This window comes from Daphnia pulicaria, chromosome 1, assembly GCF_021234035.1.
Source record: "Daphnia pulicaria isolate SC F1-1A chromosome 1, SC_F0-13Bv2, whole genome shotgun sequence".
NCBI lineage: Eukaryota > Metazoa > Arthropoda > Branchiopoda > Diplostraca > Daphniidae > Daphnia > Daphnia pulicaria.
This window is the reverse complement of record NC_060913.1, coordinates 9,648,811-9,759,330: the sequence shown is the minus strand read 5'-3', so window position 1 is coordinate 9,759,330 and position 110,520 is coordinate 9,648,811. Positions and strand designations below refer to the sequence as shown.

Genomic DNA, 110,520 nt, shown 5'->3' with positions numbered 1-110,520 from the left:
TGGCACTAGTTGAACTGTCAAAATCAGGGTTTTACTATCTAACTTCTAAGTTCCGTCCTGGACGACACTTATTGTGAGGTCGAATGTTGATGATGAAAGTTTTTTTCATTACGTCTTTTATGATTTTGTATAAGAGTCTTGCCCCTAATTGTTAATTCTATATAATTTTGTTAAGACACTTTCCAAAAAATTCTTGTGGCACAGTGGGTTGAGTGACTCTACTAAGAATCGCATTTATAAACTTTCAGTCGTGGGTTCAAATCCAAGGCATTTTTGATATTATTTCGGAAATCGCCTCAGGGCTGTCCCGAATTTATAGCACAGTAAGGATCCCCGTAAAATTAATTCTGCGTGTTCTATCCTACGATTTGCATCATACATTGAAGAGATCGCCCTATTCTTGTATGTTTCAATGGCTCAGTGGATAAAGTGGCTGCCTGGGAATCGGATTATCTTTCTTGGTCGTTGGTTCGAATCTCGGGTAAGGCATTTTTTGAGATATTTCGAATATCGCCTCAGGGCTGTCCCGAATTTATAGCACAGTAAGGATACCCGTAAAATTAATTCTGCGTGTTATATCACACGATTTGCATCATACATTGAAGAGATCGCCCCATTCTTGTATGTTCCCATGGGTCAGTGGATAAAGCGGCTGCCTGGGAATCGGATTATCTTTCTTGGTCGTTGGTTCGAATCTCGGGTAAGGCGTTTTTTGAGATATTTCGAATATCGCCTCAGGGCTGTCCCGAATTTATAGCACAGTAAGGATACCCGTAAAATTAATTCTGCGTGTTATAACACACGATTTGCATCATACATTGAAGAGATCGCCCTATTCTTGTATGTTCCCATGGCTCCGTGGATAAAGTGGCTGCCTGGGAATCAGATTATCTTTCTTGGTCGTTGGTTCGAATCTCGGGTAAGGCATTTTTTGAAATATTTCGAATATCGCCTCAGGGCTGTCCCGAATTTATAGCACAGTAAGGATACCCGTAAAATTAATTCTGCGAGTTCTATCCTACAATTTGCATCATACATTGAAGAGATCGCCCAATTCTTGTATGTTTCCATGGTTCAGTGGATAAAGCGGCTGCCGGGTAATCGGATTATCTTTCTTGGTCGTTGGTTCGAATCTCGGGTAAGGCGTTTTTTGAGATATTTCGAATATCGCCTCAGGGCTGTCCCGAATTTATAGCACAGTAAGGATACCCGTAAAATTAATTCTGCGTGTTATATCACACGATTTGCATCATACATTGAAGAGATCGCCCTATTCTTTTATGTTCCCATGGCTCAGTGGATAAAGTGGCTGCCTGGGAATCAGATTATATATCTTGGTCGTTGGTTCGAATCTCTGGTAAGGCATTTTTTGAAATATTTCGAATATCGCCTCAGGGCTGTCCCGAATTTATAGCACAGTAAGGATACCCGTAAAATTAAATCTGCGTGTTCTATCCTACAATTTGCATCATACATTGAAGAGATCGCCCAATTCTTGTATGTTCCCATGGCTCAGTGGATAAGGGGCTGCCTGGGAATCGGATTATCTTTCTTGGTCGTTGGTTCGAATCTCGGGTAATGCATTTTTTGAAATATTTCGAATATTGCCTCAGGGCTGTCCCGAATTTATAGCACAGTAAGGATACCCGTAAAATTAATTCTGCGTGTTCTATCCTACAATTTGCATCATACATTGAAGAGATCGCCCTATTCTTTTATGTTCCCATGGCTCAGTGGATAAAGTGGCTGCCTGGGAATCAGATTATATATCTTGGTCGTTGGTTCGAATCTCGGGTAATGCATTTTTTGAAATATTTCGAATATTGCCTCAGGGCTGTCCCGAATTTATAGCACAGTAAGGATACCCGTAAAATTAATTCTGCGTGTTCTATCCTACAATTTGCATCATACATTGAAGAGATCGCCCAATTCTTGTATATTCCCATGGCTCAGTGGATAAGGGACTGCCTGGGAATCGGATTATCTTTCGGATTATCTTCCTCGGATGTAGGTTCGAATCTCGGGAAAGGCATTTTTTTATTATTTCCAAAATCACCTCAGGGCTCTCCCGAATTTATATATTACTCTTAATGAGTCATTTTTGGATGATGAATGTTTTCAATGTTTGCTAATGCAAATCAAATAATTAATGTAATAATGAAATCAACGCGCTAATTGACAAAATGATGTATTTTCAATGGTCATTGATGTCGTCCCTCACGTAAACGAACACAACGGTTTGTTGAAGTGGATCATCATTGACAATATTGTTTTTAACGAGTGAAACATTGCTGTCATCGAAGCAGCTCCACTTGTTTTGTCCATTTCGGTCCGTTATATAAGAAACGTAGTGGCCTGAAAAATTTAATTTGCTTACAATATTTCCTCGTGATAGTTTACATTTCCTAAAATTACCTCCACTTGCAGAGTTTCCTATGTGCCTTATCATGGATTTCAGGGAATAATGTGGCATATTTTCAAGCTCAGGATTGCAGTTCCATGGATTGATGTCCAGATTCGCAGGGGGATTTTTAACTGTGTTCAAATTGCTATGTAGGACCTGAAAAATTATTGTTCTAAAAGGATATTCAAGATTAAGAACATTGGATTAGCATTCTTATTATTTTTCCTTACTCTGGAACAGTGTAAAATTGTTTTTTTACGTGACTCCTTAAAGATCCACAGGCACATGATTTCGGTTCTTCAGTCTGAAAGCTCTCATTGAGAAGGTCCATAAAATCGACTGCCACACCAACAGGATTTGAAGTGATAAGAGGGAAAACGAAGAGATCATCTTGTATTTCGTCGACGTAAATTGATGGGCACCTATGGTCGTATTGAAGAAAAATTATCTATTTGTTTTAATGATAAAAATGTTTGTAAAATTACTGAACACATTGAATTATCTTGATAATTCTCCCTTCCAAATGTTGTTGTACAGGATTTACTGTCTGTGGATCTCTCATCAATAGCGTGTCACGATTCCTAATTCGGAACAGCAAAAAGTAAAGCAGCTCTCCAGCATCCCCTTGAACTCCAAAGTGAAACAGAGAATGTGAATTTTCAAGAGTTGGTAATTCGTCGAGGAGTTCGGTATAGAATGGATTCCTGTGTAAAAGAAAGATTTGTACCATTAAAAAGAAAGACAGGTATGAATTGCAAGGATAGACATCTTACTGGAATAGTGCAGGGATGTTCCAGGGGGACCAATTGTACTGTGGTATTTGTGGTATTGGTTTCGAATAGTGATCAAATGTGAGTGGAAATAAGTGTGGATGTGCTATGGATATACATATGACTTTGGGATACCTATTAACAATTCCTACATAAGTTTTTAAGTCATATACTTACACCAAAAAATCCCGAGACGAAGCACAACGGTTAGAAGTCATCGCATCGAAAATAGAACACAAATATTCAACGATGGGATCTTCTGACAAAGCAGAATCCTTGCTTTCTTTCGCTATTTTCAATCCCAACATGAAGAAGGGGATGTTGAACAGTACTTGAAGAGCAGCATTTACGTAACAGGTATTCTTTGTGTTTTTGAGACTTCAACAAATGACAAAACAATGTGATTTGATGCCATAATGATATAAAAAGACTGACTTACCCATATGGTTGAATGTAATCATATGTGGTTAGAACTCTCTCTTGGCGACACTCCTCTAGGAAATCCGATAAAATGTCTATGTGAATGACCTGTGAATTTTCGTTGCTATTCCTGAAAATATAATAAAGTTAATCAATCGTTTACAAAAAGAAAAGTTATATAAATATTACGAAGTAGACTGTTCATTGCAATTGACACATTTGTATCCAATTTCCGATTCAGGTAGTTTTCCGGTGATACATGTTACATGAAACCTAAAAATACTTATTAATACTTCGATAAGTGAAAGGGAAACGATAAACCAAATTACCAATGTGAGCAGATTGTGCAACAGATTGATGTGGTCTTTATTGCCAATTTTCGTGGTCTGCCCCTTTTTTTGGGACCTGGTTCCGATAAATCTTTATTGCAGATAAAGCAAACCCAATCTATGCCAGGCAGAGGAGAAATCTGTTGTACGTTGTCATCTAGTAATGCAACATGACGAGTCAATATTTCATTATAGCAAATAAATCTGTTTTGTTCACAAACCTGTAACTTGTGAATTTTCCTGTGGGGGATCTTGAGAAGAAACTTGTGTAGGAATGGGTATTATTTCTCCATGTCCATCACTTGGGACCTCTGAGGGCTCTTCCAAATCACAAATCTCGTCTCTTGATTCAGAAACATCATTTTTTTCTGAAGGATTGATCTTGGTCTTTTTCTCCTTTGCGTCAAGCTTTCGCTTTCGGAGTAGATCCAACTATTCAACATTTCATAAGATAAAGTATAATATTTAACTGGTAAATTGGATTTATGTAATTAAATACTTACACAATCTTTTGAAGTAAGGGAATTCATTTGAAATCCTTTGCGAAGTAACGGAGTTATAGGATTAGGTAAGGCTGGAATGGTTTGGGCCACTTTGGATGATCTGTCTTGTTTTTCAACATGCGATCCTTTCCAGTATTTAAAGAGGGACGTATGAATCACCTCTCCCTTCCATATTCCTCCACACCTTTCTGCACTCCTAAACTCTTGCAACAAGGACAATGGAATAGTCGATTCAACATGGGCTCTGGCAATGGCAGGCATGATATCCTGGAAAGCCCTAAACGCAATATTAGAGGAATCCAGGTTCTCTTTGGAAATAATGTTGGAATCGCCTGAACTGGTTTTTTCTGGAGTAATCTGAGACCCAATTTTCATGTCAAAATTACATGTCACCATAACTATAGTTTTAAAATTACCTCAGCCTCAACTTTTCCATTTGTGTTGCTTTCTTCGTCTGGAACGACATTAGCGTCATGTTCTTCAAGAAGCGATATTCTGGTGGAAATGCACTTTGAAAAACTTAAAAAACATTAAATTATTATTAGCTTCATCAATGATTTACAAAACATGAATACGTACTCGACCACATCAGCATCGAATGGGTATATTCCGCAAGCTTTAAAGGCATTGATAACTATTTGTGGTGAAATTCCATCCCAGGCTCGCTTAAAAACCTAACGAAAACGATATGTTTATTATTGAAAAATTATGTAGAATGTAATATTTTACCTTTGCAATGTTATACATATCAACAGGCTTATTTGTTTCAGTGTACCATTGCCTGGACTCGTGGAACCATTTTTTTTTTAAAGGACCAAATATTCCCACGTCAGCTGGTTGGATTATGTGAGTGGAATTGGCTAGAAGGGAATAGAGGATTATTTCCTTTTCCCTACAGAATTCTATCAATGAAGCATTATTTAATCGTTATTTAATTGTTTAAAAAAAACTTTCAATCTTTCATTGATACCAGAGACTTCCAATGAAATGTGGCTGCTTGCTCCATCAACTAACAGCAAAACTGGGAAAGCAATTCCAGGAAGGTCCTTTACGAATGGATAAAATTGCTCTCTCAGGTAAACAAGAAAGATCTCTTGAGTCATCCAACCCTTTTTCGTGTTTCCATATGCCCATCCTAGTAAAAAGTATGTCAAGGGTTACATAATTGGAATCTAATGAGCTTAATGTTAATCGTTATTTTACCAGAAGGAATTGAGTTCTTCACCGCCATAGGTACCCTTTCGTATGGGAAAACAAAAAAAGGGGGCAAACTGACACCTGCTGCACTGAATGTTCCCATTACCTTAATTTTGAAGTGTTAATACGTTTCTCTACATCTTTTCAAATATATATCTTACTGTGACCGATCGTTTTGAATTTCTTCGTTTCACAATGAAAACGTCGTCGATTCCCTTGGGTACGAGAAGTTTCACGCTTTTAGGATTAGGTTCCAATTGAATCCCTATTTCATCAGCGTTGAACAAACGAGAAGGTTGCTGTAAGATTTCCGGGCAATTTTCGTCCTCCAAAAAGGATTCCAGTCCCGTATACCAATCTTTTATATCTCCCTCCGTCACCTGTTAACAATAAGAAGTAACAAAAACATTATAACTAAAACTAAATTTCAATATATAGCAACGTAATCACCCTTGTTCTCCCTCCATCAAGATCTTCAGACCTCCTCAGGGACAGATTATGACGAGCTTTCAGTGTATCTACCCACTTCATTGAAGGCCGGTTATTCTTGAAGGAGGTATTCGCATCAATTTTGCAATAAATACGCTGTACAGTGTCAAGAAGTTCCCTTCTTGTAAGAGGGCAGCAAATAACTGCCCTTCGAAGAACCCAATTCACAAGCAATTTTTCTTCATTCAAAGGAAGAATGGTAGGCCTACCTCGAACAGGGGTTTCACCGTTAGAATTCAGTCTATTACATAGAGTGGTTTTGGCAACTTGATTCTTTTCTGCAGCTGCTCTGATCGACATTCCATTATGGACATCATCGATTGCATCTTTCATACTTTCTTCACTGAACTTCATTATAAACTTAAAGAACTAAACACTAGCACAAACACACAAACGAACACAACAGACAGACGAATTCTTTCAGAATCCAAGACAGCCCTGAGGCGATATTCGAAATATTTTAAAAAATGCCTTATCCGAGATTCGAACCAACGACCAAGAGAGATAATCCGATTTCCAGGCAGCCACTTATCCACTGTGCCATGGGAATATTGAAGATTAGGGCGATCTCTTCAATGTATGATGCAAATCGTGTGATATAACACGCAGAATTAATTTTACGGGTATCCTTACTGTGCTATAAATTCGGGACAGCCCTGAGGCAATATTCGAAATATTTCAAAAAATGCATTACCCGAGATTCGAACCAACGACCAAGAAAGATAATCCGATTCCCAGGCAGCCCCTTATCCACTGAGCCATGGGAACATACAAGAATTGGGCGATCTCTTCAATGTATGATGCAAATTGTAGGATAGAACACGCAGAATTAATTTTACGGGTATCCTTACTGTGCTATAAATTCGGGACAGCCCTGAGGCGATATTCGAAATATTTCAAAAAATGCCTCACCTGAGATTCGAACCAACGACCAAGAAAGATAATCTGATTCCCAGGCAGCCCCTTATCCACTGAGCCATGGGAACATACAAGAATTGGGCGGTCTCTTCAATGTATGATGCAAATCGTAGGATAGAACACGCAGAATTAATTTTACGGGTATCCTTACTGTGCTATAAATTCGGGACAGCCCTGAGGCAATAGTCGAAATATTTCAAAAAATGCATTACCCGAGATTCGAACCAACGACCAAGAACGATAATCCGATTCCCAGGCAGCCCCTTATCCACTGAGCCATGGGAACATACAAGAATAGGGCGATCTCTTCAATGTATGATGCAAATCGTGTGATATAACACGCAGAATTAATTTTACGGGTATCCTTACTGTGCTATAAATTCGGGACAGCCCTGAGGCGATATTCGAAATATTTCAAAAAATGCCTTAGTAGAGATTCGAACCAACGACCAAGATATATAATCTGATTCCCAGGCAGCCACTTTATCCACTGAGCCATGGAAACATACAAGAATAGGGCGATCTCTTCAATGTATGATGCAAATCGTGTGATATAACACGCAGAATTGATTTTACGGGTATCCTTACTGTGCTATAAATTCGGGACAGCCCTGAGGCGATATTCGAAATATCTCAAAAAATGCATTACCCGAGATTCGAACCAACGACCAAGAAAGATAATCCGATTCCCAGGCAGCCCCTTATCCACTGATCCATGGGAACATACAAGAATTGGGCGATCTCTTCAATGTATGATGCAAATTGTAGGATAGAACACGCAGAATTAATTTTACGGGTATCCTTACTGTGCTATAAATTCGGGACAGCCCTGAGGCGATATTCGAAATATTTCAAAAAATGCCTCACATGAGATTCGAACCAACGACCAAGAAAGATAATCCGATTGCCAGGCAGCCGCTTTATCCACTGAGCCATGGGAACATACAAGAATAGGGCGATCTCTTCAATGTATGATGCAAATCGTGTGTTATAACACGCAGAATTAATTTTACGGGTATCCTTACTGTGCTATAAATTCGGGACAGCCCTGAGGCGATATTCGAAATATTTCAAAAAATGCCTCCCATGAGATTCGAACCAACGACCAAGAAAGATAATCCGATTCCCAGGCAGCCACTTATCCACTGTGCCATAGGAATATTGAAGATTAGGGCGATCTCTTCAATGTATGATGCAAATCGTAGGATAGAACACGCAGAATTAATTTTACGGGTATCCTTACTGTGCTATAAATTCGGGACAGCCCTGAGGCAATATTCGAAATATTTCAAAAAATGCATTACCCGAGATTCGAACCAACGACCAAGAAAGATAATCCGATTCCCAGGCAGCCCCTTATCCACTGAGCCATGGGAACATACAAGAATTGGGCGATCTCTTCAATGTATGATGCAAATTGTAGGATAGAACACGCAGAATTAATTTTACGGGTATCCTTACTGTGCTATAAATTCGGGACAGCCCTGAGGTGATATTCGAAATATTTCAAAAAATGTCTCACCTGAGATTCGAAACAACGACCAAGAAAGGTAATCCGATTTCCAGGCAGCCACTTATCCACTGTGCCATGGGAATATTGAAGATTAGGGCGATCTTTTCAATGTATGATGCAAATTGTAGGATAGAACACGCAGAATTAATTTTACGGGTATCCTTACTGTGCTATAAATTCGGGACAGCCCTGAGGCGATATTCGAAATATTTCAAAAAATGTCTCACCTGAGATTCGAACCAACGACCAAGAAAGATAAACCGAATCCTAGGCAGCAACTTATTCACTGTGCCATGGGAACATACAAGAGTGGGGTGATCTCTTCAATGTATGATGCAAATCGTAGGATCAAATAATTTTACGGGTATCCTTACTGTGCTCCATGAAATCCAACGTGCCATGAAACACTGTCGATCTCTTGTGTAATACCATTGACAATAGTTGTGCAATTCGGAATAAGAGGGATGCTGACAGTAAAAAATGTTGGTTAACGTTTATTCATATAAAGACACTTTTAGATGTGAAGGGAGTCGAACTTTAACCGTCTATATGCTAGATTGGTAGGTTAACATGCTATCCGTAAGACCAATCGTGTGTTTTGATTATCTGTTTTCATTACTTTTAAAAAGTGGTTGTTGCTCAGCACCAACGGTAGATGGCGCTGGCGACTGTCCCGCATTTGGTTTCTTTGTCCCATACTTTTTATCAGTGTCCCGACTTAGGAAGGTGTTCGGCCTATACTAAAGCATGCGAAACGGCAATAGCCAAAAAGTGTCCCGAATTAGGAACAATACCCTACTTGTGTTATCTATTAATTAAAAACGGTTCAGCTTACCTCAAAATTATAATCTAAATTTGTTTTGATTTGTATAAGTAACTTACAGTGTTCTGCCGAATAAGGTAAAAATTTATTTAAATATGAATATGAATAAAATGAAAGTTGGATCGAATAAAGAATAAGAATAAAGAATAAGAATAAAGAATAAAAATAAAAAATGAAGAATAAAGAATAAAAAATAAAAATAAAATTTATTTTTATTCGAAATTTGAATAAATTTTCGAATAAATTTTCGAATAAAAGAAATGCTCATAATTTGCTAAATTTAAGGATGATATTTGGATTTTTGAATCAAAAAATTATTAAAAAAACATTAATAGTAAATAATTAAGCAGCCTTGTTCAAGTGATTACTTTATTTATCTGACACATCACCAGTCCAATCAAATCAAACAACTTCAAAAGTAAAAACCACTGAATCCAGATTCATGGAAACAAACAGAAAAAATTAAAAATATTGATGCAAGACCGAATCAAATTAAACTCTTTTGTTGATTGATTGATTTGATCTGAACAGCTCACACTTGTCTTACACTCACAGTCACACCTATCGAAAATGGAGCAGTCTAACATCCTGCGTTGCCATCAAATTTGTGTCCAAAATGGCCAATCAGCGTACAGCGTTTTAAAGATGCTGTACGCTGATTGAGCCTCATGACTATTTTCAATGGCTGAACGGAAAAAATAACTCCAAACAAAAGAGCAACGGCCAGCGGAAATATGAAATTTTAAACTTTATTTTTTATTCGCCTTTTTCATTTAAATTTTGGATAATCGAATAAAGAATAAGAATAAAATAAGGCTAAGAATTATTCGAGAATAAAGAATAAAAATAAATTGGATAAAAATTTATTCGAAATAAAGAATAAGATTTTATTCGTATTCTTATTCAAAATACGTTTTTTATTCGAAAGAACTTTATTCGGCAGAACACTGGTAACTTACCCTTAAGATGTGTATTGAGTAACTTGGAAGCAGACAAGGTTTCCCAAGAGGATTCTTTTTAGTAGGGCATTTAGCCCAAACAAAGCTGTACGATTCTTATGCTGCTCTCCAATTATCAATGGACTTCGAAACCTACAAAAAAAAAGAAAGGTTTATCACAGGTAAGGCAAAGTGCAAAGTAACAGGGATAAAGTTAAAAAGATGATACGTAGAGGTAGCAGAAGACGATATTTCGTCAACAATCTGGAATCACTAACAGATGAGAAATGAGCGAATGTCAAGCTGCCTCCCCTCACCGCCCTCACTGAAGAAGCATCATCACCTTGGGGATTTCGTCTGTTTGTTGTGTAGTGTAATGCTGTGGTGGTGGCTTTTTGTTTGGTGAAGACGAGACACAAATTGGAGGGGAGAATATTACGTGAGTATCAAAGCCTTTGTTTGTTAGTTCTTTCAATTGAGTGTGTCAACGAGCTAGAGCGAACATTTTTTTCATGTTACTGGTAAAAAGGTTTCTTTTTTCTGGCGCTAGACGGCATAGCCTTTCAAAATTTTCAACTAAATTCGTTTAATTATGTTTACTTTTCACATCTCTAAAGAATTTTCTTAATACTACTTCAAAAAAGTTTTTGGTGATAACTGTCAGTTGATGTTTCGACAACATAGCTCACTTGTTAGATTTTTGATAATGTGTTTTTTTTCTACTTCCGGTTTTCTCTTTTCAGTCAGTAGTTCAGTAAATATTCATCCGAGGTACAAAAGAACCACATATTCATGATCCTCGTCAAATTTGTGGTAAAGTTCATGTCTTATTTTTTACGTACGTGTACTTCCGGTTTTGAGAATTTTCCTGAACTATAGTTCAGGAAAATTCTCATCGGACCTGCCTCTCATTCAACGAGTGGAATCTCATCCACAAGAGCCGCCTCGGCCTGCTTCCGCTCCTCGGGAATCCTGGTTGCTCTGCTCCCAACACCAAGTGCAGGAGATGCAAGGTTGATGCCGAGACTACCTCACACGTAACAAGCCACTGCCGCAGTAATCTTCCGGCCATTGGCCGCCGACACGACCTCGTGCTGGCGGAAATTGTGAAAACCATCACCAGGGCCGGCCATGCAGCGTCTGTCAACAGAGTCTTCCCTGGCTCAACCCTGAGGCCGGACATAGTCATCCCCTCGACCGACCCACCAACAATAATTGATCTCACCATCACCTTCGACGCTCCCGAGTCCCTCGACGCTGGCCATGCCAGAAAAATAGAGAAATACAGCTGCCTGGGGTTAACTCTGCCCTTCGTTATTGGCGCCTTGGGATCCTGGCTCCCCTCAAACAACGCAGTGGCCGTCGCCCTCAACATCCCCCCGGCTCCTTGGCGCCGCCTCCGGAGGAAGTGCCGTCTGATGGCCATCCAGGGATCTGTCTCCATCATTCATCGCCACATCCACGGACATGGGGATGACCAGGAAGCCAATATTCCGGCTCCTTAATGGATTTGCTTGTAATTATATGGCATGTACTGCATGAAATTGTTCTGTATCGTTGCATCGTAGTGTTTTATATCTCGTTTTTCATCGCTCTGCATATTATTTCCATTGTTCCATCTCTCGTCTACCTTCGCCTAGTCAATTGAAATTCCCCATCGTACATCTACTACTCTTTTATAATGATATGTCTTTGTCACGCCGTCGTGAAATACAGTTCTATGTCTCAGGAAAATTCTCGATTTTGACCAAAATTTAGATTTCATTTAAATCACACCTAATCGACCCCAAATTTCACGTAGATCACGAATATTTAGTTTATTTGACGAAAGCTCAATGGTTAAGGACCTATCGCTTACTTCCGGTATACTTCCGGAAAATTTGCATAAAACTAGCAAGTGAGCTTTGTTCTCTGTAGAATTCTAAAGACTCCATGCTAATTTTAAGCAAAGATAAATGGTCTTTTTGATTACTTTTATGACTATTTTGACTATCTAAGGCCAGTCCTTTAGATAGTGAGTTTGGACGTGTGACAAATAGATGGCGTGAAAGAATGGTGCTTGTTGTGTCAGATATGGGCTTATGGTGGCTCGTTGCCAAAAGTTTAGCTAGCTAGAAATTACCAATGAATTCGCTGGTAAATTGACTAGATTTCGTGTGCAATTTGTTTGGCATGTGTTCTTTACCGTTCATGTGTTTAATAACATCATCATTTATCATCCATTTCCAGGAGAAAATGTGAAAGGTGCATGAAACCTGTACATCATTCTATGGGACTTGCCAGATCACCAACCCCACACATGGACCAATCTCTCATTCCATCTTCTAGAGAACCTTGGATAACTGATTGGTGGTTTTGTGTGTAAGTTTACTTGTCATGTCACTTAACTTATTTTGTTGCTTTCTTATTTGTATTTGAAGTATTGTTCTGCACTTACGTCGTTTAATCTTTTAGATCATAGACAACAAGCACATTGATACCACAAATTATAGACAAGGTGACTTTATTTTTTATTTTCACGTTCCTAGGTTTCTAATGTTGCATGACAGACTTTATGAGAAGACATGTCCATTGATGAAAAAGGACTGACTACACAGTCAAGGTAACCAGTTGGCTACTACTCTTGAACATCCCCTTTTACTTCATGAAAGTGTAAACAGGCCATCTTGATTTGAGGTATTGCTTTCTGTCGCTAAAATTGTATTTAAAATAACTGTTGTCCTAATAAATGTTCTGCCTACAGGGTAACTCCTTCGCTGCTTATCGTGGACTTCATCCATCGGTGAAAACCAATGACAACCTGCTGGTCTCTTTGTCTCAATGCGCTGGTCAAACGGGGACTTGCAAGATCAGCCGGAAGACTACTATATGATTAGTCGCTGTCGTAATAACAGTTCCTCAACTCTTCGCTCTTTTCCCGGTTTCTCCTACCCTGTCTGCAGTCAATTAAGGCAGTGTCTCCCCTTGTCTTGATTGACTCCATGTGTGAATTTTAAAAGCAGTTAATCACCCAAATGAGACAAAAGGGTTAGGTTTGTTTTATTTGGGTATAAATTGTTTTAAAACTTGTACCTATAAATCAATTGTCTTGTACCGGACGCTTTGTTTATTGAATTTTTTATCATTTTGGGAATAAATTTATTTAATTCAATTAAAATTGTATTAAATCAATTATCTTAAATCCAATTCAATTTAATTCAATTAGATTTAATTGAATAAAATAATCGGTTAGCGCCACTGCTACCACAAGACAGTAGAACGGCGGCCAGAATAATATAATTTCAATTGTTTTCGCACTAGAACAAATTAATGAAAATCTATTTATGAAGACAGCCAAGAAAACAAAAATGAAAAATAATTTTTTACTATTAATTTGGAAGATAGGACAGTAGAACCTAAACCAAGTATTACCGTCGCTAGAACTACAGCACTGGACAGTAGAACCTAATAAATAAAAGAAAAATAATTTTGTTTGGCATAAAAATTAAACGACAGTGCTATCCAAAGACAGTAAAACGGCACGCTCAAAGCCTACAAAAGGCACTTCATCTTCTTGACATAAAATTTACAAAAAGAATAGACACGAGAGCAAAATTTTTAAATAATTTTTTTTATTAATTGTGAAGTGGGAGTCAGTAGAATTTATGGTCAGTATTACCGTCACCATAACCAGGACAACGGACACTTAAATATAATAAATAAAAAAATACGTTTCAAATAAAACAAAGGAATTAAAATAAAAAATCATTTTTATTTTATGTTGGTCATTTGAACTTTATCAATAGTTGTTTAAGTCAGAGGAACTCTCATCATGGTCCCCTCAAAACATGCAATCGATTATAGAAATGTAAAATCGATTGTAACGATTGAATACTCTCCATCTAGCGGCAAAATCACTTACAACTTGGCAGCCGCCATACGGCAAGCAGGCGATTAAACATCGCATTTCCAAACGGGAAAAACTCTCCAGGAGACCATATTTGCAAACAGTCTTGTGTTCTTGTTAAATTATCTTCTAAAGCAAAGTAAGTTTTACTACTGGTTTAGACTAACAAATTCGCAATTAGGACACTTGTAACAGAATACTTGTTCGAATTCTATCGCGCTGTCTAAAGTTTCCATTTTTATCACTTAATACAAGTAACTTTTCTTCAATGTTGTTTTTTATGACTTATCAGTGACACCTGTCGGCAGTGTGTTGAATTGGATTTAAATAAAAAGAAACCTTTCGGAAATATTTCGATAAAGGCGTAATTGGCGGATTGCATATATCAAAAACAAAGAAAGCCAAGAGACAGTTTTACAATGTGTCAAATTATTTCAGTTCTTAGTTATCCATTGGCAATCCAATGTCAATAATTTTTGTTGAGTCGCTTCTTCCTTCAATGCCGGCATCTTTGACTCGATATGCCCGTTCATGAGCGTAGGCAAGTCATTCGTTGCACCATTCTCGGAGTCAGCTTTCACGGTCATCAATTTGGGGTCATGCTTAATCATGAGGTCAATCATGAAGGAATTGCAAATTCTAGACATTGGAGGTAAGGTGGAAGTTGACGTCTCCAACAGCTAAATAGACCAAATGGAAGAATCAGTTAATCAAGTAAATGTATACACAACTGATGATGAGAAATGTAGTTACCGATTGAACTGATTTATATCCCTTGATGCCGTTAGTTTGATGGATGACCGGAACTATCTGCTTAGCTGCCGAGATCTGTTTCTGTGCTTTGATGGCTGAGAAAGGAGTCCAAGGTAAACTGTCAATGTGAGAAATTGGGGTTGTCAACTTCTCGTCAAAACCACAGACGGAATTGTCATCCACACTGTAAAATTCCTATAATCAAAGAAATTCGTTAATACGTAGGATAGTTCACATAGTAAATCTTTTCATCTTACTTGTTGATCATCAACAATCAAAAGCCGTGAATTTACTAGCCATTCTGGACTGTTTGCCAGAGGATTCGGTCGGGGAACAAAAAGAGCCGCAATAGGTTCTGAACTCTTCACGTTCGTTATAGTATGTACCGGTTTCGAACTCGAAGGTGCGAACACGAACACTATGAACACAATGAAAGATAAGCATTCGAATTTCATTAATTGATTTTCACGGGAAAAGTACCTTCACTGTTTTGCAAGACCACTGCCATAAAGCTGGACTTGGGATCAGGCACCAAACACCTGATAGGGCTACGTAATTTCCCGACTTTCCAAACTAGTCCTTTACTAATTACATCCCATGCAAAGAGGGATGATTTTGAAGCACAAACGAGATACCGAAAGCATTGATCTCTTCCGAATTCCATCAGCCTAGAGTAACCACACTGTTAGTAAAACTCTAGTCGTTATCGTTTTGGGTTTGAAAACTTACTTCTACCTTCAATAAGGTTATGGCTTAAAGTCGTGTTGAGGTTGATGGTCATTGGATCCCATGAAGTAACAGTGTCTTGAAAAGCAATGGCCAGTAACGAGCCGTCTTCCGAAAAGGATGCAGCGGTTGGCATCATTTTACGGAAGTCTCCTGCAACGTCGCAAGTCCACGATTACTTCTGACGGTAAATGTCCGTGTCGTGGACTAACCGTCAAATTTTGAATTTAAGATCGCGGCCGATAGATACGAGGCAAGGGTACTCTGTGCCCAGTAGTCCCGGTTGGAAGGCCAGGGAGGTGATCCGATCGTGGTGTGGCATAGTTACGTCCGTGTTGAGTTCGTAGTTGGCTTGCACAGCGTCGTATCGCCAAAACTTTAAGTTCATGTCATGATAGCCTGCTGACATGTTCGACCAAACTTCCAGTGTTGCTAAACACTCACCTGTGGGTGACACAGCAACTCGCAACACTTCGGCGTTACCGATGATGGTGTTTCGTTCGTCAGTCAGAACGTTGCGATTGGCAATGTCCATCTAAAAAACAAATTACACGAAATTTGTTTCATTAATGAACATTTTGTGATCGAACTTGTGTGTGAAAAATTGTCTTACATTGTAAATCATGGAACTTCTCAGAGGATCAAAAAGCTGGAGGAATCCAGCTTGTGAATTGAAGAAAATTCCTTGGGTTCGTGGATCAAAAACCAGACCAGTAGGCATCACCGATTCTTTCTTTGATTCACCATCTTCAAGACCACGGATCGGATCGTGTTTGACCAACCCACCAAAAATGGCCCGATTGATTTTGTTGGTCGAATCAATTATACGTATAGCTATGGGGGGGGGGGATCAAATTCTATCATTTAAACCTTTTTTGTTCCTTATTAAAAGTTTGATCATTACCATTGTCGGAATGAGATGTGGCGACGCAGATGTTATCAGGAGCGTTCACAATGAATTTGATTGTTGAGCCCATACGTGGAAGAAACTGTCAGTGTTTGCCTTCAAGTCGCCACTTGACCATTACTTTCTCAGATCCTCCACTGTAAAGGTATTCACCTAAATTTAAATTTAAAAATAGTACATAATTAAGACACAGTCATGCAGAACCTCTTAAAAGCAACAAACCTTCACTATAAAAACAGACCCGAGGAAACAGCAAGTGTGTGCCAATGATACACAGTCTTCACTGGTCTGATCTGATTAACAAAGTCATGCCAAATAAGAATACGGCCGGAGATATCTCCTGTGGCCATTATAAGTTTTTCCTTGTGCAAAGCAATACAAGTGAACTTTCTCTTGTCTGTCATGTGCCTATTTCAAAATATTTGATAAGTTAAAATTCAAAATTATATAAATATATAGTTTACTTTTTCTCAGCTCCACTATTCATGTCTTTGACCAACACACCATTACATTGGTAATTCAAGGCCCCTATAACCAGTGATCCATTTCCTTGATCACAGCCAAATGCAACAGACTGGGGTTCTTTTCTAATATCTTCAGAGAAAATTTCCCTTTCACTTGTGCTATTGACAATCCAAAGAGAGGAACCGTTGGTATTTTTTGCTGGAGTTGATAACAGAAACATGCCATTTCCTGGATAGTAAAAAGAACAGAATTTTTTCATGCCATCAACTGCAACTGAAGTTTTCTGCAAAAAGAATGGAAATTTAAGAAAACAAAACTTGAGAGGGGATAAATTTACTAGACAACCTTCAGTAGTTTTCCGTCTTTTATATCCCATTCAATAACGTCTCCAGAGGTGTCACACAAGTAGAGAATATTCTCCTCTTTGATACCCAAACCAATGATATCAAAACTATGTTTTTTTAAACAATGCACTTTATCTCCCGATTGGATGCTGTAAATTCCTACTTGGCGGCCAGACGCGATGCATAAATACCCGTCAAGCGAATAGAAGCACAAACAAAATAATTCCTAAACATTTTGATTGTTTGAAAAAATGCTATACCTTGAATCGTCGGTAAAAACCGGAGGTTGTTTAACAATGTCGGGTGCATCTTCTTGTCTTTTAACAACAATATTGTCTGTATTAGTTTTAGCTTTATCCGGACCACGTGTTTTCTTATTCGCCATTTTCACTATTTTAAAGCCGAAAGAGAAAAAGACAGAAAATTGTTCGTCTGCTATGGCAATGGTTGCCACTCTGTAGCGTCTGTGCGGAATAACAAGCAATCCGCGCAACGCTGGGGATAAACAGCGGCAAATATAATTTTACCAGAAATTCAACATGGTCTGAACCAGAGACAGGATTTTGTCCACATATTTCCGTGCAAATAATAATAAGAATTAAATATGAATAAAAGAACCGATTAAAAAAATTCTAAATTCACGGGTGTGTTCAGCGTCAGCCAATCTAACTGTCAGCTGTTTTTATGACGATATATTGTAGTTGTGTTTTGTACTTTGGTTGGAATTGGAACAGATTTCGTTGTTTATTATTAGCCACTTATCAATTACCACTCACTAGCTACTGGCATATTATATGCAACATTAACGAGTTAGAGATTAACGTGACAAATCGCCTATTTTTCTTATCGTAACAAAATCTAGCATAACCTCTAGCAAAAACGTAGAAAATCGCTTCCAAAATGCAAGTAGCTCGTGTGATTGTTTTTTATATACGAAATGCAGAGGCCAACAACCCAAATTTCATTTTCTCAGCCGAAGTAAAGATTTTTAAATATTACTGACTGTACTTTTGCCATAAGGTTTAACTGCATATAGAGTTATTTGGTGACTAACAGCTTCTCTTTCTACTTTCTAGGCTTTGCATGAAGTATCACTTTTTGCTCATGCTGGAACTTGTTCCAACTTTGCTTTTATAAGTTTGGTGCTTGTGGGAGTAAAAGGTTTTGAAATCTTATTAGATACACACCCTTTAGTTGAACTTGATTCTTCTTTGAAGCATGCCTTTGGGAAGTTGAAGCAACTACTGAAAATATCAAATGAAGTATTTAAAACAAAACTTTTACATTTCATCCATCGAAACAAAGAAATTAATAATCATGACCTTTTTGTTGAACAGAATGCAATCTACTCTGCCAGGAAACCATTAGAAATCATTTTAAATGATTTAGTGTTACAGTTCGAGCAAAAATGTGTAATTTTTAAATTATTTTCTACTGTCAAAAAGCAGTTCATTTTTTTTTTCTATACACGGCTGAATTTACAGGAGTATTGCATTGCATCCACCCAACTGGAGATTGTAGTTGTAACAGCAACAGATGGAGAGAAAATTCAAAAAGAATTAGATGCCTTCCTTTTTAATACCAATTGCCGAGAGTTCAACCAAGTTGTGGTAAGAAAATTATGTTGAATCAATATTCATGATTATATGGTGCTAATGTATATACTCAATGCGAAGGTGCTTCATGTAGCCCCCTCCGAGCTGTTGATGCAGAATCAAATGGAACAAGTATCACGCAGTAAAATAGTTTGGCGGATGTCGGAAGAGGAGAGAGACGCCGAAATATTTTTCAGGGTAGACAATTTCGTTATCACTACACGCTTCTGATGCTTAATTCATTTTTGTTTAGTCTTGGTTGAGTCGTAAGAGGAAAAATTGGAATCTTGAAATGCGTTCCGATGGACAATGCGAGTGGACTTCCAGGATTGACATAGAGGACCTTATGTTCGATGTAAAAGGATGGCCGTATCGAATTTCTCCCAATTTTAACGAGACCAATGGAATAGGAATCTTTGACGATGGGAATATGAACCCCTTGGAGATCATCAAGTGGGTGAGGAGTGATGGTGTTCCTGCTTGGTTGGTGCACGGAATGCCCAGACGTCTTTTACCGGCAAGCGACCTGTCTCACGACGATATCGTTTTCAAAATCAATAACGAACAATTCTTTTCCCTGTCTCGTTGGTTGGCGTAAGTTGTCAAACGAATTACAAATTTTTCTTTTCGCTATATTATGTATCCAATTATATTTACAGTAGAGAAGCTCCGGTAGCTATTGTCAAGTTGAAATCCTGCCAGCAAGCCATTGATTACTTTATTCTTAGTCCAGGTAACATAATAATAATGATTGCGCCAGTAATAAAACAGAGACAAAATATTTCTTATTCTTTTGAATTTTTGAATAAGGATCCGACGGAAGTTTGCTCATGCGTAGCATCGCTCCACGTGAAGTAATACTACCACCTTCGACGTGTCCCCCTGTTACCGACGACCAAGGTACTGATTTATGTGATTATCAGTCATTTGTAAGCAAATGAGTAATCGGTGATTTATTATTTTTAGATGACGATGCTGAATTATTCACTGAAAAAGAAATCTGCTTTGAAGAAATCCAATCTGCCTTCCTCCAGCTTCCTGCTCATACGTTTTCCAGATCAGAGAAGTCTAACGTCATGGAAGCTGTCGAGTTTTCACACTGTTACCGTAATTAGATTCCACCACATTGCCTAATATTTTTTAAAACTAATGTTTTATCATTTTTCAATTGATGGCCAGGATATCCAGTATACCGGAACTAAATCAAAACCGACCCTTAACCGTCCTCGCAAAGCTCGTCGCTAAATGTGTGTGACCGAAGCAATTCTTCATTCCAGATCTTCATACAAAAACGTAAAACTGTATTTGTTTTTTAAGTTAAATACATTGAATACTCATAATACTAGGACGTTGACCAGTTAAGGGACTTAAGGCAAATAATGGCGGATATCAAAAGTGAACAGAACACGATAATAGGATTGAAGCTGACGACCAATGGGGCCGCGCTGAAATAGGGACAGTATGGGCACTGATAGCTCCCGCAGACTTCGCAAATATCTAAAACGTAGAGCGGAGTAGCGTTGAACACTTGCATTTCAAAATGCTCTGGGGGAAAACAAATAAGGAACATTAGTCGTAATATGACATTAGAGGCGAGGATTATTTGAATAGTTACAGGGGGAATGAGATTCGTAGACTATGGCCGACCGGTACATTGTCCCATTGGCTACTGGGAACCACCGGCGAATGAGATAGTTGAAACAAAGCCTCTCTGGACCAACCTGTGGTAATGCAAATAATTATTGAGGGATCAGAGATGGTATTTTTTAGATGAGATGAAATCAGAATTACTTTATCGAATGTCCAAACGATTTTTTCCTCACTATCAAAGACGTCTCGAAGGAAGGTGTAATTTTTATGAATAAGAACTTGATCTGCATCGGACTGGACTATCCTATAACCGGATGGTAGTTCCACTTCTAAAGTGGTTGACCCACTCACTGGAGCTTCGTCCATCGCCAGCCACCTGTTTTATTTGGGTTTATGTCATTTTATTAAACCTTTCAGAAGATTAAGAAGTAAAATATTCACTTGACACAAGCATCGACGGTGATATGGGATTTATTCCGGAAGTGACTGTATGTCTCTTCCACGTACAAGTCAAAGTAGCGTCTTTTCGGAGTGTCCCTTAAATCCTCCCAGTCGATTCCGTATTGAACTTTGAGCTGCAAAACGGCCTGGCCGGCTCCACGACCGATGACATTTACGTGGCCCCAGACGTTGGGAATCTAAATGAATGTAATTCGACATTTTTAAGATTAAAAGACGACGAAATGGTAACCGACATCCATCCGATGAACAGTGGCGAGAGTGTCGCTGTTTATCCGCATCAATTCCGTAGCATCTGGCGATGCGGATGCTTCCACAACGACACTCATGTCGGTGATGTCACGTAATCTGGCTCGGTAAGCGTATTCCGTTAGAGCTTCCATGGCGACAATGCTGTCCTGTTATGGCGGAATTTATGGAATCGAACAAGTTGCGGCGAACTTCAAAAATGTTACGAAATAATTACGTAGATGGAAACGAAACCGCCGTCGACCATGCGCATCGTGTTGAGCCAAGAGACGACCCTCTCCTGCAGATCGCCGATGCCGTCACGAGCCAAATAGACGAGAACGGCGTAGGACGTCGCTTCTACCGCCACGGCGTCTTGTTGCATGGGCAAACGTGGCTGTAAGAACGGCCGCTGATTCTCGTAGAGAATTTTATTGGATGGAACCGGCTCCCGCGACCAGTACACCATCCCCTCTATTACGTGATTATTAATTTTTAAAAAATTGCCATCTATAAACCTGAAAACAATGTCACTGCCTTCTCACCTTCTTCTCGTCGTAAAATGTGCAGCCGACCGAAGGCAGCCTCTTGGGCTGGACTGCTGGTGATTTGCAACGCATAAGTAACAATCGCTAACTCATACTGATCTGTCAAAATATATAAAATTCGTTCCAGATAACTGCAATGAATAGACATGAATAATTAATCTTTTATATTTGACATTTTCTAGTTGTTTGTTGGTTACCAAACAGCACGGACTTTGGCGGAAGCGGTGGCCACTTTAACAGCTCCGTCGAGACTTTCGCTGGTGGCACAGAGTGACAAAAGTACATGGGCGGTATGGCCACCCTTAAATGTCGAGTTATACAGCGGCTGAAAATAAAAGTCAACTTTATTATTGAATTTCGAATACAAAAATGTGGTAAACTTCAATAATGAATACCAAGAGTCGCCTATCAAGAGGGGAAATGTAATTTTTCCGTCTCTCCAAACGAACCATCGCGACGCTGAAATTGTAGGATCCACTTGACGGAGTTGGTCAACAATTGCTCAACAACATAATAATGATTTTCCCAGTCTTGAAACTGTGACTGGCCCAAGATTCTAATCACCCAAGCCTGTATATAACAATTTGAACAATTTCGTATTAAGATTTCCAAATTCAATACAGATTCTCATCTGTAAACAAAACTTACCGTCACCCAGACGCTGGGATTTGAATTTGTGTGGGCGCGAAACGATCCGTCGTGATGGTAGAGTCACATCAGTTCCGCCATTTGGACGTTCATGTCGTTCAATCCGCTGTACAAAACGTCCGACACGAGTTGATTCGTCAGCCGGAGATAGTGAAGACTCCACGAAGTGGTGGCCAAATTGTACAAATTCGCTTCGGTTCCACGAAGAGATCTGCTCAGCATGGAGTCGGTGGTGATGGGCGTAGACGGAAACACGGGACCAAACACATCGCCTGTTATCGATGGAAAAAAAATGAGTAAATTTAATTTACCAAACCGGAAGAATAATTCTTACCACACAAAGTAATAGAGGCTCTAGGACTGCCGTAAACGTATCGGCGGAATTTGGAGTATGGAATGATGGGCGACTATTCAACCGGAATGTCGAGAAATCTTAGGACGTGCGCTCGATTTTTCAAGTCCAATAAAAGCGAAGTATGACGACTGATGGTGGCTCATTCAGGCTATGAAATTCAATGTTCAAGTTAACTTCAGAAAGCTCAGCAAATTTTAAAAAATGTAACCTACTAAAACTTCCAGTCCGATTTCCAGATTCTGTTCAAAAATGTGACTAAGGACTTGGATTTTGACGGTGATGCTTCCCTGTTCGATCCGAGGTGAGATGGGCATGAACACTTCTGTTGTGGATCCTCCTCTCACCTATTCAAAAATCCCGCAATAGCAAAGTAGCACTTTAATCATGATAATAATTCAAGCAAACAAATCTTAGTCTTTTTTCAGTTTACCGTGACCATGTGATGTTTTTCGGCGCAGACGAGACTAGGGTGATAGTGGGCCACTTCTCCGTGGGCTTCAGTCTCGACGAAACAATAATCGTCCGACGCTTCCAGTATGATGAGACCCATCGTATCCACCTGGAGGTTGTTGATGAAGAGAAGTCGGATGCCCACAGTCTCTCCGCGCCGGATGAAACTGGGCGACTCGACCGAAACGTAAAATGGCAGCGATCCTTCGTACTGTAAACATTTACACAGTTTTTTACGACATTTAATTTAAAATTGCATTTGAATGTTGATTGAATCGAACCTCGACGACATCGTCTATAACGGCGAAACCCAATTCACGATGGAAGGTGAATGCGGTGAGGAACCAAACTTCGTTGGTTAAAGCCACTGAACGATCGTTGAAATCGAAACCGTCGTCCGTCACTGGAATATCGAACCACGCCCAATCTCCGTCCAGCCAATCGTAAAAATCCTGCGAGTATATTTAGCGTTAAGTTTAATTGGCTGAGAATTGTATGACGTCTTGACAAATTTAATTACGTGGAATCGGTTTCGTCTAAACATTCTAAAATCCATCCTGTCATCTCTTGTCAACGGACCTGCATCATCATTCGTCATATTCAAAATTTAAAATATTAAGTCAATTTCAAATTTGATGCAGGTTTAATTCAATCAAGACTTGCAATCATCCTCGTCAGATCCGTCGGTGCAATCCGATTTTCCATCGCAGCGCTGATCCTTGTGGAAGCATCCGACGGCCATGCACGGCTCGTATCCGTTTGCTTTGTTGCAATTGGCTACAAAAGAATTTTCAAAATAAAATGTTACGTATTAGTCAATGAAGAATTGTGCACTGCACCTGTGTCGGGATATTGACTGATCCTGGCGTCGGTAAAGACTAAAAGGCTGGCCAAATTGAACGTTCGCTTTGTATCCGCTCCTGGATTGGCCGATTTAAAGTACTGACTTTTATCCGCTTTGCTTCCCTCTCGGTCTGTCCAAGTGATTCCGCTAACTGATCTGAATAATACAATCGAAAATTAACTTTTCCGTTATACAATTATATATCTCTATTTTGATTTTTGATTGATTATTCCTACCTAGAGATTGGTTCCAGTTGATACAGAGCCCGAATCATACGACTGTAGGTGATTTCGTTGTCCGCCTGGAACATGTAATTGGCCGACCGGATGAGCGACACACCCGTGAAAGCCCCCGGTAGAGTCCGCGTGACAACCTGCACCGTCAACTTGCTGTGATCCTTGGTCTGCACCATGGTCAAATTCGTCTGCATGAATAAATTCCCCACAGCACAGACGGTTTTATTACATCATCTCACTTTTATAGTAAATAGCAGCCGATATGTTGGCAAGCATTGACCGACCTTGTAACGGTTAATACTCTGCACTGGAATCGTGACGGAATCGGCCACCAGATCCCCCAGGGGGCTAACCATCATAGCGACTAATTTGAAAGTTGGCACCATATCGGTCGAGACCGGCACGGAGAAAGTCAACGATTTTGTGTCGTGTGCAAGGGTCTCTGTCGCTCCGTGAACCACTAAACCTTTCGACGAGATCTATACGCGTACACAAAACATTTAAGGAAAAACCGAACAATTTCGAATTGAACAAAAATTGAGTTATATATTATTACGTACGACGTAACTGTAGTCTTAAAAAGCAAAATTACTCCTCAGGTGGATGGTGGCAAAGTGGCCGAGGAGACCTTCATCCGTGCTAGTGGAAACGTGAACGAAAAAATTGCCCAGGGAATAAAAAGCTACGGCCTGCTGGTCAACACTGACTTGATCACCTTCGTCGTCCTTGTAGTAGGCCGTTATCTTGAGCGAACTGGCATCTTTTGGCACTGTAAACTATTCAACACAATATAATGAAATCAACAAATTGAAATGCGGAGTAAAATATTTCAAATAAATACACGAAAATGATGAATGCCGAATTGGCGGAATGTCTTGTACTCGGCGTCTTCCATTTGTCGATCCATCCAGACGTCGTACTTGTTTCCGTAATAATTCAAATGGTCATCTGACGATCGGTGGTACTCGCCTTGACGGGGCACTACGATTTCCGGTAGCGTCTTCGATTGGCCGTTGGACGTGGTTGCCACTGGCCGGATGGTCAGTGTAGCTCCGGCCAGTTTCTCCGGAGAAACAGCCTCGTCATCGTCGTACATGCGATAAACGTGCCCTTCGTACGGCATTCCCGGCTTGAAGACGGCCGTTTTGGAACCGCCGAACCGGAATTTCAGCTGGGCCCGGATGATGCGCGTTTCGATGAAACCGTCGCGCGATTCGCCTTCAAAGTGATGGTACAACGTCATGGCGACGCGGATGACCCAGCCGGTCAAACTGCTGACGCCGACGCTCCTCTTGACCTCCTCCAATTGGACATTGTACGTGAAATCGTAAGTCTAAATAAAATTAAAATTTCAAAAATGTTGGATTTTAACATTTCCATATTTAATTGAAGACTCGTTATTGATTTACCCATTGATGGAAATCTTGTTTGACGAAGCGGAAGTCGGCCAAGGAAGAATTGACTGGGCGAGCGTAGACTTGAAGAGTCAGATTGCCGCTGGCCACTCGTCCCGGATGGAACGAAGTGGTGACGGCGGCCGTGTAACTCTCGTCCGAGTCCAAAACAAAAGCCGGCGCTGACGGAATGACCTGATTTTACCAAACAGTTATTCAAATTTCTAATTATTCGCAAAGGCGCGAAAATTATTCGCGTTTAAAATTAAAAAAAAAAGTTTTAACAGCGCTACCTATGAAAGTTACATACTCAATCGATATCAACTAGATTCTAAGCTTTTAGTGGCTTTTGCGGAATACATAAGACTATAGTTTGGACTATCAACAAGTGACGTTTGGTGCCCCACAGCATATAAGGAACTTGGTGTCGTACGCATTGGTGGTCACGTTAAATTTCGATTCAAAACTTATTTTCTTTTGCGGCTTGTTGTGAATCTACTTGCTTCTAAAAGTAAATATAATGTTCACTTGAACTTGAACTGAATCGAAAACAAATTGACATTCAAATGTACGGTAACCCACTTTATCCCCTATCGTTGTATAATACGCTCGATTGCGATTAAATGCTTTTACACCTTTTATTGTTTTTGAGTCAACGCTTTCCACTAGACTGGGACTTTATAGTTATCCGGTAGAAGTGCAGCAATTTTTCAGTCTCATGCTGGAAAAGCGGGAAATTCAAATTCATATTGAGATAAAACCTATTATGTACCAATAATGGACTACGTGATGTAACTTTGAAAATAGAAACCTACAAACACCTGCTGTAGTTTGAATCTATTCGTTGTGAGTTTCTCCTGTTTTCTAGTTTTAAAGGTTTGATAGCTCAGCAGTGCGACCGCATTTTAATGTCGACACGCATCACACCACCACGAACGTTGTTTCTATAAATAGGCGTCGTCTCGGCAGTCAATAACAAACAATCGGGCGTTGCTACCAAACATTTCGTTATTTTCCACTAAACAATATCCGCTAATATGCTGCGCTGACTAAATTTATGCATTTGTTGTTTAGCTCGGAAAAACCCGGGAGGAAGACCAAGGTTAGCGTGAATAAATAATAAGAAATCGAAAATGTGAATTACGTCAAAGAATCGGTAGTAGAAGCGTTCGACGATGATGTGGTGATCGTGGATTTGTGACATTGCCTCCACACGGATCGTCCATTTCCCCTCGCTGGGGAATGTTCGAACGTGATGTCACTCCCCGATTATTATCGCATTTGTGTAAGAACTGGATCCGTCGAAGAATTGCTGACCAGCTTGAAGAAAATAGAAAACCTTTCCAGTCAGTCGGGGAAACGCGCTGTTTTTCTTCATCTAGATGTCGCCCACTCCGTGTCGCTCGAGTTCAACGACATTTTTCTCTCTACTCATCCATGGAGCCCTTTACGATCCCAAAAAGGCCAAGCTAGGATACTGGACGATCTCTTCACAGATCATCATCGCTCTGGAATTCGCCTCGCCTTATGGACCGGACGAATTTCCCGTCATTTCTTACCTTGGAGAACACCACGTTTGTGAATGCAACAAATCTTTTTTCACATACAATTTACCCACGATGCCACGGATCCTTGGCCAGCAAATTACAGTCAACCGCTCCAATGCCCTTTTAGCTACTGGAAAGTTCCTCAAACTCAAAGATGCTGGACTAGAAGGATTACGCGTGTGGGATGATCTCTCTTCACTGCCCGAAACCATCACTGTAGATCCTCTACCGGCAGAAGAAACTTTTGATCTTTTAGTGGCCGCCTTCCAGCATTCAGAAAATCGAAATGCTCCCACCTTCACGGCTCTTAACTCAATGGCCTCCTTTCTTTATCGCCATATCTCGGCCATGATGAAATGTGTGTGGTTCAATAGCTCGGCTGTTCACCTGTTTGAGCGTGAAGATTTGGCTCAACTCTTCAAGCTGAATGTTTTCAACATGCTTCTCAAAGTGGCCAATGACAGCATTGCCCGGTGCTCGTCACTAGTCGATCAGGGAAGGAAAATGGCAGAGATGGATTGGATCAATCGTCAACGAGCTATCATCTTGCTCGGAGTCAACGAGGATGGATTGTTCACCGGTATGAACATTGTCGGACGTGACGCGGTTGCCTTGAAAAGTATGTTTCACGCCAGCTTGCTGCCCATTCTGGAGCTGCAGTCACGGCGCCGAAGTTATTCTGAACGCAATGAGATCGCTCTTGCTCTTGGACGGAACCGCTGTCAGTGCTCTTAAAGTCTATCAACTGGACAGCCACCCTAAAAACACTCCAGCTAGTCGACGTTTAAGCCAACTTACTGAGCAGGAACAAGGGTAATAAGTTAAACATTATTTAAACATTGTCCAATATTTCTTTTATTAAATTGCTTTTTGTTCGTTAGGTACGTGCTGACGGGTGATAATATCACGAAAATGATGTTCGCTCTTTATCGGATTCGCTGTGGCCTGCCCGTTGTTGCCTTTGGAGAAGCTGGCGTTGGCAAAAGCGCTCTATTCCGCTTCCTGATTCAGACGTTTCTGGGACATAAATTTGAAGTGTTCAACGTCAACAGCGGGACGTCCATCCAGCATGTAAAAGAGAGCATTGAATGTGCCGTAACTATTGTCATGATGTATCCCGAAGCTCAAGTGTTCCTCTTTTTTCGACGAAATGAACACGGCGATCCTCCTGTCATCGCTTTCTTCAAAGAGTTGCTCGATCGCCACTGTCACGGAACTGTTTTGCCGTAAAATTTACACTTGATGGGCGCTGCCAATCCTTACCGATTTCTGCAAGAGGCTGACAAGGAAGCCGCTGTCGGATTGGCTTTTCGCTTTGCCCAGACGACCCAAGATGGAAATGGCGCCAGCGCCTGCACTACTGGCCAAGTTCAGCCTGTTCAACTCTTCCGCTGGTTCTGTCAATCTCCGCTGGGAAAAAATTGTCACAAATTGATTTGGCAAAAGCATCTGATTTGACCATCTATCTTCTCTACGCTTTCCGGTTTCGCAATCGTAAGATATTCTTGGGAAATGTCTTTGGAAAAAATCAAACCGCATCCAAGAATATGACTGAAGTGTCCAGAATTATCGCCAAAATGCTGTACGAGCAGAAACACGGAGCTTCCATTGGTTCCGGCGCAATCGCGTTGAACGACACCCTTTGCGAGAATCTTTTCGCCTCAGTGTACGTTTGCGTGCTAAACGGTAATAATCATTAATTTTGTATTAGCTGAATTCTATCATATGTTATTTATTGATTAATTTCTTTTATTATTTTAGGAATTTTCTTGATTATTGTTGGACGCCCTGGATCATCAAAATCTTTGTCAGTGGAAATCCTCAAGCTTGTTTTTTCTCCTGGCAACCATACGCTACGGCACAGTTTAGGAGATTGCCGCCCATCACTGAACTTTATTTCCAGTGCTCTCCACGTTCAACATCTTCCGGATTCAAAGCCCTTTTTGAATCAACCCAGCGACTCAGTGTTGGCCCGAAGACTATGCTGGCCATGGTTGTGCTGGATGAACTCGGCCTGGCCGACATGTCGCCAGAAAAACCAATCATAGTGTTGCACGTCGAACTAGAACGCCAATCATTTTTGACATCCGGCGAAAAGCAACAATCCCCCTACTCGGTAGTTGCCCTCAGTAATTGGGTGGTGGACGAGAGAAAATGTTAATTGATTCTTTCAAGTCATTGCTGCCGGAAATGCTCGGTCCAGTTTTACAAGCAAGTCTAGTTAGCTTACGTTTAAGCTTGGGCCAGTTCTACAGTGGTGTACCTGTACGGACGGCCCTGGGACTGCAGAGCAATCAACTTTTGATTTATTACTGAAAGGTGAGCCGAGTGTGAACTATTTACAGGAAAAGCTGACAGTTTATTTATTTATTTATTTTTTTAAATAGAGCGTTTGCTGGCACAGCTAATGAGGAACCTAATTACCTGGAACGTGGTCGATGCCGTAAGCGACGCAAGCTTCGATTCGTCGTCGTTAATAGAAGGCTTGTGGGGTGTTTTCAAACACAAAATCAGCAATCCACTTGTTCATCTTTTACTCGTCAGTGACTTCTGGTGCATTTCTGACCAGCCTTCAACAAAGCTGTGGTGTGATTTCGTCAACACCAACTATCCTCACCGACTGATGTCGCTCAATTCATCCGATTCCCTTGTCCAAATGCAAATCGTTTTCCGCACTTGCACGCAACCCTTCGGTCGCTTACTGGCGTCTTTCGACATCCATCTCAATGGACCGTTAAATTCGCTCCTTGATCGTGTCGCTAAAAGCGAAGATGCAAAATCCCAGGAAATTACAGAAGTATGGCTTAAATTCGTAACATTTTTGATAAACTAAAACTAATTTTCATTGCGTTTTTATTTAAGGCTTATTCCCTAGATTGGTTTTTACTTCGTATCCCTCCACATTTAAACCACTGCTTGAAAAAACTGCCCTTGTCGAAGATGAGTTATATTGTGTAAAACATGTCTGAAGACCCGAAGAATTTTTTCATCGAGTGGGAACAGCGCGAAGCTAATATGGTTACTGCTCTTGAACTGGTCAGCATTGCGTCTTTCGCCGAGGCGGATGTGATCTATGGTGACATTTGGGGCAGTGCTACTGGTCGGATGCGTAACTGGACATTTCTCACAAAGACTGGGACTCGTTCGTCACTCGCGTCATTGGCTTCTTCAGATTCTTTCAATTCTCAAGGGAAATCTATGCAGGCAGTTTCGTCCAATGAAGTATGCATTATCGTTTGTTTGCTGTTACTTGTTCAGTGTTGCAATTACTTAACATTCTGTTTCTCTTTAAGGTGAGTCCGGCCCTGTCGAGTTTGTTGGATCGCGTGGGCGACTTGCCATAAGTTTGACTGCGCTTGAGAATCAGGAAATGTGTCTTGCTATTTGATCCCGAGTCGAAAATCTAACTTCCGGATTTGCAAGTTCCCTACTTTCGTCGACTGTGTGCCGACACAATAACATCGCCACGTCTTTCTTTTTCGTCCAGCTCTCTCTCTCTCTTCAATACTCGATCTTTTTTAATATTATATGATTATTCCGCCCAGCTGCCGCGTACACCCAAGAGACTGTTTGAGAAACTGACGGAGTTAGTTGTCACTTCGATCCTTCGGCCAAGAGTTGCTACTGGAAATAAAGCAAGAAGATTCGTACGCCAGGCCAATTAAAACGCATTGCTAAGAGCACGTCATTGAACTTGTGATTCTCCTAAAGAACTTGCTAAAGGCGAATACATTTTGGTTAGCAATCATTGTGAATGCTTTATTTGTTTGTTTTGTTCCCATTATTCTAATTGTTTTTTTTTGCCTCGTTATTCGGCCAATTCAAAAATGATCTACTCTGTAGAACCTTGGCATCCGCCCAATCCCGATTTAATCCGTCCGCTATTCGCCTATTCTCCAGAAAAAAGGTAAACATAGCTTCGTTTCCTTTTCCACAGTAAGTTTGAAAATTGGTTGATAGGTGGCGTGGCGACTAGTTTGTGGTTGGTATTGAAATTTCTTCGATTATCGATTATCGCTATGCCTTTAGTGTTTTAGGTGATTCCAGGTTCTACTGACTTGGACATTTATTATTTAAGTCCGAATGGTCATTATTAAATTTAAAAAAATGTTTAGCTAAATTTCTGTGTCTAACAATAAAAACTTATTTTATTTATTGGGTTCTACTGTCCAGTGCTGCAGTCCTAGTGACGGTAATACTTGTTTAAGGTTCTACTGTCCTATCTTCAAAATTAATAGTAAAAAATTATTTTTAATTTTTGTTTGCTTGGCTGTCTTTAAAAATAGATTTTAATTAATTTGTTCTAGTGCGAAAACAATTGAAATTATGTCATTCTGGCCGCCGTTCTACTGTCTTCTGGTAGCAGTGGCGATAACCGTTTCAAACGCATTTTTTTTATTTATTATATTTTAGTGTCCATTGTCCTGGTTATGATGACGGTAATACTGACCATGGGTTCTACTGACTTTCACTTCACAATTAATACAAAAAAATATTTTAAAATTTTGTTTTTGTGTCCATTATTTTTGTAATTTTTATGTAAAGATGTTGAAATGCCTTTTGTAGGTTTCGAGCGTGCCATTCTACTGTCTTTGGGTAGCAGTGTCGTCTACCCTAAAATAATTTAAATTTTTCGTAATAATTTATTTAATTAAAAAAAAATGTTTCTAAAAAATATATAAAAGTCAAGATTTTGTATTTGATTGGTTAATTGCATATTTCAACGTATTTAATGCATGACAAGATGAAATAGCAATTGAGTTTCAAATTTAACATGTTATTGCAGGTTTAAGTTTCAAGTATTCAGTAGATATTCTTTGACATCGCTTGAGACAACCGCAGTTTTAACTTCACATCAAAGAACTTTCACCAACCTGAGCTGCAACACACCACATTGCAAAACAGAATAACATCAAATAATATGAATTATACACTACAGGGATGTAAAACAAAACCGACACAATATTTTAGTAGACAACTAGTAGGAGTTTAGGGGCCTTGGTGTAGTAGGCAGGAACTGCATACATAATCTTGTAATATTCCGTCCTACAGTGGTGTAGTACTTGGAGACCTCGTTGTTGTGTAGTATGGCAGCGGTGTGGTGGTTTGGTATCAGCCATTTCCAGGAGACATCAGTACACCAGTGATCGACCCAGCCATCAACAAAACACACATCAACATCATCGATATCTAGTCAATGAAACAAACAATTTGAAAATTTACTGTTCTTATCAAAAACCAAAAATGATAGAATTGATCCACAGCTGGGAATAAAAATGAATATCTACCTATGATTAGTAACTGATTTAATACGATGAATAAGGCAGTTGGTGACAAATAGGGGGCTGCAGTACGTTGTAATGCAGTACTTGGACGCTTCGGTGTAGTATTCAACCGCTTCGGTGGTGTATTACGCTATAGCCTCGGTGTAGTAGCTGTGAGAAGAATAGTAATTTGGAGCATCAGTATGGTGAGCTAGAAAAGCGTAGATTGTAGTGTAATGTTAAAGGTTGTACCTTGGAGTTTTGTTAGTGTAAAACTTGGAAGACTAGTGTAGTACTCAGGCGCTTTTATGATGTGACTCGGGGCAGAGTAATACTTCGGTGTAGAAGCTCGAGACAGCATAATTTTCGTGTTGTACTCAGAGCCTTGGTAGTGTAGTATTTAAGAGCCTATTAATGGTACGTGGTGTTGCGTATGTTAACGTTGTGTAGTAAGGCGGCGACGTATTGTACTGTTCTTTCGCTGCTGTCACTTGATATCCACCATACACAGGAAACATAAATACACCCGAGGTTGACCCAGCCATGAACGATGCAACAACCAACAGCAGCATGACGCCATAGTTCACTGGACAATAAATTGACAAATATGCAATAACAATTAGCATACTAACAAAAAAAAAGGTAAAGCTCATTTACCATTCTATGTAAAAGCGAACTAGATTTCATTAATGTGAAGTAGTAATACGACAAAGAATGCAGTTGATGACAAATGGTGCACTGCATTAACTTTTACCGTGTAGGAGATAATCCATCGACTATTTTCTTTCGCCTTTCTCTCCTTTTATCGACTAGACAATTAATAATTTTGATATTCAAGAATGTTATGGAGAATACTTAGGTTCCTCGGTGTAGTTAACTGGAGCACCATACGTTTTCGATGCAGTACGACTTTTCGATTCAAGCTTTTCGATGCAGTACTTGGGAGCTTCGGTGCAGTAGTTAAATGAAGCGTAAGTTGTGGTGTAGTAAACTGAAGACTCAGAGCAGTCTTCAACATAGTACGAAGTAGCAGCTGCGTAGTGATTCGAACCTACTAAGTACTCCACCACCTCAGTTGTGGATGTGAAGCTTGGGGCAGAGTAGTAATTAGGCGCTTCGGCGTAGTTCTCAGCAGCTTTGATGGTGTAGAAAGTTTAAGCCACGGTGTAGTAACTCAAACAGAAAAATGCTTGGAAGTCTCGGTGTAGCAGGTTGACGCAGGACACGTAGTGGTGTAGTACACAGGTGCCTTGGTGTTGTAGTACTTGGGAGCCACCGTGTTATAAGCTCGGGCAACGTACTCCAGGGACTTAGTGAGTCGCGGTTCAGCAGGTGGGGCAGCATACGTAGTCGTATAGCATTTCGACGACTTGGTGGTGTAGTACTTGGAAACCATTTTTTATTAATTCATCTCAACATTAAAATAAAGGAAAGTTGAATAATGGAAACTCCATGTAGAAAACAGATAATTTACCCATGATTGCAAACTGGTGAAACGAAGAAGAATGCAGTTGATGACAAATAGCGCACAGCAGTTGTTGTCGTTTACCCTAGACAATTAACAATTTGAATATTAATATTAAAAATTGGCATATTAAAAAATTAGAAAAATAGAAATTGATGAAAAAACAATACTACAATTAACGAGTAACGGAATATTTACCCATTGCTGCGAACTGGTAATGCGATGAAGAAGGTCCTAGGTACAGGTAGTGTACAAGTTGTTGCCGTGAGTCCGTGACGGTGATGCTCAGTCTACTGATGTCTCTGGCCTTTTCTCTCCTTTTATAAGATTTTTTTTCTCACCCTTTCCTCTTACCCTTCCGGTATTGTATCTGCTTGACAATGGTGAAACACTCGCCGTCCCTTTCTCACCCAACCTCTACACCACTACATGACACGGTTTACATCTCCATGACCTTCGAAAGTGAAGGATATGCAAACTGGCTTTTCCTTCTGCAGGTTATTGTTGCTGGGGATGGGTCTACAGCAACCAACATGAAAATGGAATACCAAATGGTTTTAACACATCCCATTCTGACCCAGCCTTCACACTCCATGACACGTTTAACGGATATGCTGTATAAAAAACTTTAATTTGAAAATTCTTTCGTTCAGCAACTTGTATTCTTAATGACAGCGATCACGTTCATGTACCATCAAAAAAGCTATCAGAAACAAGTCAATAGTATTCTAAAGATTTAAAAAAAAATTAATCGCTTTTAGTGTTCTTAAGTACTTCCGCGTATGACATATTGACATATACGTTCAACATGTATGAATTAATCTAAATTAAGGGAATAAAAATGCTTTAGCTTTGTAAATAGACAATAATTGCAAGTTGAAATTATCATGCTAACAACTTTTAGAAAACTGACTTCCATTATTAAAATTTACAAGTAAAATCATTTTCTTTAGTTTCAAAACTAGGTCAAATTGTAATGAGGCGATGCATAAATAATTTAAAAAAAACATCATTTTACCAGATACAACTTAAATTTTTATTAAATATATTCCAAACATCTTCAATTGCTGTTACATTTCAAGTAACACCACTTACTACTTGCAGCAGCTGCAGGTCAGCTCGAACTACCCTCTCACCAGCTGACTGCAACAAAACCATCTGGATAGCAGCAACACAGCTCACATAATAAATAATAGACAACATGATATTCATTTTAAGCATCAATAGATATACTACATGGTAAACAAATTCACCTGATGAACGTTTATCTTTCACTCAGCAATAGTTTGACTCGTCACATGGGATGGCAACATCATCTGTGTAAATGTGATACTATAACCAGCATGAAATTAACTTCGGCATCAATGGAAATGCTGTCTAAAAACCAAATAAACTTGAAAATTCTTTCATTCACTTGTTTTCTTCATGACAACGATCACGTGCCGTCAGAAAAGCCGTCAAGAGCTACATGAAACCAACGGATAAAAAAGTTAATTACTTACGTTTTATGAAGTACTTCTGCACTTGACGAAACGTCCAACACGAAGCAAGAGACGGCATTTTAGGAAAATGTTCATACATAAAAGTACATACTGTAAATGTGTGGATAAATTGCGGACGTTCGTACCTGTTCATTCACCACACAAAGCAATTCCATATTATTGAAGAATTCTACAGGAATTTGCGCAACACGTTAGGAAAGAGTACCCCGCAATAACTATATACCTTAAACATCAACTCGGCAAGATATGACGCGTTGTCATATCTTAATGAAAATATAACTCCCCTTGCCCCCCCCCCCTACCCCACATAACATTACGACTTAATAGTTCAATCAGGGATATGGAGAGATAGATCAAGTCTATGGATAGGTAAACGGTTGAACTGGAACGAGAAGAGATTTAGTTCAAGTTAATAAGTAAGTAAAACTACACATCAAGTATTACCTTAACGAGGATACAGGTAGTAAGAGACGGCACATCGACATAATGCAGCCGATAAAATACAATTGACAACCACTAGGCAACATCGACTATTTTGCACAACAGTTCAACATAGCAAGAACTGAAGAACACCAACATAGGCAGATCATAGAAGTATAATGCTGAACTGCAAGTCTCCTTAATTCCATTTCAGGGCATCTCTTAACTAGGAAATGACAGCTTAACCACTGCACACCCGATAACACAATTAACAGCTTCAACATCAAACTGACAAATGAATCCTGCAATGCATAAGAACATTAATAAACAAATGACATTTTCAAATAAGAAAAAAAAAGCAGAATTTTTTTTTTAATAGAAAATATTTACATCTCTAAGCTAATTTTGATTTTTTTTACAAGAGCTGTCTTTTATAAAACAAGTATTTGTCGGATGCTGATAATTGCTTCATACTGACAACTTTTCACAAAAGCTGTCATGGAAGCATGAATTACACACAACATAAAAATAGGAATGCTGCCTGATTTACCCTAAGGGTAACTATTTACCTTTTCAGATTCCCTCTTTTCATCTAATCTGTCTTTCAATATGTAGAGACCCTCAGACCTGACTTCATGACAAGTCGGCGATAACGTGCACATAAACACATGAATAAGCTCAGACTACATAAGGCTGTAGATCAAAAAATAAAAACTTGATTACTACTAGAAACAGAATTGTGGGATTTAAATTCAGAAAGAGTCGTAGGATTTAAGAGCTAATCAACACTGTTACTTGCTGTACTGTTCCTAAATAATTTTGCATGCAAGGAACTTAAAACATGCAGCAAGAGACGACATTTTAGGAAAATGCACAGTAAATCACTTAGCAACATGACCAAGTTTAAATAAGAAGCTGTGAAACCCATATATTCCCAACACAAAATATTTACAATTTATCACGTTAAATTAAAGCGGGGATTACCTTTTTTTGACGAACAATTCCAGAATAAAGTACCCAGCAATTACTGGAGTAACCCTTCTCGGCCAGCGTATCGGAACAAGAGAACTACTTATTCGTCTGTCTTCTCAAAACTTTGACAGTTTGATGACCCACCCCCCTACATCCTAACCAACACACTAGAGCTGAATAGTTCAATCCCTAAACACACTGAAATATTTAGCCATCTAGTGACAGCCCTTAGAATCCAAGGACGGAAAATAAACCAAATATTTTTCATCTCCATGAAATACATTTAGTAGATAGAAAAAAGCAATTATTGAAAAATTAACAAATGAGCTTTGTTGGTGGAATAGTTATCGTCAGTCATCACCAAAAAGAAAGGAGGCTTGGAAGTTTTCACACGTGAAGGAAAATGATGAATATCGAACTTGTTAAGCAGTAATAGATGCCCATAATCTAGAATTTCGAGTAGAAACAAAATATGAGTACAAAAATAAACTGTGCAAGCACTAACATCAGTAAAGTAACTTACACTTAAAATGGCGTTGAATTAATTCCATAAACACTAATAAAATTACGAAGAAACATGCAAGAAAACATCCAGAACTTTCGACATGTGCCAGAAACCAATGCGATGCGGCTTAAAAAATATATTCTTATATTAAGGCAGGGTTGTAATCTTAATTATATTGTGATAGTGTTTTGTATTATATTTTCAGGAAGTGTTTTCATTGAAAACACTCGTCAAAAATTGAATCAAATATATCCTTTAAGACATTTGACTGTCCGCCGTTCAGAGAACGGCGTCCTTGCAACACGTGAGGTTTTAGTTTGTAATTGCAATTACTTCACTTGTAATTGCAATTATTTAATTTCCACCCGTGTCGCTCATCAAAGTCTTTAAGGATACAAGACCGGATATTCTACACGATGACTGTAAGCGGCTATTTACGAACGGATTTCTTTATAAATTTAGCTAACAGCTGAAGCGTCACAAGAATGCCATTTACATCAAAACCACTTCATTTATTAAATATTAAGATATAGTTTATAACACGCAATTGTTTCTTACCTAAAGTTCATTTTTTCGTTTTATGAACATGTGCTTAGTTTACTTGTGTTGTAGTTGTAATACGACGAAAAGGCTATATTGCGTAGGTTTCTTTGATTAAGAGTAAAACCCCTTGCGGATATTGTCTTACGAGACACAAATGGCGGAACATTTGTGGGGTGGGGGGGGGAGGAGGGGTGATTCTTTCTTTTGTCTGTAATCTAATCTTTAAGCATAGCCTACTCTATATAGGAAGCCGAAAGGAAGGATATCTCTCGCGTGTTGGAAAAGTGAAGCCTACTTTGCTCACCTTTCCTCCGATTTCGCATCTTCCAAGTGGACCCAGGGGGGCCATCTGGTGAGCGAAATAATGACACGCCCTCCGAAATTTCGAATGTTATGGTTTGGGGGGATTACCCTGTAATTTATGAACGCACCTTTAATATGTTGCCGTGAGGGATTTCATGACAATGTTACATTGGAACGGTGGACATTATTGTTTAGTGAATGGCCCTTCGTAGCCATTTAACAATCATATCGATAGAAACGTAAACAAATCCGTGTTTTCAAATATCGCCACTAGACGATAAATTGGCTCCCGTGGGTCCACTTAGGGCGGAGCCAAATAAGAGGAAGGGAACCCAAATTGGCTTCCAAAAAAAGGCCAATCCTTTCGGCTTCCTATATAGAGTAGGCTATGCTTTAAGCCAGAGGGTAGGTAGGTGCAAAGATAAGGTAAATATGATAGGTGCGCCGTGCGCGCTGTCCCTTTAAGCCAGAAATGTGTTTGAAAAATACCCATATTCGGCAAATTTGTGGACTTGTGTTCTACCATCTGTCAAAACAAACGGCTAGTAAAAATCTTAGAATGACAAATGCAAAATTCTTCTTTTTTGTCCGATTACATACTGGTACCGAGAAATTTAATAGCCCCTGAAACTTGTGTCCGCCACCTGGTGGACACAATTTAGCCAGTTAGTGACAGGCGACAGATTCCTTTATTAGTTTTAGCAGAGCCATTACTTCGTAAATACTTCGTTCCGCAACGTCCAATGCAAATCCAATGCGGACGTTGCGGAGTGCGTTCACTTCGACCAAATCATTTTTGTCTTTTTCCTTTGCGCAAACCACATGGGGTGAGCCAAATAAAAATATGCTGTTCACGGCACCCCTTCATACAGCAACGAGCCGCTAGGGTGTCGGCTTGACCCATACCTTCAGATACTAATAAGGTCTATAATTTTTTTTTTACTTCTGCAGTCAATTCAGTTGGTATTCAGTACGAAAAAACAATTTACCGGATCCTTGTAAATGCCATCTATGGGACTGCAACTGCCGTATAGAACATGGTTCTTCTTCGTAATCGAGAGTGCTTAGCGTCCTTAACCTTGAGCGTACACAAAACAGGAAAGTGGCATGTAGATTACAATTTGTATTATTATCTTTTTCAGCGAAAGCTATCCTGTAGTCGTGTACCTGCACGCAGATATTTTTATTTATTTCGCTAGCCTTTGAATTTAAATATCTTCTCAAATAACTCCGAGCAAAAGAAATCAAATAAGCACTTGATAAAAAACCACTTGAATCATACACTCGGATGTATTTAATTGCTATTTAATGTATTTAATTGCTAAATCCAAACTAAAGAATTATATTTCCCAATAAACCATCAATAAATAAGATTAGAACCTTAAACCGACAAATGAGATTAGAAAGACGTCCCTAAAAATCGATGTAGAACAGGTTGTACCTCGTACGATTATACAAATTTAGCAAATTTAGATTAAAGGTACACGAGACAGCACAAGATGTCTACTTGAACTCACAAGACTATAAAAAAGATTGGATAACGGACAATCTTTTATTTTTATGTAGGAAGGAGATAGACGGGTCACTGTCACTGGTGCTGTTTTCCGAAAAAAAAAAAAATTAACGTGATGAGGTATATCTTAAAAATAAATTCTACTCTGAATACATCTTTGCATCAAACTTTGCTTTTAATTAAAGCGCAATATGTTCCTGTATGGTTCTACAGAAATGATTTTCAAATCACACCTTTTTTTTGAGGAGGTGGTTTTTTTATTAATTCAAATTTCTCAGAGAAGTTAAAAAAGAGACCTGTTGATAGCAAAACCTTGTAGACTTCCTGGGGTATTTCAAATAAAATGTTATCCCAACAGTAACTACAATTTCAGTTTGGTACATGAATCATATTGAAAATCAACTTAGAACAAGAAGGCTATATAATTAGAAACTGGATTAAGTGCTGCAAGTTTTTTTTAGATGTAACTTATAGTTCAATGATTTACCAAATTATCATACAATATTTCATCCATCTTAAAATCATTCAATGTACAAGGAATAGAATCCACAATTGAAGGAGTCAGAGCCAAACCAATTAAGTATGGAGGTTTGTACACGGAACTGTATGTAATAAGGAATTTATCATAAAAACCTTTACCACGTCCAAGCCTGTGCCCTGCTTTTGTGAAAGCCAAACCAGGAGTAAGTATTAAGTCCAAACCTCCAGTCTGTAAACAGTCTTCTCTCTGGTCTATTTCTGAAGGCTGTGGAATATTCCATTTAGTTCTCGGTAAACTTTCCAATTCTTCATATGTGTGCATTCTAATCATTGTCATGTGTCCGTCTGATTCCTGATATCTTTATTACAAAAAAATTCACAATTCAATTAATATAATAAATTTGGAATTCGGAAGATGTTTTCGAAATTTACTAACCTTGGAATGAAGCAGTGTTTCCCACTGTCGAATATGTCTCGTACAATGTTACTTGTATCGATCTCGTCATTCATGCTCAAAAAGACAGCAATCCCACGACTTGATGCATATTTTGGATGTGCCAACACCTGTTTCGTAACTTCTTTCGATTGTCTGGTCCTTTCACTACATTGCAGTTGTTTCAAGGCGATTTTTATTCGTGTACGCAGTGCAGCTTTCGCAGCAAATCTTTCCATGTTGTCAGCAGACGACATTTTCCTACTAAAACAAAACAATCTTGGGTTTGGCAACCAAGTAATACAAAGTAAACAAATAAGAAATTCCATTGGAAAAACAAGGACATGGAAAAACCGAAAAACCAACAATTTGAATAGTAGACAGCTAATAAGTCTTATTATAAATGAAGATAACAGTAATCACCTTTTCAACAGAAAATTATATGAAAAAAGTTGTATTATCTTGGTTCAAAACATTTGAATACATTTGATTACATCAATGTCAACACAAAAAAGTTTAAACTGGAGAAGGATCTTGGTTTGACGGAGAGCTAGGGTGTCTAACCATATTAACGGGAAAAAAGCTCGACTTCAATTTCCTAACTTCTCCAAAAACAAATTTCCAAAAAGAGCCAATAATTAGTAATGTGCTCTTGCATTAAACAAAACAAACATAAAACCAGACCAGAATTTCCTTCTGTCTTCTTGATCACAGAAATTTGTTAAACTGAAAGTGAGAGATAATCCAGCTGGATGAGAAATGATAAACAAAAAAAAAAAAGAAAAAACATGAGTAGTACAGGAATTGAACTACATTTTTCATTTACTTCTTCTTTCCTTGCTTCTTTTTTTTTCTACTTTTTAAACTTGGATCGATGTTCTCCGCCCAATTTCGTTGAACTAATAGATCCGAATACGACTGCTGTCTGTCGGTCAACATCACGATTGGCAGTGGGCGGCCTCTGCCTTTGACGTTAATTCGAAATTCTCTTTCCACAATCTCTTGATGAACTTTGTTAAGCATTTCCTCTGGCCACTCCAATTTTCCATCGGTGTTAGCTAAAGGTCGAACGTTGAAAAGTTTGCAGCTTATTGCAGTAACGGGAACTTCTTCAAGCATGATTTTCAGTCGAATGTAACGACAGTCTACCGCATCCAATGTGCCATAATCGACAAAAAACACCTCCACAATTCCGGGTTGAACAATCCTTTTTATGATACCGCGGCACCATTGTTTGTCAACTTCGTATCTAGATATAAAAAAATACGTAAAATGATAAGCAGGGAATGTAATCATATATAGTTTTCTTTCTCCCATACCTTGCTATGCAGAGATCTCCTGGACTGCAGTTAAGATCGGCAAGTGAAGGCTCTGTATCCATGTAGGCATCGTTTAGCCATTTGGAAATCTCATTCAATTTTTCTGTAAATTTCACATCATGCAAGAAGATCTCTGCTTCCAAATTGACCCACGTCACCAACCCCCAAAATGTTGAGTCAAGCTTTGGTGATTCCGGCAATTTCCATGTCGGAATTTTAGCAACAAGTTTTTGAACTGGCGAAGGTTTGGAAGAGTGAAAAGCTAATCTCATTTCAACGAGCTCTTCGTTAAGGTTGATCCGTGTCACGCCTGGACTTTGTAATGCCCCGGCTTCCACATCGTATTCGTACAAACACATTATTGGAAGGGGCGAACATTTCGACTCTGGACCTCGTTTTAAAATATGAATTACTTCAGATCCCATAAGTCGGTCACGAATACTATTGGAAAAAGAAAATGTTATATAATTTACAATAAAATATTTCTAAAATCAAACGTACTAGTTGATGGTTTCATCTTTCCACTTTCCATCGCTAGTCCCAGAATAGACATCACACAACGAACACATTAGTATTAGGCGTTGGATTTCGTCGAATTCATTTGTCAAAGGGTAAATGTCTCTCGCGTTAACTGTGCGTTGATATCCAGTGTCAACTAAAGAGACTTTACATGAAGGAAAATTTTCCACGCACACAACCTCAGCGCGCCACCACAATTTATCTGCCTTGACGGCGCAACGATAACCAATATCAAAGTCCCCTTGGGAACGTTTCTTGCGTCCTCCGTAGTGTTTCTTAAATTTACAACGCAGATCTTGGAATTGACTCTGCATATCTGCCGTGCGAAAAAAGATGGCGTCAGGAGAGTCGATCCAAACAAAGGAGACCTTGATTGAAGTTTCACAATCTGGCTGCGTTCCTTGAGTACTCATAATATCAGCGTCATTAATGCATTTAACGGACGAAGCACCATCTGGATTTGTTTCTGTCGTGTTAGCATTTCTTTTATCCCGCTGATTGGAAGTAGTTGCCAAAATGGTAGGATGTACCGCTGAGGACTGCATGGTCATTTTTGAAGTGAGATCAGTTAACGTGTCTTGAGCAAGTGGTAGTGGACCGACTCCTGGATTAGAAACACGACGGAAATCTTCAAGAAGAGGTTTGTCCACTGGCGTATTAAGCGATTCATTCTTCCTTGATTGAGATGTCGATGCCTTTCCAAACTGGAATTTGAAGTGTTTCCACGAATTCGGAATACACGCTTCAATATTGCTTCCGTTAGCTGCTTCGTTAACTAAAATTGCCTTGGCCTCTGAGTCTGAAACTGGCAGTTGCGTTGACGAAGAAACGTCACATGCAATGGATTCTTGAGCATTAGTCGCGGAATTAACAGAAGGTAGCAACTCAGTTACGTTGCCAGCAGATAAAGGGTCTCCGACACTTTGTTGGTCAGTAGATGACAGATGATCGAAGCTACATGAAGGGGCATTGGCTAATTGGTTTGATTCGCCGTCTTCGTGTTGGTAGAAATCGCGCTGTCCTTTTTTTTCCCCTCGAGATACTTGGACATCAGTTTCAATCGAAATGGGGTCGGTAGAGATCGGATCGGATGTGCAGATTAAAGGCTGCGAAAGAGTGCTCATCTCAGAAGGGATCGGAGATGCAATAGAGACGTCTGTTGACGGAACACATGACCCGCTACCGACCGAATTAATGGACGTAGACTGAGAAATTCGTCTTTGCGCAGCGAGACTCGATCTGATGGTGGCATGTTCTGGATGGGATTGGTTCTTGCTGGTGGCGACATAATCGTTGTGGGACAGACAGAAATTGAGGCTTGAATTCTCGCCGTCTTTATATCTAAGATTTAAAATATCGATCATTGTCATGTACTATTTAATCAAAACCACTGTGATACTTACAAAACGACACAGGCAGTCAGTTCGTGGTTCAGGCGCCCTACGTCACCGTGCATCCAATGCTCTACAATGACGACTCCACGCAAGTCACGGTAACTGTGTACCATTTCTATCGATTCCTGTGACCATTTGACCATTGGATTACGCCGATTTTGGTAAACCATTGGTGCCCGCGGATTCTTGCAAATGATGCCATCAAGCTTGCAACGTATTGCTTGAGCAGGCAGATGGAAAAACCTTTTGTAACAGGTAATCAAATACTTGGTATCTTACGAGTTAAAAAAAATATATCACTATACCTTTCCGGTAGGTTGAAACAATCGGAAAAGTTTCCCCTTAGACGGTGTCCTGTATCCACGTAGAAAATAAGCACCCTGTTGTGTTGATAGATATCTTCGATCATACATCGATACCATAGTCCACGATATTTGGCAGCACAAATACAACCTAATATTTTATTAAAGATTAAAATTTTAACAACAAATGATTGGAGAAAATATTCTAACCTTTTTGAATTTGTGAAAAACTAAAAGGCGTGCTGGCATTTTCCATCTCAGTCTGTAATTCCTGTTTCATTTGTCGATATTCAGTACATTGTTCGTCCACCACTTGAAAATAGATGTTACTGGGGGATTCTGCTGCAGTCACGATAACAGAAAATTGTTTGGAATGATCGAGTTCTTCAACAGCAAATTTCTGCTTGAATTTCTTTTTCGGTGGTTCAGTAGACGATGGCCGATGTGAGAAAAACAAAGCGTCTCTAACAGAAACGATGTTTGCTGCTTCCCCAAAGCTGATTAGCTGGGCAAGATCAACTTCTAGAACTCCTCCGTGTTGACTGAAAACCTTCATATTCATTAGGGATTGCCTTGTCATCTGCTTGAAAAGAGTGGTTGCTTGAATACTCCAAGGAGCACCCTGAAAATTTTGATTTAGAGTGCATTCATGGGCGAATGGAGGACAATTCGAAAGCTCTTGAGGTAGAATGCGAATAGACGAAGCAGGGATCTTTTCGTGATGCCCTTGATCAATCATGAAAAATTCGTAAAGGATTTCGGGAGGATGATCCCCAATTACCTGGCTTCCACACTGTTTTCCACAAGAGCCACGAAACCAATTGAGACCACTGTTGCAAACGGTATACACGATGCCGGGAGTAATTTCTGATGGAGTCGGATAAGAAGATGCGTTGTCTCTGAGATCTGAAAGGATTCTGTCCAGTCTTGCTTTATCGCAAAATCGGACAATATAAAACTCTCCCGGATCAACGATGTGTGTGACGGTGACGAGAAACGGATCACATGAAACCTCTTGCACATCTTCTCGTGAAAGTTCTAACATTGGTGATTTCGACGTGCCTTGCGAATGCTGCTCGATGATGGTTTTTACTTTAGAGATCCCACTATATTTCAGCGAAACATAGACTTTGTTCAACAATTGCCTGCACTCAGCAAGTTGCTTCGTTTTTACTGATTTCTCCAGCCAATGACCTACGTTAAAGCATGCCTCCAAGTGGTCAAGAACACTAACTTTCAGTTCTTCTGGTAACTGTTCTGCAGATTCTAGTATTGACTTCAGGAGGTCAGCTTGGGATGCCATTTCTTGAAGTAGAGTTTCTTGTTGATCTATTTCTTCAAAGAATTTTTTAACAGAGAGGAAGTCTTCAACCAGGCTTTTAGAGCAGAGGGTAAGACTTCTATCAACTCGTTTCTTGAGTAATGTGAACCTCCTCGAGATTGGATCCTCATCAACAGGTTCAAGATTTGAATTTGCTATGTTTTCCATATTAACTTCTTGAATACTTGCAGTGGTTTCCAACACAACAGCATCGGATTCTTCAACTGAGATTTTATCATCATGGTGATTTTCTTTTGTAGTTTCTGCTCCATTAAACTCTTCATTAACTGACAGCTCACTTGGGTTCTTAGTTAAGATTTTTTCCAAACAGCTACTTTCTTTATCTTTCACTGCATCAAGAGTTCCTTCGTGCGCCAGAGCTTTTTTCTCACAAGCTTCTGCAACCTGTAAAGGTGGAACTTAAGGTGAAAGAAGAAGAATAGTTATTAGGTTTTCTTTTTTGAACTAGTATACGCATAATTACCTTGTATTTCTTGAGTGAGTTGCTTTGAAATCTGGTTTTCTTTTGGGGGAATCAAGTCTGCCTCCAATAGTTGAACAAATTCAACAGTATTCTGTAATTGGTCAGATGTCACATTTTCCCCTGATGTAGATGTGGTACAGTGTGGGGTACAACTTTTGGCAGCGTTTTCAATGGTTTCATGATGATCCGTCTTGTTCTCTTGCTCGACAATTACATCTTCATTTTCGTGATTTGACTCCAATTGCAAAACACATCCTTCACCAGCTGCTACTACAAGTTAACAAGAGTTCCTTTAGATTAAGTATCAAGTTAAGAATTTAAGAAATTAAAATTACCTTCAGAAGCCTGAGATTTTGATGATTCTATTTCTAGAAGCATGGAGTTTTCATCCTCTTCTTCAGAATTAGGGCTACAATCTACTATCACATCTTGTTGAGATTTTTGTGCAGGAACTTCATTGCAAACACTCGTTGCTGTAACCTCATCGATAACGTGCTTTTCACATTTGACGACAATTTCCATATCATCGAGTACACCTGCTTCATTAACTTGACTTTCCATTCTCTAGATTATAAGACTAATAGTAGCACAGCCATTAAGAAACTTGCAAATAGATTTCATACAATATCCTCACGGGCTTACCTTATTCTCACGTGGTTCAGCACCGCATGCTAATGTTAGGACTGATGTCGACTGAATCAACGTTTGAAAAAGTTTGGATCTCGCTGAGTAAAACTGAAGATAATTATTTGGCCTTGGAACCGCGACAATGCCGGATCGCAAACAGAACAGTGAACATTGAAATAAAATATTGTCATTCTCAATTTTGTAAATTTCCATAATCCTTACCTTATTTAACGATTTTTTTTACTTTATTACATACTTTCTTTAGCTTTTATAATTGATAATAATAAAAAAACAGGTTAAAAAAAAATATCCATAAACAGGAAATCAAAATGCATTGCCAGTTTCATAGTTATTTTTATCAGGTTTTTATTTATTTTGTAATTTTGATTTTTCTTAAAATCCTGATTTACAAATACAACGAAATCGAACATTGTTTTGCAGCCATGTTTGTACTGCTGCAATTGCTTCAATTTAAGGCATGGTTGAATAAATCAACTGCATTCCAAAATAAAAAACAAAAAACGTACCGAGTTACCGACTACAGAGTCGTCCGTGGAAATAATTTAATAAATAAAACACATAATAAAGACGCTGATAAAAAAAACCTATTGCTGTGTTAAGGTGTTAACACGGTCACATATTTCGTATATTAAACCCAAACCTCGCCTGGCAAATTATCTTGACTGTTTAAATCAAATGTTTTCGGAAACGAATTAGATTTCCATTCACTCAAATAAGGTAGGGATATAGCGACTTTCGGGCTGGCTGTTCGAGCAACCATTCTGCGGCGAATAGCTAGCAATTCCGCCCGTATGATAGCTTCAAATGAGTGTGGTTCTAAAGTTATCGTCGAATGAGTATGATGGCTACGTCTTCTGTTATGTTGGCAATGGCTATTATGCTGATGAGATGCCTGAACTACAAAATCAGGTTTTTGAAAAATGCAATGGGAGCAATGATGTCGTATAAGGCAGCAGCAAGTGGCTTTGCAAACGCTAGGAGTTAAATTACGTTCGGGTGTAAGTTTAGGCGGGACATTTCGATTATTAGCAAAGTGTGGCTTTGTACATGATTCATAGTGATACGAACCGTTTATCATGTTGTCGATTTCGGGATGGAATTTAATCATCGAATCTTTGTTATCCAAGCTGGACTGCAAATGATTATAAGGCAATTCCATGGAACATTTCCTAGGGGAATGGCAACCACTATCCAAATATGTTTGTTTTCCACAAGTACCATCAGAAAGTGGATCGAAAATAATGGCAGGTGTAGATAGAAGAGAGGAACACATTTCTTCGTGTTGAAATTCCCCATTGAAAATAGTTCTGACATCTGGTCTTGGTTTAAACACTTTCCGTGGACTGATCCTTTTTTTACTAGTTGGCGTTGGCGGTCGTCCTGGCTGGTGATGGGATCCAGACCAAGGAGGGAAAAAATTATCTCCAATTTTAAAATCAGGCTTTATCGTCTGATCGGTGGTTTCTTGTGATATGGGCAATGGAATTGAAGAATTTGCAATGAATTTCTTCTGTTGAACTTCAGTGGGATAGGAACCATCCAGGCTATCGTCGCTCCAACAATTGGATTCACTGTCGGTAACGGTGAATGAATTTCCTAGCAAACTTGTTGCATCTTCCGTTTGCGACCGATTCGCCGGTTTAGCTTCTTTAACGGGAATCAAATCCGCGGGATCGTCCATGACGATGGGGAATGATGCTTGAACACCTACTTCAATAGATCTTGGTGGTGTAGTGTGAGTAATAACGTCTGCGGATTCATCGGTTTCACGACAGCGCCACTTTTGTAACCAGTCTTCGGTTAACGCACAAGCCTTGGAATGGTTAACCCTCATCAAATCCATATTTTCAGAACGAATCGATCCGGAATTGTAATCCGGATGACTGAATTCAACCTGTTTAACAAGATATGCTGTTATACGCTGGTCTAAACCGCTTAAATTATACAAAAAAGTTACAAACCGACTGAGAAAACAAGGCTCTTAAGCGTGATACTTCTTCTTTTAAATGGCGAATCAATTTAACACTTGCTTCCTCGTTCACCACCTAAATAACCAATAAATTAATGAATGAAAATTTATAGTTTTCATGCAGGTTATTACTGGTTGATTGACGATATGTTTAGCCCTCTGGGCGAATCGAAGCGTATTTAAAGTCTCCTTAAATGCGCGAGCTGATGGAGAGATGGCTGCAAAGGAATTTAATGTGACCATAAGTGAATATTGATAACAAAAGAATACGCACAAAATACCTGCCACTACGAAAGTTTTGGAATTTCCACCTAAAGAATCCTTCAGAATCCATGTTAATACTGAATCGCGGTAAGGGATAAAAGGTGTCCGTGATCGACGGGGTGATGTTAAAGGTGTCGTTTGAGCGGATGTGGTATTGCTACTGGAAGTGGACGAGCTGCTGATGTTGAGAGAACTAATACTACCCATGCTTACAGAAGATTTCTCGGCTGAAACACAAAGAAATTAATATTAATGAACAATAGGAGGAATCTTGGGGAAAATAGTGATAGGAACGAATGCTACCTAATGCATTGATGACGTTGCCTAAACTGGCCAAAGATTTGTTAATGAGTGAACCTTCTTTAAGTCGGAGACGGCTGACAAGATCGTGATTTGCTCGTTCACTAAAAATCGGGAAGAATCATAAAATAACTCTTGATGACAATAAATACAGCACATAACGCACCTTCCAGCCAGATCGACCAAATGAAGTTTGGCGACTGTTTCACGAGGTAATCCATCATTAACAACACAAGCTGCTGTACACTGTACAGTGAAAACGGCATGTGAGCGTGAAGAATGACCGTTTTTATATGTAGCAGCTGAACTCCGGCGTTGAATTCCTTCATTCAGAAGCTTTAAGGCCGTCGCAGCGTCATTCACTGCGTGACGACTCAAACCTATCGCGCACACAACATTATTTGTAATAGTTTACTATCGTTAGAAAAATAAATGATGTCATACCTTGAACATAAGGTCCGGATTTGGGATGTTCACGAACCTTTAATTGGACAGTATTTTGAGTTGAGGATTTTTCTTCCAAAAGATCACGGACTTTTTCATTATAAATCTCCATGAAACTGTAATAACAGAATATTAACAAAAATCAAGAAATCTAATAATTTACTTATTTAACTTGAACCCTCACCTGACATCAATACGAAAAGACGATTCGTGAGAGTTATGGCAATTATCTTCAGTCGTCTTTCGATCAAAGATAGCGGCGCATAGTCTTGGCGCTAACCCAGGTTCTGATGGAGTTCCCAACATCGTGTACGTTTTACCCGTACCGCTCTGTCCGTAAGCTAGCACGCACGCATTGTAACCTTCGAACAAGGAGTCTAGCACCGGCTTTCCCAGCACTTCAAACACCTATCCAAATAAATTCACATTATTAAACTATGCTAGTATTTTTGGAATTAGGGTAAACTTAAATTAGGGAACATTCGAATCAGAAGTTTCAATCTCATATTATGTCGATCGAATTTTACCCGCATTGTATCTTACCAGCATGATAGCGCAATTTAACCCACATCCATAGAGATTGCCTAGCTCTATTGCCACCGAATATTGGTTTATTGATTAAAATACCTTTTCTTGATTGGCGATATTGGCAGAAGGACAAGAGCCATCGGTGGCTGGAAAACAATAGTCAAAGGCAAACTGGCGCGATTTTTTACTAATGTCATCGTATCCATATTCGGCAGCACTAGTCTTCGATGTCTGAAATTGATAAACAATATAGTTAGTTTTTCGCATTATTTCATTTGACATCATGTATACCCCTGAATTGTGCAAGTGAACAACGTTGTTGGCGTCCACTTGTACAGCTAACGGATCTTCAGATGTCGACTCTCTGAAAGGAAACAGCAAAGTAAATAATCAACCAAGAGCGAATAAACAAAGAGCGGCTCATCCGGTCTATTCGGCCAGCTCGACTTTAGGAAAATAGGAGCACCCTTCAAGAGGAAGAAATTGTTTATTCTTATCTTATTCTATATACTATATCCCCACGGTCGCTTGAAGGGATTCCTCCTTTTTAAACTAGTCTGTTTGGGGGGAGAGTCTAACGACTGTACTGGAATACCGATGTCTATTTATAGCTACTACTGCATTGTAAAATAGCCATTTTCCTACTCTTTTCCCTGGAGTTATTTTACTTTACCACTGGAATTCTCCATGGCCAATGTTCTTTCGATAAAAATATAAGCAGCACAAGCCCCGACTTACACATTAAAAGAAATGTCGTTTTCGATGTCCTGCTGATATTTATCACCGTTCCCTGTCATAATAATTAACCAATTACCTCAACTACAATAAGTTAACAATTTTAACAAGATTTTGGAAGAACGAGATGCCTAAGCAGTCATTAAAAAAAAGTTTAAACCGTCACAAATCCGAACACGCAGCATACCGAAAATGATCAAGCTGGAACGTAAATGATGTTAATACCAGACAGAGAACTTGGCGTTATCAACAGAATCACGAGATAAATGGTTAGGATCATGTTTTTAAATCAATAGTTTTGTTTACCTTAGCGTAAGTGGGCGAATTCTTAAGGCAACTTTAATGTTAGACATGGTATTCCAATAAATTAGAAATTCACGATAACTGGTTTCAGCGTGAAAATAAACACCAACTCTGCCAAAGCGATAAGAACCAGTCAAGACACTTCTTCTCAGCTTCCCTGTCTCTTGCCAACTGACAGCTCCAGCTGCAACGCTCGTACCCATTCGCTCACCCTCCCCTGTCTGCCTAGCTTTCTGCTCATCAACTAGAATTTAAATTTAACTAGAATAAACTTACAATAAAGATATGCCTGTTACTAATTGTGTGAATGTTTGAGGGTAAAGTAAATGACAATGCAATAAATTGGGTGTGTGAACTGTATATTGGAATCTAATACACAATTCATGCAACCACAGCATCTTCAGTCTTGGTGGTTCGGGTGTAGATCAATTGGGCGCTGTGTTTCACCACCTGCTTGATCAATCCCTTCTGCTGCAATTCAATCAAAGCCTTGCGAGCCAGAGATCCTCGGATCTTCAGTCTTTCAGACACAACTGCAGGTGTGATCAGCTTGTAGGCTGGTACTTCCTAAAAATAAGAATAACAAACATTAGAATTTGAATTAACATGTCAAGTTACTAATCATTACCTTGTACAGCTTGTCATACGTAGCCTGATCAAAGAGAATAAGGTTGTTCAACTTGTCACGGGTTTTTCCCTTGGACCACTTCTTCTTCTTGGCCTTACCACCTCCTCCCTCCTTCTTTTTGGCTGGCGCCGACTTTGAGGGAGCCGCCTTCGACTTCGCGTCCTTTTTGGGAGCCTAAATAGACATTTAAAGAAGTTAAGTATTGAGTCTACTATGGCTATACTGCCTCCAATGCAATCAATGGCTTCGCCCATGCGGCCGGAACTTCCAAGGCAACACAACTACCCCACAACACTCAGTTACTTCATAAAGATCTTTGAAATTTTCTATGACAAAATTTGCAAGAATGGTTTTACACCTCCAAATTATTAAACTTATCGTAAGATTACATAGTTGGAATTGATAATTCCCGAACAATATCAAGAACGTTCACTTACCATGGCGAAGATGCTTCTTTACAATGAGAGAGAAGGTTTCCGCTGTGGTGCCGAATTTAACAACGTCGACGTACTAGCGGCAAAGTGATGAAACTAATTTTGTAATAATAATGAAAAAAAAAACAGAAAAAAACCATTGAAATATGAACTATACTCCTCAATAAAAATGTTTTATAATTTAAATACCATTCAATTAATTTATGTGCACCTTAATTAACCAATTGTAACAAAAAAACATTTTGACACTTTTTCATTTATGTTTTATAATTGTTCTTAAATCTTCTTGCTGTATGCATATTTTTTTTAAAATAATTTTGAATAAAAATATGTGAGTTTAATGTAAATTATCTTTTAATAGTTTCTTTTTGTAATTATCATTACAATTGTTCATCAGTGTTGCCGCATTGAGAATTTAGAGCACACCGGGCAATCGTCCAATGACGTGGATCTGAGGCCGAAAGACTTCGTCGTTTGAAGTCAATCTTTCCTTAACAGTTAAAACCCCCCAAAACTGTTAAACTTTTCCGCGATGCCTTTTTTCTAATAGAAAACAAACAAACTAGGCCCTTTGTTTCATCGGTTGTGAATCTTGAACTGTGTGCGATACTTTTAACCAAGGTTTAACGAGGACCTGTCAAACTTTATTCTCACCTGTCAGTTGAAGTTACCTTTTGATTCTTCCGATTAAATTAAGCTGCAGTTGTCATAATGTTACCAACAACTCAAAAAGATTTTAGTAAAATGGGGTCTGTCCAGGGTTCGGGTCGCATTTCTCGATTTACTAGTTCTGCTTTAGGCTGGATTAAAAAAATCTTAAAGGACAAAACTTCCCGAAACTTGCTTCTTTTTCTGATGCTTAACTTTTCCTTTGCTTTTGTTGAATTGTTTTATGGGATATGGACCAATAGTCTTGGCTTGATTTCCGATTCATTTCATATGTTTTTTGACTGCACTGGCCTTCTTGCTGGCCTTGCAGCCAGCGTCATTATTCAGTGGAAGGCTAATGAACACTACACATATGGTTATGAAAGAGCAGAAGTTTTGGGTGGTAAGCATTACTTACTATTAATATTTATTTCTAACACATTATATTAACACATTGATTATATATTTCAGGATTTGTGAATGGACTGTTTTTGCTGTTCATCTCATTCTTTATCTTCTCTGAAGCTGTTGAGAGAGCAATTGAGCCCCCAGAAGTCAAACATGAGAGACTTCTTGTTGTTTCTATCCTGGGTTTCTTAGTCAACTTGATTGGTAAGTAAAAGAAAAACAGTCAGTTGCACTTAAAAACTTGTTGAACAATATAGTATACGTCTGCAGGTATTTTTGCATTCCATCACGGGCATAGCCATGGCGGCGGAGGAGGACACAACCATTCCCATTCTCATGATGAAGAACCAATGAGCGTGAAAATTAGTAACTCGTACAATCATCTTGGCGACGCCAGTCATTTCAATGGAGATCATCACGGTCATTCGCACAGCGGTGGACACGGGCATTCTCACGCTGCTGGACATGGCCATAGTCACGAAGCCCACGGACATTCGCATGGCGACTCGAGCAAACGCTCCATTATTATGGACGGAGTTTTCTTGCATATTCTTGCAGATGCGCTTGGAAGCGTGGGAGTAATCATTTCGGCCATCCTTATGCACGCATTTGGTTGGATGATTGCGGATCCTATTTGTTCCATGTTCATCGCTATTATGATCGCACTCAGTGTTCTGGGACTAATTAAAGAATCGCTGGCTATCTTGATGCAGCGCCAGCCAAAAGAACTCGACCGACGTTTACCCCAGTGTTACCAACAAGTCGCCCGTTTAGAAGGAGTTCGTTCCGTCCAGGTAATATTCAGATTTACAGCTTTACTTACCAGTCTCACCCATCAACATTATTTTTTTTTATCTAAAGGAGCCGCATTTCTGGACACTTTGTTCCGAAAAGTATGTTGGAGCACTAAAGCTTGAGTTGAAACCTGAAGCTGATGCGCGGTATGTTACACACCGTACTCAACAGATATTCCAGGCGATTGGCGTAAAAGAGCTGCATGTCCATCTCGACTTTACTAATCACTGATTCCCATGTTGACGATGTGCAAGCTTGGATTTCCAAATAAGCTCTTTTGTTGATTCAATGTTGTGCTGTACATATGATTGACCGTCTTGTGGTCGACAAAGGAATCGACAAGACGCAAATTGTTAAGTAAAAGTTTTTTTGGAATGAATAAAAAAATTTTGCGTAGATACATTTCGAAAATTAACTTCATTTGTAATTTTCATGAATCCATGGGGAACTGAAATTAAATCAATCTGACAACCCATTTTCTACAACGCTTTCAATGTCGTTATCTGAAGCTTCTTCCACTTCTTCGTCGATTTCCTCATTATTGTCTTCATCGTCAGATTCTTGATCACTGTCACCTTTCACTTCGTTCACGTCCATACTTTCGCCATAATCAGATAATTCATCCCATTGATCTTCTGATTCAGACCCAGATTGTAGTGGCCAATCTCCTTCTTCACTTGCTTCGTCGGACGATTCTGGGAAAGTATTAAGTCGTCAGTATTGATAGACATTGAGTCGATATTTCTAATTTTATACCTTCTCTGTACACAAGAAGAGCTGTAGCTGGTAGTTCAGTAGTTGTAGAATCTTGTTTATCGCTTCGATGTTCCAATTCTCCCAACATTAGATGCAGTCTACCACGTAACTGCGAAAGCTTAGGGAAGAGCGAAGTGCGGGCAGTCATCAAAGCTAAGAGTGGCGTCATAACCGACGCCAAATCAGGACACGATGTCAAATATCCAGCGTGATGTTCCAACAAAGATCGCAACCACCTGTCAACGGGAAACAATAAAGAATAGTAAGAGCAGCCATTTATCTAGGAACACACGACAAATATACGTACTTTGCATAAGAATAATTGGGATGCCCTCTGAATTGCATCATACGCGTCAGTTCTAGGATAAGTGGCAAAACGGCCTGTACTGGAATTCGCCGGATCGTGTTGCCGATGATGTGAACATCACCGCGATCCAACACACTCTGTAAAATTTTTGGATCCCTACTGTGTAGCCCCTATAAAAATGACGAAGAAGAGGTTAAGATGATGCGAAGCAATGCAAGAGGTTTTATTTTACTGGTGTTTCAACAAACCTGAAGAAGAAGTTGGGCCATGTTATCGGCCTGTGGAGGGGCAACGGCATCGACGGTCTTGGTAAGATTCAAAGCTGAAAGCCTCTGTTCCATCGGAAGAGAATCTTTTGCCGAAACCGGACCAGAACTTGACTCCGAATTTTGCGTTCTCCGCTTTCTTCCTGCAACAACACCTCCGACCTCAGCGGACGCTGCCATTGGCACCATGTACTCTGGAGCTAAGGTTTTAACATCAGCTGGCAATATGGGAGTTTTCAATTTCAAAGCCGATGACGTAGTATCAAATTTAGAATTATCCAGAGAAGCTGGATCTCTTCGAACAATATAAGCCATTCCTTCTTGGGATCGGTAACACTGTTACACATATCGAATAATAATTACTATGTACACCAGCAATTTTAAATAGATAAAACCTACCATCTTTTCAAATCCAGGTCGAACAAGCGACCCGTATACAATGATACAGTTTCCATCTGCATCACCACACGAATATGCAGATAAAACGGGAAGTGGACTTGCGGTACCAACTACATCACTTCCAATATGGATCTTAACAACTGGTTGCAAAGGCTTCTTTGACCGTCTAGTAAATTACAAAACAAATCAATGAATCCATATTTAACACAAATGTAACAAACAAATTATACCCATTTAAATGATGCTCAAAGATGTGAAGGATCCCCGTGAGCGTCACTGCCGCCAAAACGACTGGATCCTTGTCAGAAACAGGTTTTGAAACGGTAAAATTATACGGATCATCTTGCAAAGTAAACGACGCCTGAGACTGCCCGTTTTTCTCTTCCCCGACGAATCTCCTGCAATATTAGTAATGCTTGCAACTGTAAATGCTGAATTATTCCGTTTTTATTACAAACACTAACCATGCACTGATACAACGGTCTCCATCAGCAGCGCTTAGAAAGTATCCAACTTTTGTGCCTGGTAAATACACGGGTAGCAGATGAGTAATTTCTGTTGTGTGGCCGGTGAATGTGGCTACAATCGAGCGGCTTTCTACATTCCAACATTGAATTGAACGGCCAGCTATTACAAGAGTGCAATCATCTTGCAGCATACAAATTCGGGAAACGTGGATTTTTTCCACTTTCCAATGACTAAAACAAAATATACCACATTAATAATGGGAACTTTTTTTATCACATTCTGAACTGTCAAGACCTTTTCATAACACCTTCCACCGGATCCCATTCAACGATTTTTTGGTCCGATGCAGCGCTGAAAAGAGACGAGCCGTCACTATTAAAACACAAAGAGCGTATTTTCCCTGTGTGGCCTCCCTTCAACTGTTGTACCAATTCTGCTCTATTGAGACTATATAGAAGAATATTTCCTGAGGCTGTACCAAGAGCAATAATATCACTCCCAGCCACCCCAGATCTCTCTTCTCCATTTGATTTACGTTTCTTTTTCTTCTGGTTCACAATCTGTAAAAGAATAAACAATTGTTATTCAAGCCATACAACTGTTCGTGGTACATACACAGGGACGAGGCAATTGTATCTACCTAGTACTATTAGTATAAAGATAACTAACAACACTTTAAAATTTGAATAATCAAACCAGAACTCAATTAGTCTTATCAGTAATATATGTAAATGTCATGAGCTTTAATTACTAAAGATGGCTTCACAATTTCTGGAGTTAGATTTCTGCGAGTGACAATGACACAAGCAAGTCCAGTGACTGATGTCCCCAAAACATTATCAGATGATCTGCAGTTAAAACTGCAAGAAGTTGACTAATGATTACATTTATTACATATAACTAATAACAACGAAAAATTTTACCTGTTCCGGCTGTTTGGTAGGGGGTGCCCAAACGAGACACGTGCAAGCGGCTGATAAGTGCGACGCGGGGGTAAATTCCTGCTTTGGTCTTCCGGATTCACACTCCCATATTTTTAATCGGCTGTCGGTGCTTACATTAGCAAAGTATTGTCCATTTGGGGAAAACGCAGTTTCTGAGGTGCGAGCCGCCATTACATCAAATTTTCTTTCCACAGCAGCACGTGGAAATACAATCGATGTCGACAAATGTAATTTCACTAGTGCACTAAGAATGTAAAGTGGTTGTAATTCTTTTGAATCTCAAACAACGCTGTATTTCACACTGATTTCTCGACCCATTTATTTTTTAAATCTTGTAAATATTCCAGCTAGACTAAAATTCCTCAACGGGATAAATAAATGAGAATTAATATGGTGAATTTAATCTAATTACGTTGAAATAGTGTTAAAACAACAGCTTGTTAATGATGAATTAGGAACCAACTTTTTAACTTGCAATGAATAAATCCAGTGATTATAACTACAACCTATGAATTGTGAAATAAATTTTTATTAATGCTGAACAGTAGATATAAATATAAATAACACGTAATTATGATAGCAAAAAATAATCAAAATAGGGTCAATCGGCAACATATCGTCAGAGCTACCCCCCCACCATTGCAGGTTTAAGAATCGCACCTGGAAATTTCATCAACAGTTTCGCGTTGTCTGCTTGTCTGTTGTCTGCTTGTCAGTTTGTTTTTTCCAAAAGTCAGAGAAGAGTTAATTGCTGGTGAATTGTGTTTTGTAAATGTAATCAACTTACTTTGTTGTTATTGATTATAAAGGGAAGTATGTTGTTGGCTGCACCAACTTAATGACTGGTGGACCTAGCAAGGAAGATGGTTGCTTTCTTCGAGTATACTATCCTAGTCAAATAAAAGATATATATGTAAGCGACCTTTTCTCAAATTGCTGCTGAACTTTTGTGGTTAATCTATTTACCTCTTTTCTCCAAAGGAACATTCTTCCCGTTGGGCAAGCTGGCTCCTCCACCCAAAATACGTAGAAGATTACACCATAGTACTAGGAATGATTCCTTTCTTTGGCAAGAAGCTGATATCCTGGGCCTTTGGTGTGTAGCGAAATGAAGTACCTGTTTTTAACAGAAGGTTAAAGTCAACTAATTGTGATGTATGTGAGCCAGGAAATTCATACATTCCTATAGCGTTAGATGCTGAGCTATGCAATGAACAAAGATTTCCTGTAATTGTATTTTCTCATGGTCTTACTGCGTGCCGTACTGCCTACTCAACTTTCTGCTCAGACATATCATCCCATGGGTTTATAGTGGCAGCTATTGAACACAGGTACTTACTTTAAACAAATTTGTTTTAAATAATGACATTCTCCACTAAATCTTAAATTTTATAGGGATGGCTCCGCTTGCATGACTTATAGTCTCGAAACGGAACAAAATAGTAAAGGAGGTTTAGTCGAAAGCTGGATCCCTGGAAATGACTTGTGAATGCAATGACTTTTTACCGCTTTTTACTTCTAATTCCCCTACAACTTTTATTTACTTGCTTGTAACACTCTTTATCAACACCTCTCTTAATTATACCCCCTTCTCCCAAAAAAACGAACATTTGAATAATGGAAATATTTATTGATTGCGGATCGGATTAATAAAATCATTGGTGATTCATACATACTAGTTATTCGTCTACTCATTGTTTTTCTTCTATTCCACGGGAAAGTATTTCCTGTGATCATATTTAAAAACAAATAAAGTTGTACATGACATTTTCTGATATCATAACGAAATAACTCAAATATTATACCTGATCAATGGTTTCAATTTCAAAGAAAGCCTCTTCGGAAGATTGCAGAGTCTGATCAACGAATGGCGCCACTGGAGCAGCGTGAGAGACAGATACGTTGATTTGGCTTCCGGTTTTATCAGTGGCTGGCAACATATCAGCCGAAGGTTCAATGACCGATCTTTCGTTAACTTCTTTGCCGCTTGTATTCTCTTGATTAATATTAAGTGCCTGGAGTGTCTCCTTCAAGCTATCAAACATTTTTTTAGATAGCGAGGTGATGGGACATGGGAGACGGAGGTTTCTGAACGCCCAATGAGCCTTGCGTAGCAACTTGGCCGCTTGGGTCACTGTTGCAATCGCAAGGTGGAAAATGGAAGTTTTGGGTCCTTGTTTACTCTTGCTGTCTTTAGTCCGCTGTTCCAAATTCTTTTCTCTTCGGATTTCTCGTTCCAGTAACTGTGTGTAACAGTGGATTGGATTATAGGACTTAATATAGACTTAAATTTTCTTCCAGCTATAACTTATCATACCGAGGTGAGCGCTACTTTATCGTTTTTGGTTACTGTCGACAAATTGTCGCTTATTTGAATGACGGACAACCGTCCGTCTTTGCTGCCAACTAACTAACCAACCTAAATAATTCCAGAATATCTGAAAAATGGAGTCTGCCAACAGCCAAGAGTGGGATGACGGGCTAAGGTTGCGAAGAAATGTCCAAGAAGAAGAGGAACAAGAAGTAGCATAAATGCATAACAAGGTGGCTGATGTCTTAGATGAAACATAAATAAATGTAATTGAAATACTAAATTTTTCCCCTAAACTTATTCCACCATAGTTTCCAAGGGAGCAGATTGTTCCGCTGCGATAATTTTGGATCAAAGACATTAAAATCCGCTGCCCTTAGTTGATCTAAATACGAATCCACACAGATTAAAGGCATTAGCGCAATCTTCGCTTCAGACGGTACTTTTGGGATAATGGTTCTTGCCTGATAAGAAAAGACGTTTTTTAAATGAAACGAATTTAAACAAATAAAGCATGACTTTACCTTTTGAATATGGGCATTATCTGTACTAGCTACATCAAAGATCAAGTCTTTCACTTTCTTGTCATCAGAACCTCTTAGGAAATCATTTTGAGAAACTTTGTGTTGAACAAGAAGATCAAGAGGCACATACACTTGTTGCCTTTATGAATTATATGGGATTGCTCTCATAAGTGTGACTAGTCCTTGAGCTCTTCCAATGTGACTAGCAGCATGATTACTATCAACTTTTCTAAAATTGAGAGACTCCAATGTAAGGTACAGGACAGACGAAACCGAATGTTCTGCATAATCCTCTACTTTAGAAAGAGATTGAAAAGCTTTGGAAGACAAGTGATTTTCTCTACTGGAGATCAACCTTTGCAGCCACCTTTTGGAGAGATTATGACGTTGGATATAGCTTCATAAAGCTGCAAAGCAACTAGCTGTGCTGGTGGTGTGTTTTGATACACGGCTTCTTATGTTTCTGACCAGAATTTCATTCTCATTTGGCCAATTGTACCTTGCGAGACTTGATCCTGAACTTGAGCTAAAGAAACATTGAAAGCTCTCACAGCGATCGTAGATTGGCGTGAAGCTGGTGGCAAAAGAAGAGCTGCTAGAAAATTTTCATAATCGTGCTTCCTGTAAAAATAAAACACCGGCATGTGATAAAAGTTTGATTTTACTTACTCGACGAACGAGTAATTTCAAATGTTTACCTTACTAATTCCTGACAATACAGGAAACTATTTTTTGAAGTCTGAACTTTTGACGAAAGTTTCCTTGCAACGAAGAATATGCTTCGTATTTTGTAAACATTGCGCTCGATTGAAAGGCCACTGAGAACCGCCATTGGTTATGTCATATATGCTATGCAATAAAATTTCTCTAGTGCTGTCACAGTTTCAATTCATTATATGAAGAACGATTTTTCAAATGATAAGACCATGTGTACACACCCTGATACACAAATATTCAAGAGGCCATTCAATATTTAAAGAAATATTTATTTATTTGAACAGTTGTTGATTTGCTATCTCTCATTTGCTCTTCCCTGACCCTGCCGTTATATATTTAGGTCACGAAATTGCACGCGACGATTTTCGACCTGAAAAAATTAAATTAAGAGTTAGATCAATTCTCATGGAATAAAAATATTTAAAATATTTTCGTTTGGCTTGAATGATATTTAAGTAAATGGATTTAAAAGGATTAAATGTAATTAGCGATATTAATGCAAATTTCAAAAAGAGATCTAGCAACGGTATTTCGTCTTAAATTTAGATTTAGCAAAGTGAATTACCATTAAGTTTTGCCCACCTTGTTTGGGAATATTTGGATTTTGACCTGCTTGTCCGGGACCAGGTGGCTGCTAGGTAGTCAATGAATAGACAATTTTGCGGATAAAATTGTAAAATGATAACCTTATTAACTTTTACCTGTACTTGTTTGCTTTTCTGCTGTATTATAAACTTCTGAAACTGGTCGAGAAAAGCTGCTTGATCGTTAGGTATAAAGCCAATGTACGCTTCCTTGTCTGGACTGTAAAACAGACTGTAAAGCAGCAACACTTCAATCTCACTAGAATTAGGATTAACCACATCTTTGAAGTACACACAACCAGCCTAGACATAACCAAAATTTTTTTAATCGATGCGTCATACAATTGCAGAATTGAGTAAAGAGTCAGTAAGCTTACGTATCCAGTTGACATCATTTGAGCTAGAGATTCTAGTGCCTCACATTCCTGAGGATGGAACATTACAGAACGCGCATTCCGGAAGTGAGCGAAGCCGAAATGACTTATTAATGTTTTAGGTATTAGCTGCATTAGAAGCTTTTGCGGCCAGTGTTCTGCTTTCCTGTTTAGGCACAAACAAATACATAAATTTAAGATAAAAAAAAAAAAACAGAAAAAGAGATGAGAAAGAAGTAAACTGACACTTCGCTCTCGCCGTTGGTGACGGTTGCCGAAACCTGACAAGGGACATGACGAAGTATTTGCGGATCACGAGTCTTCTCCTGCCACTCTAGGACACCCTGCCAAATAACTTGTCTTTCGCGAGCAGGATTTGCTGGAGCAGCACCAGCCACAGGAGCAGCTTGTTGTTGGATTATTTCAGGTACAGCTGCTACAGGAACATTAATCTGCTGAAGTTGATGTTGCTCTTGCATATTTTCTTTCGCTTCTTGTTTTTCCCGATTTTTCTTATCAGCTATTCTTCTCTGTTCTTTCACTTCTGGTTTTTCCCGATATTTCTTTTTAGCTATTCTTCTCTGTTCTTTCACTTCTGGTTTTTCCCGATATTTCTTTTTAGCTATTCTTCTCTGTTCTTTCACTTCTGGTTTTTCCCGATTTTTCTTATTAGCTATTCTTTTCTGTTCTTTCACTTCTGGTTTTTCCCGATATTTCTTATCAGCTATTCTTCTCTGTTCTTTCACTTCTGGTTTTTCCCGATATTTCTTATCAGCTATTCTTCTCGGTTCTTTCACTTCTGGTTTTTCCCGATATTTCTTATCAGCTATTCTTCTCGGTTCTTTCACTTCTGGTTTTTCCCGATTTTCCTTCGCTTCTTGTTTTTTTTCCGTTTTTCTTTCGTTTTCATGTATCTCCGGTTTCACTATTAGTCTATTACATATTTCAATGTCCTTTAATGAAATAAAACCATCATCCTTCTCTTTTTCTTCTTTGATCTGAACTAATTTAAAATCAAATTAGATTTTAGCGTTTAAAATAAAGAAATCACGACTTACTACGTGGGACATCCATTTGTAGACACTGTTTTGAAAATTCAGAGTTGTTTCAATCAGAATCCAAAAACGCCCTGCAATATGATAATGAAAAAATTCATTCAGTACGTAGGCCAATCAGCTACAAGTTGGGGGCGTCAACTTGACGTCAACTACCACCAACAGAGTTGGGGAGGAAATGATTGCGACACGCCCCAACTCGTAACATAAAAAAGAGAAAAAATCAACGTTTGATTTGCATATAAAAAGAAAAACTAGGTTAATAGTTAGGTTAAGTTAGTTAAGACTTAGTTGGGTTAATAAAAAGAAAAAGGAGAAACAAAAGAATCTGTTTCCCCAGAATAAAGGCAGTCAACTAGAAAATCAGTCGGCTGTGACGGAGGTCGGCGACCCCCACCGAGAAATTTGCCGAGAAACAAAACAAGACGCGATGACAGGTATATCTCACCTCTTCTTCGGCGGCTACCGGGTTGACTGAATCCATACTCTGGCTAAGAGTACCGTCTATCCTGTTGTTGTTGCTGATTACGACGACTCCGTTGCTATTGCCGCTGCCGTTGCTTAATTGCATCAATCCAGAGCTCGGCATACTCCCGCGAACAAAAATCACTGGAAATTTTTCGGTTCTCTCTCCTGTGCAAAATATTTAAAAACAAAAAAATGGGACAATTATTTAATACGTCTACGCCACGGAAATCTCATCAAAACGTTAAAATAACAATTGGGGTGGTAGTGGAGGCAGCAAGATTGGCTCCCTCAATGGGAGGAGGAGGAGCGGTAATGGCTGTGGCCCATCATTATCGCTTCCCGCATACACGGTTTTCGTCCCTTTGACAGATTTTGGAACACTGTCAAGTGTCGTCGAGATGAATCGACAAAGTAAAGTCATTGACAAAAAAAGTTCAAGGTACTCGACGTGATGACAAAGTCTAATCATAATTTCAATCTTGTTCCCATTACCAAACGGGAGGGGGGGGGGGGGGGGGGGAACTCGGCGTCACACAATTTCGGTTGGGGGGGGGGGGGGGAGGCCAGTTTTTGCATCCCGCAGCTGCACACCTTTCTTTTTTTTTCTTTTCTATATACTTGAATATACATATAGACACAGCTGAGAAATAAACAGGTGACACGGCTGTCTAAACGTTGGTGTCCTCATCTGAATCGAATGATTCTCTTCTTTTCATTTCCAAGTTTTACGTGCGTGACTAGTTTCAAATCTATCCCTTTTCCCACCATTTTTACGATGGCAGATTAAACAAACACACAATGCTTTTTTCCAGTATTTTTTTTTCTCAATTCTTGTCCAATTCGAGATAGAGCACGTCAACCCTTGCGTAAAAAATTTTGCCAGACAAGAAATGAAGCGACCACGTTGCTGCGACGTCTAATCTTTCCATCGAACGTGTCCTACCCTTAACCTATTTCATTTCATTATTATTATTTATAATTGCACACACTCCTCAAGATATTCGACCCTCTTTTGTTTGACACGCGTCTCAATTTCCCCTAGAAAAATTTGAACCAATTAAACTTGGAAACTTTACCAAATGGAGATCAGCTGACGAAGAGGGTTTTACAACCCCGAAAAAATTGTCCGACTCGCACCGTCGATTTTTGTCGATAATTTTCTCGCACCCACGAAATAATCCACACACACACACACGACAGGGTCACTGGATGACAAAAAATTTTCAACAAGAAAATGTGGCAGAGCGTCTCGGACTGTAATGGCGGTGTTGGGGGAGGATGGGCGAGCAAACCAAAATTTTCTTTTGGGGGTGGATTTCGGGGAGGGGAGCACAATCGAAAGTGACGTCACGCTGCTGAATTACAGTTATACAGGTATAGAGATAGTTGATTTCCGTAGAGTGAACGCAGCTAGGCAGGGAATGGCTGGCTGGCAGAGGAGAGCAGAGAGCAGAGAGAGAAATAAAGTCCACCACACCCGAACAGTTGGCCACCGACTGAACTGAGCGTCAACGAGAGCACCGGCAAATGAAGGGGCATGGATGTAGTCTGCTGCTCTCGAGGAGGGTGGGCATATATATACGTGTTGGGGTGGTTGTGCCGTGGTACTGGTGGTGGTGGTTGGCTAGTGGCAGTGGGTAAAAAGAGGGAAATGGAACAAGTTCCAGGACGTTTTTGTTTTACGCGCGCGGCCACGTTGAGTAATTAGATAATTAGATCTGGCAAGCCAGCTTATTGTTTCTCAGTCTCTGCGAGCGAAATGATGTATGAAAGACACTTGAGAATTCCAACAATGTCGCCAGTGTGAGAAAAGTTGGAGAATGTTATTTTCTTTTTGGTTTTATTCTCCCTCGAACTGTGAGAAGATTACGTCAAGTGTTGAAAAATAAATGCGTATACGCTCGTGCATTATCGGTGGTGTATAGACATTAGACATTTCTATTTTACCCTGCAGAACAGAACAATCTACCACGTTCCTGTTGGCTAATTCACCACGTGATGATGGAAGACTCCCAAAAGTGGGCGGCTATTTTTTCTTCTTTTCTCTTCCGGGCAACGACAAATAACACGTATACTACAAACAACCAGCAGTTCAGGTCAGTTGGAAATCTTTTCTTATTTTCTTTCTCTCGTCGATGTAAATATAAACCCACATAACTGTTGTCGAGGCAACTGCAATCTGAACGAAGAGAGTAGAGCAGAGAGCTATATCCATTCATCGCGCACACACTGGCAAAAGACAACATCTTCTTCTTCCCTATATATGTCAAGTTCTTTTGTTTGTCTTGTCTGTTGTGTAGTCAACATGCAACAAATTTCGCCCTTATGTTTCCAACTCCCGAAACTCTTGTTTGTTTTCATCTTGACGGGGTGCGAGACCAACCAAACAGTTAGGTAGCTGTGTGTTGTTTCACAGATTCTTTTTTGGAATATTTTTAACGATTTGTGTCTCATCCTTGTGCCGGATTTTTATTATATTTGTTTATGTTGAGTATGTCGGCGTCGTGATAAAAAAAAAAAAAAAAAGAAGCGCTGCTGCTATGATGCAATAATCCCCGAGCAACAACAACAACCCCCTTCTCTAAGCAGCCGCCATTTTGTTTGGCGTTTATTTCAAATTTTCTCCCTTTTTTCTTGCCCGGCGATTGGCTTGTTTATTGTTTCGCTTTCATCTGAGCTAATGAGCAATAGTATCCCGTTCATTTGATGGCCGTCATGTCGATCTGGTTGCGTAACTAAATAATCGTGAAAATTCGTGATTGGCCACGAGGCATGGTGTATTAGTATGGTGGGGGAACTTATGGTTGGAATCGGCTATCTCGGCTAAAGCCAGTGATCGCACCTGATCAGCGCTGCCTGGTGGACAATTGGGTGAACTATGAGCTAAAAACCCCTTTGAATGCTGTCAACGGTTTGAAAATTCTCTAAGTCCGATTGCACATTGCTTGTGTACTTTGTAACCTATAATATCCTATTTTGATTGTTATTAGACTAAGTAGATTTATGTTATATTAAAATTGTATGAAATAACCAAAAATATGAAAATAAATTGAAGCAAAGAAAGTTAATTGAGATTACTTTGTATTTAAATGCGCTGTAGTTCCGAGTTTGAAACTTATAACAACTACTAACATAAAATATAACAACAGTTTGAGACACTGTATAGTGTTTTGAAATACCAGGAAGAGTAGAAGTGACAGGCACAGGAACTGAATCAATCAGAGTGTCGTCTTCAACAATCGCTTGGCTTGACCCAGGATCTAATTTTACAAAATGAAATATAACAACAGTTTGAAACACTGTACAGTGTTTTGAACTACCAGGAAGAGCATAAGTGACAAGCACAGGAACTGAAACCATGATAGTGTCGTCGTCAACAGTATAACTGTAGACATAACAAACAATGTAATAATCTGTTATTGTGTATCGCGCGGAGCGAATTCTTAAAAAGGCCCTTAACTTATTAGTACAGCTCCCATAAGCTATCATTTTTTTCATTTTCGAGTGGAAGGTTGTTGTCTGCTGGGAGAGCGACGTCAAGTGAAAACGGGCAGACGACTGGGGGTTATAGAGTCCCGACAAATCAGGTGAACTGGCCTCTCTTCTTTTTCTTTTGGTGATTCATGGCGTCCCGTCAACAGCCGGAGACCCGTGTGCAACTTATTATTTTCCCGACTCCCTTTTTTTTCCTGGATTTGAATTTCTCTATCCATATTATCTCGAACGTTATATCTTATATTAATTTTAAGTGTGCGCCTTTTTCCGTTTCTGTTTTTTTTCCCGCCAACCGTTCATCATTCGGTCTGACTTCGGGCAGCAAAACAAAATGTCGGTGCGGATCGGAGAGAGAGACTAAAATCTTCACAGTCTTAATATACGACTCTCGGTTGTTGTTGTTTTCTCCCGAGATTCCTTATTTTTGGGCTACGCCAGTCATGACGGGGATGTGGTGGTGTAGTGGATTAGAGCGTCAACGCTTTGGAAAAAGGCAATGAGGCTCTGGTTTCGAAACCCAGCTGAACCCGTCAAAAACCTGTAGCAGTCGCGCCGTGGAGAAAGGCAGCACGCATAACACAGGGATCCTTGATTGCTTTCAAGGATATGACGTTAAACATACGGTGATGTGTTTAATCACATCTTTCCAAATTGGAAACTAACCAGCGTCATTAGATCGGATTAGATTATCTGCGATAGTGCGCTATATAAATTGATACATACATACATACATACATACATACATGACCATGTCCAGCAGCGCCACGAGTTGCTCGGCGTTTTCTCTTTCAGCTTTTTTTTCTGGGAAGAAGAATTTTGTCCTTTTGGAATGCTTTTTCGCCATTTTCATATTCCCCGCCACGGATAGTATATATAGCTGTATTATTGCACACACGACAGTGTGTCGGTCGTAGACAACCGGGAGCGTGAACAAGAAAAAAAAATAAAAGACCGTCATACACGGACGTCGTTGACCTTTTTTTTTTTGTTCTTCTCGTTTTTTGTTTTGTCTCTCTGGTAATAAATGGTCAAAATAAAGTTTGAAACTCAAACTTTACGTTCTGAATCATGAGAAGCGATATTCTACTAAACGAAAATCAAAAGGGATGTGTGTATCATATAACTCGTCGATTTAGTTTGGTTATCAATACTAGCTTTGTATTTTGAATTAACCTAAAAATTTACTAATAACATTTCAATTTGTGTTCACTTTTAGATTGGCATTTTAAGTACTTCAGGGGGAAAACAGCTGGCAACTTTTACGGTAAGTTGAGTTAGGTGGCAGACTTGTATGGCACTCTGCCACTAGAATGACCATTGACCAAATGTATTTCTTCTTTTAGGTTGACCCAAATTCAACACTATATGAGCTGAAGACCCAAATTCACCGCTTGAAATCTCATCTCTACCCTAATAGGCAAGAGTTTCGTCAAGAACCTCGTGGCAAAGGACTGTATGAGAGCAAAACAGTTGCAGCACTTGGTTTGAAAGACATTCTACGTGAAGCCAGCCAGCCCATGAGAAGTTAGCCAGTAGGTTTCATTTACTTGGTTATTGCTGTTATTTTCCCCCCTCTATTTCCCTGTTTCTGTTAACAGCATTGCAGCCATTTGCTGGGTGTTTCACTACAGCAAACGCATCTTGGAAACTCTATTCGTTCATCGGTTCAAGTGTGTTAAGTGTGTGTTTGCAACGTCCAGGGGGTTACAATAAGTGATAGTTACATTAAGCTGGATCTATTAGGCAATCCAGGGATAGCCAGCCTCTAGGCCGTCACTGGAGCATCGTCACTTTTGCAACGTGCCAGTAGTTTCATTTAACTAAAAATGGCGGTGAATTTAGATGACAATGAATGTTTTACTAATTTTGTGACATGGATGGACAACAATTTCAGTTCAATAGTAGTTCCTCAAATGTTATCAAAAGGTGAGGTCGCCACTACTTTGATAGAACAACACTATTCTCTGGAACAAAATCAATCAAAGAAAAAATTACTTGAACAAGTTGCATCAAACACTGACTTTGATTTGATGTATCCACCTTCGGTTATGACGTGTTCTTTATGTTTTGCCAATTGTACAAATATTTATATTGGGAAATGTCCTAAGTGTGGTGGTAAAACAATTCGAAAACATCTCGAAAAACCGACGAAGGAAATTAAATTCATCAACATGGATCCGATTAGTGTAATCCCACACGAATACTTATTCGTCGTTGGAAGAAACACGAACGGGAGAACAATGGATACTTTCCATCGCTTCAGAGCTGAGGGTTTTTACTATAAATAGTAAGTTTTATTACGTTTTTCTTGGGTAGGTTATTTAATTCGCATTATCGACTTTTTCATTTATTTTTTCTTTAGTTTGGATAACCAACAACTGATCAATTTTGAATTTCGACAAAAATTTGTCGCAACATTTGATGCCCATGCCGATGCGCGATGTGCTATATCCGAAATGCATAAGTGCTGCAAAAAATCGCCTAATCAGCCAATTGCCAACCTACTAGATGTCATGATATCTAAATATTATCCTGGCTCTCGATTAACAATTTTGATGATACATCCGGCCAACTTTTGTATTAGTCCATTCCACTTTGTACGTAATCTATTTATTGCAATTAAGAAATGTTATTTTTATTGTTTTATTAATTATTTAGGCAAATTTCATTCTTGATGCTGAAAAGTTAGGAATTCCAAGGAATTCCATTGGTTTTTTTTGTTATGGTTTAGAGTTGACAAAGACAACAGTACCGGTCACAGTACCATGTAATACATTTTTTACTGGTGAAGAATTTGTAATGGCAATAGAAGAAACTAGGGAGAAAGAATTAATCCAACAAGTAACGCCAACAGTACATGGCTACCTAACCACCATGTTAAATGGTTATTATAATGTTTTCTTTTGATTTTTTAACTAATGGTTCATTTAGTATTTTTTTTTAAATAGAATCTTTATCAAGAAATCATAGAGGGCTATATCCAGCACCAAAAGGAGGACGATCGAAGACCATGGAAGATATTGACATAAATAACGATTGTTTATTTAATTAATTGGGCTGGTATCCTGTGACTGCCACTTCTTGCTATAGTTTTCTCTCATTTCCTCCACCCATGGTTCTCAACAATCAGTCACCCAAATCTCGTTTCGTCGAGCAACAGCACCCATGGTGCTTGGCTTAAGTTCCGCCCATCGGCACCCTCAACAACTAACTTATGGGGCAAATAGTCAAAGTTTTAGGTGATTGAGGAAAAGATAGAAAGACCAAAAACAAAAGAAACAAAAAACTCATCGTTACACAAAACGACAACACAATGTTCCAAATCCCTCGTCAATACTTGCCTTTCGTTGTTCGGATTTTTGTCGTACGTCATTTCTTTTTCAAAATTATTACCTCTAACGATTTTTGGATTTTTGTTTATGATAAGTTCTACTCATTATTTTCCATCTCTGTATGTTTGTAAGAAAAACTAAGAATCCTTCCCAGCTATACTATTGATCTTCAATCAGTTTATATGAATAATCGAACACATCTTTCCGTTTCCCAATTTTTTTTAAAATAATCCTCTATTCTTTCGTTTCATAATTTTTTCCCTCACACTGTTTCTGTTCCGGTTTGGTATTTTGTATCTAGGTATCGAAGTTGTTTTTCCGGTTGATTTTGGTCAAACATGTTTCATTCCTACTCGTCCTAAACAATGAAATACAAGAACCAAGTAAGAGAATGTATTGAGTCGTTTATATGATATAGTAAAACTTAGATTATTCCCCCTTCCCTGTTTTTTTTCTCTTAATTCCGAAATGGCTGATATTTTCTATCTCTATCCTCTACTCCAAATTCTTAATCACAATACAATTTTTTTTCCGCATAAAATAATTCCGAATCTAATTGGTCGATTATTTCCTTTCGAATAAATAGATTTTTGTATTTGTTTCTCCGCATGGGAAGTTAATAGAGAAGATTAACAATGATTGAAATAAATTAAAAAGGCGTAATAATAAAATCTCAATGTAACTATAGAACTAGCTAATGATATGGCCCGATGCCATCATGGAAAATAAAAAATTGTCGGCATAGCTTCTTTTTTTGCCTTGCCTCAAACTTTTTTCCTAAAATATGGCTTCGATCTTGTAACCTGTACTGTTGCCTCGATGTTGTAACCAGAACTGTTGCCTTTTTACCTCAGCCCTTGTGATGGAAAAATTGGGCCACTGTCTGAGTTTAACTCAAGAATTTACATTGTTTATTATTTTATTTCGTAAATGATACAGAAAAAAAAATCCAGGAAATTATAATAAACAAAATCTTTCGAAATTCCTATATTTTAATTATTTTGAAAATAAGCAGAAGCTTTTAACTGTTATCTTGCCCGTTAATACCCGAGGGCGAACCTGGAAGGGTCTTTTTAATATTACATAGTATTATATTTTCAATTTTCGAAATTTCAACCAATTTTTTATATAACAATATATAGTTGAAAAAATTGTGTATTTCACATTGAATTTCAAAGAATTTTTTAAAAAAATTGGACAAATCAAAATTCATTCATCAGTAATGGTTATTGGAATTAATTTGCCATTAACCAACGTGTTCTTGGTGTTCAGAATGATTTCCAAATTACCGTCGGAATAAAACGCATTAAGTTTTTTCAAATTGTCATCAGTAACCAGGTTTTCCGGTAAAGCAAAATCAATTTTTTTGAATGAGGTCTCAGTGTAAGGTGTTTTGCAGATATTTGTGCTTTTAACTTTTTGAACCTTTTCCATATAGTACACTTGAACGTTTCCAGAACTGTTGACACTGATTGTGATTTTAGCTGATGACACATTTGGGAGTATTTGGTGGAATTGGTCTTCTAATTTTCTTTTTTTCCCCTTTGTTGACTGGATGCTGCGTTGGATGAATTGGCAAATTTTTCTCTTTCCAATTCTAAAAAAATAAATTCTAAGGTAAGAAATTAAGAAATACTAGGAACGATATTCTTAATGAAAAGTAATAAGTGATCGGAACGCAGTGCTTCCATATGCCGGTTAATTTTCCGATGACCGGATATTTTTGAGAAATTTTCGACCGAGCGGATAAACAAACAATTTCGGATAATTGGCAATTTAACGTAAAAATGAGCGAATTTAATCATACTGATAGTAATAATAATTGTTAAAAATGTAATTACCCATTAACTTTCCCTTTTCTGCACTTAACTTCAAAATGGACTCCACGTGGGGAACGGTAAGACTATCAATATTCACGCGTTCCATTTCGTGAATCGCTTTACTAGAACTTTGTGCCTGACTTTCCTGTAGAAATGTAAGTTAAATATAAACGAAATAACTAAAAGCGGAATTTAAAATAAAAATTTACCTTATCCCAAAACTTAGTAGACAAAGTCCGCAACAATTCCTGTGTGATGGATATTGGCGGACTATCCGGATGACTGCTGTTGTAGGCATTTACTGCCTCTTCTGCCATAATTTGTAGTGGGACCCTGATGGAGTTCGACGTCAAAATTCTTCTTTTTTCAGTTATTTTTTTTTTTATTTCAGTATCCATTTTCTTAATGTTATCCATGTTGGGATTTTCTAAACATGAAAAAAAGTGATGATATTAGTAATTGACAAAATCAATTTCATTTCGAGTAGGGAGAAAGTAGTAAAGTGTAAAGCAGTGACATAAAAAACTACATATATAAAAAAAATATTTCAAAAGCGAAACGTAGTGACCCTTGGTACGAGGAAGGCTAACACCAGAAACAAAAGAGATAGTTTTACGAACTACGAAATAAAACTTTTCCTTCCTCTAGAAACAGGCATTTCTGCAAGCAGCGATTTCGATTTTCTAACAAAGGTTTTCAGAACACTAACCCAACACTACTATATAAACCTTGGCAAAGGGAACGATAGGGGTGATCGCTAGGGGAAGTCATCCAAAAAGGGAAACCCACTTGCAAATGTTGTTTACCCGACCAAGTGACTTTCTGTTTATGTCAAAAACCCAGGGAAAACAAAGTAAAAAGAAAAGTGACACAATCAACTGACACGACAGTAAATACTCTACTTCGCATATATACTCACCAGCAATCTGTTGAACGCGAACGTCATCGTCACTGGATAATTCGATTATTTCTTCATCTAAAGAAAGAATTTTGAAATGTGTTACTTATAACAATTAGAAGAAAGAAAGGAAATTCAGTAATTAAATATTACCCATCTTTTCAATTCAACACAAAACAAAGGGGGGAGACCGACAGCTATTTTTCCTATTTTAATTCTCACTTCCCTAACAAGTGGCCGACGACAACTTTTTTGACAACTCCTAGCCGAGACTGCTAAACAGCAACCTTTACTTTGCGCATCTCCCAAGAATTTTATTATTGATTTATCGAAGAAGATCGTGTGTGCGTATGTATATCTGTCAAAACCACCAGATGGGAAAGAGAAAAAGGGATTTTGATGTTGTTGCTGAAAGAATCCTGAAAAATCCTGCTATCCGCAATGTTCAAGAGGTCTATTGAAGGTGCCCAAGGTGGACAAAAAATTATGTCGAATTGAATTATTATAATGAATGTTGAGTGTTCTCAGTCATATAATGTTGTTCGTTGTAGTACTTTTTTATTCTGTAATCATTTATTCATTCAATCTTCCTGAATTTCCCGATTCAAGCAATCAATTTAAGTTATTTGGCAACACCGCTAAAATTTGTTTTGTGATTTCAAGCTACTGAAATGCACATCAACGATTGACAGTTTTCGACACATCTACTCGCGCTCAGCTGGTTGCTGGCTCTTTACACTTACTTGTCCATTCAGGGACTTTCCTGTAGATATCTTTATTTTTTCCGATTTATTTTGGGTTTTATTGAGTTACACTTTTCAAAAATCTTTGACAAATGTTCAGAAAAAATCAACAGGGAATAGATGTATTTAAACGGAACATAAACTACGCAACACAAATACCTAATTAATGAAGGGGCTATTTGGATTACTGGCAAGCAAGACTGCTCACCATAAGGCAAGGTTTTTAAAAACAGAAATGTCTCGGCAGTTACAACAAACATATGTGACGACGACGACCATCATTTCTTAGACTTGCGGCGGATTTCATCTTTTTTCGGCTTCTCTTTACTGCTGATGTCTTGACCTTTTTTGGACGTCATGTGCTGTCGTGTGCTGACACACCAAACTGTCCGACCGGTAGTCAGCCCTTCATCCCGCCGCCCAGTCATTAATAGATTGGTGAGAACATGGCGACCACTATTAGGTGGCCACCAATCGTTCCACCTCCCAGTTAATAATAGGGCTGGCAGGACCTGAGCTGACATACCAATCACGAACTGTCCTAACCGGTAGTCAGCCCTTCATCCCGCCGCCCAGTTATTAATAGATTGGTGAGAACATGGCGACCACTATTAGGTGGCCACCAATCGTTCCACCTCCCAGTTAATAATAGGGCTGGCAGGACCTGAGCTTACATACCAATCACGAACTGTCCGACCGAGAGATTCTCTGAATCCTTGCAAGAGGTTAGACCCCGTTACAGACACCATCATGTCAATGTGAAATATATTCTAAAAAATAAATATTTTCGGCACACAACGTAAAAAAGTATCTCCATCACTTGTTGTTTGGTAGAGTCAGGTAACCCGTAACGCACCTGAAACCATTGAAACAAAAATTTAAACAAGGTTTCAACACGGTAATCCTGAGATCCAAACAATCAAACTAAATAATCACCTCTTCGTCTGTAAAATCGAAATGCCGCAGTAGCAATCCCACGGTGAAAAGTGCTCTTCGGAAAAAAGGCCAGTGTTGAACGAGTCGCGGATTGTCTGGGTCTCTCTCGTGCATAAGCTTGTATTCAGTCAACGGACAAAAAAGCTCTAAGCTTTCGGCATCACGAGGCGTTGTTAATACCTGCGTTCTTGTACCAGGTGCTGCTTCTGGGAAAGGATTGTTTTTAGAGAGTAGAAGCTTCTTTCTCCAATCGGCCATTTCCAGGGATTGGTTCTGGTTATTGCAATCAGCGGCAGCGTTTTCCTGTTCAGGTTTCTTGGCATTGTTGTTTTCGTCCTCAGAAGACGAGGGACATTTTTGTTGCTTAAATTTTTCACCAACAGCTTGCCCAACAGCGATAATAACAACTCGGCGGCCCGTCACTCTGGCTCGTTTCATAACATGTACGATAGTAGAGTAGAATCCTCGTGCTTGTCAACAGCTGTAGGAGAAGGTTCCAGAGGCGAAGTTTCACGAACAAATCCGTACATTTCTTCTTATTCTATAAATAAAAAATTGGAAATTATGTAGATGAATAGAATAACAAAGGCTGAAGCGTAATAATTCTTTTACCTCTGCAATGTCAGTGAGTTTAATCCAAGATGCTGTCCAGCGTTTGATCCACGAAGAAATTTCCTTTGAATGCGAAGATAACTCTGAACGAAGAGCTGATAGCACAGAATGGTTTGTGGATTCCTCGACATCAACTTCTTCTAATCCTCGAGGATTCAGAACTTTTTCTTAGACTGAAGAATCTTTTTTCGCCCATGTTGATAAGATTCTAGACCACGGGAGGAAGCGCCCTCGTCTGACTTGATACGAGACCAGATAAGAGGAAGTAGAAGTGATTGCAAGTGGGCATTAGGCAAATGAATGACGTGGCTCTTAGGAAGGACTTTGCTGAGGAGCATATCCCTATGAAAAATGAAAAATGAAAACAGCTACTTTTGGCAGATGAATTCTCTGGTACTACCTGAACAGAATCGCCACTTGGTGTAAAACTCCCAACATGACTGGCAGGTGATACATAACCAATTTGCTACTGAGAATTGTACACGGCTTGCTGCTGCTGATGAGGATGCACAGTCGATTGCTGTTCCATGGCTGTGGAGGTGTTGTTGCTGCTGCTGAGGAAAGACGTGTGGGTTTCGCTGCAGTATTGCACTCAGTAACTCAGGTTGTGGTTGTGAGAGCTCTGGGTAATTGAAATTCCAAAAGTGTGATCTCTGGATGTGTAACAGAATTTGACGTTGAATTAAAGAAATGAAGATAAATATGTTTTATGAAGTGGAAAGTACCTTAGAATTATGTGCTGGGGAATATAAGAGTTCGAGGTGAGTGTATGTTAAAGTTGAGCTGCCAAGGCATCATCATGAGTAGACAGGAGCTTGAGATAGAGAAAATATGAAAAGTGATATTGGGCGGCCATTAAAAAGTCGCACTAGAAAATCGTTCTTTGTTTCCGGTAATTGAACAGCATTGCCGAATATTTTTTTTAACGTCAATCTAAAGATTCTTGTCTAAGATGTGGCCATCTAGCGATAACATTTTTAATTTGCATTAGCAGAGACAGCACTTGAACGCCGGCGGCCGTTCTCCTCCTCTCTAACGCCACAGCAGCGTGGAAAGGGAGTTTCTCTAGGGCGTCGCGATGGTATTCAGGCTCGGCGGAAATGTATAACTCGCAAATGGATCGGACGGTGAACAAGAGACTAGCAGAACTGCGTTCGGTGACGTTACTCAGTCCAGCCTCCTGGACTACTTTGGTCAGCATTTCAATCATATCCTAATTGGAGCGACTGATTTGACAGTGGGGGAAACGGAAAGGACTCCATTTCACTTCCATTCCGCCCTCGCTCAACATCTTCCACAAGTGAACCGTTCTCGGCTCGATGATGCGCAACTGCTTGTCCTTGCAGGTGGTGGCAGCAGGGAGCCGTCGTGGTTGAACGACATGGAATAAATGACATCCGGGTGACGTTTGGTTACGTTAATGGGCGTGCTGGTCACGATGTTCCACACGAAAATCAGGTGATCAGAGCCGGCGCTCAGGAGGACGTGGCTCGGGATAGAGATTGTGGATAGATCTTGTGGCGGATGTGAAGATAGAGATTGTTTGTGTTTCAGGCCGTATACATTTGCAACGTTTTTGTACGCAGCACAAACAGTTGGCAATGGGGTGCTCCGTCTCCCAATTCTCCGCGTCGGTTTCCACCGAATTCTCCTCGTCGGTTTCCACGCTCTCCTCTTCCGAGAGAGTCTTGTTATACGGTCCGAATTTCTGCCAAATTCTTGACGGCTTCTAATTTCAGTTTAGTGACTTGAAAGTTGTTGTCTTTCAAGCCTGGTTTTTTACACAAAGTTCGTACCAAAACCTGTGTAGGTATGTCAACTCTATCGAGTGTTTGAATTGTCTATATAGAAAAAAAAAGAATAACTTAATGAAAATAAAAACAAGAACAAAATAAAAAAAAAATGAAATACCTGTATCACAGACTCCATAGCACCCAATCAAGTCTTCCAATTAGCATCTGTAATTCCAGTTATGACTTCCGGAGGTAAAATGGCAGCAGCATTCTCTTCTACTTCTTCTAGTGAAAGCTTTTTTTCCAATTTTTCTTCGACTATGGCATCCGCTCCAGCTGGTTTTTTTGCCACTGGATTTCCTACAGTTTTCTTCGGCGGGCCACTTCCAGATGCTGCTGGTGTCGGTTTCTTAATGACAGCCCCAGGTTTCTTTTGTGCTGCCTCAGCAGGCTTAGCAGTAGCTTCCTTTACATCATTTGCAACAGCAGCTTTGGGTTTAGCTGGACCAGAAGATTTACCACAAACAATAGCCTTTTCACAACATTCCTTGATTTTTGCCAATTTCATGGCTTCTAAGTCTGGAATGAAAGGCATGATTACTTTTTCGCCGACGACTTCATAGCCGTGCCAAGGGCTTCAGCTGAACTGTCAAGTACACCAGGATCTAGTGATGAAAAATACATACATTCTTTAAGCTCTAACAGTTACAGAAGATATTTATGAAATATTACCCGACTCGTTTAAAGTTTTGATCAGAGCTGGACAATAGGTCTTTAGAAGTTTTTTGTTTAATACTGTTGCATTACATTTTGTAAAGCATCGACCCAAGAAAGCTGCAGTTTCAGCTTTGACCGGTGGATTTGTGTTCTCTAATCCAGCAAAGACATCTTCTTGAATAGCTTCAATCATCGTCTGCAAATTATAATTATGAATTTGGTGTTTTTTAATTTAACGTTATTGTAATGCACGCTTACACTGGGATAGATTGCATCGATTGCCTCACGCATAGCAGTTACAACGTTCTGTTTCTTCTCCTTGAACTTTTCTAAAATTGTTGGTAGGCAGGCTAAAGCATAGGATGAAAATTTCTTTTTCAATCCGTTAGCCAGACCGGTCATGCATTTGCCGGCAACGGCAATAACCATTACATTTGAGTCTTTGGCGATGATCTGAAAAGAAAAAACACATTATTACAATACAATATACAAAACCAATGAAATCTACTACCTTTTTCAAGGCCCTGACTAAATCTTCTTAGTCTCCATTTTGAAGCTTTGGATTTGCTACTAATTGTTTTACCACGTCCACTGACTCTTTCCTTTCTTGCCATTTTTGGGCTTCACATTTATCGTAAAAATCTTTCGGTAAGTAAGTTGACAGACGCCATTGCAACCTATTTGTTATTACCGTGACGGATTGGACGTTGCCAGATCATCAGAGAACCAGAAGCACTCTGCAGTCTGCACCTCGCTGGTTGCAAATTCGATTGCTCTATCCTAGAAATAGTGTACTAACATAAACTGTGTGAAGCCAGAAATTACAAGAAGAAGAGCAGCACGTTGCTGAAAAACGGTCAATTTGGCATCTGGTTTGGACAGTCTCGTTTTCTAGCCAGTCGAGAAAATTTTCTACTACTGTACAATACACTGCTGGCTGGCTGGTGGCAGTGCTTGTGAAAAAAGCAACCTTGGGTGGCCGACGTCCTTCTTCTTCCTTTCCTACCTCGTCGTTTTCGGTGTCGTTTTCTTCCCCCGACTTCAAGCTACAGAGAAACTACCCGAATACCTCAGAGACACTGTCGACTGGCTCACGGGGTAAGCCAATGTTTTATTTATGATTCCCATTCATCCATCATTGTCGGCTTTCATATTCGGGGTGTGTGTGTGTACTTTTGCCCGTTGCCAAGGCAACGCTTGTTTCATATTGGCAAAACTGGGTCTCTGCTAGTGCAGCCTTTCTTACACACACAACTTATGCGGGGGATATTTTTGTTGTTGTTTTTGAGAGATTGCTTAAACTATCGAGCTGTCTAACCAACTACTTGTTGTGTGTGTGCTGCTGCTTTGTCTCTATTGCCCTCGATAGAGAACCTGGGTTTTCCCAATCGTTCACGGCGAAGGTTTTTCTCGTCTGTCAATGCTGATTGACCTTTCCACTTCTTCTTGTGTCTTGTTTTTTTTTTACTTTCATGAAGCCTTGCAAACGTCAAACGGAGCAAGCTTTAGCTGGATTTTCTCGCTCTCTTTCTATTGCCCTCGCCCTCTCGTACGTGATTGCTTTTCTACACTCGGAATATGTGTGCGTAGTGTAGCGTTTAGATTCCTTCTAGCTCGTCATCCGGGGGGATTTTGAGATCGATTTCCGCCAGCACCGAGATGCGTTTTACTCTTGCAGAAATAATACAAGAAACGAGCGACTGTGTGTGTGTGTCATAGGGAAAAAAGGGAGGAGATTGATCAGCTGTTTTCCAGTTAAAATTGAGACACAGACATCACACACCCACTCCACTCTTGTACATGCTTTTTCTTGGTTCTTAATGAATAATGAGTTACCGCTATCATTGACTCGGTTGACAATCAACTACAGGGCAACTATGTACACGGGAGGAACACTGGGCCCAGAGGTTCCCCACCCAGCTGGTCGATAGCATTTCAATCAACTGGGCCGGCAGTGGTAAGTCCTATCGTCGTAACAACAACAACTCGTCTTTTCTATAACAACACAACGAACTCAAAAGGAAGAAGATGTTTGGGGGGAAAAAAAGAAAAAGGGTTGGATGAACAAACAGATACAACAACCCCCGGGTGGCGCCAATCAATCGGGAGAGCGAGAGATGAGAAAGAAAAAGACAAACCAGCTTCTCCTTTTTCTTTTTCTTGATCCCGTTGTTGTTATTGTTGTTGATAACAATCCCGATGGGAAATAATCATGTCCGAATTTAGCTTTAGAGAAGAATGACGAGGAATATACGCACACACACACACGGAGTTGATTCGCACAGGGGGTCTGTGGCTTATGGCTTTAGGCTACGTGGGGCTGGATAAAACTGGCTGGTCGTTTTTTTTTCGTTCGTTCGTGCAGCGTGATGTCATCGTGGATAATGAGTCAGCCCCATATGATTAAAAACTTTGCAACTTGCCACCAGAGGGTTTTGTACCAGTTACACCGTTCCTCCAAGTCCCCCCCATCCCCCCATTTCATTAACAATCCAATTGATTAAAGACGGCGGTTTGAATTACCCGGCGCGTTTCTCATTAAATGTCAGCCAATCGATTGGTCTTTTCGATGATGAAGGACACGAGGGAAATTGAGTGAATAACAAAAATATCGCGTTGGATAAGAGCAAAAAAGGAGTGAATTAATAATCAAGAGCGTCGCTAGAGAGTCTCTCCATTTTTCTTTTTTTTTTATTTTCTTCGTGTGGCTATATTTAATCCTTTTCCTGTTGATGGCGAATTTCCCGCAGTGCGGCGTTGACTACGTCAGACGCTGGAGGGCCTCAAAAGGGGGGGCTCCCAAAAGTGGATTTCGATAGGCATTTGGCTGGATTCGAGCAGACCGGATGGGTGGCTGGATGGATGGACTCTTTTCTTTTGTCTTTCATCCACACACACCACCCTTCCATTAATAAAGCTAGTAGAGAGGTCCAAGCTTTTCCAGACTCTTTTGTGTCTTTTTTCTTTCTCTCTCTCTCTCTCTCTCTCTCTCCCGTCGGTCGGTACATTATTGGTTTACGATATCAAACGGGCTATAAATTGTCTGTTCACACTTAATGTATCGCCCTTTTATTCTTTGACGTGGGGAGCAGCAGCAGCACAGCTTTAAGGAGATGTTTCTTTCTTTCTTTCTTGTTTTTTTTTGGTTTAACTGTATCGTCCCATGGATCACGACATTTCCAGGCAATTGATATGACGATGACGGCCTCCTTTTATTCTCCAGGCATTTTTATTTTAGGGCCGCCGAAGGCCCCAAAGGTGTCTCTTGTGTGTTTGTGCTCTTTACCCCCCGCCACTTTAAAAAGGTAGAAATCGGTTAGTTCTTTTTTTATTTTTTCTGTCGGGATTCACGCATGGGTGGATGGAGGAGAAAAATTACAAAATCTCTCACCCGGATCGTGGAACAAGCGGATGAGACACCTCAGCAGTCCGGTTCTTTACTTGACAGCCCTTTTAGCGTAAGTTTTTTGTCTTTTTTTTCCTCGTCTTTTCTTTTTTACTTGCCGGGGGATTTGGTGTGATAATCGATGACGAGCATCACCATTTCTTGTTTTTCGTCTCCATTTTGGCGCAGAAGAAGAAGAAAAAAGAGACATACAAAAACAACATATTGTCGAAATGGTTTATTTTTTATTTTGGTTTGGCTCGAATTGAGTAGTAGCGACCTAAATGGACGTTTCGTGTTCGCTCTGCTCTCATGAATTGATAAATACAGGAAGTTTTGGATTGAAATTCTAGAGGAGTTTGGGGCGGCATCGAATCTCCTTGTGCAAGTGTCTGGGTCCGTTACCGTAGGTTTTTTAATAGTCCATGAGATGAGAACTGGACTGTATGAGGAAAAAAAGAAGGGGAAACATATATACTTCAGAGGACGAAACAAACACAACAAGCGAAAAGAAAAGAAAAAAAGTACAGTTTAAAAAACTGCGGTTTCTCGGTGGCTTTTTTTGTTACTTTTGTTGTTACTTTTCTTTGGCGTGTTCGTATTCACCAACGTGAATGTTTTTATCATAACAAATTCTTTTGATATTAGACGACCCATGTAGACTATTTTCCCCCCTCTTTGTCACTAACTACTTGATGGCGTTTTGATGTTTTGATGTTCCATCCATCAGGCCGATGCTGTTGCAACTTGCTGCAGCGAATTTCAATGAGCGAAGACTACACGATGAAATATGGGGAAAAAAGGTCTCGACGATTCTTTGTCTGAACATGGACTGCAACTGGTTACACATTTCCATTGGGTTTTTCTATTGGATCATCCGAGCGATGAGTGCGGTGGGTGGTGGTGTAACTACTCCCCCACCTGCTCTTCTTCTTCTTCCGTCCTCTTGTTTCGTTCTTCCTCTTGTCTTTTTTGGTTGCTTTGGATCTAGATTCGTTTCCATCCGATTGCCGTTGGGCCAACAGAATTTTGATCTCGTGAACTTTATTTGTCCCCGGAAATGTTCGGCGATTCTGGGTTGCTGCTTATTGCTTTTATACGATTGAATTATGTAGATTTCGGCTTGTTGTTATCGATTTCTCTGTTCCTTCTCTTTCGTCTCGTCTTTGCTGCTTATGGCCGTTTCCAAGACGACAAGAAAAGAATAAAAGAACCCGCCCGTTCTTTCCCCCGCTGATGTGCTGCAGTGGTGGTAGTGGTTGGGGGTTGGGAGTGTCGGTTGGTGGGAGTGTCGGTTGTGTTATACAGTCGGTATTTTTTTGATATTTCTCACGAGAGAGATAGCGACATCAACGCGGCGGGGGGCACATTTTCCACCTTTTCTATCTTCGTTAAAAAGTCAAATATTTTTCGCATGCCGATATAATCCCACCCCCCATTACTTTCCTCTCTCCTTTTTTTGTTTCAAGCTGATAATTGAATCGTGAGAACCGAAAGTAACAGGTGGGAGGAAGGAGATGGTAACTCTTTTTCTTTCGGTAGTGTTTCATGTTTCACCTCATTTGTTATCCGCCAAGTTAAATATTAGCATAACGTGCGCTCGATGGCGCGTGATTCTTTCACAATAATCATTTCGAGAGGAATTTCCGGATCCGCCCCCCCCCCTTATTCAAAAGTTTTTCTAAATTTTTTTTCTTAGATTTCATTCGTTTGTGCCATTTCAAATATTGTTTCTCGTTTTCCCACTTGACGACGACATTTTTTTGTTGTTGAAAATTTTTAATTTATTTTTATGCTAATGCAAGACACGACACTGGTGAATTTCGAATGAAATAGGTTGGGATTTTTTATTGTTTGTTGACTATTGGTGCTAGTTTGATGGGTGACGTAACTAGCTGACAATATTCTTTGGCCATCGTCATGTTGCCAGATGGATTTATACTATTCATTGATTTATATTTGAGTAATATTCTTGCCGTTTTTGGAAGAGTTTTATCGTTTCGTTCGCTTTTATCCTATTTGCATCCAGCCCGTTTTTTCTAATAGTGGGCGATCAATCAATTAGCGAGGAACCTAAAAAAAAAACACAACCAAAATTCCCCAAAAACAGAAATTGGTCCTAGAAAACGTTTTTTTGGGTTGTTGGGTTCTTGTTGTTGTTGGTCGGTTTTTATTATGACGTAACCGAGGTGCTAATCGAAAAGACACAGGTGAATCTTCTCTTTTTCCTTTTTTTTTATCTCCCTACGGTGGAAAAATAAGTAATTTTTATTTTGGTGGCAATCCTTTTTTTCCCCGGTTGTTTATGCAGCGCTAATTATATCGACATTTTTCTGGGCTGTTTAAGTACACACAAATAACCGGCCAATCCCTTTTTTTTTCTCTCGTAAAGATTCCTAATCTCTATTGTCGCCATGTCTTTGGATAAACGAAGAAAATACCCCGTCAAGAAAATTACTAACATTGGGTAAATTTTGTTTTAATTTCTTTCATCATTCATTTAATGTAATTTTTTTTTAATGTTTTAGCAAATATAAAGAGGACACTTGGTATGAGGTAGAGTGGGTGGGTTACGAGGAAAAAGACTGGGTGTACGAAGGTGATTGCACTGGCTGTCCCGATAAAATCAAGGAATTTTCGGATGGGTAAGTCAGCTTGAAAATAATGTATAAATTCATTTTTTAAATTTATAGTCTAATTTAACAGGTTTAAAGGGAAACCAGTGGACCTTAAAAAAACAAAGCCATTTTCCTTTGAGCAGAAACAATGGGTGAAAAGGAGAAGACGGGAACTGGGACTGAGAGGATGTGGACTAGAAGTAGATCCAGTTCTCCCTCCCGAAGTAGAAATATCACAAGACACGACTGGCAGAGGAAGCAAAAGGCAAAGAACCAGGTAAATGTTATTTTTTTGTGCGTCTTTTAAATTTATGTATTGCATCATTATGTGTATTTTTCTTATTTGTAGATCACTCAGTCCTGCTAATCAACAAGAAGTAGCAGTAGATGAGCCCGAAATTGAGGAATATTTGATCTTGTTAGACAATTATAATTCAGATCTGAACTTGATCATAGACGCCAATGATTCCAATAGTGGCGCTCCGCTAACTGATGCTGGATTTGCTTACATGTTTGCTGGAGCTCGCGCAAACTACGGCTTTGTAAACGGAAAAGTTTACTATGAAGTGAAGGTACAAATTATATATTTTGAAAAATTTGATTATCGATGTACGACTATTTGTTTCCAGGTTACGGAAAATTTGGCAATTTCGAATCTAGAAGAATCCATGCCCAATCGCCACATAATCCGTGTTGGATGGTCGGTTGACTCTACCACTTATCAATTAGGTAAAAGCAAAATTTATTGTTGTTGCCATGTCAGCGTAGTGACTAAATATTTCTTGTATTAGGCGAAGATCCATTTTCTTACGGCTATGAATGTACGGGAAAGAAATCTGAAGATAGTGTATCTAAAGACTACGGGGTATCTTTCAAATTGAACGACGTGGTTGGTGTTTATCTGGTAAACAATCAAATTTTCTCACGTTACGATGGATTAAAATTAGATTTTTTTTATATCTAGGACGCTTCTGAGGAAAAAGAATCAGTTGAATTATCTTTTAGCGTCAACGGTGAAACCCAAGGCGTAGCATTCAATCTGCCCCGAGATGAATTGTATGACCAAGTACTATTCCCCCACATCTTGACCAGAAATTGTCGATTTGAGGTTAATTTTGGCCAAAAAGAAGAACCTTGGTTCCCACCGATGGAAGGCTACGAGTGGGCTAACGAAATTCCAGTCGATAAACGTATACGAGGACCTTATAGACCTGATACTTGGGCTGATTGTCAGATGATAGTAATGTGTGGTCTACCCTATGCCGGGAAAACAACTTGGGCCAACAAATTCTCTGAGGAAAATCCCGATCAAAAGTTCAATATTTTGGGAACAAATGCTTTTTTGGAAAAAATGAAGCTAAATGGACGCTACCCTGGAAGGTATGTTGAAAATAGTTTTATTTTTTAAATATAGAAACTGCGATAGTAAATTTATTTCCTTTTTCGTTTAGTTTGCCAAATTTGAACAAAAAGTGCAAACACTGCCTGAATACTTTGCTCGAAATTGCTGCCAAACAGCGTAGGAACTATATCCTTGATCAGACTAACGTCAACCCTTCAACAAGGAAAAGAATAATGTCTAATTTTTCTGAATTGAAACGCAAAGCAGTTGTAATTGTTCCAACAGAAGAAGACGCGAAAGTGCGTGAAAAGAAAAAAATTCATGAAGAGGGTAAATTTGAGCATGACTCTGCCATCTTACTATTGAAAAAATATTTCATTATTCCAACAATCGACGACACGTTTTCCGAAGTTGAATTTCCTGAATTGGCATTGGAAGAGGCACTTAAAGTCATTGAAAAATACAAATCCGAATTAAAGGATAATGGATACCGTCCGCTGATAACGAAAAAAACATCTCAAAACCAAGCAAGCGACATTGAAATAGATCACCAAATTAGCAATCACATTAACGACCGTTGCACGCGTCTGCGTAAGGAAGAGAGGCCTAGCGCCAAGGATTTATTGAACGACACCGAGTTCTTTGCCGAAGAAATGGGTCTGAAGGTGGAAGTAGTGTCGCGCGACGAGGCGGTGGCCAGCACCAGCGAAAGTGTCCAATTCCGGTTACGCGTCCTCGATCCAAAGAAAAGGCGCGATAAGCACAAGGAGAACGAAGCCATCCAGTTCGAGTTCAACGTAGTGACGGACGATGCCGACAAACTTGCCCAGGATATGCATTCGGACGGCACTCTCATGGAGGAGGATGTCAAGGTGCTGGCAAAGTTACTCAGAAGTCAAGTCCAGCTGTTGGTTAAAGAACGTGACGAACGCGAGGAGATCAGACGTCAGAATCAGCCGCCTCCTGCTCCCCAACGGCAGCAGCAGCCTGCAACTGTTGTTGTACAACAGCCTCCTCCTCAAGTGGTACAACCAGTCATACAGCAAGTTGTCCAGCAGCCTATTCAGCAACCTATCGAGCAGGTTATCCATAGTGGAACCGATCAAGTTGATATTGAATTTCTCGGAGTATTTTTAGAAACAGAGTCATTGGAAGAAAATTCAGAAGACGCGACTGGCAGAGGAAGCAAAAGGCCAAGAAGCAGGTAATTGTAATTATTTTGTGCCTCTTTTAAATTTATGCATTGCATCATTATGTGTATTTTTCTTATTTGTAGATCACCCAGTCCTGCTAATCAAAAAAAAGTGGCAGAAGATGAGCCCGAAATTGATGGAAGTCTGGTCGTGCTAGACACATATAATTCAGATTTGAACTTGATCATAGACGCCAAAGATTTCGTTAGTGGCGCTCCGCTAACTGATGTTGGATTTGCTTACATGTTTGCTGGTGCTCGAGCATCGTATGGCTTTATAAACGGAAAAGTTTGCTATGAAGTGAAGGTACAAATAATATTATTTGAAAAATTTGATTATCGATGTACGACTATTTGTTTATTATTTCCAGGTTACGGAAAATTTGGCAATTTCGAATCTAGAAGAATCCATGCCCAATCGCCACATAATCCGTGTTGGATGGTCGGTTGACTCTACTACTTATCAATTAGGTAGAAGCAAAATATATTTTTATTGCCATGTCAGCGTAGTGACTAAATATTTTTTGTATTAGGCGAAGATCCATTTTCTTACGGCTATGAAGGTATGGCAAAAATATCTCAGAACTGTGAATTCAAAGACTACGGGGTATCTTTCAAATTGAACGACGTGGTTGGTGTTTACTTGGTAAGCAATCTCGTTTTCTCACGTTACGATGGATTAAAATTAGATTTTTTTTATATCTAGGACGCTTCTGAGGAAAAAGAATCAGTTGAATTATCTTTTAGCGTCAACGGTGAAACCCAAGGCATAGCATTCACTCTGCCCCGAGAGGAATTGAATGGCCGAGCACTGTTCCCCCACATCTTGACCAAAAATTGTCGGTTTGAAGTAAATTTTGGCCAAAAAGAAGAACCTTGGTTCCCACCAACAGAAGGATACAAGTGGGCTAACGAAATTCCACTCGGAAATCGTTTACGAGGAGCACTCGCGCCACCTACTATGGGTGATTGTCAGATTATTATGATGTGTGGTCTACCCGGTGCTGGGAAAACTACTTGGGCAAACCAATTCTCTGCGGAAAATCCGCATCTAAAGATAAATATTTTGGGAACAAGTGCGATCCTTGGTAAAATGACGGTAAATGGATTACCGCGTCGGAATTACTACACTAGAAGGTGTGTTGAAAATAGTATTAATTTGTAACTAAGAAACTTAAACAGTGCTTTATTTCCGCTCTCGTTTAGGTTGGAGATATTGCACAAAAGGTGCCTTACATGTGTAAATAGTTTGCTCACAATTGCTGGCAAACGGCAAAGGAATTACATTCTTGATCTTACTAATGTCTACACTTCAACACAGCAGAGAAATATGTCTTACTTTTCTGGATTCATACGCAAAGCAGTTGTAATTGTTCCAACAGAAGAAGACGCCAAGGTTAGAGAAGATGAGAAAATTCAAGAAGAGGGTCAAGAAGTAGCTGACTATACTGTCATGCTAATGAAAGCAAATTTCAAAATTCCATCAGTCGATGACACGTTTTCTGAAGTTGAATTTCCTGAATTGGCATTGGAAGAGGCAACAAAAGTCATTGAAAAGTACAAAACCGAAGCATTTAATGATGAATACGGTCAGCTGGAAAGACAATGTCAAACCCAAAGAAATGGCCATGAAAATGATCTCAATGACTGGCATAGCAGTCACAGTGGACGTGTTAGCAATCGCGGACCTCCATCACCTACATCCCATTCTTATTTACCTCGTCAAGAACATCATATTCCTATTTCTCCTTCACTTAATAGCGAAGAAAAAGTTATTGAAGAGGAAATTTTACCGGACTCTGGAGATCCAATTGATCCTTTAGCCGAAGAATCGATAGAAGATATTCGCGCTTTAAAAGATTGTCATCAAGTTGAAGCTGTTGAAGATGAAATAGAATTTCTTGAAGTATTTATGGATACAGAAGAATTGGAAGAAAGATCAGAAGAAGAAAGGCAACGAAATAGGTAAATTTGATTATTTTGTGTCTCTTTTAAATTTATGTATTGCATAATTATGTGTATTTTTCACATCTGTAGATCACCAGAACCAGTCATTGAAAATGAAGAAGATGAGCCTGAATATGATAAAACTTTGGTCGTGCTCGACTGGTATAATTCAGATCTCAACCTAATCATAAACAAAACTGATTTCGTTAGTGGCGCTCCGCTAACTGAAGCTGTATTTGCTTACATGTATGCTGGAGCTCGCGCAACGTATGGCTTTGAAAACGGAAAAGTTTGCTATGAAGTGAAGGTACAAATGATATTAATTGAAATATTTGATTATCGATGTACGAATATTTTTTTCCAGGTTACGGAAAATTTAGCAGTTTGTCATGTAGAAGAATCGGAGCCTAATCGCCACATTGTTCGTGTTGGATGGTCGGTCGACTCTACTACTTATCAATTGGGTAAAAGCAAAAAATATTTGTATTGCCATGTTAGTGTAGTGACTAAATATTTTTTGTATTAGGCGAAGATCAATTTTCTTACGGCTACGAATGTACGGCAAAAACATATGGAAAAAGTGAAATCAAAGACTACGGGTTGCCTTTCAAATTGAACGACGTGGTCGGTGTTTACCTGGTAAACAATCAAATTTTCTCACGTTACGACGGATTAAAAATAGATTTTTTTTATTTGTAGGACGCTTCGGAGGAAAAACAATCAGTTGAAATATCTTTTAGCGTCAATGGTGTGCCTCAAGACGTAGCATTCTCTCTGCCCCGAGAGGAATTGAATGGCCGAGCACTTTTCCCACACATCTTGACCAAAAATTGTCGATTTGAAGTAAATTTTGGCCAAAAAGAAGATCCTTGGTTCCCACCAACGGAAGGCTACGAGTGGGCTAGCGAAATTCCTCTCGAAAAGCGTTTACGAGGAGCAATCGCGCCAAGTACTAGGGCTAAATGTCAGATAATCGCAATGTGTGGTCTACCCTATGCTGGGAAAACTACGTATGCCAACAAATTCTCTGCGGAAAATCCCAATCGAAAGTTCAATGTTTTGGGAACAAATGCGATCCTTGGTAAAATGAAGGTAAATGGATTACCGCGTCGGAAAACCTACACTGGAAAAAAGTATGTTAAAATAAGTCTTATATTTCTAATTTAGAAACTGTAATAGTGATTTATTTCCGCTCTCGTTTAGGTATTCCGACTTGTTCAATAAGTGCATTCACTGTCTAAATAATTTGATCAAAATTGCTGCCAGACGGCGTAGGAACTACATCCTTGATCTAACAAACATATACCTTGTTGCACTGAACAAGAAAATGAAAAGCTTTTCTGGATTCAAACGCAAAGCAGTTGTAATTGTTCCAACAGAAGAAGACGCAAAATATCGAGAAAAAAAGAAAATTCAAGAAGAGGGTAAAGATGAATCAGACTCTATCGTCTTGCAAATGAAGATAGATTTCAAATTTCCAACAGTTGACAAAACGTTTTCCGAAGTTGAATTTCCTGAATTGGAAAAGGAAGAGGCACTTAAAGTCATTAAAAAGTACAGCACCGAAGCAAAGGCTGCTCAAGTCATTTTGCTTACACCGAAAATAGAAGAAGACAACCTAGAAAATGGCCAAAATAATAATCGTCACAGAGAAAGCGACAGCAATTCTGCAAGCAATTCGATGGGACATACACCTCAATTACCTAGAAGTGATACCGACCCTCCTCGTCCTGAATCCTCCCAGCAAGAAAATGGGAAAAGAAAAAAAAAAAAAACAGGGAAAAAAAAACCAAAAGGACATTGTCATAATTGTAACGAAGCGGGTCATTACATCAATGATTGTCCGGAACCTCGAAAAAAGAAGGAGAAGTACCGAACCGCGCGTAGCAGCCAATCTTTGTAATCCCGAAAGTGTCCTACTTGGAGCTAGGCGAGGACTTTTAGCAGGAGCATCACCGATGAAATTAATTTCGGAACCCATAACTCCAGGACCACCTTCATAAAAAAGTGCACCATCAACTACCGCTGGAAGAGGCCATGGCCGTGGATCTTTTTAATCTTTCGTATTGTTACGTTTCTTATTATCCTTATATCCTTACACGGTAAAAAAAAATTTTACCACCTTCATAAAAAAGTGCACCATCAACTACCGCTGGAAGAGGCCATGGCCGTGGATCTTTTTAATCTTTCGTATTGTTACCTTTCTTATTATCCTTATATCCTTACATGGTAAAAAAAAATTCTCAGTTTTCTTAGCAGCAGATAATATGTCGCTACAATTATGTTTTCTTATCTATCCCAAAGTAATGTCTTACGGGGAAATTTCCAAAAATGTAATGTTAATTCAGAAATAAATTATGACTTTCTTTCAATAATTTTCCGTATATCCCATTTATTTGAAAAACCTAGGGGAATATTCCCTTTTCAATATAATTGATTTATTTCATTAAGATGCTAACTACCGCCTTGACATTTGGAGTCTTCAAGACGTCATACATTTGTCCAGTGCCAATAAAGACGATGGGTTTTCCAGTAATGTACGACATTGATATGGCAGCACCCACCTGCGAAATAAGAGCCACTCACCAAAAAAAATAAATGTCTAACTATAAGCAAAACCAAAAATAATTACCTTGTCATCGATTGTATCAAATTTTGTTAGGACAGATAAAATAAAAAAAAGGACGAATCTCTGATACCAGTAAAGTCAACAGCTCAACACAGTGTTATCCAGACGAGACTTTATTCATTTTTAGAAGCCACTGTTTCTTGTGGCAACAATACATGATTGACAATCTTCTATAATATTCAGTTCTCACACTAAAAGTTAAGAAAAGTTAATTTTCACCATTTATCAGTCGGAAACTTTTTAATTAGACAACAACATTTTTCTGAAATCTGAGTATCTGACACAGTAGAAACAGCTAGTAAACTTGACAGAAGGAAGAAGTAAGAACAGTCGTCTGCTACAGCTGGGCTGCGTTGAAATTTCAAATAACTCTGTTCTTTTTCAACTGATTTTATCAACTATAAACAAAATTGAATCTAATGAATGACGTTTTTCGAAATGAAATTTCGAACAATCGATTTGACGCTGGCCACCCCACGGCCAGAAATGATGGCCACGTAGACGTCCGGACAGTTTGACAGCCGATCCAGAACGCGTTTCGTTTCGTTGGGAATGATGGCCATGTCCGGATGCGGTGCAATAGGCGCCAACGTCCCGTCATAATCGAGAAGAATCGCCAATTTGTCACCTCCGCTCAGATAGTCGGATAGAAACCGATCGAAATATACTGGAGTGGTAAACATCTGGCCAACTACTTCTCCCGGGCTACAGACAGCTGCGCCAACTACTCCCAGCAACGAACTGTCCATAGCTTTCCTCCTAACTAACCTAAATTCAGAAATTAATTAAGTTATAAGACTTACAAGAACTGAAGGTCATAATATATACCAACAAGCTCAACAATATCAGGACGGATGGAGGGCTCCCCACCAGTCAACCTAATTTTATCTACACCTTCTTCTACAAAAGCAGAAGCAATTTTAATGATTTCACTTGTTGTTAGTAGTTTGTCCTTTGTTGTTAAGTCAACACCTCCAGCTGGCATGCAATATTGACCTGGAAATAATGTGGGAAAGTCAATGCTTAAGAGTTTAGCCTACTCACAAATTTGTTTATTTCACTTACATCGTAGGTTGCAGCGCTCTGTTAAAGAAATCCTCAAATAATTGTGCTGTCTACCATGTGTATCAGTCAAGAAAGAGGAAAAGGGTAGAATCTTTTGATTTTCAAACATAGATTTTCTGACTGTCTGTAATTTTAAGAGATAATTTCCATTCATTAGTGTTTTACCACTACTTTTTTTTATAGATTGAAGAAGTTGTTTGCTAGATATTTAGAACTTACTGAAGGGATCACAGGCTTAGCAATATTCGCCACAGTGGCACAAGTCCTGGCATAGTGCCTAGCTAAAAGTCTGTTTGTAACACCAAGACTAAAATAATAATCTAACAAACAAATAATAATCATTTAATAAGATAATAATCTCACCAAGGCGAGATTGAAAATGAGCAAGACCATATTTCTTCCTCTTCCCTATCTCTATCACTCTGTAATTTGCTATGAACAACGAAGGACGGGAATCGGGAACATTCGTTTACGTCGACAAACCAAGTGGCACTTCATGTTTTAAAGCAGCAGGATATGTTGCCAGTTGAACTCTTCTTATACTTCTTACAAAACCAGTATCCTTTCTTACTTGAGTCAAGTTGCAGTAATTAATTATATAAGGCACACAGCAGGTCTTTGAAAGATCCAAGGTTTGAAGTCCCTGTAATAAGTCAAATCACACATTATTAGTATGCACTATGCAGTATTGTTAAATAGACTCTTGTGTTAACTTACTGAGGACCAAGCTTTCTCTATGGCAACTAGAGCTTCCATACTGTACTCATTCCACTCAGAAAACCTATCACCAAGCCAATCCCATCGGATATCTTGTCCAGCTGGACTACTCCTGGGATAGAGCATTCTTCTCACTGGGCTTGCTTCTTCTCTAACTTCACATATTTGAGTCATGGATATAAAACTAATCCTAAAAAATTAAATATAACATTATAACAATTCAGAAGACCATTATTCATTCAAATATCCAACCTGAATCTACCGAGTGATGGGTCCGCATCTCCGAGCAAGACTTGAGTTAGTTTATTTTGATAAGCTTTTTCTAAAATCTGCGTAACGGAGGTGGAATACGCTTTCCAATGCGAGGAATTTGGACTACTAAAAAATTCCCACACAACTACACATTGCTGAACATGCACTGCCATCAATGAAATGAAGCTGATTAATCTTCAACAAAAGGACAATTATTAGGGTGGCCAATGACACATTCAAACAGGTAGCACATCGATTTGGTTGTTTACAAACGAGTTCCATTAAGAGGAAGAGAAATCTTAGTATCTAAATCCACCGGTAGAACACATTCAATAATCGATTCGATTTATCGTTTGTATTTCACTAATACAAAGTTTACTTCACAATCTAGAAAATACAATAATTTGGTCATTCAAATTTTTATAATATTAAAGACTATACAATTTTAAGCAAATTTCAATATTCTGTTTCAACACGATAAGTTTTTAGATTTGGCAACGCTTCTATGCCATATGTCCGTCACCGTCGAGCTCTCCAGACGACTCAAGCCAGCAGACTAAAGGTAGTTTTGATCTCAAAGCATTTTTCATTTTTTAACGTTATTTCCTAACATATCTGACATATTCATGACAATTGTTGGTGTTGTTTAGATTAGAGGTTCGATTCTGAGTAGTTTGAGGTACATTTCGTTAAAGATTGTTTTGTCGTTTTATCGAAAATTGTTGAAAGTCGAGTCAAGATGACGGACAATGCCGCCGTTAGGAAGTACATCGTCTGCCTTCGTGCCGCGTCGGCTGCCATTTTAGCCAAGCGGCGCGAAAACTTCGTATAATAGTACTGTCGACGCCTTTCTGCTAGAGTTGCTAATGTTTTCATAGTCAACACTACGAGTCAAAAGTCAAAAAGCTTAAAGATTTTAATTAAATATTTTTTATTTTAATATTTATTATGATGTTAATTTTATTTTCTTATCATTTGAGTTGGGAATAACTATATTATGCCAAGCCTGGTATTATTGATTGATTACTGATTTTTGTTGTTGTCTGTTTTGTTAGATTATTCATGTTGTTTTTTCTGTGTTTTAGGACCATTCTCAAAAACTAATGAAGGGTGAATCGTAGCTTGAGTAATGTCACAAAAACTGGAGTGCAAAGTTAAAATGGAAAGTTGTGATGATGACATTGAAGGGAAAGGAGCCCAAGAATCAAGAGATGATGATAGCTGCCATGCTGACAGTGGACTGTTGAATATGTTAGCAGAAGTTGCTTCAGCTACTCTCCACAATGATTCTTTGGCTAGAAAGACTCGCAACCCAAGAGGAAGGCCTCGCAAACAGGTCACTGAAGGAAGACCTGAACCTGAACAAGAAACTACTGATGCCAATAAATTATCATTGGCTCAACTTCAGCTCCTAACTGAGAAACAACTGGTGGATCTCTTTTCTCTGATGGATTCAGATGAAATACGTAGAACGTTTTCCTATTCATGCCACCTGCTTCAAAGATGCCAGTACACAGCCAGCAGTTTTGGGAGTGAGATGAAAGCTAGACAGGTAAAAAGAAAAACATTTCCCCCTCTAATATCAATAAGCTAACACATTTGTTTGTTTTTCTTCAACAGGAAATGCAAAAGCATCTGTCGGAGCACGTGCGGGATCTAATGAGGAAGGCTCGCGAGTCGGCTGGCTTTCGCTTTACTGCCACCCCAGTAGCGTCAAAAACTAAAAAAATCCCGGCAGTGGTCAAAGAAACAACACGGTTGTCGCCTGTCAGAAAACCTAAAGAGAAAACTATGAAAATCAAACTTCAAGCGCCATCGAAGAAGACGGTCCCTCCACCACCGCAGACTGCAGCCATGGCTAAAGCAACAAGAGGGCCACTGAAGAAAACAAGCCAGCCATCACCTCAAGCCAAATCACCACGCCAAAACAAAGCGAATAAAGAAGAACCATCCCCAACCAAGAAAGAAGCTCCAGGTAACAAAAGAAAGCGCCGATCAGTAGGTGCTTTTGCAGATGGCGAGGAAGAAAATATGAATGCTTCTCTTATGGCTGGTATTGATGTAGCTCCTGAAGAAGTCACCGTCAAAGAGAAGTGGCTAAAACTTTACCACGACAAATACCGAGCCGTAGATGAAGCTCGTTTTCGTGCTATTCAGGTAATTGCATTTCTTTTGACTTCGATTTCCATCGATATTTAAACTTTTTTTTTTTTATGGTTTAGGCTGATTTATCTCCGGATAGCGATGTGGAACAAGAGTATGGTGAAGTGGCAGAGGAGGTGGTTGTGACTTCAGAAGAGCCAACTGCGGGTTCTTCAAGTAACACGACATCACTACCCGATCACGACTACAATATTTACCGTGTCAACAAGAAAACTAAAGCGGTTGTAGTTAATGTCAGTGAAGAAGCGTCAGGCCTTCAAGATGAACAGATGGAAGCTGTTGCGCAGTCGGTGGCTGCCGCCGCTCAAGAGAAGGAGAAACTGAAAAGGAAGCGCGGTGGACAAGCGGTAAGATAAATTCACTAAACTTTCTCCGTTTGTTTTATTAATTATTGGTCGTTCGTGTTGTGTAGCAGCAATCTAGTGGTATCCCTTTGCATAGCTTTATGCTTGAAGAAACCACAAAGCAAAGTAAAGTTGTGGTTAAGAATAAGCCAACAGAGCCACTTCCTTGTGTAGGGAGTGAAGTAGTAGTAGGGTACAACCCCAATGAATTCTATCTGATGAAGTCTTCTGAGCTACCCGTCATTGAAGATTTGAGACATCAGAAAACTGTAGTGGCTGAAGCCTCTACAGCTGGAGCGCAACCTCAGTTCACCTTCGTCTGTATGAATGAGGATGGGGAATTGATTGAAGAAACGGTGGAAGAGCCCAGCATTTTCTTGGAGGACGATGAAGAGCAACTTCTGGAGCAGGTAGACATTTCTAAATGATATTTTTGAATTAACAAATGCTCATGTATAATTGATTTTAGGTCGCCGCACAAGCTTCAGGCGTCCGTGGACAAGGTCGTGAAGTGCCAGAAAAGGATATGGTTGACATTGCGCGCAAGCGGGCTAAAGTAAAGCCCAAATTCGTATCACAATCTGCAGGCGAACGCGAATTAGCCTTGCAATACATTGGAGAACTAAAGCAACAGCGCGGAAGCGGAGCTGATTCACTTCACTGCAAAATTTGCTCACCTGTTCGCACATTTACCGCTCCCACTACTCTGCTATCGCATTACCGTAGTCACGCAGGTAAGATTATTGAAGCTTTAAATATCCGCTCTTCGAACTATGTCAATAAAATGCAAACTATTTATTTTTTTAGGGATTAAGCCGTACGAATGCCGAAGGTGTGGTGCCGTCTTCACTCGCCAACATAGTCTCAACTATCACATGTTGATTCATGCCAACTTGTCTCGCTTCACTTGTCCCGATTGTCATCGCCAGTTTCGTCATCCATCGCACTACAAGGAACATCGTCGGCGGCACACTGGTGAAGCTCCCTACGAATGCTCTGACTGCATGCAAAGATTCCGTACGCGCAATTCGTACAAACGTCACTTGATGACGCGTCATGGTAAATTGTTGACTTCCACCGGAGGACTCATTATACTACCCGAGGAGGAATTCAACAAAGTGCGCTGCAAGCCTCGTCCAGTGCGATCGAGTCGCGCAGGAGACGCGCCAACTGCAAATCCCAGCACTTCGGTTGCCTCAACTTCTAAAGAAACTAGCGGGGAAATCGCAGTAAAATCCAAACCTGAACCCAAAACAAAAGGATCGAAAGTTAAGGCCGATCCTGACGGAACTGGAAACTTTGAACAGCAGCGCCAAGAAGACTTGATTAGGTTGTTGTACCAGCGCCTAACCAGTCCCAATGAACACAGCAGTGCCGAGAGCAGTGGCGGTGAAAGTCGAAGTGGTAGCCCTGTTCCGGATGACGGCTTGGTTGTCACAACTGAAGTTCACGATGAACAAATTCAGGTGATGGAAGTGGAGCATCACGTCGTGGTAGAATCCCCGGAAGTAGCAGCTGCAGTTGTTGTTGAAAGTATTCCGAACTCAGAGGATCAGGTATTGTGAATAATTATCTTTTCTATGAACCCACACTTAATCGAATTTTTTCTTTTTCAAACTTACAGGTGGTTGAAGAACAGTGTGAAGTTGTAGCGGAAGAAACGTGGGGCTCCTTTGTCCATTTGACGGTTGACGGCCAGAATAACGTAATTTTCCTCGATGAGAGCCAAGTTGGAGCCGAAACCGAAGCAGGAGACGGAACTACCACTGTTGTTATCGAGCAACCTCCGCCACCGCCGCCGCAACAAGTTAAGATCGTCAGTCGCCAACGTACTTCCACCGCCGCCAAGCCTAGAGCAACTAAGCGCGCTGCAGCCGTACCAACTATTAATACTGGAAGTGTATCTCCACTCGCCACTTCTTCGACTGGGGAAGTTGATTTGCTCTCGTTTGTTCATAACGCCGGTGTTATGGTTCAGCACATTCTAGACATTCAATCGGATAGTTCGACTTCGTAATAAAAAGAATTGCGAACCAATCGGACTTCAACCGACATTCTTTTCTTGTACATAATTTCGGTTTTCTTCAGTTTACACTCTCACTTTTTGTGTTCCAGTGGTAACGTCTCCACGGAAAGAACAGTTTTGCAACGATCATCATCCGTATCTAGAAATTTTTTCGTACCTAGACATTTTTGTTTTGTAATAGCTTTCTTTCTTCAGTAATCAGTTAGAATATTTCTTTTTCTGTTCAGTTTTGTCACAGGCAATACACAAATATATTTCACCTAATTTCGAAAAAATTATTCAATCTCTTACAGAGACTCGATGCAAGCTTGGCCAATTTTAGTACACCATGTGACGTGTGTTCACGACTAGTCGAGACAATAGTGGAGATGACAGATGAGTAGGTACATGAGAAACTCATCTGGTGGGGGAAAGAAACAGTTTGAAGTGATTTGACATTTTTTAAACTATAAACTGACATAGCAAAACCCGATATTTTTTCTAACTTTCTGAACAAGTCGAAAATTGAATTTATTTTAAGTGTATACCGTTGGAGACTTGAGTGGTGCTTTTCACAAGCAAGGATCGTCTATCTTGGCCTCTTTGGCTGCCGTGGCCGTTACTATTCTACGACGTAATTCCGGCGATGTATCCGCATCCATAACTAGCCCTTCGTTTGAAAAATCTACAGAAATAAAATCATTGAAAAAGCAAACTAAAACAAACAAGCAAATACTACTAACATAGATGGTAATCTACAACACACAAAATGAATGTGTCCTATGAGATAGATTTGGGGCTACACACAAAAGGATATTTATATCGGACCTGGAGTTAAGAAGTTTATCCTATCGAACGAGTAATGAAACCATGTTATTCAAAGGTGACTCGTTTGGCGATACCTTCTTTCTCTTCCACTGGAGGAGGCGTTGGAGCGGGGGTCAGTTCCTCAATGCGAAGAGGGCCACCGTACGATGGGGTTCTAGTCATGCCTGGCATGGTGCTGAAAGAACGGCTGCGAGCACCTGTGGTGGGTTAAGTTAAAGGTTAAGTCTGAAGAAAAACTACAGGAAAAAATGAGATTACGTTCTGTAAATACGCCAGGAGATGTCAGCTGCCGTTTTTTTTCTTTCATCAATATTTCTCTGGCTTCCATCCTACGCTGCTCCAAAGTTTTGCTTTGGGCATCTTCAGGCTGCTGAGGTTCGACAGTAGCAATGGTAGGCTGACTAGCAACAGCTCCTAACATGGCCGATGAAGTTGCACGATTCAAGCCAACACGCACAACAACCTGGTTAAAATAACAAATCATTAATAGATAATTTTTATTTCAATACAAATAATTACACTACCTGATTTGGATTCAAAAGACGATACCAAATGTACCCAACCAAAAACGAAAGTAACACGACATGAGTAGATACACCGATGGTGGCAGAAATAGTAGGCCAATAGAACATGAAATAACGCAATCCTACAAATTCAGCTTGAATTCGTAGTTTGGCAGAATACAGCTGCACCCAGCGACTTTCTATTTCTACATTGACATTGGTTACTGGATTGTCCTAAAAAATTAAAAAAAAAAAAAAACCTTTTGTTAGAATTGATCAACACAAATAATGACAAAAATGCATACAAAAAAGATCCACTACATACTGGGGCTTCCAAAAATTCAGAGAACATTTCGACTTTCAGTGTTTGTTTCTCTTCCATTATAGGTCCAAGTAACATGGCTGGGGAAAACATGACAGTGCCAAGGAAATGAAGAATCCATGACTTGTAACGAAGCATAGCACTTCTTTTTGATGTTGCTATAAATTTGCCATTCCTGCCAGTCAATGTGACCTTAACCAAAACAGCAACTTTCAGTAACATATAAATAACTGTTTTCCAAAATAATATTAATTTACCTGCACCATAAACATGCCAAGTTGCTTGTTGGCCTCAGACTCTGGCAATTCAAGATCTACAATTATGTTGTAAGGTTGATTGCTCTGTAACAACTGCCTTTGATGTGTTAGTGTTACATTTGCAGTAGGATTTGAGCACACCCCTAATGATTCTTGGCAGGACCTACAATATAATGAGTGCAATGTGTCAGTTAAAAAACAGTTTAGTTTGATCAAAAAGATATACTTGAATTCTAGATGAACAGGTCTGATGTGGGAAATAGCTGGAACATATGAATAGTAGAATGTAACATAAATGAATACAGAAAGCCACAAAATGAAGGATGTTGTAAGTAGGAATGCAAAAACTCTGTAAACCCAGTCTTTGAAGGAAAAAGCAGCAAGAAGCACTTGCTTTCGGTAACCATCAATCACATCACTCATTAAACTGTTAGCCATGGCACTTGAATTTTAGCAGAGCACTGGAATTAGTGACTGCAGATTTTGAACTCTACTTTCAGACTGAAATCTGTCTAATGGCAACAACTATCTTTGTTTAGACAATCTTTGGCCTGACCCAGGCCTCTTGAGACTTGGGGTATTGACGTATTCGTACAACAAATACTAATGCAGAACAATGAGTTCATCGACAGAAATGACAGATTAAATACAAAATATGTTTTATCTTGAGCGTTGCGTGGTCGTCACGCTCAAGTGACAATTAGAGAGAAAGATTTGTAACGAGGCGATATGTAAATTATAAAACTGACTAACTGAATACTGACACTACATACAGCGGCAACCCACCCAACAACAACATTTGGGAAGGGAGGAGCTAATAAAGGAAGAGAAAACAAGCGGTGCGTTCGTAATGAGCTAGACAGACACAAAAGACAGTAATCGTCTGAGATGGGGGTCCTTGAATTTTGTAATGCAATATTTACTTTAAAATAAAAAAATAAAAACGCCTATCCATAGCTGACCAAATAAAATAAGTCAACATTATCATTTATCACATGTCTATGTGACTGAAATGTTAGAAAAGTATTTTCTAGTGCAGACTGCAGAGTCTGGTTTTTTACTATGACAGAGTTCCTATCAGACAATGAATTTACTAGATTTTATTTGGATTTTTCCAGTTCACGAATTTATTGCGCTCGTGCGAAGTATTTTTTTTTTAATTATGGACCTTTGATCACGACGCACCGTGACTTAACCCTGCTAAAACATTTTCACGCCATAAACAAGTGTTTACACTTCTTTCTTTTTTTTTGTTTTCCAAAGATTTTTCCAAGAATTCGTTCTAGAGTATCATCTAGACATACTTATCGTGGTCCTCTGGAATTTGGAGTTTAGACTTTGGGACTGGCTAAACACGTAGAGTCGTAGACATATTGCACAACATAGAACCTAAGACAAAGTAGTAAAGAGGGTTGGGGTTGATAATGATTACTGGCATTTATTGCAACATTTGTGTGCTCATCGAACAGAAAACTGCTTGGCCATGAGAAGACGAAATTCTTCCACCAACGGCTCCATATCCGACTCATCCCAATTACTAAGGCTTTGGAGATAATTGTGTCGTCCTCTCAGATTCTGAAAGTTGAGTGCAAAAAAAAAAAAAATTTAGAAAATCAGCATATTTCTTTTATCAGTAGTAATACAATATTGGTGAAATTAAAAAAATAATAATAATTTATAAAATATTGGTGAAAGATTTTGAGTAACATACTAAGATAACCACTACTTAATTAGTCACAGGCTAGCTAGCGGATGCCAACAAACAGGCCAAGGCCAGTTGTTTCTCGGAAATCGAGCGTGCAGTTTTAGATCGAACAATTTTTACGAATATCAATTCCAATTTGACGGGTAAACATAAACAATGTGTCATAGGATATAAGAAAATAAGAAAAAGAAAAATAACCTGCAGTTGAGCGAGGACATAGCTTGGAATGTTGACAACGTCCGACTTGGTAAGCGGATGACGAGCTTCGAGCAACTGGAAAATTTCAGTACACAATAAGCGCAAAAGATTTGAGTTGGAGGTTTCGATTCGGAGTATCCATATCTTGTCTGAATGGTTCTCATCTTCCTTCAAAATCATCCGCACTAAATGCGATCCACAACGTACAACTATCTGCAACGGAGAGGTATAACCAAATTTTTGGGCGAAGCCACGATGCCAACTCTGTTGCAGTAGGATCGGCCACGGGCAGCCTCTAATTTGGGTGCGGCTGAATCCCAACACGTCTGAAACATTATTTTTCTCGTCAAATAAATTGGCCGCAACCGGTTCTAAAAAATCCAGCACGGAGAGTTTAATAGTAGATAACGGGAAAAAGCAAAGGGATTGCGGCTCAGGATGCTTTTTCAGGTCCACCACGCGGAAGATGAGAGATGTCTTGACTTCTGCCCCAAATGTGTCGTCCGGAAGGACCAAATGATGTTCCAGCTCCACCATATCACCTGTTTTCCATTCTTCTCTGAGCAAAAGAGAACTTTGATTGATTCGTTGGGCACAGATTTGAAAAGACCAGTGCAATGATGACAGATTCCATGCGGACTTGTTGGTAATAGATACAATCAAGTTCTGGCTTCGAGGACTGTGAGGATCGGAGAAACTTCGGATTGTGACCGGAAAGCTATTGCTGACGTTTTGATTGACTATGTGTAGTGCTACAGAGAACTGGGCGACATCAAGGAGAACACGATCGCTAATAGCGCTCAAAGCTTTCGTTTGATCGGCACAGCGATGAATCTCCTGCAAAATTGGCTTGACTTCGGCACCGCTGCGTTCACGACGTGGTTTGTCTTCATTGGATCCAAACACGAGACTACTTTGGTAGATGGTTCCATTTTCGGTTAAGATGAAAACAGTTTCTTCGTTTACGTGGACGGATCGAATAAATTTGACTTTGCAATAATTCGCATCACTTAGAAAGCCGGTTTCAGCTGAGCTTTTCATTTCCATAGATAGCAGTTGGTTAGAGCCCATCAGGTATAGCTTTTGTTTAGAATAGAAGCAATCTTCAACAGCTGTTGGTGAAAATGAAATCAATGTCTCTTTGGTTGATCCATTGAGCATGGCAATTTTCCCATACTTTCCCACAATGACTGTTGTTTGGCTGTCTACATTCAAAATGGATGTAACAGGTTGTTGAATATCACACAAAAGTGTTAAATTTTGCTTGCTTATTTGCAGTTGGTAGACATGACCATCTCGAGTCCCTATCAAAATTACAGAAGACTGAGGTTCTGATAAGGGTGAGAGACAGGCATACACACTTTCAGCTGCCTCCAGGCAGTCAAGTCTGGCAATCTGGTGCCATTCTGGTGGATTTTTAGATAACCCAACAACAAGGCAATCAGCCTGTTGAATGAAGATAATTATGCCAGTAGGTAATGAGAAGCATGCAACTATTTTCTTTTCATTCAATTCAAAGTTGTACATTGATTTTGTTTTCCATATCTCTTTCCTGTTTAAAAGGAAACAAACATGCTAAAGTATTACATCAGAAATGGAAAATATTGTCAAAGAGGTTACGTTTTAGTGATGAAGGCAATCGTATTACAACCCAGTATTGCAAAAATTCCTTTAGATGAAAACCAAGTCGACACAATATTTACCTCAAAAGATAATGCCTTAGGGAAATCAGAAAAATATCGTGACAGAGAAATCAAAATAATCAGATTAGAAGTGTTATGTTGTTTACTTTACCTGTGATTTTTCTGGGTTGGTAATTGAGAAAAGATGCAAAGTGGAGTCATTATACCCGACCACTAACAGGTCGGGATCATTTGTTAGAGATAAGAATGAAACATATCGCAAGTCAGCAATAAGTTCTTGCAAAACTTGAGAACTCTCACTGTTTACCACTTTCAAACTGCCTGGCGACCACATTGTTGACATTATCCCGCGACTTCTGTGAGATTATCAAAACCACCAGCAGATGGTGTTGGCGAAGCGGGCAATTTCAAAATGTAATCGATGATTTGACAAAAACAGATAAGATTTAGATAAATCAACAGCATTTGTTTAGTCATTTTATTACCTTCTGATGATTAGCAGTTGACTAATCATTCATCATGAAGAGACTGGTGATTTGTTGGATTTCTCTGATTTCATTTTGCACGGCTATTCAATACGATGGGTATCAAACTAAATCATATTCACAAATAGATTTGATTGTTTAAAAAAAACATAACTGTATATCTGTATCATAGCTACCGAGTTTATGAGGCTAGGCCCAAAAATGCAGCTCAGGTGGAAGCGTTATCAAATTTAGAGTTGTCGGAATTATTTGATTTCTGGACTACGGCGCGCCTGAACACACCGACTGACATTATGACCCCTCCAGAACAAGTGGAAGAATTGCTTGATTTTTTTAAGAGCCATTCCATCCAATATCGTCTAAAAATTGGAGATGTTCAACAGTAAGGCTTGTCATTAGTTTAATTTAAATTTCAGAGTCCTAATTCAATTATTGTTTATTTTAGAGTAATTGACGAACAACGAAACAAAATTCCTAGCGAAATGATTCAAGGACTTTCTTCTAAAAGTTACAACCTTACCTGGGACAATTATTACCGCTATGACGATGTGAGTTTTCATTTTTTCAATTTACCTACTTATTTTTGTTTCATTCGAATATTATATATCTTAAATCTTTAGATTCGAGAGTTTGCTTATGCATTAAGTGCCTCCTACCCGCAATTGGTAACTGTTTCTGTTGCCGGAAAAAGTTACGAGGATCGAGACGTAAGAGAATTTAAAAATCTAAATTTTTGAAAATAATTAATGTCGACTTCTGAATTTGTAGTTGATTCTGATCAAAATATCCAGCGGAGGATCGGGAACTAAAAATGCCATTTTCGTGGACGGAGGTATATTAGTTATTGATAAATATCTAAGAAAAACTAAATCTTTTGGAAACGGAATGTATCGCGTTTGACATAGGAATCCATGCCTGCGAATGGATTTCACCAGCGACGTAAGTAAAACAATCCATGGGTCAGAAAACTCTTGAAATTCGAATAAACTTGTTCATCAAATAGGGTGACCTACATAATCCGCGAATTAGTGGAAAATTACGATGCACATCCACAGTACGTTGACGACGTCGACTGGTTTTTCATGCCATTAGTCAATCCCGATGGATACGAATTCGCCCATACTGAGGTAATCAAATTCCAATTTAATTAAATCGATTAATACTGTTTTAATATTTATCTTGACATCGGCCGGGCAACCAGAGCCGATTGTGGAGAAAGAACCGACGCATCCACGATGAAACCAACACCACTTGTATCGGGACGGACATCAACCGTAACTTTGACTACCACTTTAACGGTAACGAGATGAGGAATATATAACATTAACCTTCAATGTTCAAACAACCTTAACCAATATGTCGGCTCATTAATGTAGAGGGCGGATCAAGCGATAATCCCTGCGCTCCAACATACAATGGCGGCCAGCCTTTCACCGAGCCGGAGTCGAGGGCCCTACGTGACGCGATTTTGGCCGAGGCTAACCGAACCAAATCCTATTTGACAGTGCATTCCTATGGACAGGTTAGTCAATTTAAATGGCAGTATATCTCGTGCTACATCAAAGGTTCAATAGAGGACCCTAATTCTATTTAATATCTCAGCACTGGTTAACTCCATGGGGGTGGACTACAGAATATCCCGATGACTACGATGCGATGGCAAGTTATGATTTTACTTTGATGAAGTCGGTGGACTATAATAATGTCTTTTTTCTAAAATTTAATTCAGTTCGCCCTGGCCACCGATGCTGTTGCAGCTCTGACTGCGGTGTACGGAACTGTTTACGACATTGGCAGTTCAGCCAATTTGCTTTGTACGTCGTCGCCAGTCAAATATGCTAGTTGATAAATCACTTAACAGTTCGTATGTTTTACTTATTGATTTCAGATGCCAACAGCGGGCCGAGCGACGACTGGGCTAAAGGAGTAGCTGGAATCCCTTACACTTACACGATTGAGTTGCGTGATCAAGGGCCTGTCTACGGTTTTCTCCTTCCACCTGAGTAAGTTAAATGACAAATCAATTTCAATCATGTGTACAACTCTGCTGGGATATTCAAATGATTTCAATATTTTCTTACAGTCAAATTATACCGTCGGGGATCGAGACTTGGGAGGCTTTCAAAGTGATCGCTGAAGCCGTGGCTCAAATGGTTTAAGCCGTTTAAACCCCTCGTGACCCTGAAAGGAAGAAATATGAAATTCAATGTATGTTTAAAAATCTAGTGCATAAATTTATTCACTACGAATAAATATTGAAAAGTATTTTGATTACTTACTTCACACTGTCTCGAAAGATAACATCATGGCACTGTTCACAACCCAACGATAACACAGGGAAAGTAAACAATATGGTCATCAATTTGCATAAGATAGAGCAATAGCTTGTGTCAGATAACGGTGAAGTTTATGACAAATAACGTAACAAATCGCCACATCAAGCAAACGATAGTAGGATGAAGACTTTAGTGGTTTGGCTAGCGGTCGTCTGCCCAATTTTGGGTACCGTCCAGCGATACGATGGGTAATAATAATTGTAAATAATTGTAGCGTTAACAAATTAATTGGAACGTACTAACAGATATCAGGTGTACGAAGCAACGGCTAAAACTATTCCGCAAATGAAGGCTTTGATGGATCTGGCGCAGTCGGACTCGTTCGATTTTTGGACTAGAATCAGTTTGAATGCGCCAACAGACATAATGGCGGCACCTGATCAAGTCAACCAGTTACTCGATTACCTATCAAAATACCAGATCGAATATCGCACGAAAATTAACAACGTCCAAGAGTAAAATGAAATCTTGAGTGATTTTTAATATCAATTTGAATTTGGCATTTTCAACTCTGTAGACTAATCGACCGTCAAGAGGACACGCCAAAATTGGGACCACATTCACCACGTTACAATATGACGTGGGACAACTACTATCGCCACGAAGACGTAATTTTTTACTCTGATTTGCAATGATAAATTAGTTTTACTAGTCTTGTTAAAAAATTAGATCGTGGAATTTGCATACGAGTTGGCGGCCACTTACCCAAATTTAGTAAGCGTTTCCAGCGCTGGCCAAAGTTACGAAGGTCGTGAAGTACGTAACCTATTTTTTATTATAAATTCCAATTTAGTTCATTATACACACTGCGTTTCAAATTTAAAATGGGTATACCTTTACATTCAGATGGTTCTGATGAAAATATCCAGCGGAGGAGACGGAACGAAGAACGCCATTTTCGTCGACGCAGGTGACACTATTGAAAACCAAGTATATGTTAATCTGATCATTACTAATACAAGCGCTTGATGGTACAGGTATCCACGCCCGTGAATGGATTGCTCCGGCAACGTAAGTCAATTTGATTTCATGTTAAAGAGAGACTCGATAATCATTTTGTTTAACAGAGTGACTTACATCATCCGTGAATTGGTGGAAAACTACGAAGCTCATCCGCAATACATCGATGACGTCGACTGGTTCTTCATGCCTCTCATCAATCCTGATGGCTATGAATTCACTCACACCAACGTAATTAAATAAAAAAATTCTGAAACATTTAAAAATAATTGATCAAGAAAATGATTTAAAATTACAATTAATTTCTGTCCACTAATCAGGTTCGATTGTGGCGGAAGAATCGTCGACCGAACGACGACGTCAACTCCACTTGTGTCGGGACGGATTTGAATCGCAACTTTGGCTACCACTGGAACGGCAAGTCCAATCTAAATTTCCCAAACAAATATAAAGACAATGAAATGACAAATGACGATAGAGGGAGGATCGAGCGACAGTCCGTGCAACGAAATGTATCACGGCCCGGAAGCTTTTTCAGAAGTGGAATCCAAGGTTGTCCGTGACGCAATTTGGGCCGAGGCTAACCGAACTAAATCCTACCTGACTGTTCATTCGTACGGCCAAGTATATATGCCAACATATTTTTCTTGATTGAAGCCAATAATCCTGAGACACATTTCCTATTTAGTATTGGCTGACTCCTTGGGGCTACACCGCCGATTTACCTGACGATTACGATCAAATGGTGAGAGGATAGAACTTGCATGAATTTGAAAATGTTACTAATGAATGTTACCTTTGTTATACAGTACGCTTTGGCAGCCGAGGCAGTGGCAGCTTTGACAGCTGTTTACGGAACCGAATACCAAATTGGTTCTGGAACAGTTCTTTTGTGTAAAAACATCTCTCATTATAAAGAACTATGACATTTTACCAAATTAAACCCTTCAACTTCTTTTCTGACAGATCCAAACAGTGGACCGACTGATGACTGGGCCAAAGGCGTTGCCGGAATTCCTTATTCCTACACAATCGAATTGCGCGATCAAGGACCCGTCTACGGTTTCCTACTGCCACCTAGGTATAAAACCCCAAATAAATCTTATAATAATTATTCATTTTTCTAAATCACATTTTGAATTTTAGTCAAATTATTCCGTCCGGAATCGAGACGTGGGAGGCATTCAAAGTCATCGCCGAAAACGTAGCGAAAATGCCTTGAAAAATTATGCGCTAATGTAATTGCATTCAAGTGGTTGATTACAACATTAAACAGACAATACACTATAAAAAAAAAGAAGGAAGACTTTAAAGACTATTAAAAACGCTGTAAAAATTATATTTCCTCGTCTATATTTAAATCTATGCCGCCGGTCGTGCTCGCTCCGCACTCCAACATTCCGCGAATCCTTTTGTCGTCAATTTGAAATGACTCGGAAATGCAAATGAGATTCGTCTCGTCGACGGCTCCGTCTATTACACGCACAACTTTGGTCGACATTCTACTTATAGTTTACGAGGTCTCTTTAAAGGTGATGGATACCACGTAATAATCCGCGGACCTACTCGCCTCAGTCGCCCGTAATAATTCCGAGCGCATCCAGCAGCAGCGCCACCCTTTTCTGATTGCTTATAGGGACTCGGCGCCGCCGTCACTTAGGCAAATGAAACGAATGAATCAAGCAGTCACGTTGCCATCTCATTTGCATGTCGGCTCTGATTGTTTTCGCCGAGCACCACCACCACCATCGCCCTTCTTACATTTACCGGGCAATAACACAGCCACAGTGAGTGAATGTGTGCATATCCGGCAGCAGGGTTTTGATCTGTTTATGCAGATGAAAGTCCCTTTTCGAGGACCTCTTGTTTTTCTGTCTTTTCAATTGGAAGCAACGCCACTTCTGCTGACTAGGCGCTATGTGTACATTGACTAAGAGTAGAGGATTGAATCCCAGCAGCAACCGGAATCAGACGTTAAAAGATTGCGCACAGTGATGGATCGTTATAGACGGGCGAGGCTTTTTTCCCCGCGGGATCTCTGCCGAGCCAATTCATCTTCAAAGTTCTCGAGGTTCCCATCAGGCCTAGTAGATGAGGCTATACTTTGCCTTATTGTCGACGTTGCAAGAATGTTAATCGATCACGGTTTTTGATTGAATTAGAACATTGTCGTTCCATCCGGATACGGGAGAAACCGGAGAAGACGATGTGTACATAGGCCTCTCTGTTTATACTGAACGTGAATGAGTCATTTACAGACTTAATGTGATACCGCTGTATAACAGTTGTTTTTACGGCGTAGCTTTATTAATGAATCGGCCTATAGGTCCGCGCCATCCACTTCCCCCCGCTCTGCCGTTTCCCCGCGGGTGTCATAGACACACACACGCTCGGCATAACGGCTAATAACGACACCAGCGTTACAGCCTATTGTAAATAGCTAATGGAAAAATCAGGGAGAGACAGCACACAACCCGTTTTATATGGTCATACATAGACTACAGATACATAGCACTGCAGGCCCAGTGAATGAAATCACCAATTCAAAATGCGCGCGCGCTTTTCGGTCAGACGCATCGATTGACGATAACAAAAAGAGAGTGGGTCATCATTCTTGTCAATTTCACGAGCAGCTTGAAAAGTGAAACACAATCACGGGCAATCAGCCAATAAAAAAAGTGAATCGACAGCTTGACACTTTTTTTATTTTTCTTTGGAAAACATTTTTTTTTTTAAAGAAAAGAATAAAATAAAAAAGCAAATTTATGGTGTCAATATAATCAAAGTGAGGGGGTGGCAAAGGTTACACAACAGATAGAAAAGTCGAGAGCTTTTTGTGTGTAACATCATCGAGTGCCGTCCTATTTCACTTGTTCAATGCAACTCTATACCCCGCTGCTGCTTGTCTTTTTGATACAATTGAAAATGTGCGACAACTCCCACCCAGTTTGAAAAACGCCACGGGAATCTTTTTTGAGAGGGTGGTTCTATACCATCCCCCATTCGCGATGAAATGATTTAATAGTTTAATGCATGTCAATTGACGTTGCGAGTTAAAAACATAAACAGTCCAGTTTGACAGTCTAGTTAACTGTGTAGATATACTATCGATGGTGTTGAATTTGAACAAAGTTCTAAACTAAAAAACTGGTAAAAAGAAAAAGAAATGGATTCAGATGGCTTGATTTTTTGGGGTTACTTTTCAAACCCAATCGACAGAAATTCAATGGAAGGGTCAAATGAGGAGGGCGGACGCGGCGGATGCGGAAGCTATTGAACTCGGAAGAGTGGGGGGAGGGACACAGAACACACACACAATAGGTTCTAACATTGTTGTGTAAGACTCTCTGTGTAAGTTCTAAAAACCTTTTGAAATTTATTTTAGAAAAAAAAAATTGTATAAATATAACAAAATGAAAAAATGAAAATAAAATAAAAGCGGAACGCGTTAACCCCCTTTCAAAGAAAATGGAAAGAAAAAAAAACCTGGGGGGGGGGGGGGGGGGGGCGGGCTACACCGTATCGAAAGAGCTGCCGGCCGAAAATAAAAAAAAAGGGTAGTAGTAACACAATATACGGTGTATACAACAAGATCACCCCAAAAGTCGTAAATTTTCTCGTATTATAACAATCATAATCCCGGACGTTAGTTTTTTTTTTCTTTAAAAGAGACAAAAAAAATCCTTGTTTTTTCAAGGTATTTGATATTTTAAGCAGCTCTAGTGATTCACGATTGAATCAATAACACAATTTACAACAACGGGGGAAAAATTTTTTTATTTCTATAAGAACAGACGGATGGATGGAGAAGGAAAAAAGCTTTTAGGCATATTGCTTTTGATCCAACATAAAAAGGGGGACGTGTAGATAAAAAGAGGTGGAATAAGGGAGGCCGGGCAAAGAAGGTGGAAAAGAAAGGGTGGTCGTTTGAAAAACTGTTTGAAACGCACGCATATGGCGGTTCTCGTAAATTACAAACTTGTCACAATTTCAAATTGTTTCGTCCTCCCGCGCTCGGCGACTTGAACTCGGCCCATCAGAAA

At 39.4% G+C, this 110,520-nt stretch overlaps 23 protein-coding genes and 9 long non-coding RNA genes across 47 annotated transcripts; 13 read left to right on the top strand and 19 right to left on the bottom strand.

Moving 5' to 3' along the window:
- The first annotated feature begins 12,142 nt into the window (after positions 1 to 12,142).
- Positions 12,143 to 12,782, top strand: LOC124351148. Its single transcript, XR_006921400.1, has 3 exons — positions 12,143 to 12,440; positions 12,534 to 12,665; positions 12,759 to 12,782. It is a non-coding gene; the product is annotated as an uncharacterized LOC124351148 (long non-coding RNA).
- A 48-nt stretch (positions 12,783 to 12,830) lies between these two features.
- On the top strand, positions 12,831 to 13,461 carry LOC124350824. The gene is made up of 2 exons (XR_006921126.1): positions 12,831 to 12,980; positions 13,048 to 13,461. It is a non-coding gene; the product is annotated as an uncharacterized LOC124350824 (long non-coding RNA).
- A 1,086-nt stretch (positions 13,462 to 14,547) lies between these two features.
- On the bottom strand, positions 14,548 to 16,245 carry LOC124348892 (WD repeat-containing protein 75-like). Of its 3 annotated transcripts, XM_046799295.1 has the most exons (6): positions 15,882 to 16,245; positions 15,673 to 15,822; positions 15,424 to 15,611; positions 15,201 to 15,361; positions 14,944 to 15,138; positions 14,548 to 14,870 (listed from the first exon to the last, which is right to left on the bottom strand). In XM_046799295.1, the coding sequence occupies exons 3-6, from the start codon at positions 15,605 to 15,607 to the stop codon at positions 14,625 to 14,627; spliced, it is 786 nt and encodes a 261-aa protein (XP_046655251.1). In that variant the 5' UTR covers positions 15,608 to 15,611; positions 15,673 to 15,822; positions 15,882 to 16,245; the 3' UTR covers positions 14,548 to 14,624. The 3 variants fall into 3 exon arrangements, with proteins under 3 accessions (XP_046655251.1, XP_046655232.1, XP_046655242.1); XM_046799276.1 differs by having other exon boundaries at positions 15,673 to 16,245; XM_046799286.1 differs by having other exon boundaries at positions 15,679 to 16,245.
- Positions 15,607 to 17,770, bottom strand: LOC124335721 (WD repeat-containing protein 75-like). The gene is made up of 9 exons (XM_046789188.1): positions 17,646 to 17,770; positions 17,387 to 17,492; positions 17,041 to 17,324; positions 16,818 to 16,984; positions 16,673 to 16,729; positions 16,283 to 16,503; positions 16,114 to 16,204; positions 15,673 to 15,822; positions 15,607 to 15,611 (listed from the first exon to the last, which is right to left on the bottom strand). Exons 1-9 carry the CDS (start codon positions 17,768 to 17,770, stop codon positions 15,607 to 15,609), a joined length of 1,206 nt encoding a protein of 401 aa, XP_046645144.1.
- Positions 17,648 to 20,322, top strand: LOC124347957. Its single transcript, XM_046798491.1, has 10 exons — positions 17,648 to 18,363; positions 18,462 to 18,647; positions 18,723 to 18,797; positions 18,870 to 18,995; positions 19,062 to 19,178; positions 19,234 to 19,574; positions 19,640 to 19,713; positions 19,791 to 19,880; positions 19,947 to 20,087; positions 20,160 to 20,322. The coding sequence occupies exons 1-10, from the start codon at positions 18,286 to 18,288 to the stop codon at positions 20,180 to 20,182; spliced, it is 1,251 nt and encodes a 416-aa protein (XP_046654447.1). The 5' UTR covers positions 17,648 to 18,285; the 3' UTR covers positions 20,183 to 20,322.
- A 15-nt stretch (positions 20,323 to 20,337) lies between these two features.
- LOC124348090 (CD109 antigen-like) lies at positions 20,338 to 22,951 on the bottom strand. The gene is made up of 11 exons (XM_046798500.1): positions 22,788 to 22,951; positions 22,454 to 22,725; positions 22,201 to 22,375; positions 22,003 to 22,130; positions 21,803 to 21,936; positions 21,496 to 21,731; positions 21,266 to 21,427; positions 21,012 to 21,208; positions 20,772 to 20,946; positions 20,596 to 20,701; positions 20,338 to 20,525 (listed from the first exon to the last, which is right to left on the bottom strand). Coding segments are annotated over exons 3-11 (1,197 nt in total). The 5' UTR covers positions 22,258 to 22,375; positions 22,454 to 22,725; positions 22,788 to 22,951; the 3' UTR covers positions 20,338 to 20,523.
- A 948-nt stretch (positions 22,952 to 23,899) lies between these two features.
- On the bottom strand, positions 23,900 to 24,713 carry LOC124349427. Its single transcript, XM_046800019.1, has 4 exons — positions 24,623 to 24,713; positions 24,339 to 24,526; positions 24,098 to 24,258; positions 23,900 to 24,035 (listed from the first exon to the last, which is right to left on the bottom strand). Exons 1-4 carry the CDS (start codon positions 24,695 to 24,697, stop codon positions 23,911 to 23,913), a joined length of 549 nt encoding a protein of 182 aa, XP_046655975.1. The 5' UTR covers positions 24,698 to 24,713; the 3' UTR covers positions 23,900 to 23,910.
- A 145-nt stretch (positions 24,714 to 24,858) lies between these two features.
- On the bottom strand, positions 24,859 to 26,972 carry LOC124348678. The gene is made up of 4 exons (XM_046798955.1): positions 26,877 to 26,972; positions 25,748 to 25,927; positions 25,180 to 25,671; positions 24,859 to 25,114 (listed from the first exon to the last, which is right to left on the bottom strand). Exons 1-4 carry the CDS (start codon positions 26,934 to 26,936, stop codon positions 24,914 to 24,916), a joined length of 933 nt encoding a protein of 310 aa, XP_046654911.1. The 5' UTR covers positions 26,937 to 26,972; the 3' UTR covers positions 24,859 to 24,913.
- A 1,736-nt stretch (positions 26,973 to 28,708) lies between these two features.
- Positions 28,709 to 31,027, top strand: LOC124350458. Its single transcript, XR_006920989.1, has 5 exons — positions 28,709 to 28,965; positions 29,041 to 29,598; positions 29,667 to 30,076; positions 30,142 to 30,501; positions 30,573 to 31,027. It is a non-coding gene; the product is annotated as an uncharacterized LOC124350458 (long non-coding RNA).
- A 99-nt stretch (positions 31,028 to 31,126) lies between these two features.
- LOC124350353 lies at positions 31,127 to 31,786 on the top strand. The gene is made up of 2 exons (XR_006920830.1): positions 31,127 to 31,516; positions 31,587 to 31,786. It is a non-coding gene; the product is annotated as an uncharacterized LOC124350353 (long non-coding RNA).
- Positions 31,787 to 31,972: 186 nt separating this feature from the next.
- LOC124350287 lies at positions 31,973 to 34,590 on the bottom strand. 2 transcript variants are annotated; one of them, XR_006920669.1, is made up of 7 exons: positions 34,207 to 34,590; positions 34,018 to 34,093; positions 33,399 to 33,954; positions 33,201 to 33,342; positions 32,796 to 33,129; positions 32,568 to 32,714; positions 31,973 to 32,469 (listed from the first exon to the last, which is right to left on the bottom strand). It is a non-coding gene; the product is annotated as an uncharacterized LOC124350287 (long non-coding RNA). The 2 variants fall into 2 exon arrangements; XR_006920677.1 differs by lacking the exons at positions 33,201 to 33,342; positions 33,399 to 33,954 and having other exon boundaries at positions 34,207 to 34,566.
- Positions 34,591 to 35,020: 430 nt separating this feature from the next.
- Positions 35,021 to 37,676, bottom strand: LOC124350183. 4 transcript variants are annotated; one of them, XR_006920426.1, is made up of 5 exons: positions 36,915 to 37,676; positions 35,955 to 36,232; positions 35,511 to 35,635; positions 35,262 to 35,385; positions 35,021 to 35,185 (listed from the first exon to the last, which is right to left on the bottom strand). It is a non-coding gene; the product is annotated as an uncharacterized LOC124350183 (long non-coding RNA). The 4 variants fall into 4 exon arrangements; XR_006920427.1 differs by having other exon boundaries at positions 35,021 to 35,166; XR_006920430.1 differs by having other exon boundaries at positions 35,021 to 35,385; positions 36,915 to 37,349; positions 37,426 to 37,676.
- Positions 37,677 to 39,876: 2,200 nt separating this feature from the next.
- LOC124349062 (5-formyltetrahydrofolate cyclo-ligase-like) lies at positions 39,877 to 40,951 on the bottom strand. The gene is made up of 2 exons (XM_046799564.1): positions 40,683 to 40,951; positions 39,877 to 40,605 (listed from the first exon to the last, which is right to left on the bottom strand). The coding sequence occupies exons 1-2, from the start codon at positions 40,934 to 40,936 to the stop codon at positions 40,242 to 40,244; spliced, it is 618 nt and encodes a 205-aa protein (XP_046655520.1). The 5' UTR covers positions 40,937 to 40,951; the 3' UTR covers positions 39,877 to 40,241.
- Positions 40,952 to 41,117: 166 nt separating this feature from the next.
- LOC124344286 lies at positions 41,118 to 46,770 on the bottom strand. Of its 3 annotated transcripts, none has more exons than XM_046797792.1 (9): positions 46,661 to 46,770; positions 46,354 to 46,595; positions 46,019 to 46,285; positions 44,424 to 45,953; positions 44,217 to 44,364; positions 43,921 to 44,154; positions 42,500 to 43,858; positions 41,999 to 42,439; positions 41,118 to 41,928 (listed from the first exon to the last, which is right to left on the bottom strand). In XM_046797792.1, exons 2-9 carry the CDS (start codon positions 46,577 to 46,579, stop codon positions 41,502 to 41,504), a joined length of 4,632 nt encoding a protein of 1,543 aa, XP_046653748.1. In that variant the 5' UTR covers positions 46,580 to 46,595; positions 46,661 to 46,770; the 3' UTR covers positions 41,118 to 41,501. The 3 variants fall into 3 exon arrangements, with proteins under 3 accessions (XP_046653748.1, XP_046653758.1, XP_046653740.1); XM_046797802.1 differs by having other exon boundaries at positions 46,019 to 46,282; XM_046797784.1 differs by having other exon boundaries at positions 46,019 to 46,288; positions 46,661 to 46,768.
- A 327-nt stretch (positions 46,771 to 47,097) lies between these two features.
- LOC124344856 (kinesin-like protein KIF13B) lies at positions 47,098 to 51,426 on the bottom strand. The gene is made up of 11 exons (XM_046798253.1): positions 51,213 to 51,426; positions 50,463 to 50,535; positions 50,271 to 50,402; positions 49,828 to 50,051; positions 49,644 to 49,759; positions 49,366 to 49,579; positions 49,203 to 49,303; positions 48,917 to 49,126; positions 48,768 to 48,853; positions 48,628 to 48,711; positions 47,098 to 48,560 (listed from the first exon to the last, which is right to left on the bottom strand). The coding sequence occupies exons 1-11, from the start codon at positions 51,410 to 51,412 to the stop codon at positions 47,295 to 47,297; spliced, it is 2,706 nt and encodes a 901-aa protein (XP_046654209.1). The 5' UTR covers positions 51,413 to 51,426; the 3' UTR covers positions 47,098 to 47,294.
- Positions 51,427 to 51,551: 125 nt separating this feature from the next.
- LOC124349743 (40S ribosomal protein S25-like) lies at positions 51,552 to 52,353 on the bottom strand. Its single transcript, XM_046800566.1, has 3 exons — positions 52,275 to 52,353; positions 51,838 to 52,011; positions 51,552 to 51,776 (listed from the first exon to the last, which is right to left on the bottom strand). Exons 1-3 carry the CDS (start codon positions 52,275 to 52,277, stop codon positions 51,591 to 51,593), a joined length of 363 nt encoding a protein of 120 aa, XP_046656522.1. The 5' UTR covers positions 52,278 to 52,353; the 3' UTR covers positions 51,552 to 51,590.
- A 324-nt stretch (positions 52,354 to 52,677) lies between these two features.
- On the top strand, positions 52,678 to 54,522 carry LOC124348214 (zinc transporter 7-like). The gene is made up of 4 exons (XM_046798510.1): positions 52,678 to 53,322; positions 53,391 to 53,531; positions 53,598 to 54,121; positions 54,189 to 54,522. Exons 1-4 carry the CDS (start codon positions 52,983 to 52,985, stop codon positions 54,351 to 54,353), a joined length of 1,170 nt encoding a protein of 389 aa, XP_046654466.1. The 5' UTR covers positions 52,678 to 52,982; the 3' UTR covers positions 54,354 to 54,522.
- On the bottom strand, positions 54,521 to 57,512 carry LOC124345811 (WD repeat-containing protein 43-like). The gene is made up of 9 exons (XM_046798331.1): positions 57,242 to 57,512; positions 56,613 to 56,878; positions 56,315 to 56,548; positions 56,081 to 56,248; positions 55,851 to 56,016; positions 55,434 to 55,787; positions 55,186 to 55,355; positions 54,879 to 55,114; positions 54,521 to 54,817 (listed from the first exon to the last, which is right to left on the bottom strand). Exons 1-9 carry the CDS (start codon positions 57,431 to 57,433, stop codon positions 54,582 to 54,584), a joined length of 2,022 nt encoding a protein of 673 aa, XP_046654287.1. The 5' UTR covers positions 57,434 to 57,512; the 3' UTR covers positions 54,521 to 54,581.
- A 400-nt stretch (positions 57,513 to 57,912) lies between these two features.
- LOC124349571 (platelet-activating factor acetylhydrolase-like) lies at positions 57,913 to 58,933 on the top strand. The gene is made up of 5 exons (XM_046800297.1): positions 57,913 to 57,973; positions 58,072 to 58,175; positions 58,244 to 58,358; positions 58,431 to 58,593; positions 58,658 to 58,933. Exons 2-5 carry the CDS (start codon positions 58,101 to 58,103, stop codon positions 58,749 to 58,751), a joined length of 447 nt encoding a protein of 148 aa, XP_046656253.1. The 5' UTR covers positions 57,913 to 57,973; positions 58,072 to 58,100; the 3' UTR covers positions 58,752 to 58,933.
- LOC124335568 lies at positions 58,899 to 59,792 on the bottom strand. The gene is made up of 4 exons (XM_046789147.1): positions 59,781 to 59,792; positions 59,580 to 59,672; positions 59,068 to 59,505; positions 58,899 to 58,989 (listed from the first exon to the last, which is right to left on the bottom strand). Exons 1-4 carry the CDS (start codon positions 59,790 to 59,792, stop codon positions 58,954 to 58,956), a joined length of 579 nt encoding a protein of 192 aa, XP_046645103.1. The 3' UTR covers positions 58,899 to 58,953.
- Positions 59,793 to 61,331: 1,539 nt separating this feature from the next.
- Positions 61,332 to 64,850, bottom strand: LOC124335410 (mediator of RNA polymerase II transcription subunit 25-like). Its single transcript, XM_046789134.1, has 7 exons — positions 64,372 to 64,850; positions 63,276 to 63,460; positions 62,831 to 62,901; positions 62,019 to 62,775; positions 61,776 to 61,938; positions 61,516 to 61,701; positions 61,332 to 61,448 (listed from the first exon to the last, which is right to left on the bottom strand). Exons 3-7 carry the CDS (start codon positions 62,844 to 62,846, stop codon positions 61,332 to 61,334), a joined length of 1,239 nt encoding a protein of 412 aa, XP_046645090.1. The 5' UTR covers positions 62,847 to 62,901; positions 63,276 to 63,460; positions 64,372 to 64,850.
- Positions 64,851 to 71,468: 6,618 nt separating this feature from the next.
- On the bottom strand, positions 71,469 to 73,085 carry LOC124349526. The gene is made up of 5 exons (XM_046800212.1): positions 72,994 to 73,085; positions 72,862 to 72,918; positions 72,152 to 72,369; positions 71,964 to 72,087; positions 71,469 to 71,719 (listed from the first exon to the last, which is right to left on the bottom strand). Exons 1-5 carry the CDS (start codon positions 72,995 to 72,997, stop codon positions 71,646 to 71,648), a joined length of 477 nt encoding a protein of 158 aa, XP_046656168.1. The 5' UTR covers positions 72,998 to 73,085; the 3' UTR covers positions 71,469 to 71,645.
- A 4,655-nt stretch (positions 73,086 to 77,740) lies between these two features.
- Positions 77,741 to 78,257, bottom strand: LOC124350547. Its single transcript, XR_006921056.1, has 3 exons — positions 78,093 to 78,257; positions 77,840 to 78,034; positions 77,741 to 77,777 (listed from the first exon to the last, which is right to left on the bottom strand). It is a non-coding gene; the product is annotated as an uncharacterized LOC124350547 (long non-coding RNA).
- A 74-nt stretch (positions 78,258 to 78,331) lies between these two features.
- On the top strand, positions 78,332 to 83,742 carry LOC124350937. Of its 2 annotated transcripts, none has more exons than XR_006921296.1 (4): positions 78,332 to 78,679; positions 83,359 to 83,433; positions 83,495 to 83,615; positions 83,673 to 83,742. It is a non-coding gene; the product is annotated as an uncharacterized LOC124350937 (long non-coding RNA). The 2 variants fall into 2 exon arrangements; XR_006921297.1 differs by lacking the exon at positions 78,332 to 78,679 and adding an exon at positions 80,969 to 81,039.
- Positions 83,743 to 84,569: 827 nt separating this feature from the next.
- Positions 84,570 to 86,435, top strand: LOC124335253 (heterogeneous nuclear ribonucleoprotein U-like protein 1). The gene is made up of 4 exons (XM_046789121.1): positions 84,570 to 84,964; positions 85,036 to 86,130; positions 86,212 to 86,364; positions 86,426 to 86,435. Exons 1-4 carry the CDS (start codon positions 84,732 to 84,734, stop codon positions 86,433 to 86,435), a joined length of 1,491 nt encoding a protein of 496 aa, XP_046645077.1. The 5' UTR covers positions 84,570 to 84,731.
- A 776-nt stretch (positions 86,436 to 87,211) lies between these two features.
- On the top strand, positions 87,212 to 90,068 carry LOC124335095 (heterogeneous nuclear ribonucleoprotein U-like protein 1). The gene is made up of 8 exons (XM_046789109.1): positions 87,212 to 87,255; positions 87,325 to 88,083; positions 88,156 to 88,372; positions 88,430 to 88,529; positions 88,592 to 88,704; positions 88,765 to 89,198; positions 89,269 to 89,808; positions 89,930 to 90,068. The coding sequence occupies exons 1-8, from the start codon at positions 87,212 to 87,214 to the stop codon at positions 90,066 to 90,068; spliced, it is 2,346 nt and encodes a 781-aa protein (XP_046645065.1).
- A 3,189-nt stretch (positions 90,069 to 93,257) lies between these two features.
- On the top strand, positions 93,258 to 97,525 carry LOC124344599 (zinc finger E-box-binding homeobox protein zag-1-like). Of its 5 annotated transcripts, XM_046798229.1 has the most exons (9): positions 93,302 to 93,407; positions 93,814 to 94,280; positions 94,349 to 94,703; positions 94,794 to 94,885; positions 94,951 to 95,238; positions 95,304 to 95,645; positions 95,705 to 95,969; positions 96,043 to 96,791; positions 96,860 to 97,525. In XM_046798229.1, exons 2-9 carry the CDS (start codon positions 93,858 to 93,860, stop codon positions 97,250 to 97,252), a joined length of 2,907 nt encoding a protein of 968 aa, XP_046654185.1. In that variant the 5' UTR covers positions 93,302 to 93,407; positions 93,814 to 93,857; the 3' UTR covers positions 97,253 to 97,525. The 5 variants fall into 5 exon arrangements, with proteins under 5 accessions (XP_046654166.1, XP_046654185.1, XP_046654177.1 ...); XM_046798210.1 differs by lacking the exon at positions 93,302 to 93,407 and adding an exon at positions 93,258 to 93,290 and having other exon boundaries at positions 94,349 to 94,885; XM_046798221.1 differs by having other exon boundaries at positions 94,349 to 94,885; positions 95,307 to 95,645.
- Positions 97,460 to 99,936, bottom strand: LOC124348021 (seipin-like). Of its 3 annotated transcripts, XM_046798496.1 has the most exons (8): positions 99,377 to 99,936; positions 99,151 to 99,313; positions 98,897 to 99,085; positions 98,593 to 98,805; positions 98,327 to 98,531; positions 98,143 to 98,265; positions 97,789 to 97,925; positions 97,460 to 97,661 (listed from the first exon to the last, which is right to left on the bottom strand). In XM_046798496.1, the coding sequence occupies exons 1-7, from the start codon at positions 99,586 to 99,588 to the stop codon at positions 97,813 to 97,815; spliced, it is 1,218 nt and encodes a 405-aa protein (XP_046654452.1). In that variant the 5' UTR covers positions 99,589 to 99,936; the 3' UTR covers positions 97,460 to 97,661; positions 97,789 to 97,812. The 3 variants fall into 3 exon arrangements, with proteins under 3 accessions (XP_046654452.1, XP_046654453.1, XP_046654451.1); XM_046798497.1 differs by having other exon boundaries at positions 97,460 to 97,925; positions 98,069 to 98,265; XM_046798495.1 differs by having other exon boundaries at positions 97,460 to 97,925.
- A 626-nt stretch (positions 99,937 to 100,562) lies between these two features.
- LOC124346545 lies at positions 100,563 to 103,052 on the bottom strand. Its single transcript, XM_046798386.1, has 5 exons — positions 103,004 to 103,052; positions 102,848 to 102,909; positions 102,674 to 102,771; positions 101,054 to 102,605; positions 100,563 to 100,725 (listed from the first exon to the last, which is right to left on the bottom strand). The coding sequence occupies exons 4-5, from the start codon at positions 102,578 to 102,580 to the stop codon at positions 100,609 to 100,611; spliced, it is 1,644 nt and encodes a 547-aa protein (XP_046654342.1). The 5' UTR covers positions 102,581 to 102,605; positions 102,674 to 102,771; positions 102,848 to 102,909; positions 103,004 to 103,052; the 3' UTR covers positions 100,563 to 100,608.
- A 118-nt stretch (positions 103,053 to 103,170) lies between these two features.
- LOC124347867 (carboxypeptidase B-like) lies at positions 103,171 to 105,446 on the top strand. The gene is made up of 13 exons (XM_046798485.1): positions 103,171 to 103,280; positions 103,354 to 103,563; positions 103,627 to 103,729; positions 103,802 to 103,888; positions 103,950 to 104,013; positions 104,087 to 104,120; positions 104,185 to 104,308; positions 104,383 to 104,479; positions 104,558 to 104,703; positions 104,784 to 104,840; positions 104,911 to 104,995; positions 105,070 to 105,184; positions 105,265 to 105,446. The coding sequence occupies exons 1-13, from the start codon at positions 103,216 to 103,218 to the stop codon at positions 105,338 to 105,340; spliced, it is 1,263 nt and encodes a 420-aa protein (XP_046654441.1). The 5' UTR covers positions 103,171 to 103,215; the 3' UTR covers positions 105,341 to 105,446.
- Positions 105,279 to 106,682, bottom strand: LOC124350987. Its single transcript, XR_006921315.1, has 4 exons — positions 106,595 to 106,682; positions 106,352 to 106,433; positions 106,223 to 106,282; positions 105,279 to 105,362 (listed from the first exon to the last, which is right to left on the bottom strand). It is a non-coding gene; the product is annotated as an uncharacterized LOC124350987 (long non-coding RNA).
- On the top strand, positions 105,492 to 107,774 carry LOC124347941 (carboxypeptidase B-like). Its single transcript, XM_046798490.1, has 13 exons — positions 105,492 to 105,705; positions 105,763 to 105,972; positions 106,035 to 106,125; positions 106,187 to 106,273; positions 106,364 to 106,427; positions 106,495 to 106,528; positions 106,585 to 106,708; positions 106,798 to 106,894; positions 106,956 to 107,101; positions 107,166 to 107,222; positions 107,287 to 107,371; positions 107,444 to 107,558; positions 107,624 to 107,774. Exons 1-13 carry the CDS (start codon positions 105,638 to 105,640, stop codon positions 107,697 to 107,699), a joined length of 1,254 nt encoding a protein of 417 aa, XP_046654446.1. The 5' UTR covers positions 105,492 to 105,637; the 3' UTR covers positions 107,700 to 107,774.
- Positions 107,775 to 110,520: the final 2,746 nt, after the last annotated feature.

Bases quoted from the DNA above. Each gene is read 5' to 3' on its own strand.
- LOC124349571 (XM_046800297.1), top strand. From the start codon at position 58,101: ATGACTGGTGGACCTAGCAAGGAAGATGGTTGCTTTCTTCGAGTATAC. The intron at 58,176-58,243 runs GTAAGCGACCTT...TTTTCTCCAAAG, and splicing joins GTCAAATAAAAGATATATAT to GAACATTCTTCCCGTTGGGC. The intron at 58,594-58,657 runs GTACTTACTTTA...TAAATTTTATAG, and splicing joins GTGGCAGCTATTGAACACAG to GGATGGCTCCGCTTGCATGA.
- LOC124348892 (XM_046799276.1), bottom strand. From the start codon at position 15,607: ATGGAATTCGGAAGAGATCAATGCTTTCGGTATCTCGTTTGTGCTTCA. The intron at 15,362-15,423 runs GTACTTTTCCCG...TTGTGTTCATAG, and splicing joins GGTCTTGCAAAACAGTGAAG to TGTTCGTGTTCGCACCTTCG. The intron at 15,139-15,200 runs GTAAGATGAAAA...CTTTGATTATAG, and splicing joins TGATTGTTGATGATCAACAA to GAATTTTACAGTGTGGATGA.
- LOC124348214 (XM_046798510.1), top strand. From the start codon at position 52,983: ATGTTACCAACAACTCAAAAAGATTTTAGTAAAATGGGGTCTGTCCAG. The intron at 53,532-53,597 runs GTAAGTAAAAGA...ATACGTCTGCAG, and splicing joins TTTCTTAGTCAACTTGATTG to GTATTTTTGCATTCCATCAC. The intron at 54,122-54,188 runs GTAATATTCAGA...TTTTATCTAAAG, and splicing joins AAGGAGTTCGTTCCGTCCAG to GAGCCGCATTTCTGGACACT.
- LOC124345811 (XM_046798331.1), bottom strand. From the start codon at position 57,433: ATGGCGGCTCGCACCTCAGAAACTGCGTTTTCCCCAAATGGACAATAC. The intron at 56,017-56,080 runs GTATAATTTGTT...GTAATTTACTAG, and splicing joins TTTGAGCATCATTTAAATGG to ACGGTCAAAGAAGCCTTTGC. The intron at 54,818-54,878 runs GTATAAAATTAG...ATACTTTCCCAG, and splicing joins TCTTCTTGTGTACAGAGAAG to AATCGTCCGACGAAGCAAGT.
- LOC124349062 (XM_046799564.1), bottom strand. From the start codon at position 40,936: ATGTCGTCTGCTGACAACATGGAAAGATTTGCTGCGAAAGCTGCACTG. The intron at 40,606-40,682 runs GTTAGTAAATTT...TTTGTAATAAAG, and splicing joins AAACACTGCTTCATTCCAAG to ATATCAGGAATCAGACGGAC.
- LOC124335095 (XM_046789109.1), top strand. From the start codon at position 87,212: ATGACGGTAAATGGATTACCGCGTCGGAATTACTACACTAGAAG. The intron at 88,084-88,155 runs GTAAATTTGATT...TCACATCTGTAG, and splicing joins GAAGAAAGGCAACGAAATAG to ATCACCAGAACCAGTCATTG. The intron at 88,373-88,429 runs GTACAAATGATA...ATTTTTTTCCAG, and splicing joins AAGTTTGCTATGAAGTGAAG to GTTACGGAAAATTTAGCAGT.
- LOC124347941 (XM_046798490.1), top strand. From the start codon at position 105,638: ATGAAGACTTTAGTGGTTTGGCTAGCGGTCGTCTGCCCAATTTTGGGT. The intron at 105,706-105,762 runs GTAATAATAATT...ACGTACTAACAG, and splicing joins ACCGTCCAGCGATACGATGG to ATATCAGGTGTACGAAGCAA. The intron at 105,973-106,034 runs GTAAAATGAAAT...TCAACTCTGTAG, and splicing joins AAAATTAACAACGTCCAAGA to ACTAATCGACCGTCAAGAGG.
- LOC124344286 (XM_046797784.1), bottom strand. From the start codon at position 46,579: ATGGAAAGTCAAGTTAATGAAGCAGGTGTACTCGATGATATGGAAATT. The intron at 44,365-44,423 runs GTTAGAATATTT...ATAAAATATTAG, and splicing joins TTTTTCACAAATTCAAAAAG to GTTGTATTTGTGCTGCCAAA. The intron at 41,929-41,998 runs GTATGGGAGAAA...TTTTATATCTAG, and splicing joins GGAGATCTCTGCATAGCAAG to ATACGAAGTTGACAAACAAT.
- LOC124346545 (XM_046798386.1), bottom strand. From the start codon at position 102,580: ATGTACAACTTTGAATTGAATGAAAAGAAAATAGTTGCATGCTTCTCA. The intron at 100,726-101,053 runs GTTATTTTTCTT...CTCAACTTTCAG, and splicing joins ATGTCCTCGCTCAACTGCAG to AATCTGAGAGGACGACACAA.
- LOC124349743 (XM_046800566.1), bottom strand. The intron at 51,777-51,837 runs GTAATGATTAGT...TCTTATTTTTAG, and splicing joins CGTATGACAAGCTGTACAAG to GAAGTACCAGCCTACAAGCT.
- LOC124347957 (XM_046798491.1), top strand. From the start codon at position 18,286: ATGCAAGTAGCTCGTGTGATTGTTTTTTATATACGAAATGCAGAGGCC. The intron at 18,798-18,869 runs GTAATTTTTAAA...CTGAATTTACAG, and splicing joins TACAGTTCGAGCAAAAATGT to GAGTATTGCATTGCATCCAC. The intron at 19,881-19,946 runs GTACTGATTTAT...TATTATTTTTAG, and splicing joins CCCTGTTACCGACGACCAAG to ATGACGATGCTGAATTATTC.
- LOC124344856 (XM_046798253.1), bottom strand. From the start codon at position 51,412: ATGGGTACGAGCGTTGCAGCTGGAGCTGTCAGTTGGCAAGAGACAGGG. The intron at 50,536-51,212 runs GTAAACAAAACT...GTTTCCTTTCAG, and splicing joins ATTCGCCCACTTACGCTAAG to AGAGTCGACATCTGAAGATC. The intron at 50,052-50,270 runs GTATTTTAATCA...TTATTTGGATAG, and splicing joins ATATCGCCAATCAAGAAAAG to GTGTTTGAAGTGCTGGGAAA.
- LOC124344599 (XM_046798210.1), top strand. From the start codon at position 93,858: ATGTCACAAAAACTGGAGTGCAAAGTTAAAATGGAAAGTTGTGATGAT. The intron at 95,239-95,303 runs GTAAGATAAATT...CGTGTTGTGTAG, and splicing joins GGAAGCGCGGTGGACAAGCG to CAGCAATCTAGTGGTATCCC. The intron at 95,646-95,704 runs GTAGACATTTCT...AATTGATTTTAG, and splicing joins AAGAGCAACTTCTGGAGCAG to GTCGCCGCACAAGCTTCAGG.
- LOC124348678 (XM_046798955.1), bottom strand. From the start codon at position 26,936: ATGTCACAAATCCACGATCACCACATCATCGTCGAACGCTTCTACTAC. The intron at 25,672-25,747 runs GTAAATCAATAA...AATTTTATTTAG, and splicing joins AACAAGATTTCCATCAATGG to ACTTACGATTTCACGTACAA. The intron at 25,115-25,179 runs GTATTTATTTGA...TGTGTTGAATAG, and splicing joins TCGGCATTCATCATTTTCGT to TTTACAGTGCCAAAAGATGC.
- LOC124335568 (XM_046789147.1), bottom strand. The intron at 59,506-59,579 runs GTATGATAAGTT...TGTTACACACAG, and splicing joins ATAAAGTAGCGCTCACCTCG to TTACTGGAACGAGAAATCCG. The intron at 58,990-59,067 runs GTATAATATTTG...ATATGATCACAG, and splicing joins AAATTGAAACCATTGATCAG to GAAATACTTTCCCGTGGAAT.
- LOC124347867 (XM_046798485.1), top strand. From the start codon at position 103,216: ATGAAGAGACTGGTGATTTGTTGGATTTCTCTGATTTCATTTTGCACG. The intron at 103,730-103,801 runs GTGAGTTTTCAT...TTAAATCTTTAG, and splicing joins ATTATTACCGCTATGACGAT to ATTCGAGAGTTTGCTTATGC. The intron at 104,121-104,184 runs GTAAGTAAAACA...TTCATCAAATAG, and splicing joins GAATGGATTTCACCAGCGAC to GGTGACCTACATAATCCGCG.
- LOC124335253 (XM_046789121.1), top strand. From the start codon at position 84,732: ATGGAAGGCTACGAGTGGGCTAACGAAATTCCAGTCGATAAACGTATA. The intron at 84,965-85,035 runs GTATGTTGAAAA...TTTTTCGTTTAG, and splicing joins AATGGACGCTACCCTGGAAG to TTTGCCAAATTTGAACAAAA. The intron at 86,131-86,211 runs GTAATTGTAATT...TAGATCACCCAG, and splicing joins AGCAAAAGGCCAAGAAGCAG to TCCTGCTAATCAAAAAAAAG.
- LOC124349427 (XM_046800019.1), bottom strand. From the start codon at position 24,697: ATGATGGTTAGCCCCCTGGGGGATCTGGTGGCCGATTCCGTCACGATT. The intron at 24,259-24,338 runs GTAGGAATAATC...TGTATTATTCAG, and splicing joins CAACTGGAACCAATCTCTAG to ATCAGTTAGCGGAATCACTT. The intron at 24,036-24,097 runs GTGCAGTGCACA...ATTCTTTTGTAG, and splicing joins CAGTCAATATCCCGACACAG to CCAATTGCAACAAAGCAAAC.
- LOC124349526 (XM_046800212.1), bottom strand. The intron at 72,088-72,151 runs GTAAATTTTTAT...ACATTTCTACAG, and splicing joins CTACTAAGTTTTGGGATAAG to GAAAGTCAGGCACAAAGTTC. The intron at 71,720-71,963 runs GTAATTACATTT...TTATTTTTTTAG, and splicing joins AGAAAAGGGAAAGTTAATGG to AATTGGAAAGAGAAAAATTT.
- LOC124335410 (XM_046789134.1), bottom strand. The intron at 61,939-62,018 runs GTCAGTTTACTT...GTGCCTAAACAG, and splicing joins ACCAACGGCGAGAGCGAAGT to GAAAGCAGAACACTGGCCGC. The intron at 61,449-61,515 runs GTAAAAGTTAAT...TTGACTACCTAG, and splicing joins AGAAAAGCAAACAAGTACAG to CAGCCACCTGGTCCCGGACA.
- LOC124348021 (XM_046798495.1), bottom strand. From the start codon at position 99,588: ATGGCTAACAGTTTAATGAGTGATGTGATTGATGGTTACCGAAAGCAA. The intron at 98,266-98,326 runs GTAATCTCATTT...AACCCACCACAG, and splicing joins TCCTGGCGTATTTACAGAAC to GTGCTCGCAGCCGTTCTTTC. The intron at 97,926-98,142 runs GTATCGCCAAAC...TTATTTCTGTAG, and splicing joins TCCAGTGGAAGAGAAAGAAG to ATTTTTCAAACGAAGGGCTA.
- LOC124348090 (XM_046798500.1), bottom strand. From the start codon at position 22,257: ATGGTTCGTTTGGAGAGACGGAAAAATTACATTTCCCCTCTTGATAGG. The intron at 21,732-21,802 runs GTGAGAAGGCAG...ATCACGTAATAG, and splicing joins CATTTTACGACGAGAAGAAG to AGGGGATGGTGTACTGGTCG. The intron at 20,702-20,771 runs GTAATTCTGATT...GCATTACCACAG, and splicing joins TCGTTTGGACATTCGATAAA to GTTGGTCCAGAGAGGCTTTG.
- LOC124335721 (XM_046789188.1), bottom strand. From the start codon at position 17,770: ATGGCGAATAAGAAAACACGTGGTCCGGATAAAGCTAAAACTAATACA. The intron at 17,493-17,645 runs GTATAGCATTTT...AAAAAAACATAG, and splicing joins GTTTTTACCGACGATTCAAG to TTTTGATATCATTGGTTTGG. The intron at 16,205-16,282 runs GTAAGACAATTT...TTTGTTTTTTAG, and splicing joins GAAGTTCCATGATTTACAAT to ATGGACATTGCCAATCGCAA.